This window comes from Pagrus pagrus (genome assembly GCF_965226575.1).
Source record: "Pagrus pagrus genome assembly, chromosome: 2".
Classification (NCBI taxonomy): domain Eukaryota; kingdom Metazoa; phylum Chordata; class Actinopteri; order Spariformes; family Sparidae; genus Pagrus; species Pagrus pagrus.
In genome coordinates this window covers 17,898,212-18,020,114 of record NC_140186.1, presented here as the reverse complement: position 1 = coordinate 18,020,114, position 121,903 = coordinate 17,898,212, and the positions used below count along the sequence as shown (strand labels likewise).

At 41.0% G+C, this 121,903-nt stretch overlaps 2 protein-coding genes across 11 annotated transcripts; both read left to right on the top strand.

The window, feature by feature from the left end:
• The first annotated feature begins 6,051 nt into the window (after positions 1-6,051).
• On the top strand, positions 6,052-8,510 carry LOC311251100 (hereditary hemochromatosis protein homolog). Its single transcript, XM_084343388.1, has 2 exons — positions 6,052-6,273; positions 6,588-8,510. The coding sequence occupies exons 1-2, from the start codon at positions 6,216-6,218 to the stop codon at positions 7,586-7,588; spliced, it is 1,059 nt and encodes a 352-aa protein (XP_084199514.1). The 5' UTR covers positions 6,052-6,215; the 3' UTR covers positions 7,589-8,510.
• Positions 8,511-13,938: 5,428 nt separating this feature from the next.
• grin2bb (glutamate receptor, ionotropic, N-methyl D-aspartate 2B-b) lies at positions 13,939-118,105 on the top strand. 10 transcript variants are annotated; one of them, XM_084363841.1, is made up of 19 exons: positions 13,939-14,080; positions 15,318-15,735; positions 24,139-24,279; positions 24,745-24,967; positions 42,054-42,734; positions 74,831-74,974; positions 77,423-77,693; positions 80,391-80,583; positions 92,103-92,217; positions 92,448-92,653; positions 94,603-94,774; positions 97,397-97,550; positions 99,694-99,819; positions 101,115-101,344; positions 103,412-103,572; positions 106,035-106,222; positions 111,703-111,941; positions 115,395-115,803; positions 117,391-118,105. In XM_084363841.1, the coding sequence occupies exons 4-19, from the start codon at positions 24,959-24,961 to the stop codon at positions 117,798-117,800; spliced, it is 3,708 nt and encodes a 1,235-aa protein (XP_084219967.1). In that variant the 5' UTR covers positions 13,939-14,080; positions 15,318-15,735; positions 24,139-24,279; positions 24,745-24,958; the 3' UTR covers positions 117,801-118,105. The 10 variants fall into 10 exon arrangements, with proteins under 10 accessions (XP_084219967.1, XP_084219975.1, XP_084219969.1 ...); XM_084363849.1 differs by having other exon boundaries at positions 115,395-116,397; XM_084363843.1 differs by having other exon boundaries at positions 15,318-15,478; positions 115,395-118,105.
• The last annotated feature ends 3,798 nt before the right edge of the window (positions 118,106-121,903 follow it).

Sequence of the window (121,903 nt, the reverse complement as noted above, 5' to 3'; positions counted from 1 at the left end):
CCTTCGCCCTGTGAGAGCTGGATTTGGCCCCCTGCAACCCCCCGAAAGGGGGGGGTAAAAGCGGCAACACAATAGGGACATAGCGGACAAGAAAATGAAATGAAATGAGATGAGATGAGATGAGATGAGAGACCTTGTATGTTTATGGACCTAACCCTTTACAATGGAGAGCTGGTCCAGTACCTCCTGGACAGGGGTAAACTTGGGGTCAGAGTGTCTCTGGGCGTGAGATGGTGGACAGGCTGAAGGACGGACTGCCCCTCAACGAGCCAGGGGCGTCTCTAGGATTTTGACACATCCAGGGCCTGACTCAGAGGGGAATAGCACTAGCAAAATATTGGTGAAATGAACTAGTTTCGTGGCAGATAATGCGTTATATAGAGGCTGTGTTTCGGTGCCCCGTCACTCGCATTATATGGATATAGCGGCACTCCACTCGATCTAATTTCGTCCGAACAACTTCAAATGACACCAAAGTTATCTGGGTGATTAAATGACCATATATTTTGCTAGAAATAAGGTCCAGGTTGTAAAAAACGGTAGTTATCCTTTAAGGCAGAGACCTAACCTGAGACCTGTAAGAGATACAAATATTATGTTAAAGAGTATGTTATGTTAAAGAATGTTAAAGAATATGTAAAAAATAAATACATATGAGTATGTAAAGAGCATTAAATGTACAAAGTAAAACAATGTAAATACTGTACAGAATTGACTGAATTGAATTAAGGCATTTCATGGTTACCAGTTAATACCAAAAAGGCTAGCAATTTTCACAAACTTCCCTCAATAGCCCAGGCACAAAAATGCCCCATTCATCATGTTGAACATACCAACAGCAACCATTCAGCAACAGTAAATATTGAGATGTTTAATGAACCATGCATCTTGCCATGTACAGTATTTACATTGTTTTACTTTGTACATTTAATGCTCTTTACATACTCATATGTATTTATTTTTTACATATTCTTTAACATTCTTTAACATAACATACTCTTTAACATAATATTTGTATCTCTTACAGGTCTCAGGTTAGGTCTCTGCCTTAAAGGATAACTACCGTTTTTTACAACCTGGACTTTATTTCTAGCAAAATATATAGTCATTTACTCACCCAGATAACTTTGGTGTCATTTGAAGTTGTTCGGACGAAATTAGATCGAGTGGAGTGCCGCTATATCCATATAATGCGAGTGACGGGGCACCGAAACACAGCCTCTATATAACGCATTATCTGCCACGAAACTAGTTAATTTCACCAATATTTTGTTACGATACGCTAGTGCTATTCCCCTCTGAGTCCGGGCTCGTCTGTTATCAACATCCGGGGTCAAACTAGCAGTAGCAGCTACAGGTAAACAAGCCGGCTGTTGCGGGTGCGCGCGCAGCTCAGAGACGACATCTTCCAGGTCAGAGGTAGTAGGTCAACCTACAGACCCCGGATGTTGACAACAGACGAGCCCGGACTCAAAGGGGAATAGCACTAGCGTATCATAACAAAATATTGGTGAAATTAACTACTTTTACCAGCTCTATAAAGGTGGTCAAAGATTTTCCTAAATTCTGATCGACAGAAAAGTTCTCTGAGTAACCAGAATCAAAATGACTCTTCATCTTGGTATCATCAATGTGCACAGCATGTAGTGTGTGTTCATGAACCCCTGATGGTGGCGCCAGTAGAAAATCAATAGGCTTCTTTGTCTGGGGAGCTTGAAGCACAGAAAACAAATTTGATTGACAAGTTTGGCCTGATGGTGGCGCCAGAGCAACAAAAATGTGACCCAATATTTAAACATGGGACACAACCTCACCAAGAGGCATGAAGAACAGGTGGAAAGACAGGGATTTAGAAAGGAAGGCAGCACCTGTTCACGGGAGTGTCCAGATGGTCCATAGAGAGGTCAATGAAGCTAACCACACAGAGGACAACAAAACCAATGAACAAACTGGATACCAGAGTGCCTGGTTCAGAGATTATTTGGGAAGACTGGGTTAAGGGGAACTGGTCTCTGGGTGGAAAGGAGAGGCTGCCACAAAGACCTGAGAGATATGGCCTGTGGCGAGGTTCAGACAAAGCATAGACTACAGGAAAATTGACAGAAAGTAACGCAGATACTGAATGTGGAGGGAGACACAGTGATCTGTGCAGCTGCCACAATTTGAGGGACCTGATTGCTGAAGACCAGAGCTGGTAGGTAACAGAAAATAGAAGTTCACCTCCAGCTGAAGTTGAATAGCTGTACATTAGACCAAGCTGACTGCAACAGAAGCAAGAGAGATAGGCAAACTGGATGACTGCCAGGGAGGTGTCTAGTCAACGGTGATGAGAGTGGTTTATTGGGTAATGAAGAGACAAACCTGGATCCAAAGGATCTGCCTCGATGTAAACCCTGGAAGACGACAAGGCGATAGCTCACTGCCTGAGTGCTGAACCACTTGTGGATGTCTTGCCTGACATTTTCCACCTCTCACTGCTCCAGTCCGTAGCCCCCACATGTTTGAAGAAGTCTACCATTATCCCTGTCCCCTGAAAGATGACTGCTCTCTGTCTGAATGACTATCGCCCAATGGCACTCACCTCCACCTTCATAAAGTGCTTTTATAAACTTTCATCACCTCCTCCATCTCTGACTCAATGGACCCACTGCAGTTTGCATACGGACCAAACAGCTCAACGGACAATGCCATCGCTCTATCCTCCACATCCTTCATGGGGTAGGCTCCAGGTGTGCCAGGACTGAAAAGGCTAACATGAAACAGGCTGATGACGAGACAACAAGGAAAGAGACCAAAGGGTATGTGACAGAAAAACAGGTGGAGTCTGAGCTGCCTGAAGCACCAGCACTAGCTGAATCAAGGACCATAGCCTCAGCGGCACAGGAGGTTATGGCCAGAAGGTTGTCCATCCCTTCAATGACACCAAGGACTTGTGTTTGGACACTAACAGTGAATGAGGTTTTGGGCATTGTCTGATGAGTGGACTCCGGTCAGGAGGCCTGAAGAGCTGCAGCTTTTGTGGTTGGGAGAGCCAACAAGCAGTATACAGGGGTTAATCCAGGCTGGTTTGATCAGGAACAGCTGATATTCTCCGACGATATCATTGGAAAATCAAAGGAAGGCGGAAAAGGGGAAACCTAACCATCTTTCTGACAGCTGTGTATCTCTGCAGTAGCAAGCCTTGAGACGTTGAAGGCTCTTGATTCTTCGAGGAATCAAGAGCGGACAGAAAATGATGAAAACGAGAGGCCATAGGGTGTGCTCCGATAATCAGTATATCAGATTGCTTAGCCTCCCCAGGAAACTTTGGCTGAATAGGTTGTCAAACTTTAGATTTGGGAGTAGCAATGTAGATTCTTTCCTGCTCGTGGCACCGTGGACCAACTCTTTTACCTTGTAGGGGTATGAGAAATTGCCCATCCAGTTCAATGGTATGAAGCAGAGATGGATCCAGTTAGGTCACTGCCTTTGAGCTGAATCCGACTGTCTTCTTTACAGGAGTTTAACATGGCACTGGTTTAGCGTACTGGTCATGGCTGAGCTGCTAACAATGCTGTCAGTCACCAGTGAGGAGAGCTCTGTGGGTATAACCTGCTGATTTGTTCAGTGGCATTATTCTGTTCTCAACTCCCTTCACTGACAACACAGTTTGTCCAAATGTGGTTTGTCTATATGGCACCCCACAGTCCCCTCTAGTGGTGGCCCTGGAGCTAATGCCATGTCAGCTCACATTTTGATGAACTCAATGGAGGAGCATATTGAAATTTTTTACATTCTCAAAGCTAAGTAGATTATGTTTTTCAAGGATGATACACAGTTAAAATAATTGTGTTTTTTGTAATCACAAACTTTTATTGCTGATTCTGTTGATTTAAGTGTCTCTCCGCCTGTGAGCAACCTGCTTAAAGGGCTCGGCCGGGCTCAGCCCGAACAAGCCCCAGGGAGTCACCACCCAGTGGACCCACCACCAGGCGATGGCGGGGACATGATCGTCCTGACCCCTGGCTTCACAGACTGGCTCAAGGTGCTTAAAGCATTCATGAATTTTCATATTTAACAACACTTAAAAATGTCTTGGACCAGGCTTTTAGTTTGGGGATGACAAAGGATCATGGCTGTAGCAGTTTAGCCATCACTATGCTGATATAAACAAATTCTCACTAGACATAATAACAACAACGAATTCAGATGAGAAAAAATGTCTTTTAGAAGAATATATTGCCATGTGCATTCATTTTAAATTGATAACCTTTTAGTAACTAATCTCCGACTACCCCTCATAGTTAGCCATTTTATTTGAATTTGTTTACTCCATGTATGGACGTGACTGTCGTACATAAGAAACCCATTTAGATCACAGTTTGATAAATGTGTTCAATTGTAAGCAAAATGAAGAAGTGATTTTATCCATTACGGATTCTTCATTAACTATATCTGTCCATTTCTCATTGTGGGGGATTCAGAAAGCAGCCAGTGCCTAGTGATGTTTTTTTTTTTTTTTTTTAAAAGATACTACAACACCCAATACATACTTGTTAAAGAGGTAAACTTAAATGGTATTTTCATATAAAATATGGCTTCCATTTTTATCTCATCTTCACAGTGTAACAACAGAGGGAGCCGTTGCTTCTTTATTGAAACAGTTTTCTTGACAATTGTTGCAGCAGCCCTTCTTTACTGTAGCATCTATCTAATTCACAATCCTAGTCTAATCCCTGTAAACAGCCCAGTTCCTGCTGGACATCACGGATTGATGAAGCCAGCAGAACCACGTCATCTGCAGAAAGCAGAGACACAATTCTGAGGCTGTCAAACCGGGCCCTCTCCTCACCACAGCTGAGCCTTCAGATCCTGTCCATGAATATCACGGACAGGATGGGAGACCAGAGACAACCCTTGAGGAGTCCAACACCACCTGAAACACAGTTCTCACTTTGGTCTTATAAGTATCTGAAACCTCGTAGCATCGGGCTCAGTATCCCCAACGGGACTCCCAGAGGGACACGGCGCCAAGTCCACAAAACACATGAAGACTGGATGCTCAAAGTCCCATGACCAGTAGAGCGCTGGTCAAGAGCTGGTCCACTGTTCCACGACCAGAACTGAATCCACATTGTTCCTCCTGAATCTGAGGTTCAACAATCTTCTTTTCCAGCACTCTGGACTGAACTTGCCCAGGGAGGCGGATCAGTGTGATACCTCGACGATTGCAGCTCACCTGTCGCCCGACAAGCTTCTTGAATACCTCAGAGACTTGTGAAAACGATATAATGAAGACTTCCCTCGAGTCTTCAGACCTCCACAGAGGACATGTTAGTCGGGTTCTGAAGCTGCAGCCCTTTTGGACTCTCTGTACCTGTCTGCAGCTTCAGGAGCTCACTGGACCAACCGAGCCTGAAAGGCCTCCTGCTTTAGTTTGACGGCTTCCCTGAACGCAGGTGTCCACCAGCAGGTTCTTAGGTTTCCGCCACGAAAGGCAACAATAAACTCCTGACCACAGCTCCTAACAGCCGCCTCTACGACGGAGGCTTTGAACGTAGCCTACTCAGATTCATACAGAGTGGATCATCGACCTTTGACCTCAGGTGGTCTGGCTCCAGGTAGCTTACAAAAAAAGACAACAACAAAACTCTAAGGTTTAGATCAGTCAGGTTGTTCCTTCCAGTCACAGCCCTTAAAGGTTCTCCATCGGTTCTGACATGAGTGCTGAGGTCTCCCAGCAGAACTCTGCAGGAATTCAGACCGTCAGCCGGACGACGATATGAACTTCTGCTCAGCTCAACCATCAGGCTCTTCCTGGTCCTGTCAGGGTTCTCCAGGAGAACTCAAACACAGCGGTACTCAGCCAGCTGCTCTTCGGTACCAGGTCCTGGACCCTGTCCAGGCTTTTATTTAAACATAATTTAGCAAATTTAAATGTATTTATTTGTGAGTATTTTTATTCTGAGGTTTCACTTATTGCACCGCTATTAAAAGTTAACAACAACATGAGTCCATTCAGAACAGAGACTGTAAAATAAAAAACACCTGAGGCTCTGCTTGTCTTTGTCCTGTGATCTGCCTGGAGACACATGGGAGCTGGATTGTGATTGGCTGAGACAGTTCACACAGAAAGTGAAAGCAGAGAGACGGAGAGAAACAGCACGAAACAGACGGATAAAAACAGAGTGCTCAGGATCAATACAGCTTCCTGAAGATCAGATCATCAGATCAATATGTTTGTCGTCCGGCTGATGTTTGTGTCTCTGTTCGTCCACCAGGTGATGAGTTCAGGTAACAAACCAGCTGTAAATGTGTGTTTGTGTCCTTCAGGGTGTTTAACACAAACTGAAACATCCTGAATATCATTTATTGTGATTATTGATTCTTTGATTGATTCTGATTCAGATTATCAATGATTCCTAAAGTTTTCTGAGAATTTTCGGCACCTTGAATTGAAGATACTTCGACAAACGTCTTCTATTTCTTATCTCTGGTCACATGACCTCTCCCTCAGTGAGTTCAGGCTGCTGCGTCGAGCCTCAATTATTATGTCAACACCATTATGATGATGTTTCTTCTTACCCAGAATGCTTTGCTCCTCTCAGGTTCAGGACGACACTCTCTGTGGGTGTTTTCCACCTACATCTCAGGGACGACCCCGTTCCCAGAGTTCTCAGTGGTCCTGATGCTTGACGACATTCAGGTGGGTTACTTTGACTCGAAGACTGACCGGCTGGTGAGTGTCAGTGGTCAAAGGGCGGAGGAGGCAGAGCATAATCCAGTTCAGGAGGCTGTGTTCCTCCTGCGGGAAATGTTTAACAGCATGAGGGAGAGGCTGGAGATCGTCAAACACCGCTCCAACCTGACGGCAGCAGGTGTCCACGTCCAGCAGAGGCTGACGGGTTGCGAGGTTCTGGAGGACGGACAGCCGGCACTCATCATGATCAGGGATGGTTCCAATGGGCAGGACGCAGACAGCCTGATGTACAACACAACGCATTTCACCTACAACGGCTGTGACAGCTGGGAGTGGAGTGCCTCGATGAGAATGCACGTCCACACGCTCTGCTCAAACGTCTACCTGCCTATCTGCACCCGGGTGCTCAATTATCTGGTAGACCGCGAGAAGAACCTGGTGAGGCGTCGGGTCCGCCCTCGAGTCCGCTTCATGACCAAGCAGGTGGTGGGAGGGGCTCGGGTCACATGTCTGGCCACAGACTTCTATCCTCGCCACATCAACCTGACACTGCTGCGGGACGGCACACCCGTGGACGAGGACGAGCTGACCGGCGGCTCTGTGCTGCCAAACGGCAACGGCCTGTACCAGGTGAGGAAGAGGCTGACGGTCAGTGAAGAAGAGCTGCAGAGGAAACACAACTACACCTGCGTCACGTCTCACCTGAGCCTGGACAACCGACTGGAGGTGAGCTGGAGGGCGGAGTTCTCGCGCTCCCACAGGACTTACATCATCTCAGCTCCCGTCGGCCTGACGCTCGCTGCCGTCCTGCTGATGGTGCTGCTGTGGTGGGGGAGGAGGTCAGAGGGCATTGCCATGGAAACACAGGAGCAGCAGGAGAGGCTGAGTGTAAATAGAGAAACTGATTGATGAGTCTCAGTCTGCAGGACTTTTGTTTTTTTTATGACTTCTTTTTTCGCTGTCAGAAAAGTTGAGATTCACACACAAATGCAAGTATAAAGGACATTATATATAGTCCTAATGGTGATTTAGAAATATATCAAAGCTCTGCCAATTGTATTGTGTTGAACATGAAATGATTTTGTAACGATTACAATGAGGGTCATGTAATGTTTTGCCATAATTATAATGAAAGTGTTGAAGTTAAAACATGATGAAAATAAGAAACAGTTAGGATCAAAATGAAGAAAGGAATTAGTTAAAAAGTATTTGTACGCAGCTGAGGTTGAGAAAGTTGAAGTATCACGATGACAGTGCAAAGATATCACCAGATCATATGTCATCGAGCACTGTGCACATACTATATTCCTGAAGTATGATGTGCTCAGAGTCTGAGAGATGCGAAGGGGGGCCAATCGAAAAAGTTTATAAACCAGAACCACAGAGAGAACGGGGTTCTTCCTTTTGCTTCTTCCTTGGATCAACACGAGACATATGTGAGCAGCCTGAACATCGCAGAAAGGACTTCAAGAAATTCACAGCAGGAAACAACAAGGAATTAAGAGCACAGCAGATTCACCATTTTTACCAACCAACTGTGGATAACAATTGGGACATTGGAGTTCTCTTGTTCACTCTGCCGGCATGAAGTTTGGACTTTGGTCGTTAATTACCACAAGGACTTGGACTTTAAGCAGGAAGGGAAAGGCTTACTGGAAGGCTTGACACTCTCAATCTCTACTACATCTAAGTATTTTAACCAGCCTCAGATCTCTTAGATTAAGCTTTATTATATACTGAATTGTGATTTTTATCAATAGGTATTCTTGGTGATGATTGATAGTAATTAAGATAAGTATGAGCTGTATGCCTTGCCCTTGCTAAAACTATGCAATAAAACCAACATAATGCAGAAAAAGTAGAAGTTGTGGACATTGATTTTATGATTCTTTGATGGGAGTAAAAAGTAGGTGATAAGTGTGCAAAATATCTTAAAGGTTCTTAAAGGCTTTTCTAGCCTTACACATTGAAATAGTCCCTCAGGGTTTACAAAAAGCCCCTAAAATTCAACCTAGCACCAAACCAAGTGCACAGATCATTTACAGGAGAGCTGTCATTAACAGGCGTGGCTGGTGGTTGTATCTGACTCAAGGGCTAATCAAGTCAGGTGCCAAGTAGAGGTGGGATTTATGGCTCTTTGAGGGGATCCGGATCTTGGTGAGCCGTTCCTTTCAAAGAGCCGTTCAAAAAACTGGCTCATTTGACTGATTTTTATATTTATTAAGTTTTAAGAAGCCAGCCTGGTGGTAACTCATTTTATCTTGGAAATAATCACTGGGAGGTTTGATGGGGTGAGATTTGGAACAAAATAATACAAAATTAGATATCCCACCAATATCTGAGTTTGAATTATTCTGAAATATTGATTATAACCTCATTTGACATGTGTGGACTAGATTTTAAAGTCTGATCTGGATTCATTGTAAATATTCCACAAGGTTGCGCCATATCACAATGCTTTGACAGTGACATCACTATTGCCTGAGTCAGTTGGCTCTCTTCTCACCTCTGCCACTTTCACTGTTGGGTGTTGTGTTTTCAAGTGTCTATGCAAATTATTTGTTGAACCGGACTTAAAAGAAATATTTTTCTGACAAATATTGCATTCTGCCTTACTGTCTTCCACAAGAGAAAAGTGCATCCAAATGCTGCTCCGTTTCCTTTGGCTCATTTTGTCCAAACAACAACGTCACGACACATGACAGACTGACTGTCCTCCTCCTAGCAGTCCCTATTTAAATCACATTTTAAAGTAACGACTTGTATGTTTATGGACCTAACCCTTTATAATGGAGAGCTGGTCCAGTACCTCCTGGACAGGGGTATACTTGGGATCAGAGTGTCTCTGGGCGTGAGATGGTGGACAGGTTGGATGTCTGAAGGACGGACTGCCCCTCAACGAGCACTGCGTTGGCAAACGCACATGTATCAATGCTCATATTGTTATATTGTTATATATTATATATGTTTGTCTTGTCATGTCATTACAGGCTACATTATAGAAGCTATAGGTCTGCTGTGTTTCAAGTGACTGAGCCTACAATTAAAGATATTTATTCCTCTCTCATCATATATCAGACTGTGATATCCTCTGTCTGCTCGTCACTGAGTCCAGGGCCAGTCCTTTATTTAAACAGATCAAGGCTGTTTAACTGTTCTGTAGAGGTTATTAGAGTAATACATTACTCTACACAGACAGTAATATTGTCATGTAATAAATTACTTTAAAATGAAGGTAACTAGTAATAAGTAATATATTGCATTTTGAAAGTAGCTTGGCCCACACTGTGCCACTCCCCAGTCCTGCTCATGGAGGCACAACGGTGCGATCCGTTTGAACTGTGAAGCCGGACTTCCTCGGTTCTGTCAGCAGTTTCAACTGGAGCGACCCTGAAGTCCAGTTTCCAACCTGGAAAGTGTGAAGCAACCTTCACCTCACCAGCCCGACTCTGACTCCAACACAGTGACAGTAGAGTTAACTGTTTACTTTGACTTCTGTTGTATTTGTGTCTCATTAAATCAGTCTGACACACGACTGTTAGTGTGGATGTCATGTTATCAGCTGATAGTGCTAACTATGGCTAAATATTGCTAACTATGGCTAGCTATTGCTAACTATGTCTAGCACTGGTTGTCTGACTTGTTGTATGACATCATATCCACTTCAGACTGGTTACCTGAGGCTCGGTTCTGAATCTTTCACTTGTTCTTTTAACTTGTCGTTTACAGCTGTAAACATCTTGTCGCCGCAGTATGTTTACAGCTGTATGTCTACACCTCTTTATCTGAAACCGAGACAAGAGCGAGTAAAAATGTGGTCAATTCCAAGAAAGAGACTGAGACCTTCAAAAAGTGGTCTTGAGACAAGACTACAACACTACTGCAGACAGATCACAAGAGAACATCAGTGTTAAACATAATGGTCGATACATAATTTCTTGCTTCAACTGCAGGATTAGAGGTGAATGCCTCAAGTGCATTGGTTAGCATGAAACAAGAAAACCTGCAGCGCTTGATTAAAAGCAGACCACCACCAAAAGTACTCAGTACAAATAGATCAGACTTTTACTGAGTGAATAAAAGAAAAGCTCTATAAAGGTGGTCAAAGATTTTCCTAAATTCTGATCGACAGAAAAGTTCTCTGAGTAACCAGAATCAAAATGACTATTCATCTTGGTATCATCAATGTGCACAGCATATAGTGTGTGTTCATGAACCCCTGATGGTGGCGCCAGTAGAAAATCAATAGGCTTCTTTGTCCGGGGAGCTTGAAGCACAGAAAACAAATTTGATTGACAAGTTTGGCCTGATGGTGGCGCCAGAGCAACAAAAATGTGACCAAATATTTAAACATGGGACACAACCTCACCAAGAGGCATGAAGAACAGGTGGAAACACACAAGAAAGGCAGCACCTGTTCACAGGGGTGTCCAGATGGTCCATAGAGAGGTCAATGAAGCTAACCACACAGAGGACAACAAAACCAATGAAGAAACTGGATACCAGAGTGCCTGGTTCAGAGATTATTTGGGAAGACTGAGTTTCGGGCAACTGGTCTCTGGGAGGAAAGGAGAGGCTGCCACAAAGACCTGAGAGATATGGCCTGTGGCGAGGTTCAGACAAAGCATAGACTACAGGAAAATTGACAGAAAGTAACGCAGATACTGAATGTGGAGGTAGACACAGTGATCTGTGCAGCTGACACAATTTGAGGGACCTGATTGCTGCAGACCAGAGCTGGTAGGTAACAGAAAATAGAAGTTCACCTCCAGCTGAAGTTGAATAGCTGTACATTAGACCAAGCTGACTGCAACAGAAGCAAGAGAGATAGGCAAACTGGATGACTGCCAGGGAGGTGTCTAGTCGACGGTGATGAGAGTGGTTTATTGGGTAATGAAGAGACAAACCTGGATCCAAAGGTGCTGCCTCGATGTAAACCCTGGAAGACGACAAGGCGATAGCTCACTGCCTGAGTGCTGAACCACTTGTGGATGTCTTGGCTGACATTTTCCACCTCTCACTGCTCCAGTCCGTAGCCCCCACATGTTTGAAGAAGTCTACCATTATCGCTGTCCCCTGAAAGACGATTGCTCTCTGTCTGAATGACTATCGCCCAATGGCACTCACCTCCACCATCATAAAGTGCTTTTATAAACTTTCATCACCTCCTCCATCTCTGACTCACTGGACCCTTTGCAGTTTGCATACGGACCAAACAGATCAACGGACAATGCCATCGCTCTATCCTCCACATCCTTCATGGGGTAGGCTCCAGGTGTGACAGGACTGAAAAGGCTAACATGAAACAGGCTGATGACGAGACAACAAGGAAAGAGACCAAAGGATATGTGACAGAAAAACAGGTGGAGTCCGAGCTGCCTGAAGCACCAGCACTAGTGGGGTGGCATGCAGGCAGAGACAGAGCCAGCTGAGTCAAGGGCCATAGCCTCAGTGGCACAGGAGGTTATGGCCAGAAGGTTGTCCATCCCTTCAATGACACCAAGGACTTGTGTTTGGACACTAACAGTGAATGAGGTTTTGGGCATTGTCTGATGAGTGGACTCCTTAAGCAAGAGTCAGGAGGCCTGAAGAACTGCAGCTTTTGTGGTTGTTAGAGCCAACAAGCAGTATACAGGGGTTAATCCAGGCTGGTTTAACCTGACGATATCATTGGAAAATCAAAGGAAGGCGGAAAAGGGGAAACCTAACCATCTTTCTGACATCTCTGCAGTAGCAAGCCTTGAGACGTTGAAGGCTCTTGATTCTTCGAGGCGGGGTATTGTGCTGAAGACCAGCGGACAGAAAATGATGAAAACGAGAGGCCATAGGGTGTGCTCCGATAATCAGTGTATCAGATTGCTTAGCCTCCCCAGGAAAACTTTGGCTGAATAGGTTGTCAAACTTTAGATTTGGGAGTAGCATTGCAGATTCTTTCCTGCTCGTGGCACCGTGGACCAACTCTTTTACCTTGTAGGGGTATGAGAAATTGCCCATCCAGTTCAATGGTATGAAGCAGAGATGGATCCAGTTAGGTCACTGCCTTTGAGCTGAATCCGACTGTCTTCTTTACAGGAGTTTAACATGGCACTGGTTTAGCGTGCTGGTCATGGCTGAGCTGCTAACAATGCTGTCAGTCACCAGTGAGGAGAGCTCTGTGGGTATAACCTGCTGATTTGTTCAGTGGCATTATTCTGTTGTCAACTCCCTTCACTGACAACACAGTTTGTCCAAATGTGGTTTGTCTATATGGCACCCCACAGTCCCCTCTAGTGGTGGCCCTGGAGCTAATGCCAGTCGGCTCACATTTTGATGAACTCAATGGAGGAGCATATTGAAATTTTTTACATTCTCAAAGCTAAGTAGATTATGTTTTTCAAGGATGATACACAGTTAAAATAATTGTGTTTTTTGTAATCACAAACTTTTATTGCTGATTCTGTTAATTTAAGTGTCTCTCCGCTTGTGAGCAACCTGACTAGGCATAGTTTGCCTTAAATTTTGAAAGTCAAATTTTACTTTGACAACTTTTTCACATGGCTTTTAGATGTTAATGTAGAGTGTAGTACGACCCCAAGTTACTTGAACACATTTACAGTGTCAAGTCCCTCCCTCTACTTTTAATTTAATTAAGTAGACAGAGTGCATAATTTAGATTTCAACCCTTTAATTTCTAACCTTATAACTTATAATTGTGACTTTTTATCTTATAATTTTGACTTATTTCATAATTTTGGCTTTTTATTTCAGAATTTTGGTTGTCTTAATCTTATAATTTATAATTGTGATTTGTTAATCTCATAAATTAGATTTTTAATTTTTTTTTATAATTTATAATTATGACTTTCTATCTCATTATTTTAACTTTTTATCTCATTATTTTATCATAATTTTGATTTATTTAATAATTTATTTTTTTATCTTATAAGTTATAGTTCTGACTATCTATTAATTTTAGCTTTTTATTTCAATAGTTTGGTTTTGTTAAATCTTAAAACTTATAATTATGACTTTTTATCTAATAATTTTAACATTTATTTTTTATATTTTATTAAATTAATTTTATTATTTAATAATTTCACTTTATTATTATCTAATTTTGCCATTTTATCTATATAAATATATTTTTTACTCAAGGCTAAATTGTCATCATTATTCCTTGAACAGGCAGAACTGGACACACACAGTGACACACACGCAGTGACACACACACACACACACACACACACACACACACACACAGTGTCGGTGTAAGTGGTCGTTGAACTAACTGGTCTGTGACCGTCAGTTCAATTAACAGCACAAACACACCTCGTCTCATTTTGTACAGGGTAACAGGGTAATTTAGATCCTTTCCTCGTGTCCCACAGAGCCACCCCTTCATCTGAGATCACCAACAACATGGTAAGTGTGTTTCTTTCTGTCTGTCCATAACTTTACATCCATAAATACAGTAAACTCTGAAAAGCAGTTAACTGGCGTTAGCTAAATGAGTTAGCTGGTAGTTAGCGTTAGCTCAAAGAAAGTCGAGTTTGGTTGTAGCTATTTGTTTTAAGTAAACATAAAATTATGTGTTCTGGATCACGAATTATATTCAATTAAGGAATTACAAATGAAGGCATTTCAACCGGAGGTTAATGTTATATTGCCACAGCCAAATGTGAACTAAAGATGGTTAAGAAGAAACGTTGTTAAGTCAACATCGTGTAACACTTTTGATAGCTAGCTTAGCGTTAACTTAGCAAAGTGATGAATCTGTATGTAACATGAGGTCAGTGGCATCATAAGTCTTGAAGTCAAGAAGTACTTCAATAAACTTGAAATACCACAATAAAAAAACACTTAATTACAAATAAAAGTGTTCAAATGTTCAGGTACAGAAGTATCTGTAGTAACTTTATAAAAAGCCTCCTGTGGACAGGTGTTGTAAATTAGCATCTGTGCATCTGGTGCATGTGCATGATTGTACTTGCAGCACATACAGTATGTTCCTGTTATGTCAATGTCAATAAACTAAAGCTTCAACTTACAAACTTACTTTTTGTCATGCAGAATGGTCCTGTTACAGTCACGCTAGGTTGTATTTTTGTATTTTTACTATAGACACATGAACATGTGGATTATTTTTTCAGCCAATAACGCTAACTAATAATTACCTGCTTATCGATAGGATAGACGATAACTTAACAGTTTTGTATTTAAAAATTCCTAAACTGTTGTTCACTATCACTACAGGGGTAAGAAAGGGTAGGAGGATGAGAAAAACTAAGATGTAGTGAGCTGAGATGGAGGATTTATTCGATCTCTAATAAGATGTATTGTGTTAAAACCTGTGAAAAACTGTACCAGAGTGTTTAGATGCTGCCCTCGTTAAGTCCATGAAAGCAGTTTGGTTTCATATTATCATCTCTATTTATCAGCTATAATTTAACTGATACCATTTAATAGCTAATAACATAAATATCTGAATATTGATGATGATTGCCTGATATATATCTTGCATCCATCCTAGAAAACCTACTCCACAGGACCGATTGTTGGTCTTAGGTTCCCAGTTTGAAAGATGACACATTTATTACTATGTATTTATAAACTTTAAGCATCCATCCATCCATTTATGTATTTTCTTCCACTTATCCAGGATCAGGTCGCAGTGGCAGCAGGCTAAGCAGGGTATTACAGACATCCCTCTCCCCAACAACACTTTCCAACTCCTCCCTGTGGATCCTGAGGCGTTCACAGGCCAGATGAGATACGTAATCCCTCCATCAACTTAAGGGTCTGCCCTGGGGTCTCCTCCAGGTTGGTCTAAGACACCATTAATCGGCTTAAAAAGGGAATGAGTACCTCACCCAGAATTGGGACTCAGGGGCTTCCTCCTGGAGCCAGACCTGCGAGGGGAGCTCACTAAAGAGTGTCTGGTGGCCAGGCCCTAGTCCACAGGGCTCGGCCAGGCTCAGCCCGAACAAGCCCCAGGGAGTCACCACCCAGTGGACCCACCACCAGGCAATGGCGGGGACATGATCGTCCTGACCCCTGGCTTCACAGACTGGCTCAAGGTGCTTAAAGCATTCATGAATTTTCATATTTAACAACACTTAAAAATGTCTTGGACCAGGCTATTAGTTTGGGGATGACAAAGGATCATGGCTGTAGCAGTTTAGCCACCACTATGCTGATATAAACAAATTCTCACTAGACATAATAACAGCAACGAATTCAGATGAGAAAAAATGTCTTTTAGAAGAATATTTTGCCATGTGCATTCATTTTAAATTGATAACCTTTTAGTAACTAATCTCCGACATCCCCTCATAGTTAACCATTTTATTACTTCTTTATTTAGGGGATTATTGAGAGCATTTCACCAACTACAAAGAAATAATCTGGCAGTAACAGAGAGCATTAGAAGTCTGCAAGAAATGAACTCTTTGACTTAGAATCTTTTCCCTCTCATAATCCTTTTTTAAACAATATGTATCCAAATAAATTTCCCTATAAGTATATTTACATTTTGAAAAAAGGGGGATGTTCTGTATAGTATCAAAATGGCACATTAACATGCTGGGAGATAATCCAGTCAGTTATCTAAGTTTTCAAGCTCAAACAAAACAAACAATCCGACAACCATAAAGGATCCATGAATTTGTTTACTCCATCAAGTATGGACGTGACTGTCGTACATAAGAAACCCATTTAGACCACAGTTTGATAAATGTGTTCAATTGTAAGCAAAATGAAGAAGTGATTTTATCCATTACGGATTCTTCATTAACTATATCTGTCCATTTCTCATTGTGGGGGATTCAGAAAGCAGCCAGTGCCTAGTGATGTTTTGTTTTTTTGTTTTTTTAAAGATACTACAACACCCAATACATACTTGTTAAAGAGGTAAACTTAAATGGTATTTTCATATAAAATATGGCTTCCATTTTTATCTCATCTTCACAGTGTAACAACAGAGGGAGCCGTTGCTTCTTTATTGAAACAGTTTTCTTGACAATTGTTGCAGCAGCCCTTCTTTACTGTAGCATCTATCTAATTCACAATCCTATAGAGGGACCCACCTCCACATCACTGTCGGCCTCTCTCTCTCTCTCTCTCTCTCTCTCTCTCTCTGGAGGAGGGGGAGGAGAGCGAGTGAGCGCAGTTTGAGTTGTGCTCTGCGCTCCATGCCAGCCAGAGGTGTGTTTCGGCTCCACTCTCTGTATCTCTGGGAAGCAGCAGCACCCCACCATGCAGCCAGCCTGAGTGCCATGTCTCACAGCTGTGTTGGCAAAGGGTTACAGCTCATCTGAAGGGAAGGTAGCAGCTTGCTTTGAGGAGGACAGAAGATAAAAGAAGACTGACCAGTTGCAGAGAGAGGGGGGATATAACTGACAGCCCCCCCCCTCCCTCGCCTCACTAAACAGAGCAAAAACGGAAGGCTTTGGAGTATTCAATTTTTTCTTTCGTTTTATATTTTTCTTATTCCTCATCGCGGTGCTGGGAGGTGCTTCATCTTTTCATATAGTCTCTCTCTCCATCATTTGCCTCCTCATCTATTTCTCCATCTACTTGGTGTATAATTTCCTCTATTTATGAGTGAGAGAAGAGAGAAAGGAGGGAGGAGTTTTCTTTTAATTTTTGTCCTTTCTTTCCTCCTCTCCACTCTTCCCCCCCTTTCACCAAACCATATCATACCTGTCGGTCCCTCTTTGCCATTTCATTTCTGACCGCTGCTGCCATCACTTCATTTTTTTTTACCCATCCTCTGCCTCTTTCTGTCTCTAAAATCTGATGTTATATGAACTTGGATGAATTTTCTTCAAAGACAACTAAAAAAACTCCTCATGAATGACTCTTTTTTTTCCCTTTTCCTTCTCTTTTGGTCCCTCCACACCCATTTTCTTTGCATCACACTCTTGCGGGATTCTTAAATGTTACTCTAGGTAGGTTAACTATCGTTTAGTGTCTGTCTATCTGTCTGTCTGTGTGTATTTGTGTGTGCTTTACGTATACATAAAACACACATTAACACACACATGCACTCGCACACTAAACTATGTCTAAAAGATCAGCGTTCAGTGAGTCGATATTGGTCTGGTCTCGCACGGTTTTTGCACCCTCCTCCTCATCTGTTCTTCTCATCATGGCAAAGTGCACCCATTTTTAATTGTTGTCGTTGAGAAATCTTTTTAACTGTCCACATGTCACGTCCCCTTTTCCATTTGATAAAGATATTTGTTTTGCAACCTGTTGCGATGTAACAAGGGAAGAAAAATTAAGTTTAGTCCTGTGGGAGAATGAAATTAATTTTTCTTGACACTTCCTTTCATTTTAGATCATAATTTGGCAAAGTTGGGACTATTTAGTCTAAACTAAATGATATTCTCTTCATGTGTTGAGCTGCATTCAAAGTTTGGTGCTAATGGCCACCTCAAGTCATTAAGAGTGTATCCCATTTCATGCTTGATTTGTGCTCATTTTCATTCTGCCAGTCCATCAGCAGCCATTAGTTCTCTTACAGCCTCTCACACAACCCTCCCAACGCACACACACATGCACACAATCCTAAACCCCAAATACACTCCTTATTAGCATCAAAATATTTCTCAGAATTGAATCCTCGTGCTCCTGCATGATTTTCGATTTTCCCTACCCTCTCTTCGATCGGTTTTCACACGGAACTGGCCATTTTTCATTCCTGAAGCCCTTCACTTGTCTTCATTCTCATCCTCTGTGAGGCAAGAGAGACCGGTTGGCATTAGTTGGATGTTGAACAGTGGATTAACTGGGTAATGCCTTGCGGTGGATTTTGAGGTGTGTTAGACAGTGTGCAGGTTGTAGGTAGAGACAGACTGATAGACAGATAAAAATAGATAGAACTTAACATCCCATCTCATCACCACCCCTCTCTTCTGCTCTGTCTCATTTTCCTTCTTTCTTTACGTTGTGTTTGATGCTTCGTCTCTACTTCTTACTGCCACACCTTTTTTGGGAGCGCTGGTTTAATCATTGCCACTGCTAGACTGTAAGTTTTTAGCCTATATGTGCGTGGACATCTACCCGATATTGACTGTGCGCTTATGGTGAAAAATTACACCCAGTAGCGTAGGCCCACACCAGACCAGCCACTCTAATCTCCGCTCTCCCCTCATGGACTGATAAAGTGGCTTAATAAACACCTCTGTCTTGATTGTTCTGAGAGTGGGAAGTCATCATGAAGGAATATGAAGGACCGCTCGTTTTGCTCTGTCTTTGCTTTTGTGTCTCAACTCTGCTCCTCTGTAAAACATCTCCACTACAGTCTATAAATTATGTGTTACAGAAAAGAGTTAATTAGGTGAGTAGTGAATGAATATAGCACTCACTTACCTTTCGCAACTGAGTGTATGCACATGCATGAACAGTAGGTGTGTGCACTACTGACTCTGTGCGTGCGTGCGAGCAAGAGTGTGCATGTGTGTGTGTGTGTGCATGATATGATGGAAATTGTATTCTGCATGAACTTTCATCGGTGGCTTCTCTGTGGAGGGTATTTTTTCTTATTTTTCCACCACATTTGCTTGTTCTGTCAAACCTTTCTTCACCCTGCTGTGACTAATTGGTTGTTGATCAGGCCGTGTCTTTGATCTTCATCCGCTTTCTGTTTATTTACTATTGTACCTCTAAGAATTTCACGCACTATCACTTCTCTGATTTTGAGCGAGAGAGATTACTCACTCAAGGACTTTTTGTATTTCATGGCAAAAACGCAGCCCAAAGTTAATTTATTCTGTTAATTTGGTTAAATCTCTCTCCCATCAGTTGGCTCTCTCAATTAGTCCAGCACGGTGTGCAGGTGCATGCATTCATTTAAAGTCCTCTTCCTTTCCTTATTTTGCATTTCAGTTGAATGAGGTTTGTTGTCCAGTACTAATGAAATGTGAAGTCCTGCCCTTCTGGTGTGCCCCACGGGACCTTATTTTGGAAATAATGTGTACAGCAGTGAATGGCAGTAAACAATGCATTTTTGATCCTGTTTTAATTGTGCCATGAATCATATATCTGATCTGTTTGAGGATTTAAAAGGTAATTTTCCAAATCAAGAAAGTCACAGTTTGTCGTAAATACAGTAAAAATACCATCTAGTTTTGTGTAAAACTGCTCAGTGAACGTCTCACTCAATATACCTCACTCACACCAACATGGCCGTCACGTCGGCACTGAAAAGGTTTTTAAAAAGGTGAAAATTTAAAAATGTCTGGCCATATTGACAGCTGCAGTTATGTTAAAGGAGACTTAGTCAGTTATTTCAGCTAGCGAATATATGGGACCGGCTCTACTGTTGGGTGTGTAGTGTTTCTAAAGACAGTCTTATATTTCGGGCCATTCTCACTCCCAACGAGAGATTTGTTATAAATGTAACGTAAGTAAGTGAATGTACGTAGATGACGTAACTGATGTCTCATATGTGATATCACTTTCGATTAGTTATTTCAACCCAAAGTATAATCTTTTCCTAAACCTAACCAAGTAGTTTTTGTGCCTAAACCGTCAACGTTATTAACTTTTCAAAAGTCACGCTTCATTTTGAAAGTGTTATCGGACGTTGCATATAACGTACTAGTGCTAACTTGAGCATTGAGCCCTTTCTATGCAACACTGACACTAGAGGTGTAGGTAGAGCATCATAGTTTGAAGCTTATTGGCACTGACCAAGCTGTCGAATTAGTTGACAAACTTCAACTTTCTTGCATTGAAAAATGAACTTTTAAATGAGCAAACATCACATGTGTAATTCATTTGCATAATTCTAACTATATACAAATATTTGTCTCTTATCATTCACTGCTGTACATATTTTATCTGAAACAAGGTCCCATGGTGGTCCACCAGTAGGGGCTTGACTTTGCCTCTCCATGCGGATGCCATCCTCCTCCTCCTCCTCCTCCTCCTCCTCCTCCCCCTCCTCCTCCTCCTCCTCATTCTCTTCCATTTCTTGTTGTTTCCTGCTCGATGGATCTGCAACAGATCTCTGAAAATAAATCACAGATCTAATGTGACTCATACACCAGGTTCACTGTATCAGACTCTTCAGCATGACCTTAATGAGCACACTGTACATTATATATATATGACGTACTGGGCTGTATGCATCAGAGTGCATCGTGTATTGCCTAAGTGATCCAATGCTGTGTTAGCTTTTCTACAACCAGAAGACTTGTTTTGACTTGAAATTGTAATTTAACTAGCTAATCAGCCGAATAGCTAATTAATAATGGCGTAATTATTCTTAAATGATGAGAATGCATCATTAGGCAGACGAGAGCAAACTGAATTAATTCTTAATTGTGTACACATAAAAAATCTAATTATTATACATTTCCCAAACCAAAGTGAATCCAGTCTGTCTTGTATGTTTTTCTTGTGCTGCTATCTTAATAAATAAGTCTAAATTTGACCTCAACAACACACAATACTTAAGTGTAATAAGACATTCTGCTGTCACCTAGTGTTAAAAAATGTCAGATTTTTTGCAAACTTCAAACACAACTTTTGGTTGACTTTGGTGGCGTTCTCTTAAATATTCTCCATTAGCAGAGTAAAAGTGTGGGCCCCTGCTCTAAAAGTTTCAAGTTGGTTTAAACTGTGAGTGTCTTTAAACCCAAACAGTCTAAATGATTTAGGATTTCTTCCAAAAGAGTGGTGGGATGTTGCCCCGCTGTGAGCAGAGCATACATTATTTTAAATATAAAGGCTTAAGAGGCCACGCTCACCTCTTGGGTTTCAGTCTAATGAAGGGTTTATGTTCAAAAGACGAGTCATTAAGAATGTGTGGGGATTGTTAAAATCTTTAGATGCTGAGCACGATAAGACAGTTGATTTCACTTTGTGCCGTCTGTAATGTAAGGATCGTCTGATATGTTTTCCTACATACTGATATGTTTCAGAGCTGATTTGGATATCGATTATAAGTAATCATGGAGACTGATAACCGATCCTCGAACTGATTTTTGATTTGTGATAAAAATGAAAATCTTGGAGTCAAAACATGAATAACAATGTTGAAATGTAACTAAGTACAATTTACTCAGGTATATCTATTTTCTGTTACTTTTTACTTCTACTCCACTACATTTTATTTGATAACTTTAGTTATTACTTTGCAAAATTAAGATTGTTCAGTGTTGATTGTGACATGTAACCATTCAGATAGTACCATTTTTTAAAGGTCCAGTGTGTAGGATTTAGCCCCAGAAATGCAATATATTATGCCTTTTAAATTTATAAGAAGGAGTGGGTCCTCTTCTACAGAGTCTGCCATGTTTCTACAGTAGCCCAGAACTATATATATATATATATAAATATATATACACACACAAAAAAAGCTTTATTTAGTTGTTTGATGCCAAAGTTTATTTAAGGATATACTGTGTTATTCTGCATGAGTCAAGCTATCTGTGTCATTTTAATACTACTATGAGACTCAGAGATAATTAGACTTTGAAGGAGTCAGACTCAGAAAGATGGATTTTTGTAAATAAAATTTGTTGAATGAATAATTCATTACAGTGCCAGACGGGATTAAAATTCTACACATGCAGATATCCTCTGACAAATTCTCCTCAGGCTAAATTGTGTATACCTACATATCCAGCGTCCTCAAAATACACAGATAAACGCACACACATACAGATATATCCCTGTGAGCATTCACGTTAAAATGACAGGTCCTTTGATCTATTAAAGACTTGAAGGGTGAAATATAAGAAAGCATAATATGCATTATTGGGTGCAACTTATAACAATTACTTTGATCATTGATTAATCTGTCCATTGAAATCGTGAATCAATTTCAATATAAAATGTCGGTAATGTAGGTAAATATTAAAAGGTTTTTAAAGTTTTCCAGTAGGATGGAAGAGAATTACTTTGGCATTTTTGCTGAAAGAAATAACGAGAATAATCTATTATCACTGATTAATTGATACATTTTCTGTTGTTTGACTCACCGTTTACACTCCATTAGAGATTTTGACAAAATTAAAGCAATTTTCCCTCACCACAGAAAGTCCTCAAATTTTTAACAACATAGCAAATATTGAGTTGCCTGATTGTTCTCCTTCTTTTTGAATTATAACATCCCCTGATACTGAAGCAGCATCAAATTAAAGTGAATCATCAGAAAAGCTGTTTTTTTCACATTTGATTAAAGCAGGGGTGTAAACATTTTATCTCTGGTGTGTTCAAAGGAACTTAATTAACCACCTTAATATCTACATCAGCCTACAATCAGTAAAAGCACAGCATTGATTAAAATACGTAAATTTAAACACCTCACATCAAACCTGCATTAGCTGAAAGGAACATGTAGAAAAGTGTCACCGTAACACAAAATATGAGCAAATACGAGCACAAGGGAGGGCCAAATTTTGAATTTTGAAACACTAACACACTCTGAAACTAGAATGGCAATCAGTAGAGTGCATACCTCCGCCAAGGCCCCACAGTCCGCTTTAATCCAATCAAGCCTAATGGAATATCAAATAAAACATATTTAACTGCTTGATAATACTCAAATTATACTCACTCATAGATACCAGCCACCTAAATACACCTGATTTTAATTAAGGAAAGCATTGAAAAATGCCTTATCTTACATTGTTAAAGAAAGTAAGAGAACACTTTTGGATCTGTCCCTTTATCTGCACCCGCACCAAAAGTTAATGGGGTCTATTCTGGGCCAAGACCCATCCTCCATACATGTTTTGTGGAAATCAGTTCAGTAGTGTTTCTGTAACGGACACAGGCAAAAACATAACCTCCTTGGTGATGGTAGTAATGACAGATAAACATTTGGAGTGGACGATAGGAATCAAATCTGCGTGTGTGATTTTAAATTGAGATATTAATAGAGTAAATTGTTGGGAAAAATCAACATTGAAACTGTTTAAGGATGAAATACAAAAACAATGCCCATTTTGGGCAAATACTAGCAAATCAAATACCTGACAAATCAAAGTTCAACGTCACATTAATGCAGCAGTCATACAAAAAGCCAATCAATCCAATAAATAAGCCTCGAAACTGTTAAATTGCAACAAGTGCCCTAATGTCACCAGATTTAATATACCTCGATTTAAACAGTATGGCAAAATCGTATCAGGGTATCATGTTGGGACCCATTTATAACGGCTCTGTGACCCACTTTGAGTAAGCAGCCGTAGTTTAAGAAACACTGGAGTAAAGGAAGTATAAAACAAAAGCGCTGTGAGCATCTTCCATGAAGAAAATCACACAGTGATATTACTAGGCAACAGCGTTCAACACATTCAGATTGCAGCGAAAGGGGGCATGTAGACACAGCGGCTTGACTGAGTTAAGCCTTGACCTCGGAGGCAATTGACTTGTGTACACAGTGGCATTCAGCCTTCACCAACAACACGGCCATCCACAGCCGCACTCGGCCATCTGACTTCTCTTCTTCTTCCCTTCAGACTGAGAAAGAGAGGAGCGCAGAGCGGGCCGGCAAACTGATGATCATGACTGGCTGAAATAAGCGAAGGCAAGGAGGTGAAAGAAAGCACAAGAAGAAGGAAGGGGAGGGAAGAAGAAGAAGAAGAAGAAAAAGAAGAGGAGTACGTACACACACACACACACACACACACACACACACACACACACACGCTCACACACGCGCACACACACAGTGCTGCTCATCTCCTCATCTCCAAGGCAACTGTGTTCACACACTTGCAGAATTCTGGGAGGAGACCTCAGCGAACCGTATCACCAGCGTTGGATGAGAATCGGATGGAAAGAGACAATTGAAGGAACGTCCCCCCATCACTCATCATCTTTTAGCTTCTTTTATTGAGTTCACGCTGACATTTTGAGTTGGTGAACTTTTATATTTCTCCAACGTCTCAGTCAAATGCAAATTTAAGCCAGGTTAGGTCTGCTTCCCTGCAGAGGCCACTTTTTGTTTTTGTTTTTCTAAGCAATCCACTGCACTCAAAATACAGTCTTCATGTTTGCACGAAAAGAATTTTAATGAATGATTTAATGCTAATTATTGTAAATTTTGTACATATTAAAAACAGTCGTCCTCCTCCACTCTGATAACACCCCAGCATCGCCCACCTGCACCCCCGTCCAACCCGAGACCCTTCGCCCTGCGAGACCCACACCTGAGTCTTCTGTGCGTGACTTCATCTGTCTACCATCCCTTCATCCGAGGCTATGAGAGGAGGAGTCGAATCCCAGATCACTCCATCATGCCAGTTCTGAAGAGCAGAGTGGAGATCCGGGCTGGCAATGTTCAAGGTAGGCCAGTGATTCAAGTAATTGGATTGTGTGTGTGTGTGTGCGTGTCTGTGAGCATTCCCTGAAAGTTTTCGCTCAAAAATTTCCACTCCATGTTCGCTTGCTGAGTTCAATTTCAGGTGACTTTTTGCTTCAAACTTATTGTATCACAAATCTTAATATTGTCAATCCATAGACTACAGTATCTGTTTGATAAATCGATAAATCATTCAGTCTATAAAATCTCAGAAAATAGTGGAGAATGTCCGTCACGGTTGCCAAGAGTCCAAGGCTATATCTTCAGATTGCTTGTTTTGTCCGACCAACAGTCCAAAACCCAAATATATTTGGGTTAAAATGCAGAGGCGGGAAGTAACAAGTACAAATACTTTGTTTTTGTACTTGTACTTCTTGCTTTTACTCCCTACATTTTAACAAAAATATCTGTGCTTTATACTCCTTACATTGTCAAAACAGACTTATAACTTTGGCTTTAATGTATTTGAGGGGAATTATCGATTATTTTGTGTCATTGTATCATTGAATGCGGATAAAAGGCGTGTTAGTGTCTTGTATCTGCAGAGATCCTGCAGCCCTCCGCCTGGATTTTATTATTTTCTCAAGTTTTTGCTGTGTTTGAGACGTTTTACCCAACATGTCAGTATCTGATATCCTGGGAATGAGACTTAACAATCAACTCTCTTTCTGGTGCGTTTGCGAACAGCTCGGACAAATCGATTCTACCTTTACGTGTCATAGTCTTTAAATTATATTAATATGACATGATGTCCAGTTAGCTTTGTGGGAAACTTTTTACTTTTATACTCTCTCTTTCACCAAAGTCTTTTTCTACACATGTATTTGTACTTTTACTTGCAACTATACAGTATATTTCTGACAAATGACTAATTGATTCATCAATAATCATTCCAGCTGCAGTGTATCTAAAATAATTTCCTGCGTTGAGTCACTGCCGTAATTGTTACTATGCAACGGCGGTGAGCGTTTTGTTTCCTGTGTTGTCCATTAATTAAACCGCAGAAATTGTCCTCATTGTCATGATAATTTCATGTCATGTAAAATGTCAGAGGAGTTGGGACTAATGGGTCGAAACACATCTACAGATGTTTCATGTTGAAGATTAGATCGTGCAGCGTTGTGTATTTTGTGGCGACACATCTGGTGCTTCTTAAGTTAATAGCCTCAAGGATGAGCCTTATGGTTTGTTTTGGTCAAATTAGGGAATCACTGGGCCTTATTTTTCTTGAAAGGTAGAAAGTAGGCAGCAGTTCACTGGGCTGTACAGTTTTGTGACAGCGACCCAGCACATCACTTCATAATAATGTATTCTGGAAATTGGCTCTGAACAAAACGTTGTAGAGAAATCTTCCAAGAATCTGTATGGGGTATGATTTTTAGTGCTTTTTCAAAGATGGTAAAAAAAATAAGTATTTAATATTTTGACAAATAAAATTCATCTCTAAGTTTTAATGAACGTGTAGAAGCCTGCGGTAATGATTTCATTCTGAGTGAGACCAGCAGAGGAAATAGAGGGACAAGAGGATGAAGGGAAAAAACATTCATAGCGCAAAAGACAAATTGTCTTTTTTCGTCACACATTCTCGCTCGCTGTGCTTTGTGAGGGAGCCCAGTGTTGAGATAAGGGATAACGAGGCAGTAGCTTCAATAAGCCCATCAAAACGCAGAGTTGTGCTGCTTCACAAGGGAAAACAGGTCTAGACAATAGTAACCGTGTAAAGCGAGAGAGAGGGGAAGCTGGAGCTTATTTTATTGCTGAGCTTGTGCTCCTTTCAGCAGCCGCTCACGAGTTTGACTGATAAAAGGCACATTTAAAAGTTGGAGGGGCGCGTAAAGATAATGGAAAGACTTGTCAGAGAGGCAATGTGACAAAGAGTACAAGGGAGGAGATAAAGCAAAAATCAGCTCAAGAGGAGAATTCACTCATGACGTTCATGAGCGCAAAATGAACTTTTAGACCAGCGGAAAGCGTGTTTGAACTTTTACAGTCATTTTTCCGCGTGTGAACATTTTTTTTGCAACAGAAAATGTGCAAAAATCCTTCTGCGTTCTGTCTCAGCGTCTGGCTGCTGCCAATGGATTCAGTCCAGGATTCGTCTCTTGGTGGCATTGCGGATTAGATTCTTGGCTGGATTTTTTTCTTTTTTTCTTTTTTTTGCTTTGGATGAGACTAGTTAATGCTCACACATCTAAGCTTTTTCACATTCTCATCGACCGACTCAGGATCTGATGTAACTGTCTGATTATGATGTTGAAGTGTGACTTGGAGGAGGTGTGTGACTTCTGGTTACGTCCCTCTTTCTCACAACACAACAGCACAGAACATCAACACAGAGACTGACCCACTCTTTCTGCTCCTTACTCACATACATATGCTGCACAGACACTGCATTCCTCATCGCAATATTTCAATCAAACTTCATCTTTCGTCTCAACTGTTGGGTATTGGCTGACACTGCAGGCTTGAAATGGCTGCATGTGAACTGTGTTTCTAGGGCAGATTTCTCATCAAAAAAACAAAAACAAAGGGGAGAGAACGTGACGGGGAGTAAGCAAGGGGTTAAGGCGTGGCAGACAGAAAAAGAGACAGGCAAAGATCCAGGCGCAGGCGGTAAATCCAGAGGGAGCGTCACTGACAGTGGATGAAGGAGGCAGCTTTGTAGACAGATGTATCTCTGAGTGCGTAAGCAACAAGGCCTAGGAGGGGCGTGTTGTTGCGGCGTCGTGTTGCCTCATGTCTTTGGAGAGTGGGTTGGGTAGAGGGGATTATGGGATCCGAGCGTCGGCTCTCTTGTCAGGCGGGCGGCGCGGTCCCTGTTTTGATCGGTGGACCGTGAACAGAGTGGCGGCAGTGAAGTGTCGTGAATATATGGGCGGCGAAGATGTTGACGCTGGAACTCACAGCAGACAGCCGGCTGAGTCAGTTTTGGATACGAGCCTCGTGTGACCAGCTTTACAAATGTTGATTGAGTCGTTGAAGGATTACAGGTGCTGAGCAGCCTGGTGTTTATTGTTTACTCAGAGCCAGAGAGAGCGAGGGAGAGGGAGAGAGAGAGAGAGAGAGAGAGAGAGAGAGAGAGAGAGAGAAAGTGCAAAGTAGTTACACAATGCCTCAGAAATACCTCTGTCATCCATGCATTTTCAGATTTTCCCAAGAAATGATCCACACAGCACAATAATAAAAAGAATATATTACTGACTCAGTTTAATGCAATCTCAAGGCTGAAACAGGCTTCTCAAGACTGCACATAGCCGTAGGCAAAGGGCACCGCAGTCTTTCATGTGGCCCTTGCTTTTATACTTGTATATATCACTTGAGAAATGCTTACATTTTTTATTTTTCTGTTTCAAACCTGCTTCCTGATAGGAGTAGGATCTAGCATTTAGATTGCTTGACGTGCAGATCTTCACAACATATTGTGCAGTACAACAGCCCTGCAAGAACTCTTTAAGAATCTGGTGATAATGTTAAGATTTTGTTTAATCTGTTTTAAAGGAGTGTTTTCGAGGGTTAGGGAGGTGTTTCTATGATGTTGTCCATCCTGTTTAAATTAATGAAGGTAGACTAAGAAGAAACACCTGTAAGCAATTCAATTCAACAACAACACAAACTGCAGCTTCCAAAAGGACAAAAAAATTAACATTAAAACAAAAAAAATCAAACTAAAATGAATTAGACAGCCACGCGTGATTAGTCTGAATTGATTGAGGTGCAACTCATCTAGTTTAATATTAAACTATGTTGTAAAATGAATGTTGCTCTGCTCAATCTAACTTCAGATATCAAGCTAACGTAAACAGCCTCACAACTACGATGTCAAATCCAGAATGCTTTTTCACACACACACACACACACACACACACGCACACACACACACACACACACACACACACACACACGCACACACACACACACACACACACACACACACACACACACACACACACACCAGTTTTCAAAAAGAGGCAATTATTAGTTATAATATATCTTATATCTCATATTATCTTATATAAATAAGATTTCACTTTGGGTTCTGGGAAATTGTGCCGATCATTTTAGCAATTTTTTGACATTTTAAAGGTACAAGGTTCGAGGTCATCTTTTGGTCATTATACAACAGAGTGTTGCATTATGAAATGAAAGTTCTTAGAATCCTTCATGCTACACAAAACACAGAACATATATACTGTCAGTTTTTTATAAATATACATGAATAGGTAATGCATCTTTTGAATTTGCATAAATTTGCGTATGTAAACAGCAGCAACAATCTGGTGATGATACTCTGGTCAGCTCCTTCACATCGAAAGTTTAAAAAAAAAAAAAGCGACTAAACAAATAATTAATCATGAGAATAATTGGCAGATTGCTCTTAGGTTTCTCCATTTTGTGTTAGCCTTGTTTCCTGAAGGCAACAGGACATGCAATGGATCAGATGGACAGTGCATTTTCAGATTTTAATGTTAATTTTCCTGCATGTTTAAATGGTAGTTTAAAAAAAGGAAGACCAGACAGACAGTATTTAATAAACTGGATTTTTACATACCATCCTGGTTTTGTTAGAGACAGAAACTCAAGATGCCTCTTCTACCTCTCCTCCTCTATACCAAGTCATGTGTGACTGTGAGAGAAGGAGGGAGTGCTAAGAATAGAGAAAAGGGGGCCCAACACTGTGATGCCGCCTCTACCCAAGTTGCTCAGCTTCGTGGTGTGCCGTTCTGTTACTGAAGTAAGCAGGCACTCAACCATTTTTACTGATATCTGTTTGTGCAGGCTGTGCTTACACTGAACAGAGTACAAACTGTATCGCTGTGTAAGACCTTTCAATTTTCATTGAGATGTCAGATGCAAAAATGGATTTTCAGATCTGTCTTTCACCCGGCGTATGTTCACTAATAACATGATCAGAATGGCTGGCACATGCAGAAATTTCATCAGAAACTGTCACTTTTCATGTCATGCCAGAGGGAGGCTTTTTGAAGCTCTTCCATTGACAGTCAGGGAAGAGAGTCAGGTTTATTCGTATAGTTTTTTTTCTTTCCGACAGATAGAACAGAAGGCAAGATCTACAGGCTGAGAAAAGGGTCGAGGTGCGGAGATGAGAGGAGCCGATGGAGGGTGTGATAGCTGAACAAGATTGAGTGTTATTTGATGATAGTGTCCTCAAAAGGCGCTCAAGAAACAGACATCAGGACTCACAATAAATCACGTCACGCAGATGGCTTTGCTAAGAGGGGATAAGATGATAATTATGTTTTCAAAGAGGGAGAGGGGAATGATGAACGAAAGATGAGGAGCACAAAATATCTGATTGAATCAGGAGGAGAAATGGGTCTCATCAACAGTTTGTTACTTATTTTTTCATGTGCCATACAACACTTATAATACCTGTTGCAAGTAAGGAAAAAAAATATTGTTTTCATTCCCATCTTTCACAATTCTAAAAGCAATCAAAAATCAGATTCTTCTGCACTGCTTGCTCTGTTGTCTTGTTGATATTTCACAACTTTTTAGCAGTGCTGTTAGCAGGTGGTAGCTATTTGACACCTCCAGTGGCTGTGTTTGCTGACCTGCTCCAGGTGTAAATGAATCTGTCTCCATTTGACCCTCTGTGGAGGGAACTTGTCAATTCATTAGCCGTGACACGACGCTGCAGAGGTGAGGAGGAAATTGCCCCTCCACATATACAGACTGGAACATGAAGGATCAACACAAGCTCAGTAGGGAAGAGCTGCAGTTGTCGGGTGTCTATTTATTTTTTTTCAGACAAAGTGGAGGAACAGGTGATCAGTGACACAGAGGCGAGGCCGAAAGGTAGAGCAAACTGCACAGGGGGTAGATTGGAAGGTGATGTAAGAGGAAAATGGGACATGTGTCTGGGGCTCTGTGGCCACATTTAGGCCTAAGTGGAAGGGAGTGTGTTGGCTTATATTACTCAGATTTATTTGTGTTGGATCAGGCCTGTGTAATTAGAGCTTGAAGTGAATGTTCCAGGTTCATGTTCGATGAAGTGATTTTGATAATCACTTCAGTCATTTTTCAAGCAAACATGCCCATTATTAGTTCCAGCGTCTTAATTTTGATCATTGTAAATTGAATATCTTTGGGTTTTTATAAACTTTTAGTTGGACAAAACCAGAAACCCAGGTTTATGGGACTATAATAAAGGTAAAGACAAGACTGCAAACCTCCAGTCTTGACACTTGACTCCAGTCTTGTGGCCAATACACTTTATTGGCCACCTGTCAAATCGAATACAATCCAATACAACAGCTTGGCCATACATTCATCCTTCACAGAGATAATGTTGTTCAGTTTAGTTGACACTACTGGACAAAACGTGCCGTGTTTCAAACTTTTCACCCTTTTTTTTCCCTCGATATGACAAAAATTCAGCAGTAGGTCACAAGTTCAAGGTCAATGAAGGCATGACTGAACACATTTGCTATTTTTGCATGAAGATATAAACATCAAGCTGTGCACGAAATGGGTTGGTAAAGTGGAAGAAAAATAGAAAGGTGTGGTAATGATTAATGATTAATGCTCAGCAAGTAACATTACTTGTCACACCTTTGAAAAAGCTTTGCACATTACAATGGTGCCTTGCATGCTTGGCTCACCCAGTGGAGAGTGCAAACCAGGTTCTCCGAACAGGGAGATAATGTAGATGGAGTTAAAAGATTTAAAGAAACCACAAATATGCAGCTTAAGCCAAGTTGTGTTTTCATTTGTGGGGAGACTTAAACCCAGTCATTGTCTGTATATAATGATAAATAGTTTTGTGTTGTAGAACAGTGACGCACAAATAAAATCACCCATTAACCCACCAAAATCACTAACTGCCCAAATTGAATTTTCATTTTATGTAGTCGTGCACACTCTGTTGGACACAAAATTACCAAACAAATGGAAGAAGGGCATTTAAAGAACAGAAAAATAGCTACATGTTGTAGACTTGTATGTATTAAAGGTTAAATTCATCCAAATATGAAAATACATTCAATTTATACTCACCCCCATCCTGATAAAAGGTCAGGGGAAGTTTTGTAGTCCACAAAACATTTCTGGAGCTTCACAGCAAAACATTGCAGCATTTTCCTAAATAGCTGAAGTAGATGGGGACTTGTTGTAAAACATATGAAATACAAACAACAACAACAATAATAAAATGGTTCCAGTTTGTCGCAAGCGTAATCCAAGTGTCCGAAAGCCCTGAGATCCCAAATTGATTTTAAAGGCGTTATTTACACCCTTTTAAAGTTGACATCTTCCTTTAAGCTGTTAAGATAAAAGTGTTGGCACCCCGTCTGAAGTGGGTGAGTAAGCTTATTGCACGTTGAGGGTGTAAATAAAGTCGTTTTAAATCAATTTGGGATCTCAGGGCTACCAGAAACTTTGGTTATGAATACGAGTTTATGGAGCCAATTTATGTTTTTATTTTTGTTTTAAAACAAGTCCCCATCTACTTCAGTTGCTCAGGAAAATGCTGCAATGTTGTTTTGCTGTGATGCTCCAGAAATCTTTGTGGACTACAAACCTTTACCCGACATTCCTACGGCATGAGGGTGAGTAGATAATGACTGTATTTTTATTTTGGGTGAACTTACTATTGTGTGTCTCTGCACACCCATTAAAACTGGGCCCAGAGGGGTTGACTGACATGTCATTAGATTATTAAGACATAATCTAAGACACTTCAAAAGGGTGTTTTCTTAAATATTTATTATCCATATAACTCTTTAGATATATTATTTGCATTACACTTAAATAAACTGTCTGACACGGCACTGGTACAGAGGGTTTGCTTGCGGGCAGTGCAGCTACAGGTGCAGGCAGAGGTGGAAGGATGCTGCGTGAGGGACTACGGAGGTCTTGGGCTGGTGTGAGGCCTCAGGTAATTAGAGGAATTATAAAACAGACAAAGTGGATTGTGGGTCGTTCATTACAAGTAGTCTCTTGAGTCTTAGGCGCCATAGGCTTGCTATCGAAACCTCAAGAGAGCTGTAGCTGTTGAATGCTCAAATTTTGCCACCGGTAAAGTAGTAGATATCAAATTGACTTGGAATGTGGACAGAATACTCCAGTATTATGTTGCAGTTTTTCAGAAAGGCGAGTAAAAGAAAACCCAAAAGGCTGAAAAAAGCATGTGACTGGGTCTTTATAGACTGCGCTGCTTCAGATAAAAAGAGGCAACATATTGCATCAGACTGAGTTATTATACCCTTTAGAAAAGAAAAAAAACCAGGCTGGAAACCAATAGTATCTGGCGCAGTCTCTTGTGACATATTGTACATATTTCAGAGACATTGTGTAGCTCTACATGTTCTGTAGAGCTGTGAAGCAGTGGTGGTCCGGAGCCTCTCAGGCTGTGAAGACCCTGTATTGCTGCTGAGAGGGACCCGTCACTTTGCTGCTAAATTAAGTCCAGAGCAGGAGATATAACCTCAGTGGAATAAATGGCTTCAATGAGGTAATGAAGACTTCAGGGAATAGATGGATAGATGAACATTGCGTTTTCTTCATCCCTGTGCCTCTCAGTGTGTATATTTTGTTGTGTATATATGTGTGCCTATGTATTGCACTGGTGTGGTCGGGTCTGTGTGTCTGCGCTTGCGGTTTTATGTGTCTGTGTGTGCGCTCTATCTCTATCAGTTTATTTGCCTCTGATAAAGACACCATGTAATGTTATTTAGAGAGCTGAAGGAGCCTCAATACGACAGTAGAGATCCGGAGTGCATCTCATTATAAGTGCAATTAGCAGAGAGAGGATTCTTGACCAGACTAAAGCACACTTAATGAAACACCCAAGACCCTCTTCAATAAACTAGTGATTTTTTTTCAGCAATTCTGCTCCTTCAAGACGGTCGTGAGGTGACAGATTATTCAATAGAGAACACTGTATTAGAAGATTGCTCTAACAGTCCAATTATACTACGTTACAGGCACACTGTTGGTCCCTGTCCCTTTGTGTTTTTGCACAATATGTTTTTTTCTTGTGCCTACACTGCTTTGTTAATAAATCTACAACAGTGTCTCAATCTTTCTCTCTTTTTCTCTCATCCCACTCTGTTACTAAATAAAAAATCTTTAAAGCGTCCAAAAGAATCAGCATGTTTTCAAGGATAAGTCTTGTGATATTCTATATTTCTCTCACTGTCAACAAATCTCATGAAAAAAACAAAACCAACATTGAATTGATCCAAGTATTGTCTGTCTCGCCAAAGCCTGATATAGTTTATTCTTCTGCGCCATAGACATCCGTTCCATAACAACAACAAAAAACATTGCCACACTGTTGCAGTGGGTGACATATTCCTCCACTGTAGTTTATTTCTAGTCATTCTCAAAATAACCATCCTACTGCCGTAAATACTTACCGGGCCAAATGCGTATTATTCCGCAGCTGAAAATAGTCCCCATTAGACACTTTATTTGAGAATATTTGCTAAAAACTTTAGTGTCCATCTGTTTGGGAAATTATGGAGCATTTACGTATGAGCTATTTTTAAGCTGTTCAGTGGGAACGAAAATGGGCTCGGTGCTGAGAGCCACGGACAGGGTAGAGAAGATGGAAAGTACTGAGCAACGAACTAATGGTACACAGGGGCGTTTTTGGACGCTAGGGCTCGTGCTGCTTCCCAGCTTTGCACACTTGACTAAGACTGCAGTCAGACATACGTCAATGCAGGCGGATGAAAACCAGGGTTGGTTATGGGCAGTGTAGGGGGACATGGATCTCAGTTTGCTGGTTTTTATTCTGTTTGTAGGGTCAAGCACTCACACGTCTTTGATATTGGTTGTGACTGCAGTTTCGCCAGTCAAGGTTCGATAAAGTTGAACTCCACTTGAAGTCGAGATGCAGATTTGTTTCGCGACTGGATGAAAATTTTTGTTTTTTTTGCCATTTTGCGTGCATAGAACGGGAGTGAACAGGAGGCGAATGTTGGTGTCGTGTATTTGTGACTCAGACAGGCCCTTTGACACACAAACACATACTGACTGCGCCTGATTGGACGAACGGTAGTCGTAGGCTGCAGCTTCGGGATTTGGGAATCTTTCTCTTAAATTATGAAAATGGTTCACTGAGATGTGTTTCTGAAGACATTTTAGCAGTCGCTAAATCTGTCTTCATTTTAACTTCACAATGGTTATTATTTATAGATTGTAAGTTCCCAGAGGCAGCGAGTCGTGCTGGATGGCCCAAATTTGCGTAAATTAGCCTAAACCTCAACTTTATGCAAATGAGGAGCGGGCAACACAACACAACCGTCTCTCAAAACCAAACCTGATTCTACCAGAAGGTTTTGCACGGCTGCTTGCATAGACAATGAATAGGTAGCGTAGAAACGATGGATCCTGTGGTCACATATCATAAGGCCGTGAATTAAAGAAGCTCCATGATTAATTAGCAACACAGCTGGGTGACAACTCACAGTACTGCGGCAAAAAAACACACATATGGTCGTGGCTCAGATTTTTGCTGGACCAAGGGACAAAGCATTTTCCTATTAAAGGACAGTTTTCTTGAGTTAAATATCCTAGTATTTAAACTATTATACATTTGGCTCTGATGGATCTGTCACTCAGACCTGTCATACTGTTAGTGCAGAGTCATTTCGTTTTTTGTCAAGTGTGAGTTTTAGTTGAAACACACATTGCTGCACCTTTTGTTGTTTTAACATAGGACAGTTTTTGATCTGAAGGCCTGCAAACAGATTGTTTGGTTCTGTTCTTTCACAGAATTTGACAACAATGAGGAAAAATATGTCATAAAATACAGAAATCAACCATCCTTACTCTTTTTATTGCTTGTCACTTGATGCAAAAATATGTTTCATTATAAAGGTTTTCTTAGCCACATTTTCTTTTTCTTTTTTTTATCAGACTTCGGCAGTGTAGTGGGGAGTTTTGCAGCAAACATTCAGCTCATAGTGACAGTGAGTGAATTGAATAATTACAGAGGATGTAAATAGAACTTGTGTTGGCTTCCATCACCCCTTCAGAAGAGTCATTATAGCTGCATGATGTCTTGATTACCTGACTGAACACAAAAATGTCACACAGCTCTGACTGACAGATCACAATGAACGTCATTCACCAAAAACAATACCAGTAGTTTCGGTGAAGGTGATTCAAAGCTTTGTTTTGCTTCAGACTGTCTGCTCACCAGCAATATGTTTTTATTCTTTATTAAACTCGATGATAGGACACACCAATTGTTCGCTAGATTCTGCTATAGTCTACAGTTGTATTTCAAAAATGAGGAAGAAGGTTGTTAGATTATTTTTTTGGCTAGACTGCCCACCCCTTCTCTGGGATAACTCTAAATCACATACTAAAACCTGAGATAAATCCCTTATTTTGTCACTTATCTGCTCCTTTAAAGAAGTTGTAGTCTAATACCCACAATGCATTTATCAAAGGAAACATGTTTGGTAGATGTGTAAGAGAACCACTCTGTAGTTAATGCCTGCTTTTTTTAATTATTGATGAAATACTGTAGTTGTGACAGCAAACAGAAATGTCAAACATCGTCACCTGCTGTGGCGTCTCTTCAGGGGATATCTAGACCTTTAAATTAAAACACTCACTCAAAGATCTTTCTGTTTAAAGGTTGTAAGATCACACTGTGCACATATATTGTAGTTGTAGTAATATTAAAATGCCTTTTATAGTTTGTTGTAGCACACTGTTGTTTGTTATTAGTTTTTATTTATAACTCATGTCTGATGCAGCTTGTGCTTTAGTGGATGACAAAAGTACCACTCTTACCTGTAACTGACCACCCACTGAATGTAAATGGGCTTCCTAATAGATATGCCTGTCAGCTTATGTTATCCCCAATGCCTTTCAAGTGCTATACAGCGCAGCCCACCACATCAAGTCTCCAGGGATATAGTGGAGCCTGATAACGATGGCCTACGTGTGTTTTAAATAGCGTGGCAGATTCAGTTTGAATGTCTCAGGCTGCTGCAGCATACACACTATAGTCTGTAATCCTCAGCAATATGCAGGAAAAACATCTGACCATTAAAGTCTGAACATATTCATTACTGTGACATTGGCCGATGAGCTGATTGAGGCTCACGGTTCATCGGCTTGATTGATCATGTGGAATCTTTATTGGCAGATTGGGAGTCCATGAATGCGAGTGTGTGCAGCTATGTGTCTCAAGCAGCTTCGGTTATTCTATTGGTGGCTTGTGCCATTTGACAGAGTGCTCTGATCAATGCTCTTTGTAAATGTTAAGTGTGCCTCCGTCTTATCGCCGTGATCCAGCTCAGGCTGGAGCCGCCTGCTGTGCGCAAATGATCCTGATGGTGTGTGTATGGGTATGTAAGGGCACACGTTCGTTTTCATGTTGGAAAAACAGAAGCCATATTTGCCATCAGGAGGGCTCAGGTGTCATCTGACCCGAACACTTGTTTGACCCACAGCGCATACGTCCACACCATTTGCACAGGCAGCTCAGCGCTCATGCATGTGTGTCTCCATCTCAGCACTTTATCACAAGTTAGTCACGTCTGCAGTAAATTACTGGATACAAGCAATGCACACATGTGGGTGTTTTGTGTAGCCGTTCATCGCCACTTATGCATGTTACCCTGTGCTGCATATACCATTGTAATTGCTGTGTAAGTGCTGTAATGGGCACACGGGGTCACATAAAATCATGTGTCAACTTGGATTTGTTGACGCAGTGTTTGATGGTTTACTTTTCTATTATGCTGCGAGTATATGATCCACTCTTGACACCCTCCATTTAAATGTTATTAATTGGGGGCTGTTAATGACAGTGGAGATGTTGTATGGAGGTCTGATTAGTCCAAATGTCACAGCAGCTCCTGCTCAGTGCGTTTGCTGGCTGGATGCTCCTTCCATCGTGTTATTTCTGTTTATTTGCCTGTAGCCCTTTTGGAGATTCATTTTTAATGCGAGGTACACTAAAAGGCGGAGCACTGGATCATTTCTCTCTGCAGTAGTGCATTAACTTAACCTCATATGTGTCTATGTGGGCGTGCACGCTCACGTTTTTGTGTGAAGGCACCGTGCTATTTATTTTATGTTACAAGCGTTTTTATTTTTGTCAGTGCGAGTTGGGCGCAGCAATATGCGGCAGCTCAGATAAATGTAAATTGTGTATTATTAGGAGAGGGCACGCGCTGCATGTAGTGCACTGCATGAATTAGTGCGAGTATGCGAGTTGTATGCATCTTCCTGTCCATCAGGGTGTTACGTGGAGGCATATTTGAATTGTTACTATGGAAACGGAGCACTGCTGTTATACAGAAACGCATATCCGAATGGGTCTCTGTGTCTCTCTGTGCTCCCTCGTTTACTGTCACACTTCTTGTATAATTTTGGAAGATTTTTTTCCAATAGTTTCCCTCCGGCGGCTCCTCTCAGTACATTTATCAGCCCTTTTGCAGAATCTCCATCCTTTTATTTTTTCCTTGTGGATTGAAACCATCTCTTTCCTCCTTGCTCAGTCTTCTTTTTTGTTCTTCAGTTTTTCTAACCTCCTCCCCACCCTTGACTCTTCTTCTATCATCCTGTGCTAATCATGTCCTCTTTTCATCTCTCTCTCAGCTGTGTTGCCCTTCCACACCTCCCTCACTCACTCTCCTTCCCTCCCTCCCTCTCTCTTCTGGCTTTCTTATTGCTGTTCCTTCCTCCACCTCCATCTCTTTTGTGTATGTCTCTATTTATTCTCTCCCTCGCCCCACTCTTCTCTCTCCTCTTCTCTTCTCTCTGCTGCCTTCCTCCCACTCGTTTCCTCCTCCTCCTTCTCTCTCTCTCTCTCTCTCTCTCTCTCTCTCTCTCTTTCTCTCTCTTGGCTCCAATGTGGCGCCCCCATGGAGAATTCAGCTCGTTTACAATTAGCATGTGCACCTGCAATTAAGCCTGGCAAACCTCTGGTAATTAGACCTTTTAGACAAACTGTTTTTTATGTGGGGATCACATTTCCTCCTCTTCTGATTCTCCACACTGTCCGGCCTCTTCTCTTTGTGCTCGCCCTATTTCACAGATTGCTCCTGTCGCTGCTCTCTACCTCTGTCAGATTTTAGTCCTCCTCACAACTTCTCGCTCTCTCTTTTCTTTTCTGTGGACTTCTTGTTTTTGGTGCTGACTGGATCGGCTCCACAACACACGGGGTGCTTGATAAATACAACACTAGAGAAGGTGTTGTGTGAGCGGACAAGAGGAGTGAGTCTTTTACTCTTGCCCTTCGTTTATCCCTCTCTAAAGTGCTCCTCTGTGCTTAATTTAGAATATGAGCATGAACATATACTCATTAAGATTCCTCGTCTTTATCTATGCAGAAAATAAGCCCAAATTTGCTCTCTCTATACTCTTGTATGTGCATGCACGCGCTCACACACACCACAATTTTCACATCAGGCTATGACTAATTGTGTTTCTCCGAGCCTGTCACCTCCCTCTGCTTACATCTTTCACTCCGCCTCTCTCGCTCTCTCTCACTTTCTTTCTCCTCTCTCCCCCACCTCCATCATTTCTTCTCTATAGTCTACTCCACTGCTCTTTGTATGGCTGCTAATAGAGGAGCAGTAAATAATAGCAATAATAGTAAATAATAGGTCTGCAGTTGACTTCAAAGAGCAGTGAAGGGATCTCAGAGGGTTGGAGGGAGCAACAGAAAGAAAACAGGTTTGGAGGGTAAAGGGGAGAGGAAAAGAAATGAAAGCAGTGTGGGAGGGAGGGAGAGAAGGGGGAAGAGACGGAGAGACAAGAAGGAGGGAGAGAGAGACTCCGTCGAGCCCAGTCTGAGTGTCTAATGGTCACTTAGCCTGGCAGCTAGTCCGTGAAGCTGTGAGGCTGTCAATCTGTCAAAATGCACCCAGTGCTGTCCTGACTCTCTCAATACAGACACACACACACACACACACACACACACACACACACACACACACACACACACACACACACACACATACACACAGAGCTCACTCTCTCTCTGCCGCTCTGTCTTTGATGTGTGCCACAGGGTTCCTCCAAGGAAGTCACAGCGCAGTATAATGGATGTGGCGTTGTCACTTGATGCTCTATGAGAGCTTACAGGCATCTCAGTGTGTGGTTGGATACGCAGCTATGTGGGTCACTTAGTTTGGCAATTAAGGGGGTTGAGTCACCCGTACTTTTGTAAGATCCTGACCAATACTGGAGTTTTGCAATTTCTCTTTATTAGCGCTATCCATAACGTCGAGCCAGCAGCGATGATGCAATCGCAGAATATTTTTCAGTTCGTGATATGTGCTCCACCCAGTGTGGATCCATCAGATGAGAAGAAAAAAGGAAGACGGAAAAAGAAATGATAGAAATAATACATGAATATGCACATGAACTTATATTGAGAAATAGAACCTTGATTATCAATTTAGAGACTGATTCAGCATATTTCAACCATTTCATTTCAGCCTTATTAATTAGCATTGTACTGATTTCCAGAATATGCTGGATTTGGTATCAGCAATACCACAGAAATGATTGATCAGAAACGGGTCACCACTACTTCCCAGCAGTGTACCGAATACCTGTACACAAGTATCCAGTATGCATGAATGGCAAACAACTTGTGGAACATAACATCCTAAGGGGGTTACTAGTATACATTTTTTAAAAATAGTATATATTTTTTAATGCACTGGTATCAGATCGGTGCGTGATATCTGCAAGAACACACAGAGAAAGGACATATCCCGAAGCTGTCTGCCTCCTTTACAAGGCAGCAGCTCAGTCTATAGGGACTTGGCTTGGGGACTGGAGGTTTGCTGGTTCAAGATCCATTCGGACCAGTCTATACGGAGTGTGCACTGGTGACTTGAGAGTTGCCAGTTCACCTCCTGAGTACTGCTTTGGTGCAGTTGAACAAGCCATCGAACCCCTAACTGCTCCTGGGACCTCATAGGGGGCAGTCCCCTCGACCCCCTCTCCGTTAATGCATGTGTTCAGGTCCTGTTTTTGCTTATGTGTGTTTTTTGGGCCTGTGTATGTAAAAAAAAAAAACTGAGTGAAAAGACTCAATTTCTCTGAAAAGATATTAATAAAGTGAAAGCACTGTAGGCTACTTGGTAGGTTTTAAATAATTGGGAAGGTAGCAGATGTTTTGTTTTTTATTATGCACTTACGCACTTGAAGCACTTTATCTAGTGGGTCGTTGTTGTTGCTGCTAATCCCCCTACAGGTGCCAGTGTGTGTTTTTTTATGGCTCCGATTTTATTGTACGTATCCATCCATACTCTTTTTATATATTTTATGACTGTGTGGTTTCTTATCTGTGTTTGAGTTGCTCACTAACACAAATTCCAAACAATTTTTTTTTTTTTAATACAAAGGTTACCTCGCGCTTCACATGTTATTTGACAGTTGTAGATGTATCATTGCTGTCATTCAAACAAAAATACTCAAAAGATGCTCATCTCTCTTGCAGCAACAGCATTTTTCTCAATATTTTTCCAAATTATTTTCCAAATTGACTATGACCTGAAAAGTTCATTGAGGTTTGTTTTACATTATTCGAAAAAAAAAAAAATGACTAAAGGTCTCAATTTAGATGAAACGGATGAGCATCTAACATGCTGGAGAAGTGTGAAACACAGCCTTTTTCACCTTAAAATATCAGCTTCTAAATCATGTTGATGGCACAGTGTCTTGTAATAGGGTGAATGGTGTCTCTGTCTCAGCCACTCTGTCCCCATCACTTGTTTCTGCACTATGTAACTTCAGTGAGAGGGTAGGATCACAGCGTTACATACATGTTTACTTCAACATACGTTTATCAAGTTTTCAACACATGACATTGTTATGACCTGATGAGTTTTGTTTGTAGTCAGCACCTACATTACGTCTGACAAACTGTTACAGACCTGGGATTTGTATTTACTACAGTGGTGTTGCACTCAGAAACTGTGGGGAGCGCCAAATCGCACAAAATGGCAATTTCTACATAATGTTGCTTTAATATTTTTATGTTTTTTCACCTTTGGTCAAATCTGAAGTTTTCTACATAATTTTCCTATGTCTTTCCTTCCCTCTCCTTCCCTCCAGGGACGGCATTTACACTCCTCCACAATGCTTGTCAGCCTCCACCCTTCTCCCTCCCGTCTTCAGGACAAGCGCTTCGTCTTCCCCTCCTCCTCCCCCCATCATCATCCTCCTCCTCCTCCGGATCAGCCCTCTCATCATCCTTATTCTCAGCCTCGGCTGACCCTTCCCCTCCTCTCCTTGTCCTTTTCTCTGCTCCTTGTCTCCATACTCCTCTTGCCCGTCTGCGAGTCTCGCAGGGGTGGAGGTCAAGGTACAGGGCCTGGAGGTGCCCAAGGGGGACAAGGTGGCCAAAGGGGAGGCGGCAGCCAGCGGGGTGTAGTCATCCCTCCTCCCCCAATCAGTCCAAAACTGATCAACTCACTCAGTATTGCTGTCATCCTGGTGGGCAACTCTAGTGAAGTAACCCTAGGGGTCGGACTTGAGAAAGAGGACTTCCTCCACATCCCTTACCCTCCAAAAGTCGAGGTGGTCACCATGAATGAGACTGACCCCAAGAGCATCATCAATCGGATCTGCGCACAAATGACGAGGAATGCTCTGCAAAACTCCCTGCAGGGCGTAGTGTTTGGTGACGACACGGACCAAGAGGCCATCGCTCAGATCCTGGACTTTATCTCCGCCCAGACACACCTCCCTATCCTCGGCATCAGGGGAGGCTCCTCCATGGTCATGGCAGCCAAGGTAGGAAAGGTTTTTTTGGTTGTGCCTTTTTTTGCTGAAAAAACATTGAATTGTGAAATGTACATAAATTATTTGACCACATTGCGCAATCATCAGGACCAAATATTGAGTTAAGAGTAGTAGTAAAAGACTTTTTTTGATTTGTTGCTTCGTCATCCAGCAATGATTATAATAATGTGTCATGGATGTGATTTCCAAAGCTTATCTTAAAATACTTAGCACCTAGGCAGTACTCTGGATTAGATTTAACAGCCACCTTCAAGAACCTGCAAAATCATGTTAACTGCAACAGTTTCAATCAAGATCAACAAAATAAATAACTGAATTTATTTCCAAGATAATCAGCTTGTTCTTTTGGGTGACAAATCCATAAAAGTCATAAATGAGCTATTAAGAATGAGCGTTTTGGTTTCATTTAATATAATGAGGAAATAGAGAGAAACATTAGAGTTTCCTCTCACATTTTTAAAAGATGCATCAGCCTTGCACCACTCAGCGCTGCTTCTCATTTTAACCCAGCCTCTGTGCTGATTGATTTTCCTGTTAATTGACCTCCTCTGTGAGCCTGACGTCATATCGGAGCTCCTGACAGCGAGTTGACTCAACTCTAAAAGGACTCGCAGCGTGAAACAATGCAGTACAAAGCAACGATCTCTGTGGGATCAGGATACAAGAGAGTTGGCATAAAAACCAGGCTGCACGAGCAGAATCTATGATCCAGAAATGGAACAATGGCTTTGAAATGTATCCTTAAATAATGTTGTGTTAATAGGCTTAGCAGTGTTTGAGTCTCTCACAGAAGGATGACAGAATCCATATGATGCTGAGGTTGGGTTTTTGATGCAGCCAAGAAATGGGACGTGTAATAGAGATTCTCTGCAGTTGTCTTTTTGGTTTGGTTATAGGAATTGGTAACGTACAGTATGCTTAGTTTTCAAGAGGTGTTTTGTTTAGTTTAAGGAGAAAGTTCAAGATAAACTCTATAATTGAGTATGGAAGTTATTTCTTGGCCTTGGAAATGACAGTTTGGCAAATGTAATGTTAACTTGAGGCCAGTTTATTTTATGGTTTATTATTTATTCATGATCTTCATCAGCGGATGGATATCTAACACTTCTGAAAAGGGTAGTAAGTAGGGTTGGTATGTATCTTGGTTTTGGGCTCACGGTTCAGTGCAAGTTTGAAATAGCAGGAAAAAAACAACAAGTGCTTAAGGTTACGTTTCTTTGTGTTTTTATTTCAACAGACAGCAGCGTAAGTTACAGTTTGTTCCACCTTAGTGTCCAGCTAGTTCCACCTAAGATAGTTTATACAGACTGTAGTGCATTAAGCAATTACTTACACACTCGCATAGGTCATATTTTTATGCAGGGCTTATGAGAACAATTGTAAATGTGATGTATGTAAAAGCCAGTTGCTTTGGTAATGTCCTGCTGCTTATACATCGAGAGTAGAGGCAGCTTAATAACAGTGGGGAGGAGTTGTTGGACTTTTTTTTCTCCTTTTTTCTGCTTGCTCCAGTGATTGACACATCTGGATGATGCCGTATAATATGCGTTACATGTTTCCACTCACGTACAACTGTCGAACAACGCCGACACATTGTCCTCGCCAGATCCACCACTAATTCTCTGAAACTTTCCCACACATCTGATTTGAAAGCAGTGGGTTGGTCCTCTTGTTCCGTTGCCTCACTTGATCTTGTCATAGTGTATATTCAGTCACAGACTGGTGAGTGTGGATCAGAACAAATACTCTCGCACATTGATAAATGCTCTGCCTATAGTGTGAAAGTCAAACATATTGACTGTTTCCGTCAGTCAAGAGAACATTAACACATTTTTTTGCAGAAACAACGACTTTTGTCAAATATTTCTCCAATTTTTACCACAATACTGTATTGTGCTAAGGCTGGTGAAGAGTTAAAAAGTGATAATTAACAGTAAAAAGTATTTTGTGCACTCCAATGTCTTAATCTCCGCACTAAAGCTCACACAAATTACAGTCACTCAGATTCAGAGCTTCATTGACTGTCACATAAATTGTCTTCAGTTCATAATTCACTTAAAACAACAGACTGTAGAGTGAAAAGGAATTGGAGACAAACTGAATAAATATTGCTGTGCAAGAAGCAAAGTGCACAATATGTGTATGGCAGTTGGAATTTATGTTTTGAATGAACATTTCTGCAAACCACTGATGTTTTAAAACTACATTGCTTTATGTCGCATTCTTTACATTTCTTTGGGTACAGTTTTTAATGTTATGTTGTAACAACGCTGTGCTTGTGTTCTGATGAGGCTCAGGCAGGAAAAATCTTGGTTAGGGTTAGGAAAAGATTATGTTTTGGCTCAAAATATGTGCTTTGGTCACGGCAAACAAAGCTGGGAATTGTCCCAGGTTCTCCCTAAAATATCCACTAGTGTCACGCTTACAATTGTTATAAAGCCGTGGTCCCTTGTTAAAAATATCCAGTGTTTTCACATTTAAATTTATTGAAACGCAGTCTCAAACTGCTGTCAATGGTTTGTCATTCAACCCTACCAACATCCCCTCCACCTCCTGACGTGAAAGTCAGGTCTTAAACACGCAATGTAAACGTGATATCACATTTATTGTAGAAATGTCAATATGGTGGCCTACGAAAGATATGTACAAATGTTGAACTGCCAACATTTGATTCTGGTGACTGGGGTAGACCTTGGTTTGTGTAAATGACACAGTCCATTAAGGAGCTTGCATTATATTGGTCAGTGTTGGTTTTACTTTGTCCAGCCCCCACAGTACATTTTGAGGAGGAATTTGTGTTGTCATCAGACATTTACTATTGTATGAAAGCACAAACTAACAAGTGGTAGGAACTTCATTGTTACCCCACAGTTCACTCCCGCAGAGATAACCAGATCTGATTAGATTTTAGAGGACCTTGCTGCATAAATCTACATCATAATTTCAGAGTAATTTCTTGAAATTACTGTAGTTAAAGCTTTCACAGTAATGGCTTTTACGTGTAATGTGAAGACCCGTTATAAGCCTACTGAATACCCTAATTAAAAAAAATGGTTATGTTTGATAAATAGCAGCGATTATGTGGATAATGTTTACTCAGCAGGGCGATCTGTCCAGTGATCTTTAGGCTGTTTGTCCTGTTCAGAAACACTCGTAAAGCCTTTTCTTCTTCTCTTCTATAAAAGACTGTTCCATATAAAAATCAAATAGTTGAAAAGAACTGGACGAAGGTAAAGACGATGGAAGAAGAGAGGAGAAGAACAATGGTGTGATGATACTGTAGAGATAAAGAGAAAAACAAGTGAGAGAGGGGGGGGGGGGTGAAGGTTATGAAATAACACAACTTGTGTGGGTGTGAAGGAGGAAGAGGATTTTGCTCAGCATATAATTACCACATTTCACAGCTGACAGAGAGACAGAGGGCACAAACTGAGAGTGACAACGGGGAAAGCGAAGATAAGAGTGTAGCAGACATACAAACACACTGCTGAGGGAATACTGCACATAAGAGAAAAGATGGAGGGAGGGGGAGGCTACACCTGTGTTAGACATCATTTGATGTTTAACACAGTTTTTTGAGGAAATCTCAGTATTTTCCCCCTCGTTCTAAGTGATTACTCTTCACTTGGCTCGGCAAACCTTTATTCTTCCTCTGTTACGCGTGTTCTTTGTCACACCCAGAGCAAGGGGTTGAATTCGGTGGACACGGTTGGCATGGCAACGACTTGCGTATATATTTCTCTCTACATATTGTATTAAAGCAGTTACAGGGGGTGAGAGAAAAGAAAAGATCGACAAAAGCAGTGCCAGACCGCGAGAAGGGATAATGCCCAAGTCATTGAGGTTGAGGAGAATAGATGAATGAATAGATTAAAGTGTAGAAACAGAGGTGGAAACTAAACGACGACAAAAAAAGGGTTGTGAGACTGAGAAGGATTTAATTTTACTGTTGAGAAGTGGTGATTTTTAGAAACAAGTTATGAATCTACTTTCTTGAAAGCCACAGTAAACAGTGATGTTTTAAGCCCTGGTTTAAATGACCTGTCACTTTTAGCAGACTTCAGGCATTCGGGAAGCTTGCTCCACAGCTGGGGAGCATAAAAGATGCCTCACCATGCTTGTTTTTGATCCTGGAAACACTGAGTAAACCTGTCCCAGATGACATGAGGGGTCTTGATGCTTCCTAACTTACAAGTTGATCAGAGATGTATTAAGGCCCAAGACCATTTAGAGCTTTATAGACAAGTAATAAGATTTAAAAAATCTATCTTCTGACACGCAGGAAGCCAGTGCAGTGATGTAAGAACTGGTGTTACCTGCTCTACCCTCTTAGGATTATAGAATCGTGACGCATCTCATATCCAGATTATTTTTTACAATTCTTTATTTTAGCTGTTAACATCACGTTGAATTGCTCCAATCTTCGAAAAGTTACAATCTCCTAATTTTTCTGACCAGCCTAAGATTACAATTTCTCGATTGTGGTTGAATCTGTTTATCACTGGAATACCTCTGACCAGAACCTTTGAAGTAAATGAGACAAAACCAAAGTTTGTTGGTTAAGACCCGACGTCGTGACTGTTTCTATGCCTTGATAGGTGTCTTTTTGTGCAGAATAAAGTTGTATTCAATTCTGAATAAGGGAATAAGGGAGACTGGCGAGCTTAGAGAGTTACAGAAATCTCAGATGGAGAGGCAAAGAGCTGTGTGGGTGAGGTGGAACATGAAGCCCACAGCGTCATAGCAGGGATGAACTTGTGTGCACATGCTCGTGTTCATACGTCTGCGAAAAAGCGAGTGAGTGATTTTCAAGCACCAATAACTCAATTCCCTTCAGGTTGCTAAGTCCATTCCTTATCAGTCGACAATTATGTCTAATCTATTGTGTTCTGGATCCTCCTGAAGTTCTTCACTTCAGGCTTGTGTCTTTTTTTGTGGCATTTGTTGTTTGAAACGTATTATTCCACAGAGTTCATAGTCTCAGGAGGGATGATGCGGCCAAGTAAACTGGCCCGATACCTTGCAGTACTCCAGGCTTTATTTTCCTTTCCAATACCCCATTATAATGAATCAGTGACAGATGCAGGTAGGCCCATTATGCACCAAACAATTTACACGCTTCCATTTAGCCATTAATTCACTCCGTGCCATGTGTCGGTATTGGCATAATAGGGCGACAGAGTTGGCCCCGGCCCGCACTCAACTCCACGCTCTGGAGACTAATGAGGTCTTCCAGATCTATTGTTGGGACTTAAGCTGTGTGTGTTTGTGCTTTTGTGCACATATGTGTGTGTGCATGTGTGTGTACATGTAGAGCATGCTGGTGTTCAATGATAATAGCCTCTTTGCCTGTGTTTGGGGAGATTACAGCTGTTGTTTTTGCTGCAAACAAGGTACCTAGAGGCACACAGCATTCTGATGCCATTTCTCATGATTGGTCCGTTCTCCTTATAGCTGTTTTTTAAACCACAGGATTTGGTTACGTTTTTACCCATGAAGGGGCTTGATATTTTTGCTTGTTTCAAAGCGTCGAACCAAATGCAAAAGCCACTACACAATATCTGATGACCTCTAGCTAATTAAGGTGATGCTAACAGTGCTGCATCCCCAGCATCATAAAAGTGAAACAGTAAATGGCAGATTACCTAAATATAAACAATATTCTTGCCTAGTTAGTTGGTGTTATCGGTGTTACGCAGTGGTCGGGCGTACATGCATTACATTACTTGCCCACTTAATCTGACGACAGATGCTAAAATTACAAACTCTCTGCAGTGTCAGCAGCAACGCCAGCAGCAGAGTCGCAGCACACTGTATGGTGAGCGTCTTTTCTTGTACTGGGAATCTCCTTTGTTGTCACAAACTTGTTAGGCGGCTGGAAAATGACACCACGGCAACCCTAATGAACACAACTGCTAATTCGTTCCAATCACATTGTCATAGTTATCGGAGTTAGCTAGCTAACAATGTTTCACTTCTCAAATGGGCAAAAACTGTCCTCTTTCACACGTGTAAGCTAATCGCATGATATATTCATGGCTAATAGTCCACCATGTCAATGTTGACACTCACCTCCATTATGATGTTGCGCCTTTTGTATTAGATTCGACACTTCTGGGCCACCGTACTCTATGGATTATAAACTCTCTGTCAGGTGGTCAGTAGAAAAGCTGATGGATGTATAGATTGCTCTGTCATGGGTCACTTGTGCCATGATTTCTCCAGCTGAAAAACAAAGCCAGAATACTTTGTATGTATAAATTATAGAGTAGAAGAAGAACAAACTGCCATTGTACTGATTCAGAAAAGTCTTGTGTCTGTACAGTCACTCTGCCTGTCAGTGAGAACTGATTCACCACTTCTCGATTGATTACTACAATTATACATGCTGTTTATCCTAAAATAGGGATCCTTTGCGCAGAAGTGTGTGAGGAAGGGATTTTTTTTGCAGACCTGTTCAGTCACATAGACCTACAATATTTGACCTTCGCCCGACCAGCTGGTAGCTGTACAGTGATTTGTAGGTCGTGCTATTCTGTCGCAGCTGACACGATTGTTTGAGCCAAGGGTGCACTTATGTTTGCTCATCCTATTGTTCTCATTCCCCAATTTGTGGTTTTATGAGTCCCCTCCTTTCATCCTGCATGCAGCATGACTCACATTATTCTTGCTGGTTGTACATGAGGGGATAATGGACTGCCTCCGTAATGCCCCCTTTTGCAATTATGACCCATCCCAAAAGACAAGAGAATTAAGGAACAAGCTACAATAATAAACTGCACATAGGCATATTGCACCTCATGCAACTATTATCTGATATTATCCTTCAGTGTTTTTGCTTCTGCCACTCTCATTCTTAAGTCATATTTTAGCAAGATTATTTTTCAAGAAAAGGCTGGATGTGAAAAGACATTTCACAGGAGATGTCTGTGATAAGACCTGGAAAGTCTGCTCCACTTGTGCCTTGTCACCCCCCCCAAAAAAAGCTCCATATGTCAAATGCAACTTCCACAACTGACGCTGATACATTCAAACAGCAGCAATTTAGCTTGTTTACAAGAGCAAAGAAAAGTCTGAACAAGTTGTTATCAGTGTCACAGATTTCACAAATGACAAGACAATTTTTGTCGATTATTTTATTTGACATGTAAGGATTACTGTGCCGGCATAAATAGTCAGTAATGTGACTAGATTTGAACGGGACTGAAACAACAGACCTGCTCCAGCAATGATTACTTTGCACATCCTCTCCCTCTAAAACTAATCCCATCCTGTTAGAGCCTTAAACACACTTTCTCTCTCTCTCACCTACTCTGTCTTTGAGAGATAGTATAGCAGCCTGCATTTGATTGATGTTCCTATTTTCCCAGCTTTGCCGTACATTTAACCCTTTTAAAGTCCAACAGATGGAGCCGGGGATAGGGAGAGAATCTGCCTGGAAATAAAATTCCTTCTGTTCTGTGTGGCATATACTGTAAAAAGTCCTAGGCATCTGTCTCTCAAAGCTAAATTCAAAAGGGCTCACACTAATCTGTGGTGTCATGAAACTGCTCCCGTCAGTGAATGAAAGACTCTGATTGTGAAAGACGTCCGGGGTAGTTTTGTTGAGATGTGGTTTGTGCTTTAGTTCAAAAATCCCTCTGTAGAAGCTCAGTTTCCAACATGTTTCTTAGAAATTACATTTACTGAATATCTCACTAATTTGCAGCAGAAAATATGTTTTTGAAATGTACTGTAATGCCACCTGATTTTTAGTCTAATCAGGCGTTGAATGAACTTCCTATCATTTGTTTTCTGCATGGTATCTGCTCTTGCAAAGCAAATATCTACTGATTTTTAACGGTTATGTTTAGATGCTCACAGCACTTGGTCAAAAAGATGGTCGAGGTTAATATTGAATGAAGGGTCTACTGTGCTATTAGGAGTTAACCTCATTTACAGTGGTGTCAAGATGTAAAAAAAAAAACAGTTAACAACAAAAACAATGATTTATTAAACTAAAAATTAAAAAACAGGATAAACAGGATATGTCAGAACTTTGACCTTCTGGTGGGGCTAGAGGAAAAAGCCAGGGGATCACTATCTTCAGTAGCGCTTGTCCTCTGGGGAACATAAATGTCTGCAAAAAACTGCAAAAGATATTTAATTCTGGAGCAAACTGGTGAACCCACTCCCAACACAGTAAATGCCATCCCTAAAGTTACTGAAGTAACGTGAAGCACAGCACAGGATGTGTGAAGGTCTTTCTGAAACACCAAAACAAACCATTTGCACTTCCTTCAATGGAAAAATGTTCCTGTGAGCACAATCTATGCAGCGAGTACTTTCACTCTTTAAAAACAATCCTGGAGTGCTCCAGGACAGATTTGCTCCTGTCCGACACACACTCACAAACACACTAACACACACTGAAATCAAGTGAATCAGAAATCAACGTTGAGGTCAAAGAGGGTATGAAGTTAATACCCTTCTCCCTCCTATTTACCCTCCATCCTTTCCCCCTCTCTCTCCTCCTGCTCATTTTCGCTTCTTTGTTGCACTGATCTCTGAAACGACAACCTAAACTGTTTATGAATGTGGTCCCACCCTCACTGTCCCATGAATTCACTCTACACTCACACAATTAGCTTTTTCCCTCACTCAACTTTCTTCCCGATATATTTCTACATTTTAATTGTGCCCTTCAAATGGACTGCAAATCCTCTCCTCTCCCTTTTCCTCTCTCTTTTCTCTTTCTCTCTCTCGTCTTTCTCTCCATATAATGAGTTCGTTTTATCAGCTGCTGCGCTGTGCGTGGACAGGATGAGTAATTTTGGAGATCACAGGAGACTTCTCTGCATTGCACTCGGTTACAACAGGTTGTAAGAAGGCTTTGGGAGCCTCACTTTCCCTCTCCCTGCCAGCACTAACTATCTGGCCTTTTACCATTTCAGCATATGAGGCCTAATTACCCAGCTAATCTTATTACGTAAGGTAAAGATGCCATATTTTTCAAATGAATTGAGATTGACCTTTTGTTACACAGAGTGACAGCAGCAAATCACTTTATGTCAGATTCTTCACCAATTTGTGACAAATTAGACAAATTTATCACTGGGATTGTCCTCACAAGCAAGACAACAGTGTGTCTAACGTATGTTTACCTTTACCAGACAAGGACTTCAAGTGGCCATGAGGGTTATGGCTCCTGCCTGTCAGAAGTCAAGACAGAAGTAGTTTGACATTTTTATTGGGCCAAAAAATGGTTATCAAAGCACTTTGCTTTTCTTTTTCTGTTTCTGCGTGAACATTGATTTCTTTTAACCATGACCGTGATCTTTTACTCAAACACTGCTTCTGGACAGGACTGTGTATGTGTCTGGATTTGCCAGTCCGGATTTCATGTTCACTGACTGAACCAGAATTTGTGTATGTCAAGAGAGCGCTGAGAACCCTTAGCACTTAAATCATAGCACTTATGTACTTAAGGTATCCTTGATAAATAGCAGCTACTATGCTCAGATGAGGGCTTGAAAATTGTTTCTATTTTTTCATTCTTACTTTATCGACGGTGATATGTTGTGGTTTCTTTCATGTGACAAATGTACTTATTGTAAGTTGCTTTGGACAAAGGCGTCTGCAAATGTAAATGGGTAGCTGATTGTCTCAGCACCACAGGTTGGTGTCTCGGTTCTGTTGGGATGTACTAGGGTTGAGAATTTAGCCCAAAACTCTGTACATTAACACATCTCCACCCCCTTGTGCATGTGTGGGACAGTAGTGTGTCATGTTCATTCAGCGTTAAGATCAAAGTTCGTGGTGCAGTGTGACAATATGTCAGATATTGGATTTCCTGCTGAGGAACTACATAATATTTATTTCAACCTGCTCGAGATCATTTTAGGTTGTTTTGACGTATTATGTTTGCCTCCTTTTGTTTTGGGTTAGGGTTGAATGGTTGTTGATAGAAATTAAAACACCAAATTTTACACCAGCCAAACGTGCTTCATACACAGTTTGTGTAGAAAGACATAACCAAATCTTGACCCTGCATTAATTGATCTTTTGAACCACTAAGAGGCAAGTTGTAACGCAACTTTGACATTGACATTATTGCGCTTTAAAGTTGATATTGTGAAAGTGCATTTTAACACATTTATGGATATGGAACAGCTTTAATATTCATTTGACGTTGTGTTTCTGAGCACATAATAAGTGTATATCTCATACTCTCCTTTTGGCTATTTCTTTCTGTCCACCAGCTCCTGAGGGAAACATCTGGCTGTTTAGCTACTGAATGCTCCACTTTGTTCACCAGTTAGACTCTATCTTTGTCTGTTTGCTGTTTGGCCCCCTATGTTGATTTCTACTAAAAACAGCTGTCTGCTGCTGCTGGAAACAAAGTCGATAAGAACAATTACACTGAGCCAAAAAGTACATTTGCTGGACGTTACCAAAACAACAGGCTGAAAGACACTAAAACGCTATGAGGCAAACTAAAGAGTCAAGTGATTTTCTCTGTGGATTTGTCACTATTAGCAACTCTTTTCACATTACGCTAAGTCATTTGACACATTTTTGATGTAACAATATTGATTGTAGCAGCTTTAATCACTGTGGTATTTTTTTTTCTTTTTAAGAAACACAGAAATGATGTTCTACTGATATGGACATCAGATTAGGAAAGGTGTTGTTTTGGAAGGCAACGACAAACAACACATTTTGTTGTTTAGTTTAGAGGATTTGCTGTGATTGCTGACAAAGAATTTGTTCCCACTGCCTTTTAAAAACAAGCATTGATCAGTTTGAGTGATGGACTGTTGAGCTCTGTGCTGTCTGTTTATGTGCCAATCACAGCAGCTGTCTGAATTGGTTTAAAATCAGGACATCAAGTGGTTGCCAGTGGGATTGGACGAATTAATGCTGACATATGTCTCAGTCATGATATCATCTACCCAATGAAGCCTAGGTCTTCAATGTTAAAACTGTTGTACAGTAAAGACACTTTCATATTGGATTATAACCAAGCAGCAGTATGCTAAAGGCCATAGCTAATACAGAGTACACAATACACACCAGTAACAGTTATTTCTGCTGTAATTTTCCACCTTTTAGCACAATATCCATTCACATTTGTCACAGCTACCAAAGCCCATCCTCGAGGCAGTCCTGTAGCCTCAAAAAGTTCAAAATGTTCCTCCTACAATTTTCACCCCTCAGTGTTATCAGGGCTTTAAACTTAAAACAAACTCTCACTATGCTAAAATCACTTTTTTTCTGAAGCTGCTGTACATATTAGAGGACGCTCTGGTGCCATCGCTCATGACTTTGAGCTTCATCATGTTGTGTTTTTTTTTTATGTTTGGGGAATACAGAGACAAGAAACGGTCAGTGAAAGATAAAAGATTCAAAGATAAGAGCCGGTGCTGAAAAAAAAAATGTCGCATAATGTGGTGGTTTTCATGGTTTTGCATCAGGCTGAGAAAGGGCTCTTAAATATATGGAGAGAGCCGGCTGACTTGTGGGTATTTAATCCCAAAAAGGCAGAAAGGTTGAGTTTGTTCTAATTGCATGGAGCTGGGGAGGGCAGTCATTTACATTCATCAGTGAGCCTCCATTTGTCAGGACTGAGATAAGAAGAGAGAGAGGAGCTGTGGAGGAAGCGAGAGAAAGACTTCTTGGTGCAGAACTGAAGTTTTGTTCTTATATGCACGCCCAGTGATCCTCCAGAATGTACGACATATGGTGCTAATGTGTCCATATAGTCATTTCCATCCAGCAGGTTTTATGCACATTATGATACAGGATTTATAAGAGTTTAAAAAGATACATTGTACATTAGCCCATAGTCATTATTTACATTAACACATAAGATCTATAAATTATACTATATTGTATTATATCAACAGGACATTTAACTTTTAACCTTTTAGTGCTCTCTGGTAAACAAACTGTAATGGTGCCACTATTTTTGTATTAACTCAACCATATTTTTGCCATTTCTGTACTGCAGTTGTTGCTACTTAATTCTACCAATTATCTGCTGAGCTACTGGCAGATATATTGGTCTTGGTTTATTAGTATATAGCGCCAATAAATAGCTTTTAATTAGAGCCCACAATGGACGCTTTTTATCAGAACTGGTAGTATAAAAAGCCGTAGTATACACGCAAGATATTCAAAAAAGGCAAAAGATGTTTTAAAAAAAGTCTTTTGTGTGCTTAAATAAGGTGGGAAAACGTAGTTTTCATTTTATGTTTATTTTAGATTTTGATGTTTTGAAGGGTTTAAAAAATACACATATATCAAACAAATAATATACAGTGCAGGAAGAGGCAGAAAACAGGTGATCTTAACACCTAAATAGTGTTAAGATCACAAGATAACATCCAAAAGCCCAACAGATAAAGAATAGAAGACCAGGAGTATTGTGGTGTGTATAACTACAGCGTTTTTGGTTAATGTCCAGTTGGGTGCCCCCTCACTGTTACTATGGTGACTAAGAAAGAGCACTAAGTTCATGTGCATTAGAAAGAAATTCATTTTTCAAAGCGAAGAAACATGAAATACCTGTTATGCCTTTGTCCAAAGTGAAATTTCTTTCTTGGAAGCATTTGGGGTTCAGTGTGTTGTTCAGGGACACAGAAGAGTTGGGGATTGAACTACCAACCATACAAAATATTGGCCAACCCACTCTATCACCTGAGCTACAAATTGATAGAAATGTTCTTGTCACATCTTGAATATATTTGCATGTAAGCACTTTGATGATTCTCATTTTATTTTGCCAAAATTTTAGAAATGTGTTTTTTGGAATGAAAAAATAACTTGAACATGTGTGTAACTTGTTTTTCTTGGACATGCGTGTTTGTACGCCCAACAGCGATGAACAGCGGGAAGTAGTTTCTGTTGGTGACAGCTGGCGAGTATCTCCAGTATCAAGGACTGACACATCCGGCTCAGTGGTCTTTATCTATGGTGAGAGTGACAGCCGATGAGTGGCACCTTCGCTGCCGCTCGTTCACTCACTCTCCTCTCTAATAAGCCTTGGCCTGATTCTCAACACTCACACTACGCAGCACTCAGACCTCCTGCTGCGGTTTTTACAACAACGTCCGTCAGACATGAGTGTACACTCGAAGCCACGCTTTGCTTAAAAGTGGAAAACATGCATGGTGTGCAGACCTTCCATCATTCGCCTGGACACAGTTACCAGCTGCTGGAGCCGTCAAGCTGTCATTGTGCATTGAGTCTCCAAACTGTCACTGAGACAGCTAAACAATAATAATGACGTAGTTATAAAATTAAATGACTCTACCTCATCATACCTCATGTACTAAATATCAGTGGTTCTCATGCCTGGGGGCAACTTTCTATATTTAGTTCAAGGGATTTGAAATGCAAGCGCACAGAATGCCTGAAATACAGTTACTGTCAGCTACTGCGGAAGTATTCTGACACTAAGTCAGTATGAGGGCCTGTTTGTACATGATGAAGAGGAGATGTGATTTTTTCATATCCATCCAGAGTGATATCTTATCACATAGCACCCTTTGAGTGAGCTGAAGAGTCAGGTTAGCTTGTCGGATGAGTGTGCACCAGGCTGAAGCTGATTATACCAGGGCGAAGGCAAGAGGTGATGTGACACTGCAGCTGTTAGCCCCTGCAGAGTGTTATCGCACGCAGTCCTGTTTATTCAACACACACTGGTGGGGAGTGCCAGACTCGAAATATTCAGCTTTACTGTATGAGGGCTGCCTGTCTCTCCTGTACTCTTCTTGGTTGAGTTCTGTAATTTTCTTTCTGTTCCTGCTGATTCTTCACCGTCTCTCTTCTCTATCTTTATACAACATCTTTCTCGCTCTGCTTTTCTCTCTAATCTCTTTCTCTTTTCCCTTTTTTTCCCCTCTTCTGTTCTGCATCAAAGTAAGCCAACGCTCTACGGCAAGCACCGGCTCAAAGCTTACATTCTCACCCTTCAAAGCCGCTGCTTGTGTATAAGTTAAGAAAAATGAAAATTCATTTTTGCATTTTTGACACGCTGAGAGAAAATGCAGTTGTAACCGGGGAATGATATGGATGTGATTCATCCCCCCTCAGTGACTGAGCGGACACAATACCTGAAAATAATACTGCATTTTCTTTGCCATTATACAGCAGGTGATACAATTTTGTCTTGCCTTACACACAATACTGACAGTTGAACATCAGTTCTGCAGAGCCAGACCTCCTATACATCAAATACTAGAAAATAGGTAGGATCGGATCAATTGGTTGGCAAATTCAAAAGCAGGTGATAAACATCACAGGAAGATTACAAACCTAAATGTGTTGACCGCTGATACATAAGATATGTGACCAAAGAAGACTATTCTCAGTCTCACATCTTTAGAGTCAGCTGATTTATTGAGTGTTTTTAGATTTAAAAAGCCAACCTTAAGTGGAAGTCATTTGTTCCTGTCAGTGAAGGGCCAGCAGCCAGATATACCAAAAAAGTCTAATATATTCTTGCATTAAACTAATATGGATGTTCCAGTCTTTAGTCAATGTGGCCACAGCAAAAATCAGACAACCTACATCATCAAAGAGCAGTTATTATGGATCCTACTACTTGCTTTCTCTGATTGGTTGTCAGAGGCAGATTAAGGCATAATGAGAGCCAATCAAAGACAGATTAGGGCAGGTCATAGGAAGAAAAGCAGTAGGATCCATAACGACACATCCAGGAAACAGAAAAACAGAAAAACGGCCGCAAAAATGTGTGTTGATTAGATTGTCAAATCTTCACATGTTGTTTGTTTACTTACAGAAATGATTAAGTTGATGCATTTCTTTTGGAGAAATGTGTCAGTAACTCAATTCATTGATTCAGTAGAAAATGATTAACTACCTTGATAATCGATTAATAGTTTCAGTCTTTTTTTTAAGTAAAAATGCCTGATATCTTCTGGTTTTAGCTTCCATATGTGAGGATCTGTTTTCCTTTTCTCTGTCATATATATGACAGTAAATCGAATATCTTTGGGTGTTGGACTGTTATTTGGACAAAACCAGCAAATGAAGACATAACCATGGGTGTGAAAATTTCTAATTTCTTTGATGATTGTGAGAAATGTTGAGTTAATTATATTTGATATCCTCTAGCATGCCAGCTTCCACATCAATGGACACAGAAGTTGGATAACATAAAGACAATGTCACTAAATGTGAAAATGTATTCTGCCAGCTAGGGATGATTTGCAGGGTAACATATAACACATAGTATAGAGCTGCAACAACTAATTTGTGGTTTGATAAATGGATTGACAATATATAATAGGCAACTATTATGATAATTGAATTGTTGCTTTAACATTCGGTGGTTCCAGCTTCTTGCTTGGTCAGATTTGATGCTTTTCCTTGGTCACACAATAGTTACACAATAGTAAAGTGAATATCTTTTGGTTCCGACTTCAGGACAAAACATTTCAAGGCTTCACGACGCCTGTGAAAACTTGTAACCAGCATTTTTCATGATTTCCTGACATTTTATAGACAAAACAGTTCAAAGATGAATAGAAATGTGTTGGTTGCAGCCCTGCATACAGTAGTATGTTATTGTGCCTAAGGGGGAGGGTGTGTTAGAGTTCAGGGACGTTTTGTTTCCGATGAAACAGTGACATAACTCCGTCTCAGTTGTTTTGCTGAGACCTCATTATGTTGAATCATCAGCCATCTAACAGAGGAGAAGTTAGAGAGCCCTTTACACATGACTCGCACATGCAGCTCATTAAAGACATGGGCCCCTTACCCCAGTACGTACAGCAAGTAGGACTTTATATACAGTCTAGATCTGTCAACCCAGGTTAACTTGTGTTAGTTATATATAGTCTATAGTGTGTGTGTAGTGTGCGTGTGTGTTTAGATGAGTGGGTGGTCCAAGCCTGCAGACTGTCATGGTCAATGAGACAATATATGGAGAATCTGGCCCCGGCAGCCTCATCTGAGGGAAGTAATTTGAGATGTGAAGTCACAACAAGCCTCAGCACTGAACCTACGCGTACAGTTAACAATATTAGCAAGAAAATGTGTCACGTCTTTTCCCCAAAGGGCCAAACCCATAATTGAGCTACCAACACAATTGGCCTGTAATTGAGCTATTATAATTGACCTCAGGTGTCTGTGCGGATAAATCTGTGTACAGGAATGCGCGCATGTGTGTCTTCTCTCATACGCGTAGTCTTGACGTGTCAGAGCGGATATGTTCTTATATTTGTGTGCATACAGTGCAGTAGAGTGTAAGTAGGTATTTTTTCACACTAATGGCATCTTTAGCAAGACCGTTTCTATGGAAACCCGAGTTGCCACGGAAACACTGCATGTCTCTTTGAATTAGACATGTCTTCCTCCATCCCTCATCCCTCCCTCCTCCGCGTGTCTCTCCTTCACTTTTTGCTTCCTAGTCCTCTTTTTGCTGACTTCCCACTGACTTTGACAGGCCAGCTGCTGTCAGTCAAAAAGTCTTGGCATTGTTAAAGGAGACGCGCTGCACCACAAATGGAGGAAATGGAGGCAAGTCGGATTTGCATCTGTGCTCTCTAAGAAATGAGGGGGGAGGGAATCTTTTTTGGAGGATGTGAGGACTTGGTTTTTAATCAGAAGCAACATATTGAAATAGGAAGGAAATGTTGAATGACATTCAAAAGAGAATGATGACGAGGATGCTGCGAACAGAAGAGCGGGAAGATTGAAGGAGGAAGAGAGGGCTACAAAGACGGAGTGAGAGAGAGAGATAGCTGATGAAAGGGAAGGGGAGAAGTGATTGATTTTTGCTCTCTCTGATGCCTCTGGTATCTGTGTAACCATGCTGCCACACTTATCCAGCCTATCTGATTTAACTGCACGCGCGATAAAAGGAGGAGTGAGGGAGAGATACGTGCATACAGAGATAAAGAGTGTCGGAAAACGAGGGGAGGAAAAGAGCAACAGATTGAGAGAAACACAGAAAGAGACAGAAGAGCTATCGGAGTGGGTGTACAAATGAGAACGTGGAGAAAATCATTCCCCAGGTGCTGATGAATGAATGCCTGAAAGTCGAGGACAATTGAGAGCAGAGAGCAGGAAAATGGAGGGGGTGAGGAGACAGAAAGGGAAGCCGGAGTCAAGATGTGTCAAAGAAAAGCGCGTCATGACTAGGTTTTGAACTGTATGTCTCTCATTGCTCGCCACACTTGACTCCAGCCTGCACTCTCACCCTGTGTGCTTGTTAGAGAGGAAGATGGAATTGTAAAGGCTGTGTGTATGGATGGAGGGAAGAAAGATGGAGGAGAGAGGGAGAGGCAGAGGCAAAGGTAGGAGAGAGGGCAAGCGCACGTTTGGCATGGTTAAAGGCTGACATAAAGCTTACACCTGTAGATCAGCCCAGGAACATGAAGTAATGGAGAGCATTTGTCCTCAGTTCACCTTTACTACCTTAGCTGACACATAAACGTAATTTTATTTTCCAACTTTTGGTCACAGCCAGTCCTCCTTTCAAAATAAAGGCACCAAAACTGCTCTGATAGGTTTAGGAAAAGGTTTAAAATCTCAATGTGCTCAAAGCAGCCTCTACTGGCAGTTTGCCTAACACAGTACTCAAAGCCTGATCACCCTGGTGAAGGTCTCCGACCGTCCCCAACTTCCTCCTAGTGCTGACTTTCTGGCTCTTTAATTTGCGTTAGTCTGTTGTTCCCGTCATTATCGCCCCCTGTTGGTACTGCACCTTCATACACAAATTTTCGTGCCCTGGCGTGCTAAACGTATATCCACACTCGCTGACCTTTAGTAAAAAATAAATCAGTATTTTGTCATATCATCGGGAACATAATTTATGCAAAAATACCCTGAAATATTATGGCGATTTTGTTATTATTATTATTATTTCAGGGCCATATTGTCATTCAGCAAATATCAACTAAATGAATCACTGATATTTCTCCATGCACAATGCACTTAATGCTACCTGGAGGCCAAATCAGGTTTGCACTGCTACAGGTCAATGAATTTGATGGGTCACAGAAAATGTTGTCTGCAGGCTGAGGCAGAGCACTCGTCCCTCTAGATTTATCAAATGCCACGGGTTCGTACTTTCATATGATGGACGGTAGGTAAACATGTAAGCAAGGACTTCTTGTTCCCGTTTTGAGTGTACCTCCACAAATATTGGATTTTTGAGTTGTTTGATTGATTTTGTTTAAGTTTATCAACAGTCTTGTTAACAACTGTGTGGCACGTGTTTATGCCACCATGTTTGTTTTTTTATTTGTACATTCGTGTGATATCAGAAAGAGGCAAAAGAGAGCACAGAGTTTAAATAATCCATGTATATACAAATTGAACCAACTATGTAAACCCAATTACAAAGACAAGACAGGGATTGTGTGTGTGTGTGTGTGTGTGTGTGTGTGTGTGTGTGTGCTTCGTGCAGACTAGCTGACTCATATAATTCCATGTGGGAGTAACTGTTATCCAAACTTTTCACACCAGTAGTTTAGACGTGTTTGATTTTAATAACATCAGACCACTTTGAGAGGATCAAAAGCTGCGTTTCCACCAAAGTACTTTCGGTATAGCATCCTTTAAACCCTACGTAACCCCTGGTAACTGTACCTACATGCCAGATCTGTTTTGTGTTTCCACTGCGGACAGTACTCTTAAATGTAGGTGTGAGGGGGCAGTTGGGAAACAACAGGGGAGACTGGTCTGAAATCATAATAAGCTGCTGCATTTATTAAGCGACACACTGTGACCTGTGCTTACATTACTGCCAGATTAACAACACGAACAAACTGCGAGCCCTTTTCCCTCTGCTCCGCTCACTCTCTCTTGCTCGACCACACAATCTATACACGCAGTGTGGTTATTTCAACAAGGGAACAAGCTTTACTGGGGAAAAGGCTGCAGGCAGCAAGACAGAAGACTGCAGAAAAAGCAGGACGTGAAAATCCTACGTCAGACAGCAGAGCACAAGATGACACTTGCTGTTTGAACTGACCAATCAGTGGGCTACAGTGTTTTCACTCCACCTTTTAGCATCAGATCTGTGTGCTAGGTACCTCAACAGAAGGGTGACAAACAAACAAGATGGTACGAAATGGTTGTTTTGGTATCATTCACACCTTATGACAATGGAAAGCCAAAAATAACCATTCCAAAGTGTAACAAACTGAACTGAACTGACTGATCTGACTACATCCTGGTCTTTTTGACAACCTCACCTTCAATGTGCGAAAGCAGTGAGAAAGAAGTAGAGAATACAGTACACATCTCGTGTGACACTTTCCTTGCAGACATTTTAACTTGTCAGGAAAAGCACAGGTGGCGCTAATAACATCATCGATGGCGTAGTTCCATCATCTGTTCCACTAAACACTCACGCACAATAACAGGGTCCAGGAGTATCTGGGTGCAGTGGTTGATTGTCTCTCTACCAGGAAATAAATCACCATGGTACTGTATCTGGCCTCCTTCGTCGTTCTCAGAGGCCGCTTACCACCCCCATCTCGAGCTGCTGGTTATTAGTTTGTTAGCAGTTACTTTAGCAACAAGTAAAGCTATCTGTCCAGTGTGGCTCAAGGCAGAGCAGCAGAGGGAGAACCAGGAAATATTTTCTCCAGAACTTATGCCCCAGAGTGCAGGATGAGTCATCAACAAAGTTACAATCAATTCAAAATACATCCAGTAAGCTTTTTTTAAACCCTGTTGGGCTAATACTGCTGTATAGGTGAGATATGAAGCAAGACATGTGTGATAAAAACACTTAAACAGCTTCAACTTCAGTTGGTTAGCCGGGTCATGTGGCAGCTGGGGTCAGTTCTAATTGCCGTTTGGATTGGTGGAATCTGGCCCAATCAGCATGCCGAGCTCCCGTGTGGCAGTGATTAATTACCTGCGTTCTCCGCTGTGCTAACGAGCTTAATCAACTCCTCGTGACGGAGCTTTCCATTAACTTGCAGGGTCAAAGGTGATACTAAATTGACTCCCTCTCCACCCACCTCCTCCCCTCATTGTCTTTGTGTTTGGACCGTTTTATTACAAGTTTTCATGGGTTCGTATTTTCACACAATGACTTTTCGTGCTGCTAATAGTTTTAAATTCTCACCTCTCTCTTTTCTTTTCATTGCTTTCAACGGTTTCTTGTCCGTTACTTACCAGCTGCTTTTTGGACTTGATTTCATCTCCGTCTTCATCTGTGCCATTCTGTGTCAGGACAAGGCTGTGGGCTTGACTGACATGATGTGAGTGCTGCGGGAGCGTCAGATGTAACAGTGGGAGATTGAATCAGACAATTAATTGTATCTTCCTCTTGGTGCACACAGTGGCGATAGCGATGGAGTGGTGGAGTGAGCTTGAGGCAAACACTTGTTTCTTGTGCTTTCAGAAGAGTCTTTATGTGTGTGGAGGGGATTGCTGGGCATTGCATGCCTGTGGGTGTATGTGTTTGTATGACAGTGAATGTGTTTGTGAGACAAAGAGATTAATTTGTTCTGATTAGACATTCACTTGATGATTACGTTTCAGTAGCTGGTGGTGCAGAATTGAAAACATGACGGAGTCTTTTAGAGAAGATAACAGAAACCCTCTGGTGCTTTAATGGATTCTGATGTTAAAGCGCCAGCTGTGGCTTCATCACAACTGGCGTACAATGAGAGAAGGAATCGTGATGAGGGAAACAGCAACATTAAACTAATGTGAGCTTCAACAATTAGTCAGTTAGCTAATCAATGAGTGGATCAATAGAGAGCTAATCTGTGTCAGGTTTGATAATCAATTCATCTTTTCTCTTTCTTTAAGCAAAAAATACAAAACATCTCCAGTTCAACTTGTTAAATGTGAATATCTCTCTAGTTTTCTTTGTCTTCTGTGGTAGTGAATTGAATATTGAGCTTTGTACTGTTGGTCAGACAAAAAATGTCACCTTGGGCTCTAGGAAATTGCGATGGACATTTTTCACTATTTTCATGACATGTTTGTAAAAAAAAAAAAAAGATGAATTAATTCATAAGGGAAATGATCAAAAAATGGCCATGAATAAAAGTTGCAGCTCTTTATGTGAGGTCTGTAAGTAATGGTCTGTAAGTTAATGCTGTAAGATACTGAATATCTTAAATATTCCAAATTAATCATGAGTGATTAAAAATCTTTGGTAGTTGTGCTGTTACCAAAATCTCATAGCAGGATGTAGGTCTTCTTTTCATATCCAGATATCGATACGTGTCAGGATAGAGCACATTTTCTGTAAATTTTCTGTAAAAAAACATGGAAAGGCCTATTTCTTATCACAATTTAATTATACACTCAACAAATAAAAGGCATTTGTTAATATTTGATTATTTTTGTCCTTAATTTAGAACTTTTGTGCAAATTTGCAATGAAGCATGTGACAAAATTTTAGCATTAATGTATAAAATAAAAGTAGGAAACACTTTGCGACACAACAAAAATAAACGATAGAGGATAATATGAAAAGAATAGACATTTTTCTATTATCATACATTATATATTGTCATATTGGACAATGTGAGGTATGTTTGCTAGTAGTAAAGGATAAACTACCAGAGCTGCCTGATGTGTGTACCTTTTTAATTGTTTTTCAGCTGCAGTAGTGTGATCGAACAAAAGTACAGGACAGGTGTCCCTTTGACTGCTTCAGCAGGCCTCCAGGAATATTTACTCCTCATAATGTGGAATAAGTAAATGGCAGTATTTAATTAATTATTGATTGAATAATTGGCCTTTTAAGTGACAATTAAAATTTTGAGTTAAAATGAAAAACGTAAATCACAAGGGACTATTATTCCTTGAGTGACGACTGAATGCAGCCGCCTCCTCTGAGTCTGTCAGCAGTGGGCAAACACTGCTCGCTTAGCCAAGTATAAGCCATGTGGCACTCTGCCTTGTTCATTTCCTCAGCCAGTGATTGAGCCTGTTTCTCCCTACTTGGTATGAGATTTGCAGATGATGTCATTCTTGCTAAGTGTCATATCAACTCCATAAATCAGGATAAGTTGACTCATCTCGGCAGCTTGTGAACATGTGGCTCAGCTGCTAGCTGTCAGATAGGTGCTGTGAAACAGATACTGTTACTGGTTGGCTGCTAAACGTTTAAAAGAGTGATTATTTACATTCAAACTAAAAAAGACCTGCCAGAGGTTGTAGTATTAACTACAGTACATAAGAAAGTGTGTTGAACAGCATGTTGAAGGTCTTGCTTTTCTCATCAGTGGAGCTAAAAAATCCTCCTCTGCTGTTGCTGATAGCAGAAAACAAACCATGTTTTATCTCCCATGACACCTTCTATCAGCAGCATGCATTCATATAACCAACTTTGCAAATATGTTGATGGCCGTCAGCATCATTAGGCAAACAAAATGCTGTTTTTAACCAAGAACAGCTCCCTCCAGGGAACTGTTGCAGTGAGCCTACTATATAAGTAGCTATTGGACATAATTTGCATGATTTGATTTGTGAGCTTGACTCACCAGGTGGGGAGAAGGCGAGAAAAAGCTGCCTTCCAGTCAGTACTGAGCGAAACAACCTATAATTACATGAATAGGTCTTACTTACGCTTTCCAAGCCATCGTTGTAAAAACAAGCGGAAATATAAAATGCATATCTTCAGTTTAACAACAGTATTAAAAGGCTTTAATGTTCCTTAAAATGTTTTATGGGTATTTTCTAGATTATATATTGTATCTATCCTATTGTGCCTTACTGACATGACAAAGTCAAACAGGCAGGGCACTAGAAATAATGTCAGAAAATCATTTCCAGTAATAACTTGTTCCTAATTTTCCCCGAACTCACATTTAGAATCAGACCTTGAGAACTCTGCTGGAGCTATTTCTGTTGCGTACACTGGTACAAGCTTGTTTCAAATCTCGCTTTCCCTTCTCTGGAGGTATATAGCAATATGTGTGCGTGAGTGTGTGAGTTATGTGTGTGTGTGCTGCCAGGTTTTCATATCTGTACATTTGAAATTATAAAATCTGTGTGAATATATTAGGTTTTTTTATTTTTTTATCAACATCCCTGTACAAGCATTTGCTTTGTGTGTGTGTGTATCCTCATCCTAGAAATCTCTTTGACAGTTAATTACGACAGAGAGGTTCAGGTTGTGTCCTGGGACGACTGGATGAACCATTGGCTTGTTTTTCTCACGTGAAAAGTGGCTTTTGGTACTTATATTGAGTAGCTCAAACTGTTTGGAAGTAAACACACACTGTCAAATGCAGCAAAGATGTTTCTGCTTCACAAAATCGCTTGTTTGTTTGTGAAGGTCACCTTCACTGGCGAAGGGTGGTGTTAACACTGCCAACAAGGCTGACATAGGCCGACCACAGCTGGAATCACATGTGAACATTTTTAAGGACACTCAGGGATATTTTCAGCATTTTTTGTGGCGACAGAAACTTTTAAATAAAAAAAATTTAAGCCAAACCACAATGATTTCCTAACCCTAACCCTAAGTGGTTCTTGTGCCTAAACCTAACCAGAGCATCTGTGAATTGAATGCAGTTAGCTAACATTTGTACAGTTCATTGGGTTTTTCGTTTACGTGTGAAAGAAATTATGAGATTTTAAAGAAATTAGGAGCTGAATTACTTGACAAAAAACACAATTACATCATTTTCTTCCTCTCACATCTAAATGCTGCTTCTGTATCTTGACCCTGATGTATCAGAAATAGTCAAGCTGCACTAATTAAGACAAAACAAAGAACATCGGCTACAATTATGCTACAAATGTCAACCCATTGAATAAATGTGTTTATTGCTGGGTTAAAGACATTTTTTATGTTTACACACACAACAAAATTAACAAATAGCATCCTATTATCGTCACTATTGCCCATCTAGTAAAAGAGAACAGAAATGATATTAGTTTTAAACTTAGACTTTTATCGTATATGTTAATAGTATTTAAAAACAATCTTCAATGATAGTAAGACAAGACATGCTCTTTCTAGTCTGTCTTTGTCGTTGCTCATCATATTTTATGATCTCAAATTCAGCCTTGTATCCAGACGACGTCCCAGTATAGAAAGCCATGCCATCATCATCGCTCCACTGGCTGCTGTGGGAGTGAATCACATTTCAGCGCTTCTGAAATCATTTCCTTTCACAAAAATAGCAAGAGTAATTCAATCAGAGTATTATGGGATGTTTAAAATGAAGTGTACTGAATGAAGCCTGGGAAGGGGCCGTCGAAACAGGGTCATTGATAATTAAACAGCCGAATATGAGATTAATTAACACAGTGTGTGTGTTTGATTAGAAATATGATGATGAAGCACGTTGGGGCTCAAACTGTGGAGGATTGACAGCGACAGTGGCGGCGCCCAGACTGCGAGCAGAAGAGATAGACGGAGAGAGGAAGATGAAAGGTGGAGAAAGACGAGTGTGATGAAGTGGAAAAAGCTGAGTGTTGGGAACGATGTGTACGCTGCTACTTTTGTGTGTGTTTTCTTGTGTGTGTGTGTGTGTGTGTGTTTCTGAGGCCCTGTCTCTGTGAGTTCTGAGGGTTTGCCTGTTTTCTCAAGCGAGGCTCCTTTCTATCTCTCTCAGCCTTAACTGCCCCCCCCCGACCCTCTCTCTCTCTCTCTCTCTCTCCCTGTTCCTCTCTCGCTCCGTCTCTCTACCCTCCAATCCTCTCCCACCAGGGCTTGTTGAGCAGTGGGCCGATATGTCGCTGTTCCTCTGCAAATCTAATTGGAGACAGGCTTTCATTGGCATGACATGGAGATGAGTTGCCAAATCCTTTCAGCCCTCCTGCTTGAGGCTCGCTCCCCTCAGCTCTCGTACAGTACCGCGCACTGACGCAGCAGCTGCAGCCACAGAGGCAGTACGGATCCGGAGAAGTGTCTGCGGCAATCTGAGCAAAATCAAACGCACCCAGCGCTCACTGTCTTAATGGGTTTAAATCATGCAACAGCCGCCGACGGTTCACTGGCAGACATGTTTCATTTAAACCTGACAATGAGAGGGAGAGACGGCAGCACTGTGGGGATCAGTCTGTGAAAAAAAAAAGAAAAAGAAAACTTCCTGTTTTATTTACACAGATGAGTGTGTGCATTAACTTACAGTGCAATTCCTCCAGTGAGTTCACTGAGAGTGTGGAGTCTCTGTCTTAACAGAAGGTTATACTCGCATGTTCGGCTGCACTACAGTACCTCCGGGAGCGGGAATGAGACAGAGGTTTGTGTTACTAAGCTAGCTCTCTGGTGCCATATCTGCACAAAGGTTGAATAAAGCCTCCCAAATGATTCACTCCTCCACCAGCCTTTTTTTAGGGGAGGGGGAGAGGGAGGGGGAGGGCTAATTCACACAGCTAACTGTTGCAGATTCAGTGCCACTACACCTAGACTATTTTCGGATTTCTGTGCTGAGGCTGAAACACCAAAGCAGTGTTTGATGTGACTCAGGATGAGAAAGGAAGAGGGGGAAGATGCAAGAGGGGAAGTGTGATGTGTGATATAAAGAAACAGAGACTAATCTGAAAATTATACATCAGGTGGTCATGACATGAAGGAGAAAAACTGGATAAAAGGTGATTTGAAGGTACATTAGTGGAAAATTAGACTCTCTTTTAAACCTGTGATACAAATTTACACATTTAATTTTAATTAAAATGCTCAAGATACAACTCTTTGTGGGATTTTGCTGTACTCTACTGTGAGCACCCAACCAATTCCCCTCTTAATTCCTACATGCTACATGCTTGTTGACAGTCGTTTGTATTTCAGGACCTGAGAATAACACTCAAGAATCCTCTTTCCAATCCAACCTTGAGCCAGAATTGCTTTAACAGTTAGCTTACGTTTGTGTTGCTTTAATTGTCCACCTTAATGCATGTGCACTGGCTTACCTCACCTTTCTGTTTTCTCTATGCCAGCAACTTTACCTGCTTTTTTCATCAGCAGTAAGTTTTATCAAGTTGCCCAAGAAACACACCACGCGTTCATTTTTTTCACCTGCAGTTCTGCTTGCAACCTACAACAGTAGGTGCAGCTTAAAGCGTTTGGTCAGTAACCCTTTTTTTTCTTCCCCCCGCTCATGCAGCTCCTGCTCATGAACGCGGAGAGAGCAGGATCCTCCTGATTACAGCAGTAGCGTAACAGGGAAAGCTACCAATTCCAGCACTGCGGATGACGGCTTATACTACCAAACAGACCAAGCGTTAAAACACAGTTGAAGAAAATAAAAAAAGAAGAGGGCTGCCTTGAAAAAAAGAAAGGAGACGTGCAAGTGTGGTGATGTAGCGAGGAGAAAGGGGATCGCTTACTACAAAAGGGAAGTTAGCTTAAACAGTTAACAGGAGGGAGGTAATACCAGATGTGTTGTTGTTTGATTGACAGTAGACGGGAGAGGAGGAGTGAGGGTAGATTATTTGCTAGTTAATCAATCACGGATGGTGTTGTTCTCTCAGACAGATACAAAGATTTAAGTATAATAGAAGTATAAAATGTTAAAATTAGTTGCAAAACAGACTTGAGTGGCAAGTATATGTGTGGGAAACACTGAAAGTTTGACCAGGCAGCAACAAAGGAGGATAGGGGGTTAACAAACATTTGGTTGACATAGAGATGTGGGAGTCATTCCTCAGAGAAAAGTAATTGTTTGACTGTCTTGTTTTATAAATGTTAGTTAGGTCTCGGACATAATCTTAAATACCTGACACCAAAAGGTTTTGAAGTGGACAAAGACACCTTCAACACATCCAAGTCTGTCTTTTGTTGAGATATATTTTTAAAAAGCAAATTTTTACATCACAGCTAGAGGGACACGTTCATACCCGTCCAACCTGTATTCATTTTTAACACTTTCCAACAAATCTGACTGCACAAATGACAAAATGTGAGCCGCCTCACAGGCAGTAACTTGCAACTTATAGAAGGGAGACACGGGCCTGAATATTGGGTGGCAGACCAGTTTGTTGAGCTCATGGTTGAGTTGCATTTGATGTGAAACGACAGGCAAGAGAGCAAACAGGCAGGGAGGGGGGCGGCTCCAGTAATGACACACACAGACTGCGCCCTGCAGGACACTTCACACCTCTGTGTTATGTACTAATGGAGCTGCAGGACATTATGTAAAAGCATAGGACAAAGTGGAATAGATACGGCTAGAGTGAGTAAAGGGGGGTCAGGAGAAAGACAGAGGGAGAAAAAAATGACGCTAATACGATGTGAGTAAAGGACAGAAATTAAATAGGGGTGATTAGGATATGAAAGAGAAAGTAGAATGAGATGATGATTAGCTGTAATCTAAGAAGGAGAGAATAAAGTAAGCAGTGCCCTCACGATCCCTCTGAATGGCAGGTTTTGGTCTCACAAGTGATTACACCTCTCTGAGCCCACTTTTAGAAAGAAAGAATCAAGAGAGAGCGATACCGAGACAAAGAGGGAGTTTAGGGCATTCGAAGGAGAAATGGATACTGAGTGAGCAAGTAAGTGAGAGGAAATGGAAAAAGCACGATCCAGAACAGCGGAGTAATTCAGTGATGGAAAAGAGAGGTGGTATCTGCACAGTAATGTCAAGCTGAGGAAAGTCAGTTCACCCAAAACAAAAAAGATATTTTATACCAAATTATCTCTACTGGTGCAGATAGTTTCGGCAGACATGTTTTGTAAAGGTTTTCAGATATCTGTCTCTGAGATTACTGAGATGTTAATTCCACTACAGGAAAGACTTGATGTCCTCTGCAAATAGGTGGAAAAAATGTGCATATATCAGTATGAGCAGTCGGGCAAAATCAGTTGGAAAATATTGGACATCTGCAAAAATCCAATTTGGTGCATTCTGATCCTGCTTTGTCTGGATAAGTCTATTTTATTCATTCAGATAATTGTCCAATTATACATGCAGGTCAAAGTGCTGTATTAAAGTCTGTCCTTCACTGACAGGAATACAACACTGGTGGAGGAATGCTAAATGATTTAAGTAGTCAATTTTAAGCTTATTGAATTTAAGAATACAGCTTATGAAATAACCACTTGTCAGACTGATTGTATACGTGGATGGATGATCGTAGTACATGTATGTGTATGAATGCAGGTGAACATGAAATTACAAACATGTACAGAGTGTACCAGTGCATGCAAGTGTAAGTTTGTCTTCAGGGTACACCATTCACCTCCATTGTAGAGTGGAGGCCGAAAAAAGAGGAGAGGTAGAGGAGAAATATGTTTAGTCTTTAAAGCAGCCATTCCTTAACTTAAGACTGACACAGCCCAGCTCTGTGCCCCAGTCAAATAATCTTGCCCTCCTGCTAGAAATGTTTCCTGCAATGCGATCTACAGACCATAACCTGCAGTGCTAGGTTAGGTGGTGGCACACATATTAATGGGAAACTTCAATTTAATATAAATGACCTGTTGTGGCCCACTTGCAGTACCTTCGCAGCTCATACTTTGGGAATCCCTGCTTTAAAGGATAAGGATGCTGTTTATTTATTTATTTATTTTTGGGGATTTTTCAAACTTTCAACAAATCCCATGAGAGGAGCAAACTCAGCACTATCAGTCCACAGTTCAATTCTTTTCAATCTAGCAACCATTTCTGTGTAGGACTGGATATGTCAAACCATTTCAATACCAATACCTTCACTTCGAAACCGGTTCCTGAATGTTACTTTTTCCGATACCAATTTTAAGATTACAGATTTAAAGATTACATTACAACTACATGTGGTGAGGCTCGTCTCTGGGCATAACCTAATGTTTTTTCTGCCTGCTTCGAGACAGCCAATCACCAGCATTATTAGATCTTAACATAACAAGCATGCTGCATGCTTATTGGCTAACTGACGCTGATGAGATTAACTCTTTAGGGACTGGACTTTCGTATCAAATGACAAGACATTTTTCAATACTTGATAGTATCGAAGCAGTTCGGTCGGTGCCATTAAAGTACCGAAGTTCGATACCCAGCCCTAAGTTTGTGGCACCCATCCACAAATCTTTAAAAACGACTCATGAATGCTGGACTCATTTGTCAGGAGAGGCCCAGTAATTTCCCTAAACAGTTTTTAGCAGATGTTATTTGGACAGCAGTAGAAAAAAACCTTTGCTGGGGAGTATTTACAGCAACATCATAGCGTATGCAGGATCAACCCAAAATAAACTACGTTGGCCATGTTCATCGTAATGAAAGAACTTGTCAGCCAGTGACAGTGTGTGGCTCACTGATGTATTTTTACAACAATGGTGCTCAATCAGATTTGGCTTCACAAACCAAATTGAGAGAGGGATCAGCTAATTATTAGTTTTGGTTTTCAGTAAGAAAAATAAAGAATAGCTCCAGCTTCATCCTGTGAAGACAGGGGGAGGCTTCTGTGTGGTGAACAGATGTAAGGATGGATAGCGAACATGGTTAAAGGATGACTTGATCCACAGATGGAATCATAATGTCAGGGTAAATTACGTGTAGCACTCATCTTACAATTCACTTTAAACGCTGCATGTCGAGGCTGAAATGTTCAAACAATGATGGATTTTGATGGAAGTAAGAGGTTAGAGGTGAATGGTGCATTAGCTGTTGTTCATGCATGAGAATACCTTCATTACCTTCCTGAAGAGAGCGAAGTGTATTTACTGTCAGCGTAGATAAAACATCAGATTTCAGCCAGCGCACACACACATACACTCGCCTTCCCCCTCATTTCCACCACTGCCAATCCCTCCACCATCACTTGACTCTATGGTGTTATTACCTCATTACAGTGAAAAGTAGGCAACAGATCATTTCTGCCCCTCTGGGTAAAATAGTGGAGGAAGGGGGAGATGGGCTTTGATGTAGAGTGGAGGTAGCGCACCTAACTGGAGGGGTGCTCAGCCTCCTGCATGACTAACATGTATGACTGATTACACACGTGGATGGATACACGTATGTGTGTAAATGCACATGAACATGAAATTGCAAATATACAGACTGTAGTAGGGCATGCAAGTGTAAGCGGGTCTTCGGGGCACGAGTAACAATCAATGAAGGGTAAAAACACACATTTTTAATTTTATAGCTCAAGACAAGTGATGCGAGTGAGAGATAATTGATGTAAAAGCAATGTAGTCGTCACTACCGATGCGGTGATGTGTGGAAGGTCCTTGACGTCACCTAGATTTTAATCACATTCTTTGTCTAAATTGCAGACTAATACTCTAAATTAAAGCCCCGGGGACAAATAAAGTTTTTTGAATTTGAATTTGAATTTGAAGAGTTGGTAAATAGCAAAGGTAAAAGGATAGATTAGGAGATTGATACCACTGTCATGTCTTTGTATTAAGTAAAGACTCTTAGCCTACTAGGTACATGTTGTACCTTGTTTGTTTGACCCCAACATGACAATTTGGCATGGTACGATGTGAACATTTCATATCACAGTTATCATGGTATTATCCCAATAATCATCAAAATATTTGTAAAACTTTTTAAAAAATTGCAAAATTGCATATATTAGTATCACTTTAACCTTACATTTAGCTGGGAAACAAACATTTTTTTTGCATCACCTTTTAGAGTTCAGTAAAAGTATCTTAAATAATGAATCGTAAATCATAAGGTCTTCCTGCAGAAATAAAGGACAAATAAACGGTGGTAACCTCATCTCCCTGTTGTTTTTTAGTCTGGAATCTGTGGTATTTACACACATCCGATTTTACTTATTTTTGTGGGGGATACAATGTGCAAGCTGAGCCTTCAGCCATGATGACAGGCTTAGGCAATTCAAAATAAATCAGGAACCCAATATAGGACTGTACGTTATCGAGCTAGATGGCTTTTTCAAGTCATTCATGTGAGGATATTCACGATTATCTCGATAATGAAAATTCACCATGGCAAAAAAATCTTTTATTGTCCCATTCTGAATGACAATGACCATAACAATTAGTGATTTCACAGCCTTGTAACAATATCATGCAGACTTATTTACACATTATAGATGGTTTAAATGGGTAAGCTTTAACGGTGTCATTTCACTGCAGGGATAGCAATGACGGTCGTTCCACCACCACTTTGGTCAAGAGTAAAATGTCTCACCAGCTGTTAAGTGGATTGATGCACGGCATCCATGCTCCCCATAGGATGAATCCTAATAACTGTGGTGCTCTTCTGAATGTGCTAAATAGCAAATATTGCATACTGATACTCAAAACTAAGATAGTGATTGATTAGCATTGTCATCAGTTTTAAACATGTTAGCATGCTGACGTCAGTATTTCACTCAAACAGTCTGTACCTGTCTCCATGAGAGTGGTGTCCATCTTATCATTTGACTGTTTTCATATTTTCCACAGTGTTGTTCTGGTCCTTAAATCTAAACGTTAACTTGACTTCTTTGAAGACCATGAAACAGTTAACCAGCAGCCAGTGTTTAAGTATGACCCAACACCTCCAGTCATCTCACTCACCATTCAACAGTGTATTTCACTCTTGGACACACAGAGGACCCATGACTTGATGCTGTTCTCATTAAAGTCCCTCTGCCATGTTGCCTCCGGTCACTGACATTCTTGAATAATACATCTTGACTTCTGTGTCCTGATGAGTTGCTTGGCAGTTTTACATGAGTGAGTGACCTTGACTTATCCATGGCACCAGACATCAGGCTCCTGAAGCTCCAAGAGTTATTCTTACGTTGTCATTTCCTCGTCACTCCTTGGAGAAAACTGTTTTGACAGAGATCTGTCCACACGTTTGCAACCCGCATTAATTATAATAGAACCAGTTGGCATCTTACCTGTTAAATGTGCAAACATAGCTGTAACAAGGCTTCTTGATAATGAATGACTCACCTCAACCGTGTTTGAATATTCACAACCCTCGTTTGACTTGGCAAAGAAGTAAATGTCTCAGATTAAAACATCATAAATACAATAGATTAATGAAAAAATATGTCATATTGTTGCAGATGCTGCAATGAAGTTACAGCGGACGCACGAGTCCGAGCTATAAACAGGAATATATTTGTTCCTGAGGCGTGCAGTAACTGGAATTGCTCCATAATCATCTATGCCCTACCTTCCAGTTCTCTCTCATGCTGTATGACTCATGACCTTGTTTGCTGATTGGCTCTGTGTCTCTGGTTTCCAGGACGACCACTCCATGTTTTTCCAGTTTGGTCCATCCATCGAGCAGCAGGCCCAGGTCATGTTGAACATCATGGAGGAGTATGACTGGTACATCTTCTCCATAGTCACCTCGTACTACCCTGGCTACCAGGACTTTGTCAACAAGGTAAATAACACATACAGACACTTTGATAAAGACATACATGGATTATGCAGTATCCGGTGTTGCCAGATCTGGTGAGAGAAACAACCAGGTCTATGGAAGCTGGCCCAAAAGAAGCAACCAGGTTTTTTTTTGGTTTTTTTAAATAGCCAAATACAGCTGACTTAACCCTAAAGTGAGAAAACAAGAGGCCACTTATCAATTTATTCTTAATAGTATATGTATGAATTTATTTTGTTTTTCACAAGAAAGCATACAAAATACTGTACCTTGTAATTTTACATTTTTCATTTTAACCCTGAAGAATGAAATAAAACCAGCTGGCCAACAACAAATTAATTATAAATTGCATATAATGAACAGACAAAGTATCAGTAAACATTGTTGGAGGTAACAGTAATATATTACTTTTACTAGGTAACTAAGTGATATAAGTAATATAACCCAATACCAGGTATTTTAATGATATCCTTACACCTACTATGTTAAGTAGGTTACCGCATTATCACCCATAAAAACTGGTATATTGAAGAAGATCTGCATGATGTGCACCTATTTCACACTAAACTTACAGTATCTGCAGCGCGCCTTTGAATCGTCCCTCACCTGAGGTCGAATCTACGACAAGCTAGGCATTTCGCTTTATTAGACAAGAGAAACAGGAGACATGAGAACAAGCCCAAAGAAGCAGCTACACTTGAGAAACAAGACCGCAACCTGCAACTACCAATATTTGTGAGTGACTTCACAGAAAAATGACAAGCCCAAGGTCTCTTTTAACAGACGGACTTGGCAACCCTGTATGTTTTGTATACAGTATACTGTATATGGGCTTATAGCAGTGGGTGTGTATGCCAGTTATCTGCTACATTATCACCAAGGCAAACCTTTATACATGATATACCACTTGGTAATAAGTTGAGGTCGAAAATTGCAAAGAAGATGCATGTATTCCTTTGATGCAAACTGACTCCAGGAGCAGCAGGATACTTATTATTACTTACACAGCTAATGGCCGTAAACTTTTTCAACCATGGATTCAAATGAGAAAATCATTTTAGCTCTGGGTCCCAGGCACTTCAGGTATTATTACTGTTGTCTTTTGGGGACCCATTATTACAGGCCTGACAGATACTGTAGTTTCATTTTGATTTCTAATCTTTTGATAAGATGAGTGTCTGTTCTTTTGAATGTTTTTATTACTTATTTTGTTGTTTATTTAGCTAAGACTTTGTACAATTTGATGAAATGATCCAAGCAGAAAGCAGTTATTTCTGCGAACATGATTGTCTGGTTTTTAGCCATAATTTCAAGCTTTTGAAAATGATAAGGCTTGGCAGAGTCTGATGTAAGTGGGCAGCGAGTTCCATTTTCTGATTGCTTTAATGGAAAAGGCAGATTGGCCGAACATGTCTTTTTTGAATGCAGCCACTCAGTGAGGCTTCAGTCTCCTTATCTCCAGGGCTGAGAACAGACTCTTGAAAGGGTATGGTATGAGATCGTGAAATACTTTGAACGTCAGACAGACATCTGAAAAGAATAAGAAAGTTATTGAAATTCAGCTAATCCTATTTCTTTATATTTCTGCAATGGCCGTTTGTTTCCTTTGAACAAAGTTAGAGAAGCAATCTGGTTTATGAAAAAAAACCATATATTGATAATTTAAATGGGGGTGATGGATGAGGGTTTAGTGCCTTAACCACTCTGAGAGGCATTTCAAAATTGTCACATTAGCTTTATGGTGAATGTAAAAAGTCTAATATTAATTGCTACAGTTTACTGTCCCTTTATATCTGCAGAAAATAAAATATAACACCAAAGCCCCAATAAATTAAGCAGTGAAAACAGCTTGTTACCAGCATCATAAATCTCATTCTACTGTGTTGTGTCAAGCAGATATAAAGTATACAAAATCTAATGTTTGTTTTTTCTTTTAATACAGATGGAAATAAGTGTTGTAATGAAATGTACCTAACACAAAATACTTTGTTCTGCCTGTTACTCAGCCTGTATAATTCCCTTTGCATTGAATCACTAAAGGAGCAGCTATTACTCTCTGACCCTGAAGCATAAAAACAAAAACATTTTTAAGCTTGGCATTCACAATCCGGAAAATCACATCTTGCTGCACAGAATCTGAAAACGCTGCAGTGATGTGTTTGTGGATTGCAAGTAAAAAATAAAATAGACACTATCTCCTTGAGAATTTCCTCTGTGAGTTTAAGGAAAAGAGATTATCTAATGTTGCTCTTGTTGCGTTTGAAAAAAAAAAAAAAAAAACGGCCACCGCGTCCTCTTCCCAAGAGATGTGTAAAGACAGAACAGTTTTGCAATCTGGGATCCGGAGGAGGAGACATCTCAGTCAGTTTTGTTCCAGTATCTCTTCTTATCAACTCCACTGCATGTGTGCAGCCTACACTTTTAAAAATCACATCTCCCTTTCCCATCTAGGTTCGCAGTACCATCGAGAACAGCTTTGTGGGCTGGGAGCTACAAGAAGTCCTCCTACTGGATATGTCAGTGGATGACGGAGACGCCAAGATCCAGAACCAGCTGAAGAAACTGCAGAGTCCTGTTATTATGCTCTACTGCACAAAGGAGGAGGCATCCACGATCTTCGAGGTGGCCCATTCTGTAGGCCTCACAGGTTACGGCTTCACCTGGATTGTGCCCTCGCTGGTGGCAGGAGACGCAGACCATGTTCCCGATGTCTTCCCTACAGGTACACCCAAACACAAGGGCCCAGTTTCACAAAAGAGTTGCCTGACTTACCTCAGATTGCTGTAATTTGCGATAACATCAGTATAAAAAACTTCCTGTGGCAAGAATCTCAACACAGTACGTCTGCTAACCTGTCAGTCAGGGTCAGGATAGTTCATGGCCAAATAAAAATGTCTTTTTAGTCCCCTTTTTAGTTTCACTTCACACTTTTTGTGAGCCATGTTTTACTCTTTTGTTGTCAGTTAGTGTCACTGGTCAGCCGGTGTAAACATTGCTTTTAGTCCACAGTAAGCCTGGCTGTAGGGTGCATAATGTTTTACACTTAAAATAAGTCTAAAATAAGCTAATTTTGTGAAACTACTTGACTTGCATTAGACTAATTAAAAGAGTAAACTTTAACACCAAACGCAAAGGACCAGTCTATAATATTGTTGTAAATCCGGCCGCAGATCAGCAGGAGATGATCTCTTCATTTCAGGAATTAAATAGAGATCTCATATGCTCAGAGCATCACAGCATTGCTGCTTGAAAAAAATACAGCTAATTAATGTTTTGTAGAGAAAGCTCATTAAGTGCCACATGTCAAATTTTGAACATTAAGTCACCATTGCCAAATTAATTATGATGCTTTGTTTTTAATCAAATCGTAAACAAATCGACCTTCTCTCTCGCTCTCTCTACATACTGTACATACAGTGACTGTGGGCAGAGTCACAGCAATCACTGCCCCCGGGTTACCTTACATAAAATAAATTCCCAGAGTTTCACACAATGATGTTTACAGATTTTAATCACGGAAGAAATAGGGCGCTTATATCAGGCATGTACTCAGTGTCAGCAGGATAAAAGGTTGATCCGAGTATCTCTAATTAAATGAAACCTAAACTCCCGATTGTTGATATTTCTGGAAGCACTAGAGAATACATACATAATTCATATCAGTATATTATATCAATGATTAATATCAATATACAGTAACTTCTTAAGTGTGGTACAGTATATGTAGCATGTACAATTTTATTGAAGGACTCGACAAGATCAGTATCCCACCTTTACTGGATGTAAGTTACTGACCTCATATAATCTTTAAACAGTGAAACTGAGGGTCAGAGTTCAGACGTTAAACCAGTGGGTTCAAACTAATTTAAAGGGCAATCCACTCATTTTACACATTACAGTGTGTTTACAGGTCATGGAGTACTACTGTATACGTTAAAAAAAAAAAAAAAAAAAAGCCTTTTGTGGCTCCAGAAGAAGCTGCATGCAATCTGGTAAATTTCTTCCATTGATGTCACTCAGTAGCTAAGTTGCATTGTGGGTAGTGTAGGCACCAGGTTTTGAAAAGGAAGAAGAACAAAATAAAAAGGTGATATCTCTGGTTCTGCTGAGTGTTATAGGAGTGCAATGTTAGACCAGTGGACTGCTTTTCAAATCCTGTCTCCCACATTACCCACAATGCAACTTAGCCGCTGACTGACATCACTGGAGGCAGTTTATCAGAATACATGCAGCCTCCTCTGGATCCGCAAAAGGCTTTATACTACTTTTTCACATATGCAGTAGTACTCCCCGAGACCTGTAAACACACTTTAATGTGTAAAATGAGTGGAGTTACCCTTTAAGGGAGCTTCTCTGGTGTTGTTGTGTGAATTGTAACTGAACCACTGAATTATTATGTGGTAAAGTTTAAAAAAAACTTTGTATTGAAATGTGGGCACAAGAGACAGATGGGCTTGTTTGCATATATGCAAATGTTCTCCTGGTGTATTTGCACTGTGCTGTGCCAGTCAGTGCTCGGGTGCATACTGATTTGTGGTAACCTCAGGTAAAGGAGTTTATCATTTGTTTTGGAGTTTGTTCAGTCATATTTGATCATTTCAGTTTATCTTACAATGCCTCCCATAAATTAGATGAATGTGGACTGACAAACTTTATTTTTATACTGTGACTATCACTTCTAATAATAGTCTGAGCTCACTGGAGTCCATTGTAAAGAGGCAGGAAAGAAACCCCTTTGTCTTTTTACAGCATTTTTGCAGCAGTTTATGTAAAGCATTACCTCCTGTAGTTCAACTCGAAGGCTGCCTCAAAAATGCAGGTTTGCCTTTTTCCAATAGATTTACGGTGCAGGTTCCAAATGTGAACACATAATCCAAACCAGCCACGCAAAGTGACCTGAAAACGCTGTTGTTTATGGGTGTAAGAAATGGATGTTGACATCTGATAGCCAGCAGTTCCTCATGGTTGGAAAGCCAAGCATAACAAAATGAGCTGAGGGATAAGAAATGGTCTCATCTGACGCTCATATTCAGCTGTTGTTTTTCACGTGTTTTCAACTGTTATAACTCTCTCAACTGAGGTTTGTTTTTTTGTTTTTTTTTGAATAGCATAGTAAACAGCTCCACTCAGCTTCAAACAAATTAAAATATTGTAGGTATGATTGCACTCTTAATTTTGTCTCAGTGTTTTTGCCGCTTTTCAGCCTCCTCTAAAATGCTTTCATTTTTGTATATCTTTTCCCCCTCGGGCTATTTTTCATTGCACCCTGCCTCTGCCTGCCTATTTGTATCCTCCCTCTCTTTCTCACACTTCCCTCTCTCTTCCCCCTCCTTTTCATTTTTCTCCATATTTCTTTCTATTTCTGCTATGGAAATACATCCCTTCCTCTCACCTCTCTCTCTCTCTCTCTCTTTCCCAGGGCTTATCTCGGTGTCATATGACGAATGGGACTACAACATCGAGGCCAGGGTACGTGATGCAGTGGCTGTCATTGCCACGGCGACCTCCACCATGATACTGGACCGGGGGCCACACACTATGCCAAAGTCAAGCTGCCTTGGGACACCTGACAAAAAGAGCTCCAACACCGGCCACTCCAAGGAAATACTGAAGTGAGTCACTATAACTGGGATGTGTGAGAAAGCACAGCAGGGCGGGGACAGATGAATACAAATATGGGTAAACTTCAATTGTACATGCAAAATCACACCCCAGAACAGCATTTTCCCAATCAAAGTTTACCAACTCCAAGGTCTTTCTTTTCAAGGAGTTTCTCTTCATGTTGAAGCGTTCTTTAGTAAAAGTAATAAGTGTCTTAGCCTTAACAGAACTAAACACACAACAGAATTAATTAAAACTTTATCTGCTCTCCTGTAAACTGCGAATGTCAGTGTGCCAACTTACTACGTACAGTAGATAACTACATTAGTCAGGGGGTTACAGGTTATGTTAGACAAATAGCTGTTAAAGGATAAGTTCACTCAAAACTCAGTCATTATCTACTCACCCTCATGCTGATGTAAGGACAGGTTCGTAGTCCACAAAACATTTCTGGAGCTTCACAGCAAAACAGTGTTGCAGCAGTCACCTAAACAGCAAGTATCTGAACAAGTGTTCCCCTCAAATAGACTTCACCTGGTTTTACTGGAGCACAATGCCATCCGCAGTCTAGTACCTATTGTACAATCCTCCTGTCCACTGACAATTGCACATGCTCTGTAAAGAAAAAGAGAGAGGGATACATCTCTCTTGTAAATGCACTGATGGTGATGCGACCTCTCCTATTTAATGTAGAACAACTTACCGTATGCTGTTGTTTCATACAAGCTTGTGATAGCAGCTGGTTGTTGCGATGTCATTCAACTTCAACTTCAACTTCAGCTTTCAACTTTATTGTCCCCAAAGGGAAATTCATGTTGCAGAAAGGCAAAAAACACAGAACATATAGAGCACATCCACACAAACTCTACACAACATTGAAAAGTACCCCAGAGGGCAAACTGGGAGCTGTTCCATACAATCGAATCCATACAATTCGGAACTGCGCTGGCTTTGATAGATAAAGGCAAAACATGATGAAGGCAGATATTGCAATAGCTAATTCTAGCTAGCTTCTGCTGATAAAATCTGCTCTTGACAGTTGTCATTCCAACCAACAAAACCAATGGTTGTTAGAAAAGATAAGCTGCTTTTGTTTACTACAGTGTGAAGTCAAGGATATTTAGTTTCAAACATTACTGGGAATTTTGATGGTAAGTCTGCCAATGTTTTTATCGTACAGTACTTTTATTGCCTTTATATGATACAGAAACTGTATATAGATAGGAAAAAGGAGAATTGGAAACAGATTTGGGCCGCAACTGATGACCCAGCCTTTGTACATGGAGCACATGCTCTACCAGGTGTGCTACCAGTGTGTCCCATCATCACACACTGCTTACGTGCTGTCAAAGAGCAACAGTAAGTGCAGAGGTTGCAGTTGAGTATGAGTCAAATAAGGCTACCAATTGCCCCATAAAATGAACAGGTTTGTTGTTGAATCATAACTTCAAAAAACACATTAACACTTTAAAAATACTGTGCTTTTGATTAAATATTGTTCTGAGTTTGAGCCCATCAGGTCCAGGAAAGACAATCTTCCTTGCTGAAAAGAGCTTTGTTCACCTAGTTTTATAAGCCTTTGAAATTTGTTTGGTGCTAAAAAAAAATGAGCGGGGATTCATGCACAATGCAAAAAGACAGGCTGAACAAAAGCAGATGAAATCTTTATTTAATTCATGAGTCAGAGCCGAAGGAACCGGCTGGTAAAATAACAGGGGAAAAAAGTGTAGTTTGGTTTTCAGCTGCTGAAGCGCAGTGAAAACTATCAAAATAAATCCAGCAAATGTGCGGCCACACACATGCAACATGGACTACAATTACACAGAGAAACGCAGACACGTTCCCCAAGGAGGGACGGAATTTGTTTAATTATCCAATAAAAACACAAGATGAACTGAGACATTAGCTTGCAGACTTAAAACAACATCTCGTCTTATCTTTAGCTTAACCCACAGCCATCGTTAAAGAAAAACATCCTTCTTTCCCCTTTCCCTCTGAACCTCCTTGTTTTGCTTTTTTGGCACATTACAGAACAAGCAGGAGCATTGGTATTCAATAATTAATCCCCGTTTAACTTCATAGGGCATGCTTTTACTGTTCACATTGATCAGAGATTCCACGGCTAATTGAATGCTCGGGGACAACCAAAGTAATGAAAACAGAGCCAAAGAACAAGAGCGGGGTTATCTCTAGTACACACAGCAACACACATGCAAACATATGTGTTGTTATACATAACATTCAACTGCTCTTTGGGGCTTGATCTAATAAAATAATAGACTTAGGGATTTCATTCTTTATTCACTGTAAGTCTGCCTTACAAAACTATGCACCTGCCTTCCTTTCATCCCTCTTTTCCCCCTAATATTTAACATTGTCTCTGTTTTTGTTTGTTTTTTTCACTGTCAGTTTGAATTTGAGGAATGCAAAGAACCTAGGGAAACATTATGCAACCTCCCCTGCCACTGCTGCATTAATCTCCAGGTTGAGGTTGATGTATTACAGTAAATTTTGTTCCTGTATTCACCCGTGTTTCTGTTTTTTTATGCGTTTTTTACATCGTGGGCACTTATGCATGCCGTCTAGTTATTCTGTCACCAAGAGGACGGAGATAACAATAACACACAACACAGCCATGAATATTTCAGTCCCCAAAGGGCGCTATGAGACACAGGGTTAGCTCTCAATCATCCTACAGGCCCACATCTGGGATGCTGCTGTGTGTGTGTGAGAGAGAGAAAGAGTGTGTGTGTCTTTTCTAACCAGCCATTTCATTTGTATCCATTCGACTGAACAAAGATAGCGAATTTGGATCGGTGAATTTTGGTGGTGACCCCAGAGGCTAGGGAGCAGCCTAACACACACACACACACACACACACACACACACACACACACACACACACACACACACACACACACACACACACACACACATAATTCCACCTATTCCATCCCCTCACCCCCTGAGACAGAAGCAATAATAAGACCATATGTCTCTGCGTGGTCCTCCATAGCTAGAGGCCACAGTGGGCTGCATGCACGCTGGATAAGCATGCCATCCTGTCAGCGCTGATGGACGGAGATGGGAGGCCCCAGTGAGTCACGCTCTCAAATTTGTTTAGGGGCTGCTTGACCTTATGGGGCATACACACACTCACACACACACATTCATACATAAATACATGCATACACCGCAAGCGCAAATAAGCAAACACACACATACACGCAGAGCTCTAGAGGCCATCCATTGTTTCCTGGCAGACAGTGAGGACAGGAACGCTAGGATAATGAGAAAATGTGCTCCAAGTGGTTTTGGATGAGGCGCTAAGGGGCTTATTTGTGTGCGTGGATGTTGCAGGGGAAGGGATGATTTTTATTATTTGTTTGACTGCGTATGTGCGTTCGAATTCCCTCTCAAATCCCAGCGCTGATATAAAATGCTGCACTGGTATATATGATGTAAGAGATGATTAATATTTTGTAGTGTTGCTTTCATGTGATCTGATGAGACATTTGTCTTCATGTCTGTGGGCTGGCTGCGTGAGCTCAGTCGATGGAAAACCTTCTCTGCAGGCCATTTGACCCTGGTGCCACCTCTCATGCATGTAAGGTGAACATGTTACATCCTAGTTCACCTTTAGAGTTGGTTTTCCTGAAGCGAGATGGCTGTAATATTACATTTCTTAATGGAACCAATAAAAGCGGCTGTCTAATAAATCCTGCTGCTGTTTATTAGAAGGCTGCAGGCTCTTTAATTTCTCTTTTGGGCATCCAGAGCACAAATGATTCTTTCTTTTTTAATGGAAGTGGGTTAGAACTTTAAACATCTGTGATTCCTCCACGTCGCGTCACTTAGTAATCTTTTCCACTGAGGTCTCTCTTTGGACTGTGTGGATCATTTAGTTTTTGCTCCTAAATTTTTGCTGCTTTTCAGCCCTTTGTTCTTTCTGTTCTCGCTCTGTGTTGCTCCTACAGCAGTCCATTCTCCCTGAAAAGCACTTTCAATTAAATGAAGCTAAAATGTTGAATCAGAGAGCACTGATGGTGCTCCTCCTCTGCCTCCTCCTTCTCCTCCGCCCACCCCCCACTTTCTCTCTTTCTTACTCTTCGTCAGTCAAAACTGATGATTCCTAATTTTCTGTTTATACATCAATTATTTTTTTTATTTACTCAAAAATAGGGGAATGGGGGACTTCCAAAATATTGGAAGCAACAGAGCAAAAAACTAAAAGACTTTTTATCACAGCTACCCTGCTCGTCACATGAGTCACATTTCCTCTCGTTCAGTAGAGACAGCCTGTCTCATGCTGGATTTTTGAGATGTTTTTGCTGACCTCAAATATATCTTTGGCATTTCTGTAGTCTGTATGATAGAAAACCTTGTCACTTGAGCAGTAGCCTGCAGAGCTGTGTGCATTTTATCAAGTGTTAATGTATATTTTCATCATATGTAACCACTGAATGACAAATCTACCCTTGTGATGTTCATTGCATTTGTGTTTGCATATACTTGTTTGTCTTTTTTTGTTTTCTTTTACCTCATCAACTTTTACTTTCGGTAATTTGAGAGTATTGATTACTAGGCAAAATGTTGCATTGTTATGCAGTCAATATATTTATATACATACATATTTTCATTTTACATTCTTTGCAGTCAACCTTTCTCCAAGTTTGTTCTTACTTATGTAGTAACACAAGGCTCATACAGTCAATAATTTGGCTCTTGTTGTTTTGAAAAAGAAATTTAGCGAACAATTGTGGTTTCTTGAATTTAAGATTTTCTTCACACTGTCAGGTGTGTGAAGCCTAGATAAATAATCCCATATCAAAGGAAATAATGTCTACCACACTGACCTACAACATTTTTCCCATTGCCAGTAGATAGATCTGCCTTTTCTGTTTCTTTTTCTTGCAAAACAGGTAACAGCAGAAAGCAGCATGGAGGCCAGTGTCAATGTCACAGATGCTCCTTTTTTATATCTTTTACTTCAGTCTCTTTTTTAAATTCAACGCCAGCTGAACAATGTTCGAGCGCTGCTTGAACAGAATTGGTTGGAAAACAAATTAACTATAAACTTCCTTACTTCGAATAGCTTTATTGCATCGCGCCAGAAAAGGGGCAAACATTAGCTTGATATTCCATCACTACTGATCATAGCTGTTGCAAATAAATACCCGTGACTACTGTAGATTTATTCGACCCGGCACTGAATGACAATTGGTCCTTTCCCACTGAAGACAAAAGCCAGATGTCAGTTGGTGTTTGTAGGTTTTTGGCCCGGTGTGAAAGGAGTTTCAAATAAAAAGAGTCTCTTTGGATGCAAAAAGATTTGACTTATTATATGTGCAAAAGGTGATAAATTAGGACAAGAAAGTAAAGGTTTCAATATTGGACCATTGTGAGCACAACAGGTAATTCCAGCGCGAGCGGTGGCACATCAGGAGAAAAATTGTGAGTGGAGTTTCCCTGTTGCGTTGAAGAATACTTTGGCAAGTAAGATGAGATCATCAGAGAAATTATTCGAAAGCTCTCTAACTGTGTACCAAATTACCTCCTTTTCGCTATAATTATAACTTTGAGTAAGGACTGCTTATGTGCTGTTAAGGACACATTATTTTAAGGACCACTGGAAAACTAGTAGTAAAAGTATGTATCAGTATTCGAGGTGTGCAGACTGTAGAAGGTCAGTGTCCTCGTCTGTTCAGCCCTTGTCCACATTTGAAATGAGAGAGGGCTCTCTGATACAGTGCTCCGTCTCTCCAGACACCACAGGTTGCCTGTCTGATGTCTCCCTCTCAGTAGGAGTCCTCATGGGCCCAGATCACATGGAGCTCCTGTAGACTCACTTATTAAAGGCTGCAGCTCAAAGAGATTCTCAGCCTCACATCTCTTCTTATGTGCAGTACACATCACTCTCTGTGTATATTTATGATGTCAGAGCCGCTCCACCAGCAACAAATGAGTCGATGAATAATCAATGAATTTATTTTTGCATTCAGAATTTGTTATGTAAAAATGACCCCAACAAAGGATATTTCTAAAGTTATATTAAAGTGGAAGCCACAAATTTATGTCGAGTTCAAATAAATAATTCACAAACTGGCGTCTTATGAAAATTATTATTCATATTCTTCTTTTAAGACTCTTGTGATTGTCTCTATTGCAGTCTGAGTATAGACGCACTTGATGTCAGTCTCTATAAACTAATAACTAATTAATTTAATAATATTAAAACGTGAATATGATAATGAAATAAGTGGACAACCCATTCTGCTGTCTTAGCCACAGCCGTTTCCCGAATATCTAGAAAATAGATCTTTTTGAAAAAGTAATACAACTTTTAGGATGGTACAGCAGGAGAATTTTAATGACGTAATTATGCTCGTTCAAATGTGGTCGATTTTTCCCGAATGCTCATACATGAACGTGTTATAGTAGCTGAAGTTAATTAGGATTGAGGGGCGGTTGAACAGTTGTGAGTAGGGTGGCAGGGATATACTCTATATTGTTAGTTGTCACTATTATCATACTGTGTACATTTGCTTATCTATAGTAATAGACACGTTTTCTCCTTCAACATATGATTATGAATTTAATGTTGATTGCACAATATAATGGATATAGAATAATGTAGCCATCAGCGTTTACATTGGTTCCCTATACACCTCGCTGTTGTAGCCCTGGTTACGAGGGTTTCTCGCACTCTTTACCAGTCTTGTGCCTCCTTTTTTGGTGCAGCCATGCAACGTCTCCTTCCTTTTAATATGGATTTAGACGTCGATTGCCATGGGAACGGTAAAAGCTTTGAAGCATTTGTGTCAGCTCTTGAAAATATTATGAGTTTTAATTTGATTGTAATCACACATAGGCCCCTTCGTACAAAGCTACTGTCTAATTTGTTCTGGAGTGAACCCTACGTGTACCAGCACCATACTTAGCGCACTTACCATGCCTTACTATGATTTACCATATTCTGTAGTTGTGCTGCACTCAGACACTATTTCCATCCTACAGCACTTGCAGTGTGTATTACGCATTTCATCACTAACTGGTAACTCTTCAGAGGCAGGTCTTCTGCAGTCATCCCAGATTATGACTCATCCACCCAAACCTGATACAGTATGTGCATGTGTGTGTGTGTGCGTGCACCACAGACTTCCTCACACACATGCACAGCAGGGATATATATTTTTGCATCCCTGCATTGCAGCGACAGAGAATTTGTGACCCTGTACAGCTTCACTCGGAGATAAAAGAAAGTCATATCAAATGCCTCTGAAATACTTCTGAAGAGATTTTAGAAGGAAAAAAGAGGGATTGTGTCCGTGCCATTGATGATTCAGTGTCTCTGTAACTAAAAAATAATACCCCTCACAGCCAGTGATTAGTTGGGGAACAGTTGGTGAGCGAGGCGCACACACACGCTGCATATGGCTGTGATGAAGCCGCACAAGGTTTTTTTTCTCTCCTTCTTTCAGCAGAGTCAGAGGGGAATTCTGACATGAGAAGGGATCAAACGGCACATAAAAGCTACATCAATAGTACAGGGATACAAAATGATAAACAGAGCAGCCTCCTCTGCTGTAAAATCTCAGCATGCATCAGTCTTTGTAAAGGCACAGGTTAATGTACGGGCAGATGAGTCCTATTGATGTGTGATTCAATGCGCTGCTCTGAGGTGAGATGGAGAGATTGATCTGAGAGTGAAAGACAGCATGAGGGGAAGTGGGTAAACACTCAGGTTTAGACAAAAAAATACTCCTTTTCTCTCTTTCAACTAGCCTCTCTCGGGTGAGATTACTGTTCCCATGGCAACGCAGCTGATTGCATGAAAATTGCTGTGGTTGTGGGTGCCATGGCAACACATTACATTACATTATACTGGTGTTAAGAGCCTGAATGCTTCTTGGTGTTGCGTATATGTAGACATGACAAGATGGCGCTGTCCACAGTACGACATCACGGTACTTTCTCAGTCATTTTGTGTGTTTGAACAACTTTTTTCTCTTATACTTGCTTTTGTGTATATTTTATTATTTATTATATGAGCATCTTTTTATAATGTGTATGTTATTTTATTTTTAGAATAAGATCCACTCAAGAATTCAGAATCAGGTTTATTAAGTATGTCTTCACCAACTAGGAACTTGCATGGCTGTTTTGGTCAATAACAATAAACAGTAGAGAAATAAAAAGAAAGATAAAAAAGCAAGTACTGCATGTAAAGAAAAATAGAAATTTGAAAATATAGTATGAAAAAATATATAAAGATCTGAACAGCATGTCACATAATGCCCTTGTACACTTGTTGTCCTTAGCCTGAACTGAGGCCATTGCTGGTCACATGGGTCGCCCTGGTGTCTGGATGGCAACAAATCGGGATCTCCTGAGCCTCCTCCTCTATTCACACTGAGATTATGTTTAGCAGGCTAATCCCATGTTACATGCACATTACAGCATTTTCAGCGTGCTATCCAGCCAGTATGCAGCAATAAGCATTTCATGGAGGCTTGAGTCATATTATTGACTTTCTCAAAGCATGTAGCCTACTTAGGTCTGTATGTGTGTGTGTGTGTGTGTGTGTGTGTGTGTGTGTGTGTGTGTGAGGTGGTATCTAAATAAAGTCGAAGACGTTACAGATAGAGGCACTGAATGTTCTAGTAGGAGGTACTTGCGATAAAATCTTGGGTAAGTTTCAGGCCACATTGCTCATCTGTTGTCTGCGTTTATTGTGTTCACTTGTGAATAGTTTTTTTTTTTTTTTTTTCACACCGTTGACTTGGTTGGAGATGACGGTGGGTAAATTGTGCACTCCTTTTTTAAAAAGTCTGCACGCACATATACACACGCGGGGCCCCTCACTGGTTGCATTCAGACGAGATATTTATTTCTCCAGTGGATTGTTTCAGAGGCAGAGCGTCTCCATGGTGATGGCAGCCCACAGATAGGGACGAGGAAGAGTGAGGGAAGGAGGCGGCGGGGAGAATCAGCCACTGCTGTACACTTGTTGACACACATATATGATGATGCGTTTTCACACAGGCGGTTAATACACTCTACTCCTTCCTCTCTTCCACCATTCAGTCCTGGTTTCGTGTTGCTCTCTCACTTTCACTCTTACAGCCTCCTGGTGCTCTTTCTTTATATTTCTCAGTCTGATTAGGTGCCATATGCTTTACCAAGCTTCAAACTAGGCCGTCTTTGAGATGTCATACGTTAAATGAGAAACTGCTGGAACATCGGATCATTTAAGGCAGAGAACGGAGCGGCAGCATTACAAGCAGTCTCCCTCCTGGAAATCTGTGATTCTGCTTTTTCAGTTTCTTTTTGTCATACATAAATAAAATGTATATGAATTTACATAACACCCTTATTTCTAAAAAGTTTGGACGCTGCGTAAAAAGCAAATAAAATCAGGATGCAAAAATTAGCAAATTACAAATTGTGAGGCCACGTAGTAATATCCTGTCCTACCCCATCCTTGCTTGTGAACAACTGAGCCTTTCAAGGAAGGATCACCTGTTGAATGTTCCAAACAAGTGTTTTTTGAGCTTCGACAACACTTCCAGTCTTTTTTTGCTCCTGTCCCAATGTGTTATAAGCATATATTTACAAAAATCAATGAATATTGGCTTTGCTCTGTTTGGCTCTGTTTTCAATTGATTATGAAGGATGAGCAAATTATGTCTTATTTATGTTTTAGACAGCGTTCTAACTTTTTGGGAATTTGAGTTTTCTAACTTTATTCGAAGCGGAAACAGACAGCTTTTCAAAGCCCTCCCCTCCTAGTTTTTCACTGTGGCTCCACTGTCATAAACAAAACCATAGCAACACAGCCACCACTAGCAGTCTGGCTTCCATCCAAAACAAAAAACAACTGTAAGAATCCGGATTTGACCCTAGAAATCCATGATCTCTGTGCTGTGAAGCGGCAGAGTTAAACACCTGGTTGTATTCATAAGTAAGTAACAGGAGCATGTATCAATGAGGAAACAGACTGTCACGCAACACCAGCACTCTCCATTCAGCCTTCTTTGCTTCCTCCATCACTGTAGTCCTTTCTCTTTTGCAGTGTAGAGTTTCCACAGTTATTCCAGTTGTTCCACTGTTACCTGAGGATAGCAACCACGGATTTACATTTGTACACACAAGTATACATATAAACAAACACATAAAGATATACCTGTTATGAAGCACTTTGATTGAAATGGTTTTGCAGAAGTGATTTAAGAGAAGATGCTCTCTGGCATGTCATTTCACAGTTGGGGTGTTTTACCTACAGTGACAACTGGCCTAAGGACCTGAAACAGTATCTTCTTTTAAAAGTATAATACAGACATATGATAAAATGCATAACAATATATAAAATGCCAAAAGAGTAATCAAACATCAACAAAGCAAATGTGTTGAAAAGCATAGTGTGAAACCTGTGGGTGAATGATATTATACATAGCCAGACATTATTTTCTGGACCATGTATCGACACATTTCACAGAATAACATAACTACTATTTCACTGCCAAGTATTTGAACTGAATATTTGACAGCACTGAGTCATTACAAGTACCAGCCGAGTACGCTTCGTGATTGAAATGTTTTGGCTCAATATTTAAATGTTCAAGACATTTGAGGATATTTTTAAAATTCTTGATTTTGTGTGCACTTTCTCCCACCACCACTCCAACTATTTTAAACTGAATACTGAATATGTTACTCTTATGACCTCTGTAGAGAAGTCATTGCCTCTCACACTGTGATAGCAGTGCTGTGCTGCAAAAGCTGCATTAATCAATTTTCAATCATGTTTAATATGAAAGGTGTTGCTAAGATGAACCCACAGAGAAATCTAACTCATCTCTGCAGTTTCTTTCAGCTCCACGGAGCGTTTTTGCGCCTTTCATCTCATTATTTTGCTTCAACTCCCCCACAACTTCACTTTTTGGTTCAAGCTCTCTTGAATCTCGTTTGCAGCGGGAGCTTTCAGCAGAAAAGTTCTAGAAATTGCTGAAATGTACACTACCTGCTCAGCATCAAACAGCAGACGGACAAGGAAGTAGCTGGTGAATACAGTGGAGCTGCTCAAAAGCCAAATTTTCCCCTTAAGAGTTGGTGGAGACCAAAGACAGAGTGCAAAGAGAGTGAATATTGGACTAAAGGAATGCTAATGTGTGTGTCCTGAATGTGCAAAGAAAAAGCTGATTGCTAAAACATAGCCACAACACTTTGGATGTGCTGGGTTTGCTGCTTGTTGTGCTGCTCCCAAGGCAAAAAAATGAAGTTTTAAAGAAATGCCATATTTTAAGCGGCCAATGCAGGAGACGTTGAGACAAGTGGTCTTGAGTTGCCTGCAATGAGCAACCTCCCCGCTAGAGGCCACTAAATCCTACACCCTAGACCTTTAATTATATAAATATATTCAATAATTTGTAAACCTGAGTTCTGGCAAATAATAGAAATAATTTTGAAAGTCTAAAGTCTGCGTACAGATACTAATTTTTCTAATTCATACTTGAATTCTCATTCGCAGGTACCTGATGAATGTGACCTTTGAAGGCCGAAACCTGTCCTTCAGCGAGGAGGGTCATCAGATGTTCCCTAAGCTGGTCATAATTCTTCTAGACAAGGATAGACAATGGGACAGGGTGAATATCTTCTCTTCTTCTTCATTTTTTTTTTCTCTTCTACTATTACTCCTTTCTTGTGTCATGTTCCTTCCTTCCTCTCTTCCTCTAAACTGTCGTCTGGCTTTTTTATGTCCTGGTTTATATTTTTCACCCTCTGTGATCTGTCTTGTCACTTTTTCTTTGCCACTTGACGTACCCGTTACAGTAGCCTGTATATCAAAAAGCCATCCTCCCACTCACTCACACAGGTTGGCAAGTGGGAGAGAGGCTCTTTGACGATGAGGTACCATGTGTGGCCTCGTTTTGAGCTGTACACGGGAGCGGAGGAGCGCGAGGACCACCTGTCCATCGTCACTCTGGAGGAGGCGCCGTTTGTCATCGTGGAGGACGTGGACCCTCTCAGTGGCACCTGCATGAGGAACACTGTGCCGTGCCGCAAACAGCTCAAGCTCAGGTGAGAATTTAGTTTTAGTTAGTTTTGTTTCCTTTTTTTTCTTCTTCAGATTCACTGTTAGAATCCAGGAGGAATATTAAAGAGTCAGGTTTTAAAAATAGAACACTTTAATGAATCTTAGTGTGAGACATATTGATTTATGCGTCAATATGGCTGCAAAATGAATTATTTAAAGGGTTTCTGGTATACTATGTAATGTTCTGAATGTATTCAAAGTCATTTGTCACACCTAACAAATCACAGGTAGTTATAAAATAACATAAAACACCAACGGCTGCATCTGAGTTTAGCAGAATATTATGCAAAGTGTGAATGTAAACAAAGGAAATGGATTAATGCTATCATGAAACACGCATGTATCGAGGAAAGCCCACAGTCATAAATTATTGTACATTTTCCTTGAATTTTCCCTTTGGCATCTTTGTTTATAATTTCCCCGTCACTGCAGGAAGCAGTAGTGACTCTCCTGCTTTTTCTTCACTTTAATAATATAATCGTTTTCATCCTTTCACAATCGCTCACTGTTCTACTGTATAATTACCTCCGCTTGCCTCACTACTACTAACTAGATCATTGTCTTGGTTTCTGTCACTGTTTTCCTCCCTCCCCCCACCTCTTCACCCTGACCCTCTCGCTATCCACTTCTCCTCGGTGTGTGATAATGAATTTTCTTCAATGGCCTCCTTTTCTATCACTGGCCTACCTGAAATCTCCTGAGGGTGTCCCACATCTTCTGGCTCAGTGGTTCTTTTATTGACTGATCTTTCACCCTGTTCTTTCTCCTATTCCCCTATTCCCCTTTTCTCCATCCCTCTGCCTGTCTGTCTGTCTCTTCCTTCAAAGACATCCTCACATTCAACATTTTCAGGCATAGGCAGCACTGCCAGAGAGAATATGCTGGATTTCTCTCCAGCCAAAAATACTCCATGAGCCTGATGTAGGGAGCTGTGCAGATTTGTCTTTGTATGCACAAAAGCAGAGTAGATGCAGACTTAGTGTCAAATACATGAGCATCATAGTTCACCTTTATTCCGTGCTATACAGTTTGTATTTTATTGCAGTAATCATGCTTTCAAGGTTTTTATTATTTTCATTATTGATTTTTTTCTTGATTAGTCATTGGGAAATGTCAGTTAATTGTTGAAAACGCGTATCTCTGTGCTGGAGATGATGTCTTACTGTTTTTGACCAACGGCCCAAAATACAAAAATATTTTATCAACTATCATATATGACCAGAAGAAGAACAGCAGCATATCCTCACATTTGAGAAGCTGCATCTATTAATGTTTGACTTTAACGATTAATCGATGATCCAATTAATTTTCTATTGACCAGAATTTAGGTTTACCTCATTTTTGCTTATCAATGAAACAACCTGGTTGAGTTTTTAGTTGGAATTAGGGATGTTAATGATCAACCATTAATTGATTAATCGCTGCTTTTTAAAAATGTATAAACTGACAATCATCGATCGGCAAAAATGCATCAAAACATATATTGTCACAAATTACAAGTGCTTGCCTATGAAAAATATCAAAATAAGATAAACAAATACCGGTATGAGAAAGTGTATGTAGTTAAAATGCAGGTTCAAGTTTCACTTTAAAAATGCAAAAAGAAATTCTATACACACTGATTTTATTTCATGTTACCCGTTTAGTAGCCTCAATATGTTTTGGATTTTGTTGGGCCATGTGTTGAAAAGCGACTGATGTGAGCTCTGCACTTGGTGTTTACTTTATTTGTTCTTTTAACTCTAACTGATGCCGCCTGCCCTGATTTTGCATCGAATATAGATCAGTGGTTTCATTTAATCTCTGCTGCTGTCCTCTCTCTGTAATCCACTTGTCTTATGTACCTGAAATCCAAATAAAAGTCACTTTATTTTCTGCTGTTCCTCTATCTTTACTTCCTCTCCCTCCTCTTCCTCTCTGTACCACCTCCCAGCAATCAGACAGGTGATTCAGGGATTTACATCAAGCGCTGCTGCAAAGGTTTCTGCATAGACATCTTGAAGAAGATCGCCAAGACAGTCAAATTCACTTACGACCTGTACCTGGTCACCAACGGTAAACACGGCAAAAAGGTTAATGGGACGTGGAACGGCATGGTTGGAGAGGTGAGGACATTTTCTCTTTATTTAACACACTCACCGTTCATTCCACATGTTCCTGATAAATTAGTTTCACAGATCTGTAGTGGACAGATGGTTGTAGAAGAAAAAAGGTGGATGTTGTTCTGATAAGCCTGGCCCAACACTAGAAAGCTGGCTGTAAACAGTTTTAAAATGCCCAGAATGACAGTTTGGTTGATTTCAAACAGACATGCTGGCACATCAGCGGATTGTGGATTTCACACCTGGCAGAACACTGGAGACATCGCCATACAAGCATTATTGAACCGGCAGTAAGACTAATAATAGCAGTGTATGAAACATTGAATCATATTCAGTGTGTGCCATTACAACCAGTGTAGCACACCAGAGTATTCACTGTTTCTGAAGGTCTGTTTATTAACCATCATTGTGGGTGGTGTGTCACTGGTGGCAAACCTTTCTTCAGCACACCTCATTGTAGACATGGGACTATTTATAATGACATCATGAGAACAAGAGTGGTTTCCCAAAAAATAAATATCTGCTTCAAGCGTGGAGGATCACATTTAACATCTGTCTGTCTTTTTGCATTTGTTTAATATAGCCTGGTGGAAGCCGTCGTAAAATGTGCGTTAATGTAACTAGGAAGTCACATTGAGATTAAAATATCTTTAAAAGTGAGACTTAGCCAAGACAGGGTGAAAACAGCAGCGTCAAAGACATGAAAGACGTCAAATCAAATCACTATAGCAGCAGTAAGTACAGAAATACATTTCATAATGCAGTTTGTAGAAAAGGCAACAATATTTAGGTATGTATGAAGCAACTGCAGCTGTTGGTGTTCTGGTTTTAGATTAATTTAAATATACAAGGGTCTCAAGTTCAAGCTTGGCCTGCAGATCATTGCAGGACCAAGGACCAGAGCAGAACGGGCCTGATCTGTCAGAAGGTTTAGACATTCTCTCTGGTTGCAGGATTTTTTTCACTTGTCCAGTTGGGAATCAAAAAAGACACAGTGTGACATAAATGTGAAGCAACAAATATTCTTGCACATCAATGCTATGACAATCTCCCCGCCAACTCACTTGCCCGCCGGATTTACGAGCCCGACGTGGCATTTTACGTGCCCCAGGCAATCAAGTAATCCTTATTGTTGAGTCCTGCCACGACAGTACAAGAATATATATGCCATAACAAGGTTGTGGGTCATGTAAAGTGACAAATATGAAACTAATCATGCAGTGTTGACTTTTCAGGCAGTATTGGGGAGTTGCAAATACTAACCCTCCCACAAAGAACTGTGGCAATTAAAACCAAAATGCAGTGCCTCTTCTTTGGTCATTAACCCACCATATTTCCTGTGAGAACACACCATCATCGAAAAATGTAGATTTTACTGCCAGCTGAAAAATACAACAGCTATGAATTAATATGTCAAATTAATTTTCATTTCTTTATTCTATTATTCTTTGTTCATTTACTCAGTGTATGTTTGTTGTTTTTTCAATCTCCTCCTCTTCCCTTTTCGCATCAGTTTTGCTGCTGAGGCAGTTTGTAATTCCCTTTTCTTTACTATATGAATACTAGACTATTGTGTGACTATTTTCAAAGTTAAAAATCAATTAAACAAGCTGGTAAATATGTAATCAAGTACTGACACTTGCACTAGTACAAGCAGAGAGGGTGCTCATAGGAATTTATCTTTATGATAGGACTAATTATATTGTCTGAATGTCTCTTTATGATTCTCTCACGGTCTCTGTCAGCCATAGAGCACTTGTTCCCCCACAACCTGGCCTGAGGGGGAGCTGTGATCAGCTCTGCAAAAACCTCAGGAGGACAGTGAGGCTCCTAATCAGAGATGGAGGAAGAAAAAGACATAGAGAAAGAGAAAGTGATTGGGAAAAAGATGGAGACAGGGAGAAGACAGCCTCAGGGAAAGACCCACTTCTCTCCTGCACACGTTACACATTAGACATCCAGCAGAACGCAGCCTTTACAGATCAACGTCATGTCCGACTTAATTGATTATGGCTTCAAACAAGCAACTTTATTATCCTAAGAGTTACGATGTACATTGTACTTTAAGATTACAGTGTCTTTAGTATCTGTTATAAAATTCTTGAAATATACATCAGCCTAAAGTCAAGACTATGCAAATGTACAGCATGCATGGATGCATGCATGGATGCATTAGTGCTTCAATGCCTAAGTAAGCAGCTAATGATTTAATTTGAATAGGGGGGAAAAAAGGACAACAGATGCAGAAAGCAGAATGAGAGAGAGCGAGCAGAAAGAGCAGGCCTCTGTGAAGAAGTGTAACAAACAAAGAGAGAAAAACAGTGTGTTGGATTCCTGTTCACTCTGGCATGCATACAGTATACCTTATTAGCAGTCTTTGTGCTCCATTTTTATTCATGGCCCGAGGCACCAGAAAGTAAGGGCTAAATATACCGGAACACACACGGGGACTCGAACACTGACCCAGTGTTGTAATAATCCTCTTGCTTCCGTTCTAGTAAAGAAACGTCTCAAATATTTGGCAGAGATGGTGGCTCATGTTTCTCTTATGTTCAGCATCATATGCCTGCTGACCTTTTTCGTTTCCCTTCTGCCCGTCTCTGTCTGTCTTCGGTCGACCCTCAGGTGGTGTTGAAGAATGCCCACATGGCGGTGGGTTCGCTCACCATCAACGAGGAGAGGTCAGAGGTCATTGATTTCTCTGTGCCCTTCATCGAGACCGGGATCAGCGTCATGGTGTCACGTAGCAATGGAACCGTCTCCCCCTCCGCCTTTCTTGGTGAGCGGATGCACAACATAGTCTCCCTTACGCACGCGCACACACACACACACACACACACACACACACACACACACACACACACACACATACACACACTGCTCAGATTTAGTCAGTCCATTCTTCAAAAAGGTGAAAATGAGGCACATTTTCAGGCTGAATGAATGATCATATTGCAATAACTGCAATATACGCAGTTTGGTTACATGGTCACATATAAATGAGTATTTTTCTGTGAAAATTACAAAAAAATCATTTGTACAGAGTTGAAGTGTAACTCTTGACCTTGACAAATGCTTTCAATTGCATTAAACACACACAACTTGTCATGGAGTTTGGTACAAACAGTTTCTCTTTGCTTTAAAACAGTTTCAAAGGTTGTAATTCTTAGCAATTTAGTCCTAGTTGGTTTGGTCTCACCTGTGATCACAGTGGTAACATCAAGGGCAGTTTAATACAACAGGTCTCTAAATCCTGTAGGCAGCAAACTCTCAGCGAGCAGCTGCTCTTTTGGAAATACAACAGAAGAGCAACTGGTGTATCTGAACACAGAGCAATCAAACAAACTCAAGTTGTTTTAACAAGGAAGTCAAAGGAAGTCCTTTTTTTTATCATGCCATGAACAACTGTGATCTGATATTTTAAAAGAAAGGTTGGTTGCATTGCTGAGGAGTAGCAACTCTTCATCTAGCTCCTTCTAGTTACATTAAAAAATGCTTGTTTTGCAGACATATTTTTGATGAACTGCCCTCTGTGATAAATACATTGTGTCTCCTGTCAGTTTTTCAAAATAAAAGCCACCCTGTGTCCTACAGTCAAACACTTCTAATATGAAGTAGCAGCAGTAGGAAACATTGGGTTTGCATCAGTAGTGACTTAATACAGCTCTGATAGGACTGGGGATTGTTGGACTCTGGCGCTTAAAATAAAAGTAAATAGAGAGATAATTGTAAATATAGTTAAAAGTTAAAGTTAAAAGTACAAAAAGGACAAAAGTTGGTAGTTGTATTTTTGGGCCCTATTTTGTGCCCAGTGCACTGCGTTCAGTTAAATGATTTAGAGAGGGGGCTTTCAGTCAATTAAAAAAATTCCAGTAAATGTTCCTGCAGCAAATATCATGGCACATTTAAGCAGCAAGCCTAAAAGCTGTAGTTATAAACTTGACAGGACAGAGGAAATTCTCCAGAGGAAACAGAATTAAACTTTCAGCTTCTGAAATAAATATAAAATGTATTTATGATATCTCTGATGAAGCTCAGGATCTATCAGGAGGACGTTTTCTTTTCTCCAAACAGTTTCACTCTGTGAACCGTGACTGTGAGTGTGACTAGATGTGTTGAACACAGAAAATTAATGAACATTGGATCAGATCGTGTCGGCGTGTCGTGAGATTTAAATAACCAACGATTTAAGCTGCTCTGCCTCGTGCGTAAATACACACAGCGTCTCTTAATGGAGAGACGCACTTTAGAGCAGGCACACCTGGCTTTTAAAGGGAATGGGAGATGACACTCTGTTTGGTTTAATTCATGTTACGCCCAAAACACAGCTATAATTAATTAACAGTCTAAATACAGCCCCTCTGTGCCTTGCTCCTTACTTTGCACCCAGATTATGTGCTGTTAACTTAGCAAGGGGGAGTTGGATACCCTAAATGCACTGTTCAGGTCACACTATATACTGTTTAAATGGGCCCCTTATCTTTAAAGTGCTTAAAAAAATTATAACTGGGCATCTCCATCTGCTGATGAAGGTGTTATGAGCCAACGGAAAGCTACAAAGCTTGTAAATGGATCTCGTAGTGAGATTCTTTGGTTTACTACAATGCTACTGTTGTGCTTGTCACAGCCTATTCTGTGTGTGAAAATTGCAAAGCAGAGTGCAAGTGGTGGAGGATGTGCCCATTTCAATGAGTACATCTGTCCATTCACACCTACCCACCGTCCTCTCAGTTTCTCTCTTGAGTAGTGCTTGTTAGTGTTCACACAGACTCAAATAAAATCCATCAATGTACAACAATGAGCACACAGAACATAACATCTGAATACAAATAATCATGCTGATACCAGGGGGTGATTTTATAATTTCCTTTCATTTGGTTTAATGAACTTCCCACAACCCCCACCCCCTCTCTGTGTTTTAGAGCCCTTCAGCGCTGACGTCTGGGTGATGATGTTTGTGATGTTGCTGATCGTCTCGGCCGTGGCTGTGTTTGCGTTTGAATACTTCAGCCCGGTTGGTTACAATCGCTGTCTGGCAGATGGGCGAGGTGAGAGGACTGCACACACACACGCACACACACACTCACACTCACACTCACACGCACACTCACACTGCTCAGATTCAGTCAATCCATTCTCCAAAAAGGCGACAATGAGGTACATTTTCAGGCTAAAATGAAGACGGAGGTGGCAGGTTTTGTTACCTTGAATGCACTATTCAAACGGAGCACTCGGTGCGCCAAATTACTTTAACAATCCTGTCTGAATGAGTGCAACTGGAGCACGGGGACTTACTCTGCTCGATGTCTTGAAGTACTTATCTACATCTACAGTTGCTTAAGCTCTTCCACTAATGAAAAGGATCATTGACAGGAACCAGATAGGTGATCTTAAGTATTCTTAGCATCCCTGTGCGAACAAAGACTCCTCTGTTCTCGCATTACAACAGCTTTTTTCTGTTGTTCCATTCTCAAATATTACACAGCGTTGCTGCAGCTCGGGCTGTAAAACCTGATGAATGCACTTAAGTAGATCTATTACCATACACTGAAAATATGTGTCAGGTTTAATGGTGTCTGACAGTATGGAACAACACTACCCTGTTGAATCACATTCGGTTCCAGCAGGCCGTTCAAATCAATTTGCCCATCAAAATCAATGGTTCAGATTCAATCTATTTTTTTTCTGCAGGTTTTATACGCCCAGCCCTGTTTGACTCTCAGGATTGCATTATACTGCCACAACGGCAGCCACTCAAGATAAAATCAGAGGAGTGTTATATTGCTGCTCACAGCCTTTTTATCAAGAACGAGAGGGGATAAGAGTAATGGTGTTTGGTTTGGAGTTACGTTTCCTGACGTAGTGTTTTCTGAATGTCTTCAGTCACAGCAACAGTGAGGTTTAATCGCCTGGTTATGTAAGGATGTTGTCCCATACCGCTGCTCCAGCTGTAGCATAATTGTAGCCTGCTGTGTGCCCATCATGCCCCCCCCCCCCCCTCCTCTCTCTCTTCCCCCCTGTCTCTGATGCCACATCGTTACAGTAGGTAGTGTTTCCATCCTGCTACCTTGTCATAGTGCCTTAGAGGTAGGTGGAGCAGAGTTAGTCTGTAACAGCGGGTTGTCACAGCGGCGGCTGGAGTGCCTGATGTGGACTAGAGATAACATCCTGTGATCACTGACAAACTAAAAGATGGGAATAAATCTAATCTTTGTCGCTGCCATCCATCAAGTTCCTTGCATAACGGCGATCATCAGTAAATGCAGATGAAGTGAAGTAGATTTTCCTCTCGCATCCGTTTCCATCTTTCTTCATACTCCCTTTTTTTATGCGTCACTCCCAGAGCCTGGCGGTCCGTCCTTCACCATCGGTAAGGCCATCTGGCTGCTCTGGGGTCTAGTTTTCAACAACTCCGTCCCTGTGCAGAATCCTAAAGGTACCACCAGCAAGATCATGGTGTCAGTGTGGGCCTTCTTCGCTGTCATCTTCCTGGCCTCCTACACTGCCAACCTGGCTGCCTTCATGATCCAGGAGGAGTACGTCGACCAGGTGTCGGGCCTGTCAGACAAAAAGGTGTGATTTAGAGGCGATGGTAGAGGGCTGTGGGATGGAGGAACAGGTGTGTGAGAGTATGTGACGTGGGGAGTTTTGACACACACCTGAGTTTATAAGAGACTTCATGATTTAAGGGCTGCAGCTGATGATTATTTTCATTTTTTATTAATTATTTTATTTCATTTAATCTTTATTTATCTTTATTTAACACCATGATAATTGAATTGACCAATAAGATAGATATAATAATTTTTTACACAGAAAATAGTCTGTTTGTTATATTTTGGGTTAATCGATCGATCGTTTAGTTCGAGGGTTCTCAACCTTTCTCACCACAGCACTATTAGATGAGCTCAAGTGCCCTGTGCTTCACACCACCCATCATGTTTCAAATGTTCATTTAAATTGATTTAAAAAGTAATTTTGAAGTGTTATTCAACACTAATATTTAGTTATATAAAAGTGTATAATGTTACAATATTATTTTAATACAGTTAATCTTCAAAGTTTTGTTAGGTTTGGTCTCAAATGTATTTGTTAATGCATTCCTCTTTTTGCTATCTAACTAGTTTTAATACATTTTTCAGTCACTACACAAGGTTTTCACAGTGGTGGGAGGAGTGTCCAGTGCAGTCAGCCTGTTTGTAACAATAAATATACGGAAATAAGTCATTTAAACACAAATCTGTAATCCTATTAGTGTGTTTATTCTCCTCCTAAGCACAAATATGTGGGTGTACTTTTAATCAAGTCATTATTTCTGCTTTTTTCAAATTAGCTGAGCTATTCTGCAGTCCTTTCAGGTTCCCCCCTGGGGTAGAAGTGGAAATCAAGTTGTTAAAGCCCAGGATGATGTTTTTAATTTGCCTGTGTTGTTTAACCAACGGTCCAAAACCCAAATACCTCAGTTTTCAAATATATAAAGCAAACAAAAGGAGCAAATACTCTGAATTGAGAAGCTGGAACCAGTAAATATTTGCCATGTCTGTTCAGTAGGTTACTTTAATTATTACCCAATTATCAACATTATTGTGATGGAGCTTTTTTAATTGCTTTTCTTTTAGAGTGTGCCTAAAACTCAGGCCTAGTCCACATGTACACAGGTATTTTTGGAAACAAGGTTTTGAAAACAAAAATATATCTCCGACCAGACAAATTTTTTAGAACCGTTCAGAAATAATCTCAGTGCTTACTAACACACCTGAAAATGCATGTATGTATCTGATGGCTGTTGTAAACAGGAAGCAGATCGTATACTCTGGTTGGTTGCTTAGTTACAGAGAAAACTATGAATGAGGCAGTGAAACATGACTGCTCTTCTCAGAATCGTCTTGGATAATTTGTCACCAAAACATTGTCAGCGCTTGTTTTTGTCTCTCTTTTCCATCATTGTATTATCAATGTCTGTTTGTGTCTTCTAAATACAACGTTAAACAATATGCCATACATTCTGTCACCGTACAAACTCAAATACTTCAATATAAGTAGCATATATAGTCTGAGATGACATTTGCCAATGATGCTACATACAGTGGTAAATGTGTTTGTCTGCGTCATTGTTTCCAAAAATCTCCCTTTCTGCCCATTCAGAAGTAAACACTGAAAACTGAGTTTCTGAATATCTTCACCCTGGAATGAGTTTTCCAAAAGGTCAGTTTTCAGTGACCTAAAACGGTGTTTACGTGTGCACGAAAGGCCAAGACAAAGCAAAAGCAAAAGCTTTGTTTTAAGAAATACCCATGTATGTGTGGACAGGGCCTTGATTAAGTAAAACAATAAGTTGATCAACAGAAAAATGAATCACTTGCTATTTTGATGATATAATTATCAACTGAAAATCATTGTGTGTACAGTTCTTGTTTGTCTAAATGTGTCCTCACAGATTCTCTAACGTTTGTCTGTCAGTTGAGCACAACTCAGCATTTAGTTAATTTTAAGCTTCCAAAAGCATAGTCTTGTGCTCCTGCTCAACAGTGCATTAAAGGCTATTTGATGCGGCTCAGTGCCTTTTCCATGCTAACGAGCACTCCTCTGTCATTTTCTCTTCTGTGTGGTTTTGTTTTTCCGGAAAACCCCCCACCGCAGTTCCAGAAGCCTAGCGAATTCTCCCCGCCATTCCGGTTTGGCACGGTGCCCAACGGGAGTACAGAGCGCAACATCCGCAACAACTACCGGGACATGCATGCTTACATGACCAGCTTCCACCAGAAGAATGTAGATGAAGCACTATACAGTCTGAAGAACGGGTGAGGAGGACGGAGACAGAGGGGAGGATGGAGAGACAGATGGGGGGGATGCAAGGAAGGAGGGAGTTAAAAAGGATCTCAGCAGGGAAAGAAAAGAGACGGTGTTATGGAGCTGTGAGGTCCTGTTCTGATGCAAGACTGAGAAAAGATGATCAAGGATTAAAGAGAGGGAGACAGAGGGAGAGGGGGCATTCTGGGCAATGTGGGTGGGCAGCCGGTGGAGCTGCCTGCCACTGGCGCCCAGAATAGCAGCGTAGCTTGTGGTTGCTGTGAAAGCTAGCTAATATTCAGTCTTTCTGCCTGTCTTCCAATGTTTCCATCAACTCCTGCTTAAAAATTAAAAGTGCAGAGAAGCAATGTACCTCCAGTGTTTGGTGAGAATTGTAGCTGAATGACCACAGAGGCCTGTAGAGCCCCGAGGCGCCGTTTGATCGTAGTTTGTCACCAAGCTGGAGACTGTTGTGTCAATTAATCTTTCAAATTGCTCAAGGTTTGATATAGCTAGAAAAGAAAATAATACAGGGTGTCCCAGGACATGTTTCAGCTGATATGGTAAGCCACACAGATCCAGACACACCTCGTCAACCGTTCTGTTTAGTTATCAAGTTTACACTTCAGTTGTACTTGAGCTAGAGGACAATTTTTTGGCCTTGGAAAGAGCAGTTTGACAAAAGCAAATTCAGCAGAAGGTCTCACGTACCTTGTTTCTGAATCCTTCAACTACATCTTGCAGATGGAGTTGCTCAGTTGTCGTGGAGGTGGTTCAGATAGAAGAAGACCACAAGACGAGGTTGAAAGCTACAGAAACAGCACATTGAATCTTATATAGAGTCATACACATTGGATAGAATGTATTTCCTGTAAATAGCACTTTTTTCCTTTAAGGTTAGTTCTTTTATTTTGTAGAAAACTCTGTTTATAAGTGTACACATATTAACCATTAGCTAGTTGCTTATCAGCGTACATATTAGTAGTATATTGGCTTTATATTAGTCATTATGAAGCACTGTTTGAGTCTATTATTCGCAATAATCCCTAAAAGTGGTTATCTAACACTTATGACAATGATATGATAGTAGTACTACTACTTATAATAATAAAAATAATAATAATAGGTTTATTTGTATAGCACTTATCAAAACCAGTGCCAAAGTGCTTTACAACATAAACAAAAAACAACAATAAAGTACACATTAATAAAAGACAGTTAAACCATATAACAATAGATGATTAAAACCAAAAAGATACAAAGGATAAAATGTTTAAAATAAAAAGCAATGGGTACATTGCAATTGGGCAGTGCAGTGTCTTAAGGGCAAGTACAGTGTTATTAAAATAGAAAATATAAACCTGAAAAATTTAAACACCACATTTATTGGAAAGCCTTTTGATAAAATTAAGAAGATCCTGGTGTAGCCAGCTGTAGCAATATGTAAAGAGGCAGGATATTTTACAGTTTAACAATAAACTGTATTGTCCAAAATTACATCAGTGCACAATTTAGTAATTATCATTCACCCCAAGCATCTTTTTCTGCATTATAATCTCAAAAAAAAAAAGTGAAAGTGGCTAATAATGGCTGATTTATCAGTCAGGTTCTAGTAGTAGTAGTAGTAAGTAAAGATGTTGTTGTACATCAATTACACCTAAGCATGTTTTGCTTCAGGCAATGTGGTTGTACCACAAGGAGAGTCATTTGCTTGAATAGCACTTCTGGAATATGTTTTTTTCCTATGTAACAAAACACAAAACTACAGGTGTTTATCAAAATATCCCTATAAATTAAGTCTTTCTGACTCAGAATATGTTCCACATTCTTGCTCATAACTCGCTCATTCATAGTTTGACGCCCACACAGGTTTTACAGAAAACAAGAATAGACCAGAATAAAACATTTAGTCAATGTCTCCAAAATCACTCCCAAACGTATTTCCTGTATTTCATTTCTGATATTTCATCTTAGTGTACGAAAGTGATAAATCTAAATTCACACAATGATAACAAAAAATATATTGTCTGCAGCAAGCACACTGCCTTCTACTAAATATCCCTCAATGCAATGTTTTGCCTTTTATTTTATGCACCCATACATTTTTAATAATTTCCTTGTAAGTTTCCTTGAAAAAACTACGTAATTTCTCATTAATTATACCTAAAACAGAGACAGAGTTTTAATTGTTACACTTTCAGTTAATTAATTCAGATTAAATGCTGAGCTAGCATGTCCTTGAGTTTTTTTGCACAGCAGGTTGTCTGAACATGCAAAAATATGCACAGGCAAGCATATAATTCAAGATGAATGGAGAATACAGTTTCTTACAATAAATCTTAATTTAAATGTTCTTAACTATTGAATAGTGATGAATGAACGAATGAAGGAGTGCTTTTGGAGGTACAGGAGTCTCCATAACACACTGTAAAACTTATGTCCTGACACATTTTCCCTCTGTCGCGCTGTGCAGCAAACTGGATGCCTTCATCTACGACGCCGCGGTGCTCAACTACATGGCGGGCAGAGACGAGGGCTGTAAGCTGGTCACCATCGGGAGCGGCAAGGTGTTCGCCTCCACCGGCTACGGCATCGCCATCCAGAAAGACTCAGGCTGGAAACGAGCTGTGGATCTGGCCATCCTCATGCTGTTTGGAGATGGTGAGGACTTGGGCGTTAATGTTTTTATTGGTAGAAAGAAGTCTGAACATCCCAGAGCCAGATGATCTCTTTTAATTTTTTTTTATATAATATCCCTTAATATCCCAAGGTGAATATCCCATAAATAGGCCGTGAAAATTATTACACCTACATCTACAGGTTTCAGAAAATGAATCACAATGATTGTTCATGATCAGAATCTCGATATAAAGTTGTACTCTAATCAGTAAAGAATATGTGGAAGTTGCTCGGTGAACCTGCTGGTGGATCCCGGCAGTCATCAAGGCTGTCGAGCTGCAGGAGGAAGCCTCCTGAGCCAGGTTGGCACAGTTCATTCCTTAATCAACAGCGAGGCAACAGCAGGCCTGAAGGGCTGCAGCTGCTGCAGTTGTAAAAGTGAATGCTGAGTGGGAAAGGAGTTTGTTTATTTGGTAACATTGGCAGCAACAGGGAATATTGACCTTAACTGAAGATGGGTAGAAGGAAATGCTGATGTTTTGACTGACATGTTTCTTCAGTGTTACATGGATTTTAGGAAGCAGCTCCACAGATTGGCAGACTTGGGTGGTGGGCTTAATCATTAAGCAAATCACTTTAAAATGTATTTTGATTTGTTCCGGCTAAGATGACACTGTAGCATCTCAACAAGGACAGCTTTACAAATTTGTCATTGACAGAACTTGTGTTTGACATATTAAAAGTACCCCCCTCCCATGATTCTGACCCGTGTAGAGTTCCAGGATGTTCCTTCTCAAAGCGACTAGGCCAACTCAGAAATAGCAGACATAAAAGCTGTAAACTTCAGTCTACAATTTAGAGAAGTGCATCAATATTTTAAATCTTTTACCACCTTCAGTGCTGATAAGCGATGTGCAGGGAGTGCAGCAGTTCTCTGAGTGTTCACAACCAGCGCACGTGTCTGTGTAGAAAATACTACTTTAGCACTGTGACACCAGCTTATCAGTTCAACAATATGGTGGCAGTACACCTCTAACCACACCAGCAACTTGTCATATGAATATTTGTATAAGGAGGAGTTGAATCCTGGGTTTGTCTCCCATTAGTGTACTGTATACTGTAGTCGCCGCAGAGGAACAATTTCAGTTTGTAGGTCGCGTTTGTTTTGAGCCCCAGCTGCTGTTGTGTGTTTTGGGTAGTGACCGAGAGGAGCTAGCAGGGTGTCTGGCGTCACTGTGAGAGGATGACGAGTGCAGTGATCCACGAGGGCCTCTGTACCGAGCTGCTGCTCTGTCACGATGAGAGGATTGAGTCAGTTGAGGTGGTTTGTGTACATTTGGCACCTCTGTTCACATGGGTTGTGGCCTCAGATGACACAGAAATGTTCCCTCGGTGTGGACAGAGGCAATGAGACAATAGACCCACATTGTGAAACAACATTTGCATCTCATAAGTCTAAGTGCTGCAGTGTTGGTTTGAAAATTGAACTGTGGGTGAACTTTAGTATTTTGTTCACACTGGAGATGAACACCTAGTAAAGCTTCAGATCCTGATATGACATGCTGCGACAGGAAATCACATTTGACAAAATATGACAGGAAGCCGTTTATCTGTGATGCAGGCTTTATGTTTTTTAAGTCAGTTATTCTGCTATCAAACATTTAAAACTCTTACAGAAGTTTCTCATCACAGCGTGCACTTAGTTTGGTCTTTCTTTGACACTTTTTTATTCAACATATGGACACACATTATCATAGGATTTAAATTACTCGCTTGGGTCACATGTTAATAACTAAACTGTTGCCGTGACAACTGAACAGACGTTGAAGAACACGAAGAGTTGTGTTTGAAAGCTTCAGACCCCTGAAATGAGAACGAAGGATCAAGCTCAATATGTTTTGATGGTTGCACTTATTTTAAAGGCAGACCCAATGCGTCTGTCATGGTTTGGGTTTTTGGTTAAGTTGTTTCCTGTTTTATTTTGTAGATAATAACCTTGTGCGTCATGTTTTATTTTCCACTTCCTGTCTTTGTCTTTTTCTGTGTACACCTGTGATTTGTTGGTTAATCAGTTCCTGTGTTTTTAAGCTTGTGCTTTTGCTCACTCTTTGTTGGTTTATCTGTGTCTCTGTGTTCCTGCCTGTGTTCCCAGTGCTTCACTGGTTTATACTTTGTTTAGTTCAGTACTTTTGCACTTCATAAGTTCTCAGATTTACCCCAGCCTGCTTCTTTTATTTTTCTTGCCTGCCAGTTTTGATCTTTGAATAACAACGTGTTTTATTGAAGCTCACTTTTTGTTTTTCTACCTGCATGCCTTGGTGTTTTGCGTTTGGGTCCTTTTTTTGATACACATGACAGCTTATGTATTAGATGACTTGGGAGTAACTCCTCCAGAATCGCCGATGTCAATAAATGTCCTGTGAACACAACAAAATGATAAAAAACGAGATAAAAGATGCAGACTATGGGGTCTATGCAGATAAATATACCGCCAGACTCTTCTAGTGGGTGATCAGTGATGATGGAGAGCGACTATTGGAGAGCAAGTTTTTTAAAGGAAAATCCTGCATAAAATAGCTTTAATGTAGCTTCCTGTACATATATACGATAAAAGTGCACATAGAATCAGACAGTGCTGGACAGGTACCAACAAAACATATCAGGACATGGCCTACAACAAGGTTTGATTTGGCTGTTTCATTTTTGTGAGGTAAAAATGCTCTGTAAACTCTGCAATTATTATTTTTTATAGTCTGAGCATGACGAGCAGAATGAATGAAGAATGAAGTCAGTCACTTAAGGGAAGCTCTGTGAGGCAAATGAAAGAAAAGGAACTTATAAAGATCCTTGCAAAACATTTTTTCCACCTCTTCTTGAACCAGAAACACAAGAGAGAAAACAATTAAGATCAGACTTCGAAAACAGATCACCAGAGTTTTTGTTTCATCTCACTTGTCACTCAGGGATTTCCGTAGTGTACCATTTTGCATCTTTACAGTATAATGGGTGCTTGCTTTTGGCCTGTGGTCGACCATTAAGATACAGCTGTGATCCTCCAAGGGTAAAAGTCTAATCTAGGCCTTTTACTTTCCATTGAGATAATAGATATATAAATGTAGACATTTTATGAATATGAATAGATTAATTTGGATTAAGATTAGTCAATAATGATTGGTTGTTGATTTGATGTCTGCTTAGAAGAGCTGCAGAGATTTGGTTGGGAAAAAACGGATCTGCTGCTTTTTAACAGGCGCCACACAGTGATAAGAAAGTGGTTGGATGAATATTGTAAAGCACATTGGTTGCTGACTGACAAGTAAGGTACTTTTGCTGTCAGAAATGTAATGGATGTATTCACAAACCTTCAATTACTTCTATTGTATTACAGTGTATCCTGGAGTTCCTTCATTTGTGACAGGGGAAGTGTTCCTGCCTTTAGAGAAGGAATGAGGTTCTTTGGGGAGCAGGGATTAGAAATGAAATACTTAAAAATGTATCACCAGTCGTTGTTTTGACAGCACTTTCACATTTTGTATCGTCAGGTAACAGATATGATTGTCCCTGATGTGAGTCTTTTTCTTTGGAGAATTCACCTACAGTAGCACTCCAGAGATTGTATGTGCTCCATATTGCTCACCAGCTGCCAGATCATATATGGTACAGCATGTTGACACACACACACAGACACACACACAGACACAGACACACATGGTTGATTTCCACGTGCTAACACTTTCCATCCCGGTGTGTGTGTGATGGATGAAGGGGTCAGTGCAGAGCGAGCATTCACCTCGGATCAGATCTTTAGGGCCAGATCGACTCCGACCTCGACATACTCCATTTGAGTGATCTTCACTAAAGCGTCACTGTGTGCATGCATGTGTGCTTGTAAGACGTGTGTGTCTGGGGGGTTTGAGACGTGTGACTGTGTAAATGTTTGAGTGTGTGTTCCCCAAAGATCAGACATGTCTGCACAAATTTACCAAATGGAAGTAAAGTCTTATTGTTCTGTCGCGTGTATACAGGAGGCCAGCACATCAGACATTACCACTCATTACTTCATCGAGACTGTTTGGCTGTCAACACACATATGTTAGTCCAGGTTAAGAGATCAGACTCATCGATGTTTGCTCATATCTGTCACTTCCTGTTAAGAGTCCAGATATGAACATGATGTAGGTCATATGTGCAGAGAGAGATGATCAGCGACGGTATAATGACAGGAGCGCTGAATGGATACAGGAGGAGCAGAGGGATGAGACGGATGATGGATAAGACCGGAGAAAACAGAGAATAATTAGAACAAAATAGACTTCAATTACAATATAGATTCTGCTCATTGATCCAGTTACAGTCCTTAATCAATTCATATAGTGATTCAATCGGGTTCATATCATTGGGTCGAAAACCCAATAAGATGGTACATTTAAATTTAAAAGCATTGAGTCCAACATCCACGAGAGCCTTTATCCTGCACTTATGTTGATGTCGTTGAAATCTGCAGTCTGATAAGAATCAATACTGTCACCGGCTGAAACTGGTTCTAAATGGAAGCCAATGGGAAGTTCCCATCACGGTCTGAAGACGTTCCCATCACGGTCTGAAGATGCTCTCAGGAATATTTCTAGGAATTAATCAAAAACAGGAGAATCTTGACTTTTGTCCTTGTTTTGTTTTTTTTCTCCTTTTTTCGCTTTTCAAAATCTGCAGTTATTGCTGCTCCACTTCAATACCACTCATTTAGAGGACATTGCAAATCACATATAGGCCTTCCAGATTTTATATGTTTGTGTTCGCTTAATGCCTTTCTGTTTGGTGCTCATCAACAACAACTGATGAAAAATCATTATAAGACCGCCACTAACACTTTGTTTTCTTTTCCCAAGGTTCATTTGTTGAAGAAAGTATTGGTGGAAACTAGCTAACAGCTGTCTGAGACATACACACACAAACATTCATGAACAAAACAGTGTTATGCAAGCAATGGGAGTATATATACACCCTAGATCTCACACACGCACTCACAAAACACAGACCATCGGTGCAGATCAAACAAATCTCTCTGGACATGTCCTCCCCCCTCAGCAGCCCCCCCAGAGATGTGGGACTGAGGGGGACACATTTTAAGGCGGAAACACTTGTCACATGACACACACGTTTCCTCCCTGCAGACTGTCAAGTCCCAGCAGGCAGTTGTATTTTTTCCCACAACAAGGAAGGGATAGCCTTGAATAAGCGTTCCTTAATGAGGATGATCCTCGGGGGGGGGGGGGGGGGGGGGGCGTTCAGTCAAAATAATGCAACTTGACATTTGTTGCACGTACATGAGACCTGAGCTGTTTTTGGCATCAACTCCCCATCCAAAAAATGTGTCCTCCTATTTTTTTACTCACAGGTACACGTTCAGACACCTACGGCCAAACTCATCCAAGTGTGCAGGCCACACAAGCACACACAAACAAACAGTATCACCAACACATCGACACAGTAACCTGTGCATTTGTGTTCTCTGCTTCCTCCAGGTGAGATGGAGGAGCTGGAGGCCCTGTGGCTGACGGGTATCTGCCACAATGAGAAGAACGAGGTGATGAGCAGTCAGCTGGACGTGGACAACATGGCGGGGGTCTTCTACATGCTCGGAGCCGCCATGGTTCTGTCATTAATCACCTTCATCTGTGAACATTTGTTCTACTGGCAGCTGCGCTTCTGTTTCATGGGCGTGTGCTCCGGGAAGCCCGGGTTCACCTTCTCCATTAGCAGAGTGAGTGCACTCGTGTGTTATTTTAGGTCTGACCTCTGTCCTCCTGACAGAAAGATCACAGGAGTGGTTGTTTTAAAAACGCTGGCTGTGGTTGAGGTGTATCAAGTCCGTCAGGGGGAAATGATGACTCACCAGACTTACCTGTGGCTTTTTTTGGCCCGTTGGAAAACAAAACAAAAGTCAACAGCATATTGTGCTATACAAACAAAAAAACTTAACCTATCTTGATTACACATCTTCATCTTTAAATATATTAATTAATTAATTATATTATACTCGTTTACTCCGAGTAAAGGTTGTTATAACCAGAGACACCTGACAGCAGTGTAAAAAGATTGTGAAAAGATTGAAAGAGACATTGGACAGGCAGTATACATTTTCAGACAGTCTCTCTCAAAGTCAGTCAATGTGTTGCACATATTGTTACAAAAAGAAAATAATTTGGCCCAAAATTATCAGGAGAGCTTGAGAAAGAAGCCTTGTTCTAACTTTCTCCCTTCTACACTCATGGCCAATAGCAACATGAAGTGAGTGTAATTGCAAGTTCGTCAATTTCAGAAAAACACAGCGGTGGGGAGACTATTCACATGGCACTAGTATAACCTCGGGACCTCTGGTAGTTTGTAATAATTGCAGAGGCTGTCTGAGATCTTATCTCTGTGAATCTGCCATGTCCATAATTTGTAAAGATTCCACCGCAAATTGCCAACCGTATTTCGTCATGTGGTAATATTAGTCACTTGTGAGAAGGCATCGCTGTGATTTTTCACACACGTTTTTTGTTGTGAAACAACTGAACAATTAATGAAATTTGACCACGACTCATTATATGTTGGGCAGCAGTCAACGTACCCTGAGATCGTCCAAATTGACTTTTAGAATAAAACCTAAATGAGCTGCAAAAGTGTATCTATGCTCGTAACACATGCAGAAGGTGAGCAAAACAACTCAAAACAAATATTACTAATGTGCCTGTAGAAGATCATACTGTCTGTTTCTGATATGGTGATGTTATGTCGATACCATGAGTGGGGGCATCCGAGGATAGTGTCAGTTAATTCAAGTAAAATACAGATTTCACCTATCCCGTGTGAACCTGCCACATGAAACACTGATGTAAGGAGGACGTTTCAAGATCACATGAAGTCCCCTGGTAACACGAGTCCTGTGTGAATAGGGCTTTATTCAGTTTTTACGCAAGTCAAACTGTGTCATTAACCTTTCTGACTTCACCGAGGTCAAGAGTGAACGCCTGGAATGTGAATAGGTCACTTGAGCATCATAACCAATAAATAACAAAGGCAGCTATTTGATGAATTCTTCACAGCCTGTTTGCCCATTAAGGACAATGAAAAACAACCAAACTTTGGTGTGCACATGTCAACTGGATTGCCAAAATATCACATAAGCAGCGGTGTCAACAAGCTTTATTGCTCACGACTAGCGTTGCTACCAATGTGTTGATTGACAGCGAGACCAACCAGCACAAGTCCCTGACAGAGTTAACAAAGCCTTCAGTCTTTGAGAAAGTCGGCTGTCATCAATTTAATGCTGCTGAAATAAAAGCTTCTTACTATGCTACGCATTCTCAGACGGTGACCTGAAGGTGTGTTTGCGGAGAGCTCATCTCAGCATTGTTACGACTCTGTTCAAATGGGTCACTTAACAAGGCGTCTCGGTGTTATTGATGCAGGTTGTTTAGGTCCATATAAATAATCACTTGAGGTGTAATTCATTTGCATAATGTTACGTTTTCACAACAGGGTCGAGGGGGTATGTTCCTGCATGCAAATTGCCTCAGTTATTCTTTGCCTGAGAAAAAGACAGCAGTGTTTATGTGTTTGGTGGTAAGGCTGAAGGTGTTTCTAATTGTTATGTAATTTAGTTTACAGCTACTCAGACTAACCTGAAAGAACTTTAAACACAGATCTGGCCTGGAGCACTTGAGAAACACAGACAGAAACACTTTGCTAAATTGGCAGCAATCTCCCTCTGTCTTTGTAGCTTCTGAAATGAATATTTTTATGCGAGACGTAAGCCTCGCTTTTTGCATGGTAGGTTTAAGATTCGCTCTGAGCTCTAATGTGCTACTTGTTGCTTTACAACATGCATTTTAATGCAAACGTGTGTCAAGAGTGGCTCCTGTTACTCCACAGTCGGATATCTTTTATACATTCCCACGCCTGGTTTAACGCTTGAGTCGCACTGCGAGAGAGAAAAACTTGCAGTTCAAAGAACAAATTGCAGGTCATATACAGTGTATACACAGTGTAAAGACGGACAAGTGATGAGAGGACAAAGGGCTAATAAAATACAGAAGAAGAAAGAGAGATCAGTCATGATGAAGAATAAAACCGGCGGCAGGACAAAGTCAGAGTATAAAGGAGCAGACAGAGCGTTGTGCCAGTAACCTCTGTTCTATTACCTTTCACAGCCGCTGTAGTAGCTATAGATGTAGAGAGATAAAGACCAACAATCCCATTGGAGCGGCTGCCGTTCACCCGAGCATCGGAAACAGAGATAAAACACACACACAAAGAGAGAACGGAGGCATAAAAGGGATAGACGGTTGACGATTCAGATTCATGAATGTAGCTCAGTGACGGGGAAAGTGACTAAGAGACAGACAGAAACTGTTTCTGACAAGTTGACGCCTTTGAGGAATGTTGGCCGCGCACTGGCTGGTGGGTAGTGTGTCCTCGACCTTTCGGATTTGGCTGTCGCCTCGTCCGAAGAATCCCTCAGCCCCCATTTGAGCAAGCTTGTTTGACTTCACTGGCAAAAAGGCTTTCCCCCCATCTTGAATATCCTGAACCAAAACAAACAGAGGCACTGATACATAATGACATTTTTAAATAGAGCATTGTTAATGCGTGTCTCGGATATCAGACAAACTTTTACAGTGATTCATTTCCTTGACAATGTTTTTTCAAGAGTAAAACGATCAGACAGTGGCACCGGAGTCAGCCGAATTTAAATGACATTGATTCAACTTATTGATTGGTGGTCAGACCCATGAGCTTACAGCACCTCTTGTGTTATCAATCAAGGCTCTGATCTCCTCCTTCACCTCTCCTTCATTCTGAGGCGTAGAGCTGAGCAGCAGCTCTGAGGGTCCATGCTGTTCCCCTGAGAGAAGTCATTTATGAACTCAGCCCCTATTACTGTTTAATAGTGTGTAAGCAAGAGGGTGATCAGATAGAACATGGCGATGCATTAACCTCTCTCTGCCTCTGTCTGTCTCTGTCTGTCTGTCTCTCTCTCCGTCTGTCTGTCTGTCTGTTTATGTGTCTGACTCTGACATTAAATCCTGACACTGCTACACATTTTACTGTTGTTTTCTTCTCACTTCCTATCTTACCTCTCTCACTCTTATCCTTTCTTCCTCCCATGGCCTGTCTCACCCTCTCTTTCTCTCTCTACCTCCCTTTTCTTGTAATTTTCACACTCCAGGGTATCTACAGCTGCATCCATGGGGTTCAAATCGAGGAAAACAAGTCAACCATAGACTCGCCCTCGTCCACCATGAAGAAGAACATGAACAACACACACTCCAACATCCTGCGGTTGCTCCGCACCGCCAAGGACATGACCGCCGTCCCGGGCATTAACGGCTCTCCGCACGCCGCTCTGGAGTACAGCCACAGCGGTCGCGACTCGGCTATCTATGACATCCAGGAGCACCGGCGCAGCTTGGTGGGTCACCCTGTAGACTGTAAGTCAGCGCCGCCCTACATGCCAGAGGACAACATGTTCACTGACTACATCAGCGAGGTGGAGAGGACTTTTGGCAACTTGCCCCTGAAGGACAGCAACCTGTACCAGGACCATTACCTGCACCACCACCCGGCCTCGGCTCTGGGTATGTCCGGCCCACCGCCTAATAGGCCGCGTAGCTTAGGCAGCACTAGCTCGTTGGAGGGGGGCATGTTCGATTGCGACAGTTTAGGGGGAGGGGTAGCACCCATCTTCACCACCCAGCCCCGCCCCTCCATGACTCACAGGAATACCAATAAATTTGACCTAATTGCTGGCCACCCCCCTGCGGAATCCAACCAGGGTGGGTTCAAGGGAAGCAATGTGTACGGGAGGTTTTCTTTCAAAGGAGGCGCTTCCAGCACGGGGCTCATCGGGGGGCATGACAGGTACTGTGGTGGGGGTGGGGCAGGCTCGGGGGGTGACGATGGGAACATTCGCTCTGATGTTTCGGATATCTCCACCCACACTGTCACCTACGGCAACCTGGAGGGCAACAACAAGCGGCGTAAGCAGTTCAGGGACAGCCTGAAAAAGAGGCCAGCATCGGCCAAGGTCAGACGGGAGCATGACGAGATAGAGCTGAGCGGCTTGAGGAGGAGACCCCACCACCACACCGTCCACCACCACTTTCCCCACGGGCCCCAGGCACACCGCACGGTCTCACCTCCCCTGGAGCGGAAGCGGGGAGGTGGAGGGGGTAATTCTTCACCTTATTCGTTCCGCAAAGAGAAAGAGAACCTGAGGGAGTTCTATGCGGACCAGTTCCGCTCCAAGGAGGGCAAGGCCAAGTGGGAGCAAGAGGGTGGAAGTGGAGGAAGCGGTGGTGTGGGCGGTGGTAGCGGTGGTGGTATCTGTCAAAGCTTAGTTCCTGTAGAAGACTTCCTCAAAGGTAAAGGCAAGAAGCCGGAGTGTAAAGGTGGGATTGGTTCAGCAGGGCAGCAGGCCCACACCTGCTGGGAGAAGGGGGTGTCTGGGATAGGAGGGGGGGGCATAGCAGGGGGTGACTGGGAGTGTCGTAACTGCCACAGTGTGTGTCACCACAGTGGAGGCGTAGGAGGAGGCGGCACCTGCCCAACTAGCGGAGTTGGGGGAACTAGCAGTCGCCCCAGTTCCGCTAGCTGCAAACGCTGCGACTCCTGTAAGATACAGCCGAGCAACCTTTACAACATCAGTGAGGACAATAACATGGTGTTCGCTGCAGCAAAGAGTATCGTAGGACCCGCCCAAACACAAACTCAGGCGCAGCGCAGGAAGCTAGGGCCGGGAGGGAGGGTTTTACGGAGGCAGCACTCATATGACACATTTGTGGACCTACAGAGGGAGGGGGCAAGCCGCATGGGAGGGGTTGGTGGGGGCGCTGGAGGGCAGTTAAACCAGCCTCGAAGTGTGAGCTTGAAAGACAAAGACCGCTCCATGGAGGGCCCCAGCCCTTACGCTCACATGTTTGAGAGGTATTCGTGCGACAGGGAGTCTCCCATGTTCGGAGGAATAGGTGGAGATAGGGCGAAAGGAGGCTCCTCCTTCAGTTTGTTCCGTGGAAGCGAGGGTAGTTTTCATCAGCGGTCGGTGGGGGAGAGAGACCTGAGGGACAGAGATAGAGCTATGATGGGAGGTGGGGGCTGTGGTGGTGGTGGTGGTGGTGGTAGCAGAGGGGCCGGGACTTACTCCTTGTCTAAATCTCTCTACCCAGATAAGGTGAACCAGAACCCCTTCATCCCAACCTTCGGCGACGACCAGTGTCTATTACACGGTGCCAAACCGTACTTCATCAAAAAGCCACAGACGCAGCAACAGCAGCAGCAGCAGCAGCAACTTCTCAACAACAGCCGAGGAGGAGGGGACTTCCGCGGCTCCATGGGAGCAGCATCCTATTTGCCCGCGTCCGCCACAGCTGGGGTGATGTCCAATGTGGCCCCCAGGTTCCCAAATGAGCTGTGTCTGGGCGGGGTGGGAGGGCCCATGGGGAACCACCACGGGGCCAGCAAGATACTGCCCGGGGGCAGGGACACGTTAGGTTTGGGGCAGGGACAGAGACCCTTCAACGGTGCCAGCAATGGACACGTTTATGAAAAGCTCTCCAGCATTGAGTCAGACGTCTGAGGGTGAAGACGGAGGAAGAAAGAGAGAGAGAGAGAGAGAGAGAGAAGATGAAGTGGGTGAAGAAAAGAGAAAGGGACGGAGAGAAACCATACAGAGGGAAAAACGAGAAACAGCACGGGCTGATGACCTCTCTGTGTGAAGAGAATGAGGAGACACTGTGTGTTGTTCTCACTCCACTAAATGGAGAGAATTTGGACGTTGCACAGAGGCCACTGCAGGCTAAGCTGTGGTGAAGTCCGGCGGGAGACAAGTTTTTAATGAGAAGAGAGGATTCTGGTGCTGCTCCGACGCTCAGAGAAAGATAGCGAGGGAGGGAGGAAGGGAGGGAGGGAGGGAGGGGAAAAAGTGAAATAAAATCTCCAGTCTCTGCTCTCTTCACATGCTCATTGTCTTTCCCTCCCTCCCGCAGTTCTTTAACACCAAAACAAACATTTTGTTTAGAAACGGAAATACAATCATGAATGAGAAATCAACACTTCTGTTGAAGTCACAGGGTAAACTAATAATAATTGTATTGATAATGTTGATAATATTATTGAATATTATTCCAGTGTTTAATGATGATTGGTTTGGATTGTTTTTCAATTTTATTTCTTTAAATAGTTCATGTTACATATTTGTATGATGTTAATTCTTTCTTAGCTTACCAATATTACAGGAGACTGCTAGACCAGCTGTCAGGACGGATCTTTTTTGGGGTTCCTGTAATTTGGACTCTTCTTTGCTATTAATTCTTCATGTTTGATTTTTTTATACTTTTCTTACTTTTGAGTGCTGTGAAGTGTACGTGAAAGGCATGACTTGCTGAGTACATTCTATGTACTTATGAATTTGCAAAGATGGTCTTTTTTTCAGCTGCAGAAGCAACATCATCATACTGATTTGCCGTTTCCTCTCGTTTTTCTGCTTGGCAGTACCACATGGGTCTCGCATTTTGAGCTGGATGTGCCTTAAAGGATTAATACTGATTTTCTACACATGAGATCTGTTTAGTTGGTAGACAGATCCACCTGCAAACAATTAGTCAATCGATTTGAGAGTGAAAACACACCTAAAAACCACCGATATGAGAGTTCCATGAGCATCATACGAAGCAAAACACACAAAGCTTAAATTCCTACATAGATCCTCGACAATAGCAGGATTACAAGGGTTAAAACCACAGTGCCATGATAAAAAACATTCCTGTCCCCCTGAAAATCCTGGTATGACAGAGCCGTGCCGCTGTATGTGAAGAAATATGATTTACAAATAAAACTTAGAAGCTTCTTCTTGTCCCAGTAACTCCTTGATTTATCTAACTGCATTTACAAAGAGGCTCAACAAGCTTCACCTCCTCAAACCTCACTATTCATTTCTGCATAACAGATGACCCAGGAGCAGACTATCCATTAAATACATGTAAATCACATTTAATGTCTGCTTGTTGCGCTCGTTGCGTTTCATTGGCTCGGGCTCAATTGGCCGTGACAGTGTTGCTGTTCAGGACAGGGACATAATGGACTCTCAGAGTGAGGCCTCCGCTGCTGGGATGAGCAGCCCAGCACGTTAATTATGTCATGATTACAGCCATAAGCCCTGCCTGCTGTATTAGAGGGTCACATTCGAGCGATGGAAGGACACATGTTGAACGTCTTCACCCTGCAGGACCGCAGCAGGCTCACGGTACACAGTCCCAGATAATCAGAGTCAGTCATTCATAACCTACTCTCACCTTTACAGCATGTCGCTTTATTTCAAGTGTTTCCATCTTACAAATGGGGTAAAAGGAATAGTTTGACATTTTAGGAAAACCGCTTATTTGCTTTCTTGCACAGTGTTAGAAGAACGATAACGCTCTCATGTCTGTACAGTAAACTTGAATCTACAGCCGGTTAGCTTTGAGAAGAAAAAAGACTGGGAACAGTTTGCCCGACTTTATGTAAAAGTAAACACACCTGCCATCACCTCGAAAACTCACAAATCAACATGTTACCAGAGACGTGGACTCGAGTCAACTTGAGTCACTGTTTTGATGATTTGCAACTTGACTTGACAGAAAATAAATTGACTTTAGACTCGACTTGGACGAGGAAGTTAAAGACTCGAATGACTTTGTGTTCTTTTTCGGTTTTCCGTTTATATTTGAGTTTTTTTAGTCTTTCTTTGTTCAAAAGTGGTGCGAAGGGAATGTCATTTTGATTGAGAAGAAATTAATAAATAGAAAAGCTTTTAAGGTGCAATATGGACTGTGTGCTTGAAGCATCGTCCGCACCGCTAGAATGATTGCTTTGGACCTGAACAGCTGGTCAGCATGCTAAATTCAATAGATAGATAGAAATATATGGTTTTCAACTAAAATTCTTACATATTGCACCTTTAATTGCACCAAATGAGTTTTGTTTTGTGTGTATTTCCCTGAATATTAGTAATTATAAGTTAAATTAATCAGCTTAGATATAATTCTACAATAATGTCATTGGACTTGACCTTACATGACCTTTGACTTGACTTGCCCAGGCAAAAATTATTTGGGACTTGCCTGAGACTTGGACCAAATGACTTGAATGTCATGTCTGCACGTTGTATGCTATTTCCTGTTTGTTTTATTTATACAACAACCAGAACTTCTCATTTTTACACTTCACAGTTGTACAGATTACACAAATGAGATTAAACATGTTAATTGGTGAGCTTTAGAGGTGCCGTTACATTATTCTTTATGCCAAGCTAAGCTAACCAGCTGCTGGTCTAGCATCATATTAAACACAGATTTGAGGGTGTTAAAGATCTTCACATATGTCTCTGCAAGGACGAATGTGGAACTATTCCTTTAAGCTACTTTCTGACTGTGTGAACTCAACGCCATGTTGCTCAAACTCCCATTTTTCACCAAATGGAACAGAAAAAATAATTTCAGCACATACTGTAACCTTGATTTCTCCCTCCAACGGACCATAATCTGTTTCACATGCTGAGATTTTGATGAAGGAAAGAATTTGCCCTCAAGTCCAAGGTCCTGTGTGGCTCGTGTCAGCTGCAGACGTTTGAGGAGGAAAAGAATAAAAGAGGAAGGCGGAAAAGAGAGAAGCAGGTGGTAGGTTTAGTAAAAACAGCCTTTTGTTACCGATACTCGTAGATGTTTTGATGAAAAGGCGGCTCCTAAATCCACAACATCAGACACACAGGTCATCGCTGCTCTGACACAACACATAGACGAGGTGTTGTAATTACAGCCCTCAATACTATTTAAATCTCCATTTCCAGTTATTTATCGTCACTTAAACCTGACTTTTAGTCATTTTGCCGAACCAAATTTTATTACCTAAGCACAATCTGACTGAATGGGTCCAGTATTTAGTTTGTTGTACATCCCAGTCAAAACTTTAGAAGACTTTCCTTCTCTTGGTTGACAAGTCAGTATGTATGATACTAGGGGGTCTCTAGTGTTTGTAAGGACTTGCATGTATACACTTTTTCTTTATTTCTGTTTTTTCAATCTTAACTTTTAGCCCAGAAGAAAAATGGGTGTTTTTGAACAATATTTGGAATTTTTATCAATTTTCATTGGTACTGATGATCCATGTAGTACTGTAGGTGTGTGTGCGTGTGTGTGTGCTTGTTTGTGCAAGAGAAGACACCAATCTAACAGTCGAAAATTTTGGCTAAATTGATTTAAAAACAACTTCACTAGGATAGAAAACATTCTTTCTTTATTAATGTTTTACAAAGATCAGTTTTCTTGATAGTTTGTGTAAATGCTTTTAAACAAGGTTGAGGTCTTGGTTAACACATTCATCGTCACTGAAGAAGCCTTCTTCATCTCAACTACTTTTCCTCTTTTTTTTTTTCTTTGAATAACGTTTCATTATTTCTGTTATTGTATGTGCCTGAATACATACGCTTGATTACCTCTGTGTGTTCTCATATGGAAGAGAGACAGAGTGTGTGTGAGAGATAACTGTTTATTGTACATGTATTATAAAACTGTATGTAAATACTTTACCTCACGCTCATGGACTTTTGATAACAAACTGTACAAAACGGCAGAGAATAGATCTATTTGGGATAAATCTTTGATTCGTAGGTCCCCTTGCGAAATTGCTTTTGTAACGACTTCAGGC

Bases quoted from the DNA above. Each gene is read 5' to 3' on its own strand.
- LOC311251100 (XM_084343388.1), top strand. From the start codon at position 6,216: ATGTTTGTCGTCCGGCTGATGTTTGTGTCTCTGTTCGTCCACCAGGTG. The intron at 6,274-6,587 runs GTAACAAACCAG...TGCTCCTCTCAG, and splicing joins CCACCAGGTGATGAGTTCAG to GTTCAGGACGACACTCTCTG.
- grin2bb (XM_084363843.1), top strand. The intron at 92,654-94,602 runs GTGAGAATTTAG...ACCACCTCCCAG, and splicing joins CGCAAACAGCTCAAGCTCAG to CAATCAGACAGGTGATTCAG. The intron at 99,820-101,114 runs GTGAGAGGACTG...CGTCACTCCCAG, and splicing joins CTGTCTGGCAGATGGGCGAG to AGCCTGGCGGTCCGTCCTTC.